At 32.2% G+C, this 113,028-nt stretch overlaps 2 protein-coding genes across 3 annotated transcripts; one reads left to right on the forward strand and one right to left on the reverse strand.

The window, feature by feature from the left end:
* Positions 1-1,224: 1,224 nt before the first annotated feature.
* On the forward strand, positions 1,225-101,918 carry Gdap2 (ganglioside induced differentiation associated protein 2). Of its 2 annotated transcripts, none has more exons than XM_076382904.1 (12): positions 1,225-1,465; positions 55,124-55,312; positions 55,385-55,527; positions 55,964-56,096; positions 56,175-56,284; positions 56,369-56,608; positions 56,740-56,908; positions 74,019-74,172; positions 91,483-91,622; positions 92,225-92,279; positions 93,531-93,674; positions 95,471-101,918. In XM_076382904.1, exons 2-12 carry the CDS (start codon positions 55,128-55,130, stop codon positions 95,531-95,533), a joined length of 1,536 nt encoding a protein of 511 aa, XP_076239019.1. In that variant the 5' UTR covers positions 1,225-1,465; positions 55,124-55,127; the 3' UTR covers positions 95,534-101,918. The 2 variants fall into 2 exon arrangements, with proteins under 2 accessions (XP_076239019.1, XP_076239020.1); XM_076382905.1 differs by lacking the exon at positions 1,225-1,465 and adding an exon at positions 54,845-55,046.
* Positions 42,664-43,518, reverse strand: LOC143182083 (uncharacterized). Its single transcript, XM_076382823.1, has one exon. The coding sequence runs from the start codon at positions 43,516-43,518 to the stop codon at positions 42,664-42,666; it is 855 nt and encodes a 284-aa protein (XP_076238938.1).
* Positions 101,919-113,028: the final 11,110 nt, after the last annotated feature.

Below are 113,028 nucleotides of genomic sequence, written 5' to 3' on the forward strand. Positions count from 1 at the left end.
TTTAGCAAATTTGTCATAATACATAATGATATCAATTATGAGTATTACGTAATTTTGATTATGGTTTATAACATAATTGTTAATAAAAATACGCACGAAATGTGTTCGACTTCAGACGTAGCGTACTGATTTTACCATGTCTGATGCACGGCGGCAGTAGAATAAGTCCTAAGTCAGACACTTTTCACCCAAATTTTAGATGCGTTTACAATAATTAATAAGTCTGAAACGAAGTCCCAAATGCAGTTTCGTTATTCTTACATTTCATCCTATTTTGACATATAAAATCACCTATTAAAGTAAAGTAAATAAGGTAAGTTATCTCTGGATATTTTTCATACTAAAAAGCTAAGTTAGCACAAATGGCGCAGTCTCCTAATTCAGTTAAGATAGTGCTTAGCTAAATATCGTTCAAATTATATTTAATGGAATAACTTAGATAAAGTTAATGTCTTATTCGTAATAAAGGAAATTGAAATATGAAACATACATAAAAAGTTTGATGGAAAAATATTACTTTTACCTCGTACATATTGTTATCAGTTAAAAAGAACGAAGCTACAGCTGCCATCTGGCAGCGAAACGTAGGTAATTTTAGAAGCTCGAAGCATGCCACAGAATCATCAACTTACCACGTATGATACTATAGTATAAAAATTAGTTAATAGATTCCATTTATAATATTATAACTACAATAATAATCAGTACAGCTTTTCAAATTTGAGAATAAAATATTCAATATCCAACATTCTTTATAGATACTTTACATTACCATCATGTACACAAATTATACATCACCCTCAAATCAGTCTTTTGCAAATACAAAACACACAAAAACCAACTTACACATTTTAAAAACCTTTTTCTATATACAAAATCACTAATAAAACTTCCTCATAGCATCCATTTCTAATTTACCAAATAAACATTATATATCTCCCCAGAAGGATACATTCCCTCTAATATAAGCCACAATATTCTATTCCCATGTGTAAGCAAAAAGATTATTATTAAAACGTACAAAATGCAAGTACTTCGTCAATAAGACATTCAAATACTGCCGCCACGTAACAGCCCTCTACGCGTGCGCAGGACTTGCCAGCTCGAGCTCCCATTGGTCGACGCAGGAGTTGGTTCCTCGGATTGCACGCGCGCTCAGGTGCCGTACTGATCGCTTCGATGACGAGGCCGCCAGTTACTGTTCGTGCACGAATGCGACGAAACGCCCGGGCGTCTTGGCGGGTTTTCTCTCGGAGCTGCGCTCACGAGACCAGCTCGGGAACGAGGAAACGGAGGTGACGTTTTTGTCGTAGAAAAAGTGACCGTCCAATCGGAGTCAGGGAACGCGAGGGGAACCAAGAGGACCAGCGTTTGAGAGACCCACCGAAGGACAGGAAACTCGCGGAGCACCTGGGCCTGTATTTTAGTCCAACTTTGGCCGCACCGATAAGCGGGCGATTCGCAGGTGAGTAAGCCACAGATGATGCGTCGGCGCGAATAAGCACGCGGTTCCTCCGTCTCGCTTTCTCCTTTATCCTCGCGTTCGCCATAGAAATTCTATAGGATCTAACGTTTCGATCAGTGTCCTCTGCAGGAACTCGTCACATAGACTCTGTTAGGACCTAGGCCAGAGACTCTACATTGCATGACAGTTGCCTTTAGTTCGAGGTGACCGATTACAGTACTGTCTCCCAAGCTTACGACTTGGAACTACTCTGGAACTCGTTTCCAAGACCAGTTCACGCTAGGAAGTTACGTTTATCAGCTAGGGAAGGAGTAGTTCCAGGAAGACATGTGCCATCAAGCTTCCACCGAGACAACACTGTACTCGACTGACAGGAACTCGACTACCCAGGCGCGTTACTCGAGACCCATCGATACTGCCCTTTCCTCTCGGAGTCCTAGATTATCTCATTCTCGCGTCGTAACGTTCTCTGGGTGTTTCGAATGGGTTGAAATATTAAGTGGACTCTGAAGTCCCTCAGGAGTGTCTCTTGAACTGCTGGTCTTTGTTTATCGACTGGCTCGTCGTGGAGACGTTGGGTTGTTCTTTTTGGAGCGAAGGAGGCTTAGTAAAGCGACGTCCAGGCACGTTCATCGACTTTCTAAGCATATGGGCACTCGACGGAAACCCATCATTGGCTACTACCACAAGTGCATAGCTAAAGTGGCCAGTTGCGTGAGCGTCGGAAACGCGTAGAACCGATTGCAATTGAAGCAATTGGTTTTGCGCGATCGATCCCATTGGTTGGATAGTGATGGACTTGTGTAACGAACGATATTTTCACGCCGACTGTACGCAGCGGAAGACCCTCGCCTGCGACCTTGATCGCGGAGCTCTGGTATAGCGGTGTACTCGAGTAGCGCGCGTCGATAATTCCTGTCGTGCATTCTCTGTCTCGTATTCCCGTCTTCGCGCCAATCTGCTGGTCCACTGTCAGCTGTCTTCTCTTACCTGTTTACAACATGCTTTGCTTTCACTTTGGTTTGAGCGCTGGTTTATGTGACAGTTTCTTAATAAAGCTGCTACTTATATATTAGACTAGTCAAATTGAAACTGACAAATTTTGGAGAAATGGAAATTGTTGATCATTTTCCATTCTTTTGAATTAGATTATAAAATAAGGTATAAATGCTTATTGCATAGTATGTTATAAATCAATTTTTGTGTCTTAGACTATTTTTGTGGATATGAATATTTATTGTGGTAAAGCCTGTAGGGTGGAATGAAAGAATCAAAATTGTGTGAGTGTGTAGTAATAATGGACAGAACCTATCTTTAGTCTTTCAGGATTAAGTTTGTAGAAGCCAGTTTTGTTGAAACCAGTTTTGTTGAAACCAGTTTTGAAGAACCACAAGAGCATTAAACTCTCAATTTTTTTATTTTAAATTTTTGTGTTAATTCATTTCTTTGTTCTCTTAATAGTTTCTTTTAAAAGGGAATTCGAATTGAGGAACATTAAATTAACATATTTTTTGAGAGCCAACATTATTTATAACTTTCACCTTTTCTTAAGGTGAATATACCTAAGATACCTACATATGTAAATGTAATTGAAAATACCTAAAAATGTATGGTAACTTGGAATAGGGAAAGTTCACAAAGTTTTGCCACATAAGAATAAGACAATTAAAAAAGCTTCATCCAATGAATGAAAATAATAATTCTTTATTGGCTTGCGGTGACTCAAAAAGTTGATTAATCGTGCTCAAGTCTTGAACAACTTTTCCTTATTATCATTAATCACAACTAACAAAAAGAAATTCTGCCCCTATATTTCGTTCCACCCTCTCCAACCCACATGAAATACGAAATTTTTACTATAGCGAAAAGTGAATTATTTGAACTGGAGTAATTTAAATAATTATTGATATTGTATAGCTCCACATGAATAGAAAATTTGTTATAATTCTCGATAAAATATATATACCTTGGTGTCGATATGATTCGTAGAGGTATACATGTTATAATTGAAATAATATTAAAATTTTAATTTCGCTTGCAATTTTCTGTTTATTGTTAATTAAAAATTGACTAAAAATGTGTACGTGGTAAAATAATGTCTGTGCAAAATTATACATGTAGTGAATATGAGATTTTTCTATAATAATTGAAATTTTATGATAGCTCCTTTCGAGAAGATATATGGGGTGAATCAAGCAACTGTATCATCTGAATTTTCTTGTAAACTATTCGTTGTATGAAAAAACAGATTACAAGAAAATTCAGGTAATATAATTGGCTGACTCACTCTGTATATGCGCTTCAGAAAGTTTAAAAACGAATGAAATTTGAATATATTACATCATTTTTCCTTAATGTAGATTGTTCTAAATTAGACGCTCAAAAGGAAGAAAAAACACGTAGGCTGAACACTAAAAATATTATTTTATCTAAAGAAAGAGAAATATGCAATTTTGTAATACTTCGAGGCTATTGAACTTTCAGTTCAATACTATTATCTATATTTTCCACTGTAAAAGGTTTCATCATAGAAAATTAAAAATTGATTCGCCGTAGAATGGAAGCAAATCGATTTTGCTTTCCCGTACTGCATGATGTAATTTCGTGGATAATACTGATTGAACTGAGAAATTTTCTCACAAAAATGTCAATTTTGAAATGATTCTGAAATTAGCAAGCTTATTTACTTCTTGAAAATGTGATTTTATAAATGTTTTCTGTTTATACAAGGAAATAATAAATTTTTCAAATTTCCTTTCTTTTTAATCGCAGCTTCGGTTGAAAGAAGTACCTATAATACACACCTAGTTTTTGTTATTTTTGTTATTTATTATTTTCGTTCCTATCTATATATTTTTTTCAATTTTCTTGTTATGTGATGGGTAAATGCAGGACTCGTGTTTTCCTTGAAGTTGATATGTGTATTCTACAATAATATAGATAGACTATCATTAACTTCTATTGCTTACTTACAATTGGTAAGATACCTCTGGATGTACATACTATTATGATACGAAACGTTGCAAAATTTGTTGAACTGTACATTTTGACTGTAATGCATCAGTCAAGACGATTTGTATTCTTAGAAGGAGAAAAATTAGGTGATAAGGTGTTACTCAATCGTTATAATCATAAAGTATGAGCTTGTATTAATTAGTATAAAATATTTATAAGCGTCCAGGAAGAGTCAGTACCCACTTAACATTTCTATGAAGATATAGATATGAAACAACTATTTATAAATAATTTTCATAAATAAAAAACTAATTCTAAGCAATTATTCTTTTAAGGTTAATAATTTCAAGTATCATAATAATTAAAACATAATATCTTACTTGAAGAAGATTTAAAGGAAATCTATTTAAATGTTGTAAAGATAACTTATGACGCAACGTTAAATAATGAAAGATAAATATCCTCATTACATAATTTTAATTGACAATGAATATGTATGGTAGTATTATTTGTTTCTTTTTTTAAAATGAATTTTTAAATGACATCAAATGTAAATTGTAGTTATTTGAATAGTAAAAAATATTCCTTTTAGTTCCGCAGAAATCGGAGTTAACAAATGTCTAAATATCAGTTATTACAAAATTATAGGATATTATTGTAGGATAATGTTTGTTTAATATTAAATATTTATTTAAAATAATTACACCAGAAATTATTATTGTAATACAGTACGTATCACATATTATTCAAAAGATAATGTTACCATGTTATTTTAACTGTAGTATGTTTATTGCAATGGATATCTATTTATCTGTATCACACACCGATGACACTGCAAATACAAGTGTATATTGTCAGTAACCCTTTAAAAAATTTTAATACCAGAGTATTTTGATGAGAGAAGGAGAAATAATTTTTTCCAGATTCTTCAACTGAAGCTATTATAATTTACTGAGAGTATAAATACAAGTTTCACTCGATTATAAAAACACTTTTATAACTGCTTATAACATGCCCATGTTGCTTGATAACAATGAAACTACCGTCCCAAAATTGTAACGTGGCGGTACATATGTGCACAGAAATAAGAATTATTTCTAATTGAATTAACTTAATAAGAATTAATTCTAATATAAAACTTACATGTATAATATGTAAAATGTATGCTCAAAACATGTGTGTAGTCTTTGTGGAGGGAGCTTCCTTTGCTTTACCTTCATTGCATGTACAAGTTCCTTTATTTTTCTCTAATTAATGCAACTCTCTTGAAAAAGAAACCAATTAAGACCTCATAATTTGGACGTATTACTCTATTGTTAGTTTTCAAGTTCTTGCGTTAGGTTTGCAATTATATTCACTCTCAAATAAATAGAACCATATTTGAAAACATTCTTTTTAATTGCTTTAAGTCATTCCCTGCTCGTCGTTTCCGCCTCCATTTTGAACTGTTATTATAAAACCTGGTCAATTGAAATTGAATGAGGCGGAAGAAATTAAATTTTCTTAACAAATAAAGCTATAATTCAATATTAAAAATAGTAGTAAATACATTCTATATTTTATATCTTTAACAAACTTTGGAAGACGTTCATTTTTGGGAAATCTAAATGTAGTACTTAGGTATATTTTTAAATTGTTAATATAGTTATTGTAGTATACACAGTACTCTTTTTTAAATCTCTAGAATTATTTTATCTTCTTTCAAATAGAATTTCTTAGAAGAAAACATACCTATTTCATATTGTTTTAATGTATATCTATATAATTATTTTCTATATTAAATTTTGTTTTGTTTATTGATACTTTAATTAAATTTTAATTAGTTATTTTCCATAATTTTTTGTTATAAGACAAACTTCCTAGGCATGGCGCCAACTTTTTAATGAGGTTTTGCTTAGCGGCAGGGCTTGGGGTCCTGAAACCATTGATAATAGTAATGTCAAATAAAAAAGTTGCGAACTTGATAAGGCACGTGTTTCGCAAACAAATACACGTTTCAAGGTGATATTCTCTCCTAAATAGGTAGTTTGGAAGAATTATATCCACCTAGTAGTTCGAAAAAGGGAGACGAATTAAGGAGACCTTTTTTCTAGTAGATGGAAATTCAGCTACTTTTACATTAATTTAAAGTAATTTTATAGATTTATTTTATTACGAAATTTTGAATTTTAAAAGCAAGTTAAAAGTAGAAGCATCTGGTGAGTTTAGACCTTTAATGTAACGTCCTGCTAAATGATCATATTAGAAAAATAAACACGAAAGTTCCATTAAATAAATGGCTTCTTTTTGAAATTAAAAAATTTGATATCGCCAAATATTCTTGCTTTTAATATTTTAATTTAGTTTCAAAATCCATTTTCTGCAATAGTGATTGGTGAAGTAGTTGCAACATATACAATGTATCTATGTGTACTTGAGTTCTGTAGTTGTATGTTTTCAATGAATCCAGTAACTCATTTTAGCCCTTCATTTATTTACTTCAAGCATGAAAGTATTAAATGTAGGCATTATTGTATTGTTTTACATCTGCAGTCATAGCATAGCACACAGATTGCAGTTTGTCTATCTCAGTTTTATTAAAATCAGAATCTTCGTGTTCTTAGACACAGGTATACTCTTTGAGTAGCAGGTATTTGATTTGTAAAGTGCTAAAAAATAGCTAGTTTCCTTAGCTACATAAATAAAGGCGTCAAGTTAATAATTAACTAAAATTAAGGCTTACTTAAAATGCGGTACATGTTTAATATATAATAGTATTAATAGTACAATAATACATCTGTTATAACGTTTATTTTTTACAGACTAAAATAGTAATTCTATTTATATTTCTATAGATACTACGTTTACTTATGCACATTAATTAGGATATTAGTTTCAGAATAACTATATCAAATTTACTCTATACAGTTATTGGTGGAAGCGTTTCTGAGGAAGTACATATGCACAATAGATTAACTTGATAGCATCTAAATTCTCGTTGATGAGATATTTCTATAATAGCTGGATGAATTTATCCATCTATTTTAGAATATTGCTTGTCAACGTACACGGAATTGTCTTGTTTCGTGCAGATTCATCACTTAATACTTGAATCTTATTCTTGACTGAACGTCAAGTTAAAACAGACAGTAGTTAAATTACTGTTTAATAAAAGGTTTATAAAATATTCTGCAATATTGGCACATAGTACTCAGTAGTCTATCCTTTCAGCTTCTCATTGTCAATGCTGAAATTTATTTCCCGCTTCAATGCACATGTGCATGATAAAAAGTCACACAGATTTACTTGGCACTAAATATTTTCATAGACAATGCGTTATTGTTTAGAGATACAGGGTATTTCAGACAGGTGTTAAAAATGATAAAAGGTGATTCTACTGGTCGTAAATATACTTCAAACGTCATACATCTCAAAAAAGTGATTTTTGAATTATAGCTATAAATCAATTTGATAAATACGTATTTATTTATTATAAAAAGCTGGTTTAACATCAAAATAGTGGTTTATGTAAACAATACAAATTGTTTAAATAATGACAAAAAATTCATCTAATAGAGGTAAGACATAATTATTTTTCAGACTAATTATTGAAATAAGATAACTTTCATTAAGTAAAACTACTCTTTATGCTAATACTACGTATTTAATAAATAATTTTCTCCTAAGACCATCAATAGTTTCTTGCTTTCCATGAAAAGTATACTTTTCTGAGTCATCATGTCACTTTGGAGTACATGTGCGATGTTAAAGTAGAACAATAATCAAGAATGACGAAATTGCGTTTGGGGCTTCGTTTCATAATTCTTAATTGGTGCAAAAATGAAACGTGTCTGACTTGGGACTTATTCTACTGCCTGGGGGCATTAGCCAGGTCAGACATAGCGAAGCTAGTAGAATAAGTCTCGAGCCAGGCACAGTCCAGACATATTTTTAACGTTTTCTCAATAGTTAAAAACTCGGGAACTAAATCTGAAACACAATTTCATTTATTTTCATTTTCGTTTTATTTTAGCATGTAGAAATACTTGAAATTCAAAGCCAGATAAAATTCTTTTTCTTTCTTTTTTCAACCATGTCAAGTATTTGATTATCCAAGTAGCTTGAATATATGAACAAACTTGAAGAAATTCGATCTACTTGAATGTTTGAGCATGTTTGAATTGCAGTCAAGATTGGGTGCATTGCTATTCTTTTTAAACATCTAAAATAATCTTGATCAATTTTGACTTTATCCAAACTTTTCCGAATCTTATTCAAGCAAACTTTATTATTGAAGATTAATATTATCTATAATTAAGTAAGAATACATAATCGTCTCTTTGGATAATTAAGTTTGCTACAATAATCAAGTTTGCTTCGATAATCAACTTGAACAACTAACTTCACTTGAACATTCAAATACTTGATTTGGTTTGAACAATTCAAACTAACCTTACCTCAGCTTGTGCTTGGAAGTTACTTGGACAAGCCTAATGTGCATACTCATTTCCAATCTAAATTTTTCACTCAAAATTCAATCGAAACACCTTATATGGCTACTTGCGTGACAGTTATCGTAACCTCAACAAGTTTACAAGTGCCACGCGATTGAAGTTACTTTCCAACCAGCGATAATTTATTTAGATCCGCCCTCAACAGTACGCACAACAATAAACCGATGTCCGGTTCATTTCGAAAATGCTGCGGGTTACCTCACACTAAATACTCAATCGTTCGTGATACTTGGGGTTACGCGTCGGTAATTTAGGTCATGCATTTTCGGTCATGCACGTTTACCACCTTTACATCGAGCAGAACCTCGCCTCTTTATCAGCTGCTTCGCTCAAAGCACGCCAGCCTCCGGCTCGGTGTAGCTTTAATTAATGAATTTCATCATGACATCATGTTAGCATAGCTCGCGCAGCCTTGTGTCCTGTGTCATCGTGCGAACGCGGGATTCGAGTCGAGTCGACGATCACTTTAGGGTAATGCAGAGTTTCTTGCTAGGCCTCCTAAGACGTAGCTTTCAAGGTAATTCTGTGCAATATATTCTACGTAAATAACGTTAGACCTATAGTATACATTTTAGGTGACTCCTTTAGCGACGAGCTCTGGACGTCGTAAACATCCCAATTTTTCCTACATTACTACTTGATGTGCTTCTCTTGATACTAAACAATTTTTATTTGAAACATTTTCTTATGCAACAAATAATTTACAAGAAAATTTAGGCGATACAGTTGGGAGATTCATCTTGTATGTACACTGTCTTCCAAAAGTATGGGACCACAATCATATAGTTAGTAAAAGAGTGCAAATTACTTGTTGGAAATTTAATACGTAGCAAGAAATATATGGCAATAAATAGCCATCATATTAGATGTAAATAGAGACTAAGAGGATTAATTTATATTAGATAAGACAATAGAAGGTAATAAGAAGTCAGGTATAGCAAGTATCGTATTTCGCTTCTTAGCGGAATATTGTTCATTTATAGAATGTTCCTAAATAATTCTTCGATAATTGTAAAAAATGTGAATTGATTAATCTACAAGATAGAAAGTTTCTAATAATATAATGTTCATGTTCATTTATATGTTGTTTCTATGAGTAAAAATGCCATTTAAGTGAGGGGTTACACAATTAAAGGGTCGCAAGGTTACAGAAAAGGGTTATTTTTAAATGTATTGCTTATCATAATATGATATGTGGATTTCTCGAAATTTCAATAATTATCTAAATAATAATGGCTTGGAAAAAAGAGTAAAAACCAATGTATATTGTAATACCTACATATTTTAATATTTCGAAAATTAATTACAATATCTAAAACATAGAACGTTATACGATGGACAATGTATTTATGATTATTAGTACTAAATTTCATGAAAATCAGTTAAAACGGTCAAGATACTGATGCTAGCTCAAAGAGTATAGTTTCAAGAAATACTACCAGTAATGTGTTCTGTCGCACAGACATTTAATTTAAGTATTACGTATCATATCTTTTTAATTATTATTTCTTAAACAAGACTTGTCGTATCTGTATTATTTAAAAGAATCCAGGCTATCATTTGACAGAAAAATAAAGTTTTTGATCTTTTGAAGCCACTAGGAAGACGCAACCACTTAATTTTGGAAACATCAGTTTTTATTTCTAAACATAAATATATGCATTTTATTGAATTAAAACAATTTGTTGAAAGTATGTAGAGTGTAATATATATTTAGAATTAAAATGTATGTTCCATTTGATGTAGGTATAATGATCTCTGTGTGAATTGTGGTTATCATTAACAGTATACGTAAACCGCAGAAAGTAGAAGAAACTGTGCCTGTCAGACAACAGGAAATGTATGAGACATTCTTCACAATATTTGAATAAGCAATTTTTACATATTAAATTGCTGTAGGATTACGTGACAGAATGTAGATGTCTTTTTCTAAAGAAAATAAATATTGATTTTAGAATATATTATTCCACTTCAAGAAAACAAATCGGCTTACAACAAATATGAAACATAAAAAATGAAACTTAAATTTTATTCCATTAAATGCTGTGTTTAACAGCATAAACAAATATAAATTCTTTCTGTACCATTTCTTAATTATAGTATGGCTTATGAGCTATGTTAATCGATATTTATTTGGACACCCTGTACAGTTATATTTTTCAATACAATGAGAGTTTAAATTGGTTACTTTATTTTCAGCGAATCAATTCTCTTCTTCAGTATGGAGCCATATGTTTTTGTTTTCATAGGCGCACAGATTATGAAAAGATAAATTCAATAACCTAACATATGGGTCATTCGAAGCCATTTAAGGTCACTTGGTGTCATCAAATTCCAAATATTACCAGATGGTATCACATGACTTTGGACGACCCATGTATCAAAATCGTTGAACTCGTTTCCTCCCAAGTTATGCGCTTACATAAACGAAAATATAGGATGTCATTTAAAAAAGCAAAATAAACTTCGATATCTTGGCAGTATATCTTGGACCTGGTCTTAGAAGAGAAATGTGATAATCAGATAGTATATTCCCTCAGTGCATATCAACTTTCATGTCAAATGTTTTCTTTGTAATATCTATTACATCAGTTATAAGATATTTACGTGGCAGTACTAAAATAAAACACTTTATACAGTAGGACCACGATTATTAACTTCAAACTTGAAGCACTCTCTTAATGGGTAATTTTATTATTTTCGGTAGATTATTATTTATTAAGTTATAATTTAAGCATCGAGTGGTTCTCTATTATACTTTTGTTTTCATTGTCATTATTATCATTTGAATTAAGGAAGTAAAAATAAAAAGTACCAGAAATAACAAGCTTATTACATCGAAACATATTAATCGTGAATAGAAAAAATTGCAAATAATCAGAACTTAGTTTAATAGAGATTCTACTACATAACACCCACTGGCGTTGTTTATGCACATCTTAGACAGTAATAATAACTCTACAACTTCTTCAATACTACTAAAACTACAAAAAGACAATTTCCACAAAGAGAAACTAACTCCATCACACATTTAAAACAATTCATCTTAATATCCAAAATACTGTAAAACAGTTGACAGTATCTAATAACTAAGAAGTTGCTGCAACTAAACATAGAAAAAATACACCACCTAATTTCATTTAGAATACCCAAATGCAGGTAATCGAAGCGATACGTTCTAAGCTCGATACGATTTGCAACTTCTGCTATAAACCCGAAACTATCTGAAGCTGGAGGTATAGAGTCGAAGGTATTCGATCAGTCTTAAGGTCATTACTAACAATAGCAACCAGAGTAATTCTGCTGTCATATTAAGTACCACGTAAACCATTGCCTTTAGATCCTATACTTGCATTTGGACTTGATCTCTTCGATCACGTTCTAAAGAGAGTGGTTCACATATCATTTCCCAGTGTCCGTATCGGGTTCCTCAATGGAAGGATATCTTTTCCCCGTTAGTTATTTAAGCGTGCACTATCGAACGCAGCGAAACCACCACTGTTCGATCTCCGCCATTGCCAGCGACAACGATTTCATAATTCAGGTTACATAAATCGCGAAGCCTCTTATTATACACGCCGTATCGATTATTGTTTCAATGACTACTTTCCGATTGGCATTCTCCATTGAATCGACATTGTTACTGACACGGCATTAATTTCAGAGAACAGTTCAGGTAGAGATGTCTATTTGCAAGTAGGGACAGGTTACAGTGTCATTCCCCAAAGATTTGATTTCAAACTTCTTTTAAACAGTTTTTGGTAATATAAAGTAAAATTGTTCTGCGAACTGATAGGACTGATGAAGCTTTAAAGCTCAATGGAGTAACTGAATGCATTCATGTTTAGATAAGAATGTGCAGGTTTTGTCCTAGAGATCTAGATCTTCTTGGGTGACTTAATCTTTTATGTAGTGAAATTTCTAATGTTTTGTATTATTGTATGTTTTTATTTTGTAAATATTATCTGCACAAATCTTCTAGTTGTCTTTTAATCATATTCATTAAACAGCTACCTATGCAGTGATAGGACAGCTTTCTAATACTTTTAGAGATCAATTTTTTGTTAGAAAAGCGAAACTATTTTATTGGGAATTGCGTACCTCTCAGAAGGTTGTAGTATCGATAATCCTACGATTTTCGTTTAAAATATTGTGTAACACCTTGAACCTTGCCACATCTTGAAACAAGTTTATCGTTGGCCTCCTCTATTTCCGGGAACCGTTTAGAACAAGTAACCTTCGACTACGTTTGCCTCGTGAAGTGCACTTGAAAGTGATAAAACAGACGCTAGAGTGTCATTTAAGCCTTGTTCAGATTAGTCAATTCACTGGAATTCAAGAAGCTTGAATGCAAGTGATTTGAAGCAACATGACAGATTAGTCAATTCATTGAAATCCAAGAAGCTTGAATGCAAGTGATTTGAAGCAACTTGACTAACGTGAACCTGTTATTTTACTTGATTTAAAGCATCCTCAAGTTTCTATTTCATCTAGACACGTTCAGATCATTCAAGTTACTTGAATTGAAGTAGCTTGAATACAAGTGATTTGGAGCAATTTAATCAATGTGAACGTGTTATATTACTTGACCTGAAATATCCTTTCAAGCTTCAAGTGAAGTTGACGTCCTTCCAACTTTTTCTTACCTTGAAATACCATATAAGGCAAATTTCAACTAAATCGACAAACATGTGACGTCAAGGAAGCTGTCAAAAATACATATTTAGTTTGAAAAATACATAACCAAGTAACCAGTATCAATCACCTGTCCAAATCAAATTCATGTCTAAAACACAATAAAGTTTAGTCGCTAATAACCAAGGAGTTGATGCTTTTTAAAACAAAGGAAAAAAAGACTTCTGTTCATTTCATTCCTCCATATCTTATGTAATCGTTATTTTCCTTATTTCGTTACAGTAAATTAGGTAACAATAGAATGTCTCAAAGGCTTATATTTCTAATCGCAAGCTGTTAAGTAGTTTATACTCTAGCGCTCTTTGGACATTTTTCGGCTGGAGTCTAACGTAATAAAAGGATTAAACCGTTAAGTGACCACAAATCGTACGAAGATCTTAAGAGGCTTTCCCGCACGAAATCGATACTGGTTCGGTAATATTTCTCGAGAAACACTGGGTCAGTGCATGGATATAACGTTTCTCCTAGCTAGGGACATTGTGCCAACTTATGCTTCCTTCGCGCGAGCATTTGGCATCCCACGTTGGATCGCGTCGAACCTTAAGAAGTTCGATACAGAGATCCTTCGTTGACGTTTTTGACGATGAGTCACGTATTCATCGCCATTATTCTCCTCATTAACATAGCCTCCATTTGAGTGTTCTTGTTCTTCACGAAATCCTTGTCCATTCCCAATACATTCTTTTCCAGAACTTTTATCGGGAGAAGTTCTGAAGAATGGTATGTTACTCACTTCTAGAATAGAAAAACTCTCTTTCAGTAGAACATATCCTTTTGAAGTGTCCTAAATATGCAGAACTTCGTACTAAATTCCAAATGTAGCCAACTTTAGACAGCAAGCTCAACAATAGTAAATAAATATCTAGAGTTATTTTGTTTTTGAACATAAGTTTACTTTCTCATAAGTTATGACAGTCACAATATTCTCATCTATAATAATCATTGCTAGGGGTTGCTGATGTAACATAAAAATTCATTTTGAAGAAAGGGCGACTAGCACAGCACAGTATTCTCTTTTCGGTTGCCAGTATTTTAAGAATCGATAAGTAATTTATATTGTATTCCTATTACCTCAGATTTACATATTAGAGAACTTCGATTAACAGAACGCTAATATAATGATTGATTATCGAAACACTAATTAACTAATGAATCGTCTAGTTATCAATTTACCACATATCAGTGGCTCTTTTTAAAAATTGAATATTTTATTCAGTTGATATTAATCTGTTTAAGTGAATAACTTTACTTTGAGACAAAATATAATTTCCATGTAAAATACATATTTCTCACTTGGTAATTGTACCACATCCAAGGGATCTAAGTAACAAAGATTACAATGAATTACTACAATATTCAGTACAAATAAAATTGTTAACTTATAAAGTCATGAATTCTGCATTATAATCGTTTTGTCACTTATTCAATTCAGTATCGTACTTGACTAGTTTCTCGCTAAAATTAAACTTTAAAACCAAGCAAAGGATAACTTACTAATAAGCCGTGAGCCATAAATTCCCCTTATTGGTAAAAATATCTTACATCTCACAAATTATGCAAATGACTTTTTTGTAATAGCTAGGCGCGTTCCGCCAGTAGGTCAGACGATAATTTTTCTTAAAAATGCCAGCTTCACGCATCAGGACGTTCCAACTCGAATTAGGGGCATCGAAATAGGAAGAAATGATAAGAAAAAAAGATTGTTGAGTATTCTTTCACGTTCGCACAGATTCCAGCAGTGTAATGCTTGAAAGGTCGAGCAGTGCTTTCGAGAATTCCTCGAGGCTCGCTGGAAAAACGCCGTTGCAGTGGGAAGTCTACTAATTAGAGAACAGCTCGCAAGACACTCACTGTGAATATCATTATGTTGAAACTTCGGACTGTTAGTGTACTTTACGAATACCCACAACGTGAGCAATTTTCTGGCATCACGGTAAAAGAATTTTGAGAAAGCAGATTCGAGAACAGCCTTCGTATATTTGTTCTTTTGACTTTGCACTCGACGATTCGACCTAGATTGCTCTGACCTAATGCAATTAAAGAGTTATATTGGCGCTTCGTTAAAGATAGAGCGAAATGAGGGATGAAAAAAGCTAAGAAAATACCTTGCCATTTTATTAACCATGTATTTTAAGTTCAAAAGTGACACATCTCAAGAAACGTGGTTTCTGAATTGCAGCTGTAAATCAATTTGATAGATGCACCTCTATTCATTATAAAAAGATACTAAATAAAAGATACTAGATAAAAAAGTACTATTATATAGTTTACTACACAAAATTATAGAATGTATTCAAAGAACTCTTTAAACGTAAGTTACAAATTATTTAAATAATAACAAGAAAATCATTTTTGATGCAAGTAACACATAAGTATTTTTTTGGCTAATTGTTCAAGTTAGATAACTTTCATAAAATAAAACTACTCTTTATAATAATATTATGTATTGAATAAATAGTTTTCTTCTAAACTCATAAATAATTCTTTGCTTCCCTGGAAAAACCTACATTTTTGAGTTATATCACTTTTGAAATACATATGCGATATGTTAATATGAGTAATATTAATTTGCATAACTGTGAGTTGAATTAATATCGATCTTTAATGGGTTATAATCGAATAACGAAAATAGTGTGGAAAGTGAGTTAGTAAAGTAATTAAACGCTAGAACTATATATTATGTCTGTGGGTGTAAGATAAAATGACATAAGTGACGTATTAAAAAAATTTAAGTTTATGCCTTAATTGCAGATTGTAAAATGGAATATATATTTTGGATACAAACAGATTATATTTAAAAAATTAGTTTCTTAGGAAAATGAGAATATAATAAGTACATACTCACAAAATAATATTCAAATTCAAAACTTCGAACGATAATATTTCAGAAATAGAATTATATGACGTACGTTGTTTTATTTTACAGTCATAGACATAATGGTTCCAGTTTTAAATAATTTTACTTGTTTATTAAACAGTACTTTCTTTATTTTAGTATAGCTCATTAAAGATGCATGTAACGTCTGCTAGAAAATTTAGTAAATAAAGCATGACAGTACGTTAATGTAGTTACAGTCTGTGTCCTGATTTCAGCTGCTCCCTCATTTAGGATTAAAAAATCAGAATAGTACCAAATGCAATAGAGTATAATCTATTTGTAATGACACAAAATTCGAATAATCTCTGAATATATTACTCTTTCATTATAAGCTTGTTGTTATATTCTCTGACTTCCCGAAATTATTTAAAGTTATTGAATTTAACTTGGATGGACTGTCACCTGTACCTTTGATAAGATCAAATTCGACTACTGGCACACGAGTTGCCTCGAAGAAACGTTTCTCGCTACAGACTCGTGGATGAACCTTGAACCTATAGCGAAGAGACACTGTACTTTCAATAAATTTGTTCTATGAGGCTATTAAAAATATTAAATGTTATTACTAAGTAGTACCGTATAAGGACAAGGTATTGTCAATAATTGTTCTTAAAACCAAATCTATTTAACTTAAAAAATATGTTTTTATCTAGATGAAACTCACTTCTAGAATCTCAGTGATATCACTTTCACGATCTGATGAAAAATACAGAATTCAGAATTTTCATTAGTGGTCTATGATTAGCCTACACCTATTTTCAATTGACAGGTGAGATGAGAAAACTCATTAAAGTTAGTAAAAGTATTTCGATTTCTCGATTGAATAACATTTCCTACACTAAGGGGTGAGAGTCAGTTATAGGAAATTAAATTCTTTCAGACCATCTAACTTTTTCTTTTATCACATTTTTCTACTTACCGCAGCCAAGCGCGAAATATGACTTGTCCCAGTTGCGTGAGTTTTCCTCTATAATTCATTTTCGACAACGAAGCTGATGCAAAAGGAAATTAAACGCACAAGGCTTCGATATTTCTAAAAGACAGGTAGTTCGTGCTCCATTAACTGATTATTATTATGTTTTACCAGTACGATTGTGAGCACATTAGAGGCGAGAATGAGGAACATTTAGAGCAAGTGAAATCCACTAGAACAATATTTGGATAACTGCCACTCGGGGGTTATAGATAACGCTGAGTTATAGATAACTCATTCCGAGGAATCAGTTACAGAAAATGGTGAAGAATGAGTGACATGTCGACAGTCAATAATCACGACATATTGAAAGACATTTCAAGACATTTCTGTATTCAAGTTTTGTTAGTATTATACAGAAGTGTTCAATTCTAATTATGAATTCCATTCTGGGTTATAGTTGTATGTGACACTTTCGATACTTTTTTCCAAGAGGTTTTTGATTTTCAAAATTTCAAATGGAGTACTCCCTTGTTATAAGCTCGTTGATATATTCATGGATTGTTAGACATTTTTTTGATTGAAAGAGCTTTGCTTACGTTTATTGGCACACGCATTTTTGATAAGATCGAAGTGGACTACTAGTATATGAATTGTTTTTCGAAATGTGTACCTCGTTATAAACTCGCTAGTGAGGCGTCAACTATTTATAATGAGAGACAAGTGCATTCAAGTATTGAATTCTCAAATATTTCAGTATTCGAATTTTGAATATTTCAAATTTTAAATATCCTCTATTGGACTTCTGGAATATGTGTACATTCCTTGAAATATCCTTCTTCCTCTATTTAAATTTTTAAATATATAAAAATTCAAATGTTTCACATTCTTCTAATTTTCAGAATCGTTTTTTGTTTACTTTTATTTTCAAATTCTGATTCATAGAATAGAACTGTCCACCTCCTCGTGAATAGTTTTGTTTCGCAACCCCAAAAAACGTAAATACAACCGAGCATTTTTGTAAATGAAAATTAATCTATAGGTGCAGTGGACTAGTAATGAAGTAAATAATAAAAGTTGATTTTACATAGAAATGATTACTTTTAATATTTACATTGAATTAGGCATTTGTTGCTGTTCTCAGTGGATTTTATAAGCCTTTAAAAAACCCTTAACCCTTTTCTCTTTAACAGCCTGTATAGGGTGTAAGTTCCAATTATTGTGTGTTGATCAATTAAAGTATTTTCTCTTTTATTTCCATCCTTGCCCTTAACCACCACCACAGCTTCGATTGCCTAGATGTCGTGAATTAACTGAAACTATAATACATAAGGATGTAGAATACTCAAACAATATAAGATATAGCCTATGTTCCTCAGGAAGAAATAACCTTTTAAACAGTGAAATAATTTTCCAACTCGATTCAGTCATTTCAGAGTTTACCCTGAAAAACTAAAGCATCTTTACCTCTTTATATAAAAAGTATCATAAAAGATTGTACAATACGAAATTATAATATACTAATATACTAAATTAGCATATAATGTACTAAGAAAAATATACAAAAGATTGTATAATATGTAATATAGCACTATTGACCTAAGAACACCTTGATTTATATGAATATTTTCTTTTGCTTTAATTTAGTAGTGCTACATCTTGTTATATGTAAAAAAAGTGGAAATAAAAGGGAGGCACAATAATCTCTAAGCCCAAAGTAATTGACACTTTCGCCCTAATGCTTGGTACTTTTTTCGTTTCTGCGTATCGACTTAGACAATTTCATTATCACTCGTGATTCCAGTTTCCAGACATTCAGGCCGCGTCTCCAAAGCCAAATAAAATGCGAAACGAGCAGAATACACAAGCAGAAAGAATAGGGAAGTGAGAAAAATTTGGGAAACGGAATAGAGTAGACGTGTCAGAAAGAAAGAAAATGCTTCCTACGGCGTCACATGTTGCTAGATGTGTGTCTGTTAAATTTGATTCCACGAAGTTCTCAAGCTGCTTGACCTACCCGATATATTTTCCTTCTTATTTGACACGTTCAATTTTACCTTTGGCAATGTCTCTGTCTGTTTCAGTGTAATCCTTATTAATACATATATCTGCGGCTGTAAGACGAAACGACTTATGTCATACTTTTAAAAAATTCGTGTTAACGCCTTAAGAAACAAGGAACATCACTTTAGTGTCTTCTTCCAATTGTGATGAAACTTGGTATACCTGAAGAGCATCGAAAAATATTAGAGATGTATTTTTTGTAGCTGTTGATATTCACAGTTAGAGGGTGAAAACCACCCTCAAAGTTAAGATAGAAACTACATTTTCGTGAGTGTCTCGAAAACTAATGCAGACAGATAAAATGGTAAATATAAAAAATGCGTGGTTTTCTGTAAGCAATAAGATGATGTAAACGAAATTCGAGCTTTACGAAAATCTATATTCCACCTGAACTTTTGGGAGGTTTTCACACCTTAAACATGAATAACAGCAGCTGAAAACTAATATTCGTCTAATATATTTCTATGCACTACTCGTCTAGGAAGCTTCATCAAAATCAGAAGACAATGTTAATGTAATGTCCCTTGTGGGATTTAGAATTTAAAATTCATATTTTCACAAAGAAAGTAAAAAATTAAAAGAACTTTTCACCTAAAAATAAGAGTAGAAGAAGACACAAATCCATAAAACAGAACTAAAGTAATTTACACAAATCCATAAAACAGTAATAAAGAAATTTTTAACCGCCAACATCTCGAAAAGAAAAACGTGACTTAGGTCATGTTGCCTTGCAACCACAGACATAAACACGGAATATGTTTGTGCGTGCACATATTAGTCATGCAAGAACTTTTAAACAAACTCAGCTGTCAGTTGAAGCTTGAAACTCGAACTTGTGAAACTATATATTTTCATTATTATTAACCTTAGGACGACACTTCTATTTCTCGACGTAATTAACACTAAGGTTATGACCCAAACAAAAATCTTAATATTTAAAATAATATATATTATCCTCAAAAAATTCTTTTTCCATTCTTCCTTTCCTATTTTAACCCATTCGTTACAATGTGGATTGTGGACGAGATATCTCACATGACAGTTTTCGTTATTCGGTGCTATGGACACCATATCTCGCATCGTAATTTATGTCTTGCAGTGTAGCGGTCGAACGAATAGCGCTGATCAAACGACATTATGCTGGCGAGATATCTCGTCCGCGGTAACGACAGGATTAACAAAAGGTTGTGGTGTGACCTGATTCCTGCATACAGAAAAATATAAAATTTTTAAGTTACATTAAAGTACATCCTAAGTAGATCTTCGAATTTTAAATTTTGTGGGGTCGTTGGTGATTCCAGGGGGTTGTTTTAGAGTTAAATTCATTCTCTCTCACAGTAAGTATTACGTCATTACATGTGATTCCTATGCCTAGTATCAATGATTAATTTAAGGTGCAGTCTACGTTCTTTATTTAAGCGAAGAAGCTTGGATGAGAATGGTGGTAAAAGGTTGATGAATATTCAAATTATCCTCTAAGTTTCTGATTAAAATTTTTAAACATTTAATTTACATAACTATTTCTTTTCTGTTACATGGGTGTGTGAGAGGTATCTTAAGTCCAAACTTCTCCTTCGTTTTCTTAAGTGAATTTCGAATAACGAAGTATACAAATGATGCAATTAGCAATAAAGATAGTATTGATAAAACCGAGGATCTGTGAGCTTAGGAGTTTATTATCAGTTATTCTCAGTTAGATATGACGATGACTAAATGGTGAACTAGTCGTTAGAGGTCTTGTTTATATATAATTTACGGAAATCCAAGTTGGAACTAATCTCGAACACGAAGCATTTTTCTAACAAATTTTTATTCGTTAATTTTATTTTAATAATCACCTACATGCGTGTAAGTCATGCACGAATTTTTTCCAGCTAGAGTAACAAGTACCTCGTGAGGTTTCAAAATGGGAAATTATTTGCGTTATGTTAAAATATGGAGGATTCTTCCGTGAAATGTAAAAACGTTTGAATTTTTTACGTATGTATATGTACTACCTCATTGCAGTTCTGTTCGTTCTTCAACCGAAAAATGAACTTCCACAATAGGGCTCTGTACACTGTGAATGATATAAAACAGAACGAAATAGTAGAAAAGTCAGATATTAAAATACAAAAGAATAAAGGAAATTGTAGAGCGTGGAATGAGAATGCAACATGTTCAATTAATCTTTAAGCCTTTGTTGAATAATTTACAAAAACCTAACAATATATACATAGAACATATCTTTGTTCTAAATATAAAAATTCAAGCATTGAAAATATAGTAATAGTATTTATAATACGTTTTTATTTTTTATTTACAAGTAAGTAGCAGTATAACAGTTACAAATTACAAAATATAGTACTAACAATAAGTAATTGCAGTTGTGCATTTAAATGTTAATTTTAAATGTGCATTTAAATAAATTTGTTATAACAATTTTAGGAAAGATAAATACAAAATGTAATGTAATTGACATTAATTATTTATACCTTACTTATTTTGAAAAGATATTCAAATAGCATTATGAATAACACGATGGTTAAGACAAATGAGCAATGTTGAACACAACATCAAATTCAATGGTACTTATAGTATAAACAAAGTTGAACAATTTTTATTTTATGAATCATAGATTTGCTGTATCTGAACTTTAATAGTTACGATGTAGACGTGATATCAGCTATTAATCGGTCTCGCGTGTACGATATGTACACAGTAGATAGTTTAGTTAGTCAATAAAATCTAAATTGCTCGTATAGTCATATAGTGAGAAAATTTACGATAGTTTAATCTCCGAAATATTGGAAATGCAGCACGCTATACATATACATCTTTCCTCATAAATATTTTTTTTCTAATCATATTTTGACATTAGAATTGAGCGTGTCTTTTAATTTGTTTTGAAAGTAAATAAACTAAAACATTTTAAAATTTATAATAATGATAAAGTTAGTAAACAGGTATAGATATTAACTCTATTAAATGATGCACATTGCACGCCATTAATATCATAAGACACTAATATTCATATTTCTCAATATTCCTCTTATTATTAATATCATTAAGATGAAATTTCCACTTTGTTTTTTAAAGTTTTTCGAAATGAATTTAGTTTTTCTTTGGCAAGAAATACAAAAATCTGTCAATAATATATACTACAGTTTGTTGCAACATATTAGGCGAATGTGTGTCAAAGTATAATCTGCTTAAAAAATGTCATTTCTCGGTCTGTCTGACTATGACGACAGTTTCTACTTACACCTTATGTGTCTCTCTCGACCATTCTTTTATTAGCTTAATTTAAGTTTAGTAGGATGTTTGTGGGTAAGTCCCGCTTGAAACAAACGTTGAATGATAAGAAATATGGGAAAGACGTAAAAGAGGAAAAAGGTTTCCAGTTACTTCATGTTATTTAAAGCAATATTTAACGACGTACATCCTTTGTGGTACATATAATAGCAGTTGGGAATAAAGATTATTGGAAGTAGAATAATCGTATGAATCAGACAGCATGGAAGACGATATTCGTCACTATACTTTGAGACATTTTTTGGAATATTTTTGTCTATTTCAAAAAGTCTATTAAATCTGAAAAAGATATTGCAAGCAGTGACACGGATTACTGTCAACTGTAATGGAAAGGTTTTTGCAACAGCTGACGAGTTTAAGGTAGACAGAAATAGCAATGATGTTCGTGTGGAATCAATTACCCGAATTTTTTTATCTCCTCATGGCAATTTATAACAATAGTGTTCATGGTACAATATTCTGTTAAATAATGATTTGTCGAACTTTATTTGTTATTCAATATATTCTATAGAATATGTAGAAACTTTACGTGCACGTATTATGGAGTTATGTTTATTTGAACTTATGGTTACGTGATAGGAAAAATACATTTCAAAAAATTCTTTTAAAAAAATTAATCATTCAGCAAGTCCTTCAAATTTATATCCTTGTGATTATATCATATTATTTACATTCGACAACTTGGTTGATAAAAATTTCAACTTTTCTTTAAAAGGAGCTTTTGAAGTTTTGCAAATTCCATAATGCATGTGTCTATTTCACTTTTATTTATTGAAGAGTGATTGTAAAAACAATGCATACAAGTACATAACAATTTCCTGGTACTAATAAACTGAAAGAATATATTAATTATTAAGGATGCAATAATCGTTTAAACAAGCAGTTAGAAAATTATACAAACTGGTGTACAATTGTCTTATCGATTGTATTTCATTTTATCCTTTTCTTTCGTGATAAAGAAGACTTTCAACTTTCGCTTATGAGAAAACTTAGTAGTGCGACAGTGGCTCTTATAAACTACTAGGCAGTACTGTTATATCATAGTTCGAACGCTTTTGCGTTCAAGTTTTATCGATCATTTTAGTGAATCTTCCATGTCATTATGAAAACCCTTACTTTCTCTAACAAATGTTTACTACACGACTTGCATATAAAATACGAGAATGATTATTAGTAATATACAGCGAATCACGCAATTGATCAAATGTCAGTAATAACAAGAGGGATGATTGGAATAAAAACAAAATATATATTTTATTATTTTATCTATATCATCTTATGTGTAAAATATTATTCTGTTTTTATGTTAGGTTTTTACGTTTTAAAAACCTAAGTAGCTGCTAGATACGAAGAAATCTATCTCTAAGGAAATTCGCAGCATTTAAACAATTTCTAAACTTACTCAAATGCAGATTAAAGGGTATTAAATCTGTCTTATAGCTTAATGCAAATTTTTAAAAATATTTTAGTACGAATTTTTCTCAATATATACACCTAGAAATTTAAATTTAATTTACAAGCTTGTAAATATGAAAAAACCAATGTTTCAAACCTAAATAATTAAAGAATTGTATAAATAGAACACTTACCATAGTAAAAGTCCATTACCATATCTTAAGGGATTGAGGTTTCTTGATTTAAGAAGCTTAAACTATTATGTTTCATTCCTTTCATGAAAAGCAAACAGAATACTATGAGAATGTGAATATAGAAATAGATTTGAGTCTGTGGTTAGAAAAGAAATCCTTTCAATATCGTGCGAACATGGTCACATAACTTCGCAAAATATCTTACAAAAATATGAGTAACATGACACAGCAAACAAGGTTTATCTTGACACGAAGAGCGCAAACTATTTAACCAGTGCCTGTCCAATATGAATCATCCAGACAAACCGTAGAAATCGCTTTAATAGATTAGCAGTACAGTGAACTGTACTTATATGTACCTACATACATTCTATTTTAATATTTTTCGCTACAAAATGCGTGTCTCATGCATAACAAGTACGCTGTCTGTATTATCCAATGCACCAACAGAATAAAAAAAGATATTTAATACTGTTAAGTCGTTAACAGAAGAAGCCAATAATATCGTATGAAGCCTCCTTCATATTCAAGTAAATGAATTTATTTATTACAAAAATGTGCAGTCAATAATAAATATGCATTATAATATTATAGTATAGTAGGATCTTGATTAACGAATTTAACATGTAATATAAACTTGACGTACACTTCTATACACCAATTTTATTATTGTCGATAGACTGAATGAAGTTATACATAGTTTAAATTCAACTTTAAATATAATTTTAATTTAAATTTAATTTCAAACTAATTTCTAAATTTAAATTATACATAGTTTAAGCCTCACTCAATGCTCTATTATATTATTACTGTTAATGCAGCGAATAGCAATAACTCTAAATAAACGAGACTATGCATAATTAAAACTCAATTAATCAAGGTTTTGTTACATCGTGCATATTGCAAATGTAAATAGGATGGTTAGGTCAAGTCTGTCCATTGGGACTGGTCTGTCTCAGCCAAGCCTCTAACGTCACATAAATACTGCCCCACCATTCGTATTGAAACTGAGAATCGCTTACTCTCCACAGTCTCCACACTACAAGAACAAACGAATGTGCCAATCTTTTTGTACGCAGCAAAGGAGCACCATCATATTACATGCATACACACACTATATACTGACTAAGAGGGAAGATATGTAAGTCCACGCCTAAATAAAAGTGTGAATATTGTTCATTGAAAATTTTATATGTGATAAAAAAGACGTAATAAGAAAGAAGCCAACACATTAAATGTAGGTACACACCATTGTAAATCGTCGTAAGGTTAGTTCACAGTTGCCAATATTTTAAAGGATAATGTTACATGCTAAAATAAAACGAAATTGTATCTAGGGCTTTATTTTTGACTGATTATTTAGTTATTGAAATATTCGCCTAAAAGACGCGTGCAATGTGTCTGACTTAGGACTTATTCCATTCCCACGTGCATTAGTCAGGCCAGACGCAGCGAAATCAGTAGAATAAGTACCACGTCAGACACATTTCACGCCAATTTTGAACGTACAATTCTCTACAAAGCTTTAAATGGAATTTCGTCTGTTCTTCAATTTCGTTTTATCTTGGTTTGTAAAATCACTCATTAACATTTTTGATACCTGTCATCGAACACTCTAGAATATCTAGAAGTATAATCACAAAATCTGTGTATTTTGTATTTTATTGTCAATCAAGTCGAAAAGAACGTGTCTGAAGTCGAAGGTATAATATAAATAATCCTTTATTTTATTTCTGATAGAACTTTTAAAGTTTCTGGATTTAAATTTGACGATTAAATGCCTACGATAAACACCTTCATCTTAATAGAAATTTATAAACCTTCACAATTTTATGTTTAATTATTTGGAGAAAATCTCGCTATTTGCAACGAGTGAGGATATTTCGTCTCTGGATATCGTTTTTGAAAGCTACTTATTTTTTGGTTGGTAACTATTAATTTGTTTGACGCTGTTTGTTCCGCGTATTTCCAGGAACTAGTGGGGATAGTGACGAGTGCCCATCGTGACAGGAAAACTAAGCATTCCACGAGGAAATATTGCACATATTTCCACGATTTTTACGTCATTTGAAAGGGTTCTGATGTTATTTCCCACATATTTGAATTACCATTATTGCAAGAGCTGTATGTTGTAACTACATTTATTGTGCACTGTACCAAGTGTTCAGGAAAGATTACATTAAATTTGAAACAGGTGTAATACTCATTAGTATAAAAAACTTTAACCGTGGTCCAAAGATTGTTTATTTTGAAGTTAGAAATGATTTTGCAACAAATGTTCTAGAACTCTGTTATTAATTTTAATAATTAACACCTGTCTACAGAAATTATCATGTGCATTCAAGGATTCTATATCTTTCTCTGACTTTTGAAAAGCAATTTTTATTTATTATTTTATCTACCTCTAGCGTGAAAACTGGTACACTGTATACCATACTTTTTAAATAACTTTATAAACGAATTTATATCGAGTTAACAAGAGTGTCTATGAGAGCCACTCCATTTAAATCATTGTTCCTTTTTTCCTGAAAAATAAAAAAGTTCCATTTTAAATAAAAATAATTGATACAAATTTTTCTATCAATTTTAGATAATATATTGGTGTCACTTTATTGAACGTTAAATTTTTAGATACATAATAAACTTTTCTCATTCCTCATTAGCGAGTGATAGTAAAATCAAATGTGCTAGACTAAAACGAATTTCTGAAACAGAGTTTTGTCTCCATTATTTTTATATATTTTCGTATAGTATGAAAAGAAAAATATTTTTAAAAATATCATTCCATTTTTTTCAATCTCCCGTAATAACCACTTGAATGGCGCTCAAGTAATTGAACAATGGATTGGGGTTGACGCGAGATAATGACCATCTGTTCAAAGAAATATAAATGATAAACATGAGCAGACATTTTCGATGTAATATATTCTTCTTGACAAACTTTCGAGAGGGAGTGAATCATTTGTTGGTAATCAAGGTTATTGTTTAGCTACACCATCATTGTTACCAGCGTATCCTATTTGTGGAATGTGCTTGCAGGAATTTTTAAAAGTGAATCATCAAGACGAATCGTTTTTTAGCCTTTTATTTGCCCGAGGATCTGCTTTTAATTAGGCATTGTTCTTAGCTCGAAACACCAGATGGTAATCTCTTATTGTTTTCTTAATAAGACCGCGTAAATTACTGGGAGGAACGTTGGTTCTTTCTGCTTCATTTTGCGTTGCAACATTCCCTAGTGAATTTCTGTGTCTGAGAGATATTCAAATGACATAACACCGCGCCAACGTCATATTAAATGACCTGTACACGGATGTTGAACCTTACACCATGTTACATTGCTACATGTAATGCTTATCCCTCAATATGGATTTCAAGAATAATTCCAATTATTAATGTAGTAATTTTTAATTGTTAGTTTAATGACTAACATAATAATTCCTAGTTTCTAGAGTCCCTAGTTGCATAGAAGACATTAGAGTAACTTTTTTTGTTAATTTTTTAATGATATGAAATAATTGTAGTTATATTGAAAAATAATTTGTCATAATTGCTTTATACGAATATTATTGATACTACAAATCTCATGAACTATAATCTTGTCACTTATTACGAGCAATGAGCTTATACTCATAGTCATAAGTGCATGACTGGCACACTTACAAATACGTAGGTAGTTTAACAATTGGTATTTGTTTTGCGAGACGTGAAACAGAAAGAACATAATTTACACTTTTTTTCTAACATAATTGATAAAAATTGTTTCATAATAGAAAATAGAGATAATGGAAATACTAACGTGCTTATAATGAATAAGTACTATATTTACATAAATTTACTTATATTTGTTTATACCTGTTCTTAGAAAAGGTGAACCACTTAATACTTAATATTTCTACTTTTTCTAACACTTTTCAAAATCATTAAAAACAGGAAAATAGTAATCCTCTACAAAAAACGATTATTAAATAGAATTTCCTGCAGATGACATATTATCATTAGTCTCTATAATTGTCTAAAAATTGATTCGCTAGTACCAAAACTTTTAAAAACTCTAATACGAAGAATCTAGTCAAAAAAGAATAATTTCAGTCTGACCCAAGTTATGTGATTCTTACTATTTTATTGCTTCAATTTCTATATTTTCAAAACATTTTCAAATTACATTCCAATGCCTTATTCTCAGAAATCCATTACACCTTCAACAAATACGAGATAAAAGAAAGTCACTGCCTTTGTAGCCCTACAATAAAGCACTCCTTCAAGAAACAAAGTGTATGATACATACTTATTGTTACCATACTTGATGTAGTAATCTAATAAATTAACAAGATTAGATTTTAATAAGATTATTCCATAATCTAATAAATTAATTCTGTCTCCAGCATGTATGTAAGTATGAGGAATTGTAATCACGTTAAGTACGTAGGTACATAAGTACTCTTTAGTACGTTATACGTTTTTATTGTAAAGGAGTTTGCGAGTATAACAATTTTTTAAGCATTTAAACGAGTGTATTTCATGATGGACGATTTTCTTAACATAGATTGTTTACATAAGATAAGTATGTATCGACAGTGATTTAAAGTGAACGATATTCTATTATCATTGCCTCACAACTAAAAACTATTATTCTTATCCGTGTTCTTCCTGATTGTACTTTTTGATGAAGAGGCAAAAATATTTAATCAAGATATGAAAAGTACCTTTAACTTATGGCTCTTACGATACGCCAAGACTGGATCTGGTTTCTGGCTCGTTTCAAATTCCTTGAAGTTCATTATTGCTAAAAGCAAGCACCGCCATTTACAAAATTATATCGAGCATTTCATACCTGAATTAGAAAATAAAATTGCTATAAACCAGGAGGAAAATAGTTGCCTCGAATTCCATAATTTTTTTTATTATAAAATGAGTACACTGCATGAAATACTATTCCAAGTTAATCTTATCAATAGCCTTATCCGAATCCCTTCAATAATTCTATTATCTCCTACTTTTCTCACATCGATACGCGTTGTTCTCTGACTGTCGAGGTTTATCACAAGATAAGAAAAGTGATTCGCTTTAAACTTCGAGCGCATTGTTTGCAGTCTCATTTGTTTGGTTGAGGATGGGCTTATAGCTCGACATTCCAGACGCGATTGTTTATCAGATTTGTTTCATTCCAACCTCGTGTGACATTGCTATAACAGTTTGAACATTAAACTTCTACTGTGGGATAACAAATTAAATAGAGTTTCACGAATATAATACGAATACTATTACTGTGTTCTGTGTGGTGATCCATAGTGAGCATTTAACGAGTTAGAATCCTCCTGGTGGTCTTCCAGTGCCAAAGTGAATTAAATAGGCTGAAGTTTTATTCATTCAAGTGATCACTCTAATGATTAATGTGTGTCTTCAAATTCTCTATTTAAATACAACTGACTTGAGGTGTCTTCAGGACCTACGTGTTATAAATTTGGGGGCTACAAGGACATAAGTTACATTGGACTTATATTGAGAAAATCGACTTTGAGGCATTTCATTGAAATCAGGTAAAAATTCATTAAATTTGTACTATATGCCACACAGCTTATTTCTACAGTTTATTTCTATGTATGGTTAGTTTCTTGTCCTTATCTACTGTGTTGACTTTTGTGCAGCTTAGGACGTTGTTGACCCAAAATAATTTTTAAACACACTGTCGTTAATTTTCATTATTCTTTAACAACCTTTTTTAGGCGATTTGCTATCGTTTTAGAGCATATTTCTATGTGTAATAGATATCTCGATTTTTGTTCAAATATAACTCATAGAACAAAAATAATCTAGCAAATAGCTGATATAATACTTTATTTTAAATTTTCATCTAAGAATAATAATTATTCAACACTTTCACTGCACAAACTACAGAAAAAAGGCAGTCTCGATACGTGAATTCTGACATTTTCGAAATGCAATACACTTTCAGGATTCTGAATCGATCTCCAAAAAAGTTGTCAAAGCGACATTTTTAGATTTTCACATACCTTTAATAATCACACTTAACCATGTATGATTTCTTCATTATCAGTAACACCGTTGTGCGAATGACGATACGTACGCATGTTGAATTTAGGAAAAGTGCTTGACAAATGTCTAAAAGATTTTCAGGCGATACAAGCCTAAATGTCTACTGAAAAGACATTTTAATAATATTCCTACATTTATAATCATAGCATGCAGAGTGTACTCTTTTGAGCTACCTACGTAATTATCCCCAAAATTGTTTAGAAAAGTGCTCCAAATTAAACTTATCCTATCTTGCGAAACGTATATTCTGATAAACAATTTTTTTAGCGATAAATATAAGTGAACAGACGTATATTTAATATTTCAGAACAATCGTGATTTTTCTTAGTAAAATCGTCTGTTTTTAATCCAATGTGTAACTTACTCCAAGATAAGTTCATTGACCTATGACATGTGGATCATACAAGGTGATTCGGTATCATCGAATTCTAGATATTACCAGATGTGAACATATAACTGACCTATATATTTTAGTGTTACTAGCACTGGATTCATTTTTGTAACAGTGTATTATTAAATTTCCATTGGAACTTTAATATCACTCGTCAGTAATCATACAAGTTCTTGTATATTAAGATGAGCAACCTTAAATACCAGCACAGTGGTTAATTCTGTCCCTGAATGAAAGTTCTGACTTCCCGAAAGTGAGAGCTCAGTGGGAGAGTAAGTTACGTCCTCTTTCTCAGCAGCGAATAGAAAACATGTCGAAGAATATGCCTCTTATCTGATGTCTCTAGCCTTCTTGTGAGACCGTTTGAAAGGTGTGCATAATAATTCACGAAAAAGAGCACACTACAACGACCGATATGGAAACCTGGGTCACGGATACATAACGATGTATCGCCAAGCAACTTTGAAGAAAGTGGAACAGTTATGTAGGGATGAAAGAACCAATGTACCATTTAGTACTAAAGATGGTCCCTTCGAATACGCGAGATAAGAAAAGCCTTAAAGTAAAACTAGCTTCGAATGACCTTGAATGACGCTAAAAGATGTCATCCTGTTCAGAGGTATCGAAAGTATATTTATGAGACCCTAATACTAAACTTCAAGTGTCAGACTTTTAAAACTTTCAAATATTAGAATTTTTAATTTATAAATTTTCAGTCTTCTCGGTATGTGTTCCAATTTTCTGAATTCTAACTCTCAGAAATTTATTTTAGAGCTTTGGGCAAACTTGCCTCGCTATGATAAGGGTTAATTGACGTCATTTTATATTTCTATTGACATTTATTCCCATAGCAAACGTTTGGCCATAATTATGTCTATTCTCGCAAATATGGCTAATAAAAATCGTTAGAAAGTAAACAGTACGAGGGATTTGTAGCTATGCGTTATTGTGATGGCGTCTCGAGCAAAGAATTCGAGGAACAAAAGTTAGTATAGGGTTTATTTGAACATTAATTCTGTCTTGCATAATTTGACGTTGACTAAGCAGCAGTAGTACAGGAAAATCCATAAAATTACGAAAATATTCCTTTGTGAGATTTAAGGTCTTAACCGAGCTCTCAGTAATTTGAGTCCAAAGCGATGCTGTCTACAATCAAATCCTTTGTGTTCGACCAATATTTGATTAGCGATTAATCCACAATACTTGAAACTATTAGGTATATCCATAGTACAACAGTGGATTTTTATTCTACCTCATAAGTATTCTCTGATTCATTGATTTACTGAATTACAATCGATATTGAGATCTTTATTTTACTAGGAATACATATGTTCTTAAATCGATGATAGAGTAGAACTATAATTATCCAAATTGCAAGTAGATATAGTATACGTATAGTATTCTCTGTCTTTATGTAAAAGATCATTTATTTTAAAGTATTTTATTAATATTGAGATTAGATGAACACAGAAACGTTGGTGTAAGGACTTAGACTTCTTTAACGACCAATTTATCTACATATAATAGGGTGCTATTGTTTCGTTAGTTGATGTTCTTTTAATTGAGTAGATAGTAGATGTAATAATGCTGTACCTATCTGAGAACCTCACTTATCCAAGTCAATTTATTCGAAACAAAGAGTAGTCGGAACATAAGGTGACCAGACATTCCTATTTTTCAAGATTTGTCTCTATTTTGGGTTTGATGTCCCAGTGTCCCAAAGATGTATTTTTGGGACTAGTCTGTGTCCCGAATTTCAAATATTCATAAGTTTGTAATCATAAGCGACTTCTGTCGTTAATAAATAATGTCGTTAATGAACAATTATGTATGCAATCGTTTCGTGCAATTTTAATATGGATATGGTGACGTGTAGAATTCACTGATTAGTTAAAGAGGAATAGAAAGTTATTCCCAGCTGTAGACAGCAATCAGAAATACTATGAGATTTACTTTTTTTAATAGTCGTCATAACTTGTGTACCGATTTTCAGTTTCATCAATCTCGTTACCCTATCTGAAATATTTAGACTGTATTATGAATAAAGACGATTTAATATCATAACTATTGCAAATATAATATTAAACAATATATTATCATACTTGTCTCTCTGCTATCCTAGAAAATGGCAAGAGAGAACTTGGGTCAATTTGACTGTTAGCAACTCACAAAGCCTACTCACTGAAAGAAATAAAAAATTATAGTCAAGAGATACCTTAAAATCGATCCTTGCAGTCGAAAAGCAAAATTCTGATTCGACATTTATAAGAAATATTCTCTGTACGTTCCTTTCAATTGATTACACTTTTATAGTCTTCTGTTATCACACTGTCCCAAAATAATGTATGTATAGTATACAAATCAATTCCTCTGTTCACACTGAATGAGTTGCAAAGTGACTTACTTACGTCATCAACCATTGTAAACACAGAAGTAGATTCAAATTTTACAGTGAAAATATTGATTTTAGGAGTTATGTGAACTAAGCACTTTTTAATCCTTTTTGGCGAGAATAAATGCTTGGAGTCTTAGACCTTTTTTTAGCATTCTGCGTATACGTGTACATACATTATTGATTAGAATAATTAATAATGTAATATATAGAAAAATATTAGATTGTCCTATAAATCCTTTTCTTATTAACAATAAACAGAGTGTAGAAATTACTAAAAGGACTTCTGGGACAACCTAACAGAAGAAAATTTTGTGCAAAATGTATCAGTCATGATTATCGATTCTTGAATCTTTTTAAAAGAAACTGGGATAGTATGTGTATGTGTATAACAGTAACGTTAATTAAATTGGTATTAAAATTATCATGAAACTAATCTAATCTGATCACTATAATCCCTTTATAAAAATAACTGACCAAAAAAAGACACATAATAAGTATATCATTTTATCAGTTTCTGGTTTTAGATAATGTTTGGGACATTGTCAATTCCATTCTTTTATAGCTATTACACTATGAGCCATAAACTTAATGATAATACATATATGGAATCATAATGATCTTATTACAGTAATTAAAGATAATACGTATAAAGTTCTAACGTTTTAATTTAAACTAGAATTTTACACAAGAAAGTTTTAATATCAGTGTTACTATAAATAGCAGGCAAATACTGCACGTGTATATGTATACATGTATATCTTGTACTTGACATAACCCAATTCTCAACTGATCTACCTCCTAAATTTGCAATAATACCCTTAATAAAATCTTTTGATAAGAATATTTTCAGTCTGCTTCGTCAGAGTTTATTAAAATTTACTTTATATGTAAAAGTTACTAAATCATTGGAGATCATAAATTAATACAATATTAAGCTTAATAGATTATAAACGACGAACTTTGCCATATTTGAAGAGGACCTATTCATCAAACTTAGAGCGCACACCTTTTGTGTTCATTCTTTTTGTAAAATGTACTGAAGGTTACTACACGGAATTTGATTATTTTCTTAGGCAAACTAGAACTGGTACAATATTAGTTGACTTTTTGAAAACTCGATCTCTAAATATTCATTAGTCTAAGTATTGTATAACGTAAGTAGTTGGACAAGATGACTGGTGTACGTACAAGGTTCAAGTAAATAGATCAGATTATTTACGTAGAAAAATAGTTACATTTTACATTATTGATGTCTTTTTCATATAAATCATATACTCTAAGTCACGTAATTGGGATGAATTATATCTGGAGTTTGCTAAAAGTCAGATGCTCTCTTTTTTAATGGAGTCCTTAATTTTTTTCCTCGTGTTGATTCCTCGTAACATTCTGCATAAAAAGATATTAGAGTATAATCTTTAAGAAATAAATATTTCGAGAGACATCTCAGCTTTTTATAACTCGTATTTTTTGTGGAAGATATTACAGATATTAATTTTAAACATGTTCGAGCATGACTTGTTAGCGATCAACAGCATTCGATCTTTTGGTGGCAGAAACTCTAATAACCAACAAGATTTACTTATAATTAGTTATTGACAGTTTATCGTCACAGCGAGTTCCAATTCGTAAAGAAACTATCGCAAAAAGTATTACCATTTACTAATACTGAAATAATTAACATGTTTACAGTAAAACTCCATTTATCCAAACTCATCGCGAAAAAAGATACTTCGGGTAACTCGATAGTTCAGATGACAGATGTCCACATATTTATATTATTCCTTTACTATTATTTATTAATTTATAGAGTTCTACTCATGCTACTCTACTTGCTATCTTTAGAATAGTGAAGCAATTTTAATTGCAGAAGTTCTACTTTTTTAAATGACACATTATGTAACTAAATTGATAATGTTGCGAGAGAGGAAATAAGGAAAAAATTGTAACAATTTGCATTGAATTGTAATTACATGTTGTTACAAAAACCATGAATATATTCCATCTTTCAATTCACGGTTTCCTGCTGAGAATATAACTTTTTTTCTTTTAAAATGACAATATGAACATTCTTTTTCGGTGTAAATAATACTGTGTGGTTGCAAATGACTTCCCAAAAATTTTAATATTTAAAATATGTATTTACTATTTACGAAAAATTCTATTATTCCTGTTTACAAAAAAAACAACATTTTTAAATTACTTCGAAGTGTATGTTAAAAAGATCTTCAAATTTTCGTGCAAATCGATTTTCAAAATTTCGTGGGTCGCCGCCAGTGACACCAGGAGGTCATTCAAGGGTTAATCAGGTTCCATCAAGTGACAGAATACTTATAGACAGTAATGAAATTTCGTGTATAGATCGAATAAGTCAGTCGTTTCTTTTACCTACTTGTTACAAGTAATAGATTCAAGAGGACATCAAATTATTCTTAATTTTTTTATCCATATTTCATAATGTTACTTTTCGATCAAAGCTGTGAAACTAAACGGTTGGAAACATTGAACGAAAGATTATAGCTCTAAGAGTATCTAATTATTCATGGTTCCCAGAAAAATTGTCTTGCCACAAGAAAAAAGGTCATTATCCCAAAAATTATAAAACAGTGGGAAGGATATAATCGCAATTTTCTGATGATAAATTGTCTTTTACTTCGCTTTGAAATTTTTATTCGATGCATACTTCTTCATAATTTTGTCTGAACGTTACGATAACGTACAAATTGTGTAGCTATTCTTCGCGAGTATTCAAGTACCTGGTTAAAATACTTTTCTTGTAACAGCAAATAAAGGTCTGGGGACTCTCAGGTACCGATAAGAAACAATCGCAACATTCGACAAACTGTATCATCAGTCTTTATCGGTGTGTAAATGGCGAGAAATCAAACAATTGACACTGCTAAATGGATACGGCACACCTTCAACAGATAACCCAACGATAATTGTCAGATAGTGCTTGAATTTTTATCTTTTGATTAATATCGAAAATTTCCTCTGATGTAAGATCAGTCATAAAATTCGAATAGGGTGGAAACTCTCTATTCGTTTTCCTATCCTGTTTTTCATTTAATCAGAAATCTTGCTGTAATTATCTACTAGGTATATAGAGAATCTAAAAAAATCTGATTAAATTTTGGTATATAATATCATCAATGAATTGAATTGTAAGAAACTGATACGTTAATAGTAAAACTGTTCTTAGTTACTTTATAACATTTTTGTACCTAAGAACTAACATGATCAAAGTCCATTTTTTTAATTTTTTAAGTATTTGAAGTAGTTTATACTATTCAATTTCCTTCACATATAACGTAATTTAACTAAATTCCTATTATTTTGAAAAGTGAAGAGAAAGTTGATAAAAATGAACTTGGATCAGTTTGGCTTTGAGGTGTAGATTTTAGATAAATGATTTAGATGAAAGTAAATACGTAAAATATGATTTTAGTGATTACATTACCATTTTTACTTTCTTCAAACTAATGAAAACTAGTAAGAAGGATGTATTACACAATATTATAATATAGTATATTATTAGTATACATATAAATTTTGGTGGAATACAGAAATTACTAATTTCAGGAAAAATAAAAAGGCTTTAAATTAAAATTATAATTGCAATGTTAAATTTGTTACATTTTAAAGTAATCAATGGTTCTTTATGAGTGTTTTTCATTTCGCTTTCAAAATATTTTTATGCAGAATCTGTAAAGCATTAGTAACATCACGTAGATTGCCCGATGAAACACAAGCAGTTATTTTACTTTAATAAAACAGTAACACACACATCTTCAGTAGACAATTAACTGACTATGCAGCTTTCTCGATCAATAAAAATCATCTGCCCTCGTCAAAAAGGCGTACTTCGAGGATTCTCAAGTTTTAATGAGAAGACGTAGTTCTGTGTCAAGAGCTCTTAACTTTTGTTTGCAAAAGAATATGGTACTACGTTAACAGTTTTCAATTTTCGTTTACGAACATATAATATGTACCTATACAATCAGCTATATATAGGACGAGTCACGTACATTATTTTTTGGACCATCAAATAACACGTTCCGATTAAAATCTCTGTCGTTTTCCTCGCAACCTAGAAAACTCGGCGATATTATTCCAACCGAGTTTCTATAACGCAATTAATAGCTCGAGTGGAGCGAAATCTGGAGATCCTCTTTTCCCTTTAGCTTTTTCCGAGCTGGCTGTTTTCGCTTCATCGGCGGAAATAGCTGGCCACAAAGGATTTGTTTGGAAGCCCCGCGTTACAGAACGGTGCATATCAGAAAGGCTTCCTCGGTGCATTCGTCTGCCGCGCCTATACATTCAATTACCTCTACCGGGGTCATCGATGGGTCACGAGTCTCCATGTCATCATTCGAAATAATCGCTGGCAATCTTATGCTGTGTATGGCCACGCTTAAGAACACAGTTTATTCTTATCGAAGCTTGGATTTAACTTTCAGCTACCTTTCAACAGATATAATATCAATAAAAGTAACATGGTGAGGTCACTATGTTTCTGTTATTAAAAAGATACTAATTTTATATAAAATATAGAATAAGTTAGTGTAAACAATTTCAAGTACTTTAACTACTTTACTAAGAACAGTATTGTTTTTGCTCTGTATTCAACTGTAGGTAATGTGTAAAATACTGTTTGGCATTAATTTTATTATGTAATGCTTTTCGAATTTAATACATCTGTGGAATTAAGTAATGTCAATTTTTATGCACAAATTTGGCTGGTGAGGGAAGTCTAAAAAATTGCAAGTAACATTGAATATTAATAAAATAGGAAATATTAATACTATTTTTACAAAAAGAAATTCAGTTTAGAAATTTATAGTTTTTAAAGAAAAACTTATTAATGTTCTATTTGTTAGAGTCTGAATTAAAATAAGACTATTCACAGCAACTGTGCATATATTGTGTAGGTGTTACTTATGTTCACATTATGACAAGTCATTCTTTACAAATTTTGTACACATAGGTAATTAGGTAATATTTACGTTTTAATTTTGATAATATTCAACCATGGCATACTTAAATTTATTATTTTTTAATGATTTAATTTTATTGACAGAACTATTCTTACTGCATTAAATATGTTATAAATATACTTAATTTGTAATATAAGAAATTTATATCAATATATAAATAGTATAACTCATTTAATATCTAATGATTATTTTGACTGCAAAAGGTCTTTTATCATTGATTTATAATGTATAAAACCGAGTTTGCCTTCCAAAATTTCTCTCATCACTGTCAACCCAATTATTATATCATTGAGGTATGAACAATGAATAGTTATGTAATATAATTACACCTACATACTGAAGATTAGAATGATAAATATCATATCAATTAAAGATGCATTCCCAAAAATCTAATACTTTTCAGCTTTGGAACATCATCAAAATCTTTTTTATGGAATATTAGTAAATTAAATCACTCGGAGCAGAGTACCACAATATAAATTAAAACACAGGTACAAATTGTTACATGAAAACCAATATATAAAAATATACACCCCACATTCAATTTCATTTACATTACAACACATTTATGTTTGTTAAAATTTCAATATTTTTAGTTTTTCAAATCAAAAACTGCTATTAGAAGTAACGAAAATCGTAAGAATGTATTTCTGATAAATAAATCTTATTTTATAATAATAAATATAAGTACAAAATATATTCTTTTTCTTATCATCAAATATTAGATTATAAAAAAAACGATATTAGATATTGTGCTTCTTTCGAAGTTGTTCAATTGATTATCCGCTTATTGCTAAAACAGAACGTACTGAGGTGGTTAATCAATAGACACATAAATGTGGTTAACTAAAAACTGGTTTTATTAGCACGATGAAGTGTAACCTACAGCAGTTTGACTCCGACCGTTTTCGCGCCCTCACATCATCCCTTCTTATACCTTACAAACTAGAGAAAGTAACAGGAAGAAAGAAGGATGGAAAGAGGGCTGGAAAACGAAGAGGAAAGCGGACAGAACAGAGAGAAAAGTGGAGAAAGTAAAAAGGGGAAAATTGTCCTGAGCCTCGCGCGGATCTGGCCGCCAGATGTAACTGACGATGACCAGACCCGTGCCAATCCTTGGGATCGGATGTAGAAAGAATAGGCAGGAAATTGTAAAGCATTAGAAGAAAAGGTTAAGAACAGCGAAAGTTGAAGAGAAAGTCAGAACAGAAAACGGAAATGGAAATTGAGAAAAAATGACAAGGCCGTGGTGGCAGTGCCGAACTGCCACATCACCCCCTTGCCAGTGATTGACCTAATCACGAAAGTCCGGCTTGGAATCGCTCCGGAAAGTGTACTCGTCTGCCTGACCGAGTTGTTCTTGGGCCCCGACCTGCTGTTGCCGTGGATTCACGGACCGACTGTGCTTGAGGAAGCATCCGTGGTTCAGGTGTCGGCTGTGAAACAGGTAGCGACCCTGGATCCGATGGCCGTTGAGGTTCCTCAGCGGTCGATGTCCCTTGCGCCTCCTCATCGTCCGTCACGATGTAGGCCGGTTTAAGTCGGTCAATGGTTACCGTCACCTGTTTGCCCTTGATGTCCAAGGAGAAGGTTTTTGACCCTCGATTGAGGACCCTGAATGGTCCGTCGTACGGGTGCTGGAGGATTCCCTTGACGGTATCATTACGGACGAAAACATAGTTTGTATCGGCCAAGTCTTTAAAAATGAAAGTTCGTCGTGCACCATGCCGAATTCCTCCAACCGGACTGAGGGCGTGAAAATGCTGTCGCAACCCTTGTACATAGTCGCCTGCGTCGCTGGAACACTCGGCTGGTCGTGGCGCCAAGAACTCTCCAGGAAGACGAAGCGTCTCGCCATAGACCAACTCTGATGCCGTTGCCTTTAGGTCCTCCCGCCAAGCTGAGCGTATACCCAACAATATGGTGGGAAGAACCTCTGTCCACCGGGAATTCTGATGGCACCGAATAGCTGCCTTCAGCTGCCGGTGAAATCGCTCCACCATGCCATTTGCCGCTGGATGGTAGGCTGTCGTCTTCAGGTGTGACGTTCCTAGCAGTATATTCAAGTGCCTGAACAAATGGGACTCGAACTGCTTGCCCCTATCAGTGGTAACCCGTAATGGTGTGCCGAAACGCGAGATCCAACCCTCGTAAAATGTTCGGGCTACCGTGGCTGCTTCCTGGTCGCGCATCGGAAATGCCTCCGGCCACCGCGTAAAGCGGTCCACACATGTAAGACAGTATCGAAAGCCCTCGGAAACTGGCAAGACAACAATGTCAACATGCACATGTTCGAACCTTGCTGATGGTGACGTGAAAACTCCAACCGGTGCTGACACGTGACGCCCAATTTTCGACCGTTGACACTCTATACAGGCACGTGCCCACTTTCGGCAGTCTGTTTTCACCGACGGCCAAACATAACGTTGAGTTATGAGTTTGACCGTGGCGTTAATTCCAGGATGTGCAAGGCGATGCACCGTGTTGAACGCTGTTTGCCGAAAGGGTGGTGTTATGAATGGACGCACCGCCGATGTCGAAACGTCACAGTACACTTGCGCGCGTGCATCCGGGAGAGTCATCTTCTTGAGGCATAAACCCCTTCCTTCGCGCAGGTAGATTTGCAGCTCTTCGTCCTTTTCCTGGGATTTTGCTAGTTCCGCAAAGTCTAGCGTTTGCTCCACCTCTTCAATCCTCGATAATGCATCGGCAACAACGTTGTCTTCACCGGAAACGTGGCGGATGTCTGTGGTAAACTGGCTGATGAACTCCAAGTATCGAAATTGCCTTGGAGAACACTTCTCTAATTTCTGACGGAAAGCAAATATCAGTGGTTTGTGGTCTGTATAAATCCGAAAACTTCTTCCCTCAATCATATGCCGGAAATGCTTAATCGATAGGTAAATCGCTAAGAGTTCCCTATCGTAAGCTCCATATTTAGTTTCTGCGGCTGTTAGTTTTTTAGAAAAGAATGCCAATGGTTCCCAGTCATTGCCTATGCGCTGTTGAAGGACGGCTCCTACCGTAAAATCGGAAGCGTCGCAGGTAATCGCCAACGGTGCGTTGACCTCAGGATGGGCCAGCAGTGCAGCCTGTGCCAAGCTTTGTTTGCAGGTCATAAATGCTGATGAGGCCTCTGGTGTCCAATGCACCGGTGTGCTACCCTTTATGTTGCCGTGTAGCAGGTTGTTGAGGGGTGCTTGATCAAGTGCAGCCTTAGGCATAAAGCGTCTGTAAAAATTCACCATACCTAAGAACTGCCTCAACTGCTTAGCTGTGGTTGGTTGAGGATATTGCAGGATAACATCCACTTTGTCCGTTAATGGGCGAGTTCCCTCCTTGGACACCAAATAACCGAGAAACTTCACTTCAGCTTTACCAAAAATGCACTTCGCGGGGTTAACTACCACTCCATACTTCTGCAGTTTATCGCAAAGGATTTCCAGATGTTGAAAATGCTCTTGTTCGGTCGATGATGCTACCAAGATGTCGTCGATGTATGCATAGCAGAAATCCAGACCTCGTAACACCTCATCGATAAACCGCTGAAACGTTTGCGCTGCATTGCGTAGTCCGAATGACATGTACGGAAATTCAAAAAGTCCAAATGGGGTGGTGATAGCTGTTTTTGGTATGTCTTCGGCAGCAACAGGAATCTGGTTGTAAGCTCGAACTAGGTCTATTGTTGAAAAAATGGTTTTACCCCGTAAAGCCTGCGCGAAGTCCTCGATATGTCTAACTGGGTACCGATCAGGAAGTGTGCGCGCGTTAAGGGCACGGTAATCGCCGCATGGTCGCCATTCGTTCTGTCCTTTTTTCGGGACCATGTGCAAAGGTGACGACCAACTGCTCTCCGAAGGTCTAGTTGTTCCTAAACGCATCATGGTCTCGAATTCTCTTTTCGCCGCCTTGAGTCTGTCAGGTGCAAGTCTCCGCGGTTTGCAAGCCACCGGCGGTCCTGGGGTGGTGTGGATATGATGTACCGTAGAATGCTTCGGTTCCGTAGGCGTGCCTTCTGGTCTCGTAATGTTTGGGAACTTCCGTAAAAGTTTATGGTACGCAGAACAACCCATGATTGTCTTGATGCATGGAATTGCTTGCACCGTTCCGACAGCCGGACGTCCCCTTGCTGATAACGATGTGACCTGATCCAGCAGTTGCCTATTTCTCACATCTACAAGTAACCCAAAATGTGACAAAAAATCTGCACCGATGATGGGTTTTGCCACATCCGCAACGATGAATCGCCAGGTAAAAACCCGCCGTAGCCCGAAATTGAGCGTGAGTGTTCTCGCACCGTACGTCGCAATCGCGGTACCGTTTGCTGCAGCGAGTTCGTAGGTAGACTTCTCGCATGGCCCTCTAATCATCTTCCGAGGAAAAACACAAAGGTCGGCTCCTGTGTCGACCAAGTATTGTGTCTTCGTGTCGCGGTCGGTAACGAAAAGACGGCGTGACGTCGGGCTAGGGTCGCTGGCCGCCATTAGCGACTGCCCTGATCGTTTCCCGCATTGAAGGTACAGGGCGCAATGCATTTACGAGCATCCGTATCAAACATCCAATGATACCAGCAAACACCGCGTTTGCCATGTCTGCGGCTCCTTGAACCCGACCGAGCACTCGAACGTGCAGGCGATCGTGGGCGCGAATCCCTATCGCGGCGCGAAGGGCGAACGTCAGACGTCAATTCTTGCCGAATTGCCGAGATTTCCTGGCGTAAAGATATCGCTAATTGTGCCATCTTCATACTTAATAATGCCTCGAGATCATTGGCAGGAGCAGAATTTACCTCGGAGATTTGCACTCTGGGAGTTGACGATTCAGCAATCGCATCTGCAAGCTCGGCAACCTTGTCCAACTCCACGTCCCTCTGCGTCGCTAAGACTACCTGCATTCCTTGGGGAAGTCGTCCCATCCAGAGGGTCCGCAAGACAGAATCAGGCACCGCCGTCCCAGCTAATCCACGCAGGTGTCTCAGGAACTGCGAAGGCTTGCGGTCTCCGATCTCCTCATGTTCGAGCAGACGTCGTGTCTTCTGCTCCTGCGACGAACTCAAACGACGTATCAGCTCCGTTTTTAATTTTTGATATGGCTCCAACGGTGGTGGATTCATAATAATGTCTCGGACCTCCGCGGCGTACTGTGGAGGTAGAGCACCCAAGATATACCCGAACTTGGTATTTTCTAGGGTTACTCCAGACGCTTCGAAGCTGCGTTCCGACATCCCGAACCACATCTCCGGATCGGAAGGGCAGAATTCGGGAATCCGAACCGCTACGCGATCCACCGAAGGTGCTCCAACGCCAAGAGAATCGTTAGTCACCTGACCTGTAGCCATCTTCACTCACAGTTCTTATATATACACTGAGTCACTAAAAATAAAAAATCTACGCGGATAACACTGTTCAGTTTCTACCGTTGTAATGTCCACCACAATCAACAGTCACCGATCACGTCGGGGTCACCAATAATTGAGGTGGTTAATCAATAGACACATAAATGTGGTTAACTAAAAACTGGTTTTATTAGCACGATGAAGTGTAACCTACAGCAGTTTGACTCCGACCGTTTTCGCGCCCTCACATCATCCCTTCTTATACCTTACAAACTAGAGAAAGTAACAGGAAGAAAGAAGGATGGAAAGAGGGCTGGAAAACGAAGAGGAAAGCGGACAGAACAGAGAGAAAAGTGGAGAAAGTAAAAAGGGGAAAATTGTCCTGAGCCTCGCGCGGATCTGGCCGCCAGATGTAACTGACGATGACCAGACCCGTGCCAATCCTTGGGATCGGATGTAGAAAGAATAGGCAGGAAATTGTAAAGCATTAGAAGAAAAGGTTAAGAACAGCGAAAGTTGAAGAGAAAGTCAGAACAGAAAACGGAAATGGAAATTGAGAAAAAATGACAAGGCCGTGGTGGCAGTGCCGAACTGCCACAGTACAAATGAAATGTATTGTAGATTCTAGATCGAGGAGATTGAAGTGCCACCCAATATTCATAATCTGAAGAAACCAGCAAATTTTTCACGTTTGATCAAACTTCTTGATCGAATTGTTCGGTGAGAAAAATGAATTGAAAGTGAGCGAGACATACATACAACACGTAGCGAGGAACGATAATCGGAAGTGATAAGGTCAGCGCTTGCAATACCTTGTCAGCTATGAAAAATTTCTAATTCTAGTTCGTATCGTCATTGCATGTTCTTGAAAATATATATTACCACCAGTTTGCTATTGCCAACATTTTTTTGTTAACATAAGAATAATGTACTCAGTAATCGACACCTTTAATAAAACTTGGCACACTACTTCTTCTCGAAAATAATTCATAATGATACATTTTCGGTGGTGAAAGATTTCAAATTAAAACTTTAAGTTCAAGATAATTTTATAGTAAATGTTGATAACTGGATTAATATCGACTGTTGGGTGCTTTACCCTATTTAGATGACTTTTAATTATGACTGATTTACAATTGATCTACAAAACATAACAACTACTTAAACTAGACATAATTAAATTAATTTACATAACGCAATATGATAAACCTCTTTTTAGTAGAAAAATATTAGGGAACTATGATTATTTAATATTGTGAGGAAGATAAGTATAGTGAAAATATATAAATGTGTGAATTATCAGTAAGACGTGTGTGCACATTAAGTATAATTGCATCTGGTGTTTAATAACCCACGATAAGGATACAAATGTCAAATGTAATAATTTGTAGTTTAATGAAAAACATGTATGTAATCCGATATACAATAGAAATCAAAGTATCATTTTATATCTTTTGCTGATTGACTCTTACTGGCATGAATGAAAAATTAAATTACATCCACTATATCAATGAGTAGTTTTATTAGCATTTTTCGCATCTAGTATATAATTATGTAAACGAATATTCATAAAAGCACATAATTCATAAAAGTAATTTCTAATATGTTATTGAAAGCAATTTAAAGTTTGAAAGAGTTTGATTTTGTAATGATTGTAATTCGTTTTAAAATGGAAATAGAGATTAAATATATCATGTTAGATTTCAATCGTTCAAACATGCATTCACTATACCTACATTACTCATGCGATTCAAGATTTTCATGATAACTTTGATCGCATTCATTTCAGTATTTGTTAATTTAATTTACTACCTAGGCATACAAAAGTGAAATTGACATTAAATGAAAAATGGTTTTGTTGTTGTTCGACAATTTAATGCTGCATAGAAGAAAACAGAATTATTGTTTGTAAGAATAGAATTACGTATTAACTAAAATTTTAGGTAGGTAACATGTATATGTCATTTATCTATTTTAAGGAAAGAAGATTTAAGAGGAAGATTTTAGGGTAATCAAAAATCATAGATAGTGATTCCTTCTAAGACTAAAAACAAAAAATATATACATACTTGACTTAACACATTCGAAAATATGTAGTTTAGAAAAGAGGTTTGAATTTGAACAAACTGCTTTAATTTAAAAGATATTCAGAGCGTTTGAGAGCCAGTAATACAAGCAGAAAGCTGCTGTTTGTGTGTAACAGAAAAATTAATCAGAAATAAAGAATATAATTATTTGTTAACGTCCCTCGTTTTCTAAAAAATTCAGTTTGAATTTCATTGAATTTCAGTTTGAATTTCAGTATACATGTATACTGAAACATAATTTTAGGCACTTGAAGGATATAATGGACCAAAAAGATACGAATAATAAATTTTTGTTAAACCGCGACATTTTTGGGTCGACTGTATACAAAGTGTTACAGAACGTTTTTACTTTACAGCAAATAAGGTCAATGGTCAAACAGTTACTGTGATCTTGCGTTCATTGATCACTAACTATCTCCCGTTCGAACAGAATTGCATTGCTGATAACATAACTTATGATTGGTTCTACGTATTGCTTCCAAATCACGATTGCGATTGATTGAATTGATGTTGCATCTGTGTCAGATATCTGCTAACTAATTATGCTTCTCAAACACTTAGTGCTGTATTTCTGTGCACTCATGTTTGTTGAGAATTCAGAAACAGTTTTCTTGAAAATAAAGTACAATACCTTCCTGATTTTAGGGCACCCTACATTTATTCTAAGACTTATAGTAGTCACTTTATTAACTGGTATAAATAAAGCATCAGTTCCTATTTTCATCAATTCTTAAGCACACTAACAAATATCAGAATATTGATCCTCTTAATCCAACAGAATTTACTCTGTCTTGTAACAAGACAGTAGTTACACCTAAATAGAGTTACAGCAAAGAGTAGACAGTAAACAATAGAATTGCACCTAACTCGATATAATCTATTTTGCTTTATCTATTTTACTAATCCATTTACATAAGAACTAATTATTTCACGTACACGCTATGGTGTTCCATTTATAAACGTTTAAATATAAGCACAAAAACACAACCATAGATACTCCACAAAAAACGAAACTGAGTAACATCCATTAAAAGTACGAATTTCTAAATTCAAGAAGTCTAATTACAGTTGCCATTTAATTGCATAAATATTTAATTCATGACACAGTATTTATTTAACACAGTTGCACGATTCGACAGAATAAAAAATGGGCCTTCACGTACATTAGGTTCGTTTTTCGCGAAGAATACAAGCGACGTACACTAATGCACGATGATAATTCTTATCTCTTCGTATACGGGTATTCAGTTTTCATTGCATGAAGGAGCATTTACTGGGAAACCCCACAGGGCGAGAAACGGGACACGAAGTAGCTCGCAAATGTTCACCTTGCTCGAATGTGGAACATCGATTGACCGGTGAGCCGTGTGTGAGGTCGTTTGTTCTTTAATAGGAAGGCGGCTGGGGTTTGAGTGGGTGGTAGATGAAACAAAACTCGTCTGAGAAGCTCGCTACTGGCAACGAAGGGGAGGAAAGTCAAATTCGTTTGGTAGCTTCAGTAGCTACGAAGTGGGGTGGTTTTCGTGGCAGACTTTTCTTTATTTCGCTTGAAATAGAATATAAAATTGATAACGTAATATATGATTGATTAAAGAAACAAGATCAAACAATGTATACTTCCCAATTTATGTAATTATAGTAAGATAAGATACAGATAGAATTAAGTTGAAATACGCTAACAATGTAAACTCATACAAATCATAGTGGTTGTTAATAACCTATGATATTGATGCAACCTAAAATAAATAAATTATATAAAAAAAAAAGATCGTTAGGATAATATAGCAATACTGTTTATTAATCATTCTTTTAAACTGAATACGTTTTTGGGGTTTGATATCCAAAGACTTCATACAAATCTTTCAAAAAGTTCATTTACAGCTCATTATTCATGTATCTTATAGATTTATAAAGTATAGAGAGTGTTTAGAACAGTATAGAATAGTCTCTTAGGATCGATTATCAAAACAATGAAAGAAGGACCTGCACACACATCTATGCTTAATAACACTTAAGTCTTCATTTATACATACATACATTATTTAGTATTTCTTAAAATACAAGCCTTAAACACTTGTACAATAACAGTATCCACAAACTTAAGAAAATAAAAAAACAAGCTGCAATTATACGATGTATTTTGCGTCAAGTAACATATCTTACGTTTAAACATTAAAAATTGAAATATTAGAGTTATTGTAACGTTAATTTCTTATGATCACCTCTTTAAACTATTTATTACAACAGTGTTCATAACTTAATAATATGTAAACCTTTTCAATATATGTATTTGCTATAATTAAGTATAATTAATAATAGAGATAATATATTATCCAAACTAGTTCATAAATTCTGTAAAAGTTTTGACCACAGTAAAACATATTTCTGTAAACCACAAGTTTAGTTTATCGTTTTGAGTGAATGTGTTTATTTAAAATTATTCATTAATTATTATCATAATTCTAACTGTTGTTAACTTCAATATTCTCGGGATATATGCACGCAGATCATCCTTCTTTTTCCTTCTGTTTGTGCGAATGACCTTCCTATGTATGCTGCTGATAAATGGTTGTCAGTCGTTGATACTGATGATAAGGTACACGGCTGGTATTGTAAGTCTCAATGGCATGAGTCGGACTATTTTGAATTAAATATTATAGAGGAAAGGGTAGGAACATAAGATAAGGAAGACATATGCGACACCAAGATTCTGATCTACATACAGTACTGACACTTTTAACAATGAAAGTTAAGTATTATGAAGATAATAATACCCACGAATAGCCATTATCGTTTAATGTTCTTTTGTTTAATAGACATTTCCTGTTTGGCCACAATAGAAAGTTTTTTCGCGCGTATATTGAAGTAAAGTTCACTTCAATTTATTTTCTGCTTTTTTCACAAAAACATAGAAAGTTACTAATTCTATAATAATTGCAATTTCAAAATATACGAGGGGATTTATGGTACTTTGTTTCTTGAAGGGTGATGTAACGACGAAAAGTAAAATGAGTTGGTAGTAATATGTGAGACTAATATTTTAATATAATGATATTACGAATATAGTACTATTAAATAATATTATAATAAATTCCATAACACATATTCCAGGGATAAATTATGGATTCAACGCTTGTTGTGCGAATTGTGAGCCAATAACGAGTCTGCAGGTCCAGAAAGCGAAATTTATATACGCGATTTGTAAATCTAAATAAATTGTAATCACGTTGTTATATTTAATATTTTTACGGGATTAAATTTTTGTATAAACACTTTAACGTAGTCTCAATTTATTTTTCTCTATAGTATTAGAGGAAGCGAAAGCTGAAACGCAATTTCGTCTATCTTCATTTTCGCCTTATTTTAGCATGTAGAATCGCATCATAAAATTTCTGAAACTTTTTCTTTATGAAAAATTAAGAAAAATATAAGGAATAAAATTTGTTTGTTTTTAGATTAGTTTTCGAGATAATCTGGATTGGACATTCGCCCCATATTCCCATATTTCCATATTTCCATTTCAGGCTCCCAAAACTCGGATAATTCCCAATTTGTGTAAGTCATCATCGTGGTAACTTAACGAAATCTGAGTATTCACTATGAACTGATGATTTGAATAATATACCAAAAGTCATAAAACATTGTTTATAATACGGTAGACATTATAGATCGCTGGGTGAATCGTATCTTAGCTGTAATCTCGTATAATATGGAATTTTCAAACTCGATTATCTCGAAAACTAAATCGGAAACGCAAAAGTTTTATTCTTCATTTTTTTTCTTATCTTTTTTTATAAAGAATCATCTCCTGCGCGCTCGTACATGTATTCGGAAACACCCTGTATGAAAATATTGTGGTAGTAAAATATGTTCAGTGAAGAATTCACGCATCAGAATCGATGATTTATTAAATTTCTGGATCGAACAGGTCGACAAAGAGAGTAAATTAAAATGAAGAAAGACAAAGCAATCTGCAGCTGGCGAGTGACGGCCGAGATTGATGAGGCCGCTGTTTGAGGTGTCAATCACTCTTGAAAATTCAAATTTTCATATATTTCGATAAACCTTTGTAAGTTATGTGTGTTACTAATCGATCGTTTAGATTTTTAAATGACTACCAAATCCTTAATGTGACATTATTTAAATAAGTTTCATTTAAATTTAATAACATGAAATTAATTTGCACAACGTAAGTATTGGTCAAATGATGTATGAGTAAAAATGATTTAAATGACGTTGCATTTGAAAATATCGCGATAGAAAAAAATCTTGCTAATATTTAATAATACAAGTATTGCAAATATGAATAAACTTTACAGATGTATATAAATTATTTAATTGTACATTTATTTAAATAGTATTTGTTTCTAAGTTATTAAAAGGTATTTCAATACACATTACTTACAATACTGGTTGTAAAAAAATAATTTGTTATTTAACGTTTTGGCTACCTTATGGCGGAATTTAATAGAACGTTTACAATAATCATAATTAATAACTTTTATGTCATCCTTTTTCTATAGTAATCTTTAACTAAGACAATTGTTAAGAATGTTCATAAACATACGAATTACTATTATTTATAGTTATATACAAATATGTTACTTTAAAAGCATTATTGGTGAAATTATTAAGGTGGTTTCAATGATGTATTTCATCCCGTATTATTGATACAAAATGTATTAATCAGTACTTGTTCCTCAATAATACAAAGTGTATAAATTATGACCCTAGTAATGATACATTAATTGAAAAATATCGTATTATATATGATATTTTTATTATCATCCTAAAACATCAAGAAACTCTGAATAGGGACGAGTAGTATTATACTGTATGCTTTCAGACAAATATGAACAGTATAACAAAGGGAAAAGATGTCGCAACTTTTAATGAGTACTATGTTCCAATTAAAAGTCTTCAAATAAACTTTGAACAGATTCTGTTCCGTTTATATGTATCTTTGTAACAAAGAAATATCAGAAGGTACATTCATGTTAACCTGGAATATACATAGAATACCACAATAAAATTAATTAGCTATAAGCGGCAGTGTATGTAAACTGATACGAAACTGTATCTCCTTGACAGCGAACAACGCTTTTGCACATAACATAATTCACCTTTATAAGCTTTTGTAATCCAGATCAAGACAGAGCTCAGTAAAAAGATAAAAAAGAAGGAATTTTATGAAAATGCAATAAAAAATAAATGATTTCTGATAAGTTCCTGTAAGATTTATTCAAAGAAACACACATTTAAAAATGGTAATTGAAGAGTGAGAAATACGCAAAATAACGTAAGGTTGAAGAGAAGCCGCTCTTATTAATAATTACTTAACGTAGGCCGCAACAGAAGACGGGCTTTATCTTCCTGCAAGGTCAAGTGAAACCATAGAAATTGATTCTTTAAAAAATAAAACAACAGGAAGAATGCTTCTCAACAAAGGAAAAACTTTTCCAGAGAACTTAGCTGCAACCTGCGTTTGAAAGTTTGTTGCAGTCGTTTAATATCACATCGAACCATAAAAAAGGGTGTAAAGTTTAGCGCGAAGTGTTAGCAGGGAATACAATTTCTCGGATAACACAGGTCCAAAGTTTGCCAAGTTAGACTGTACAGGAGCAAACTTTGGCAAATTCGAAAGGATGGATAAGATTCAATTTTGATTGCAACTTCAAGGACGGAGGTGTTAAAAGTGGAGGTGCTCCTTTACAGTCGATTACCTTGCTTTTACCTTTGTGCTTGGAATAGATCAAAACGGGAACCCCTTTCGCGACGAGCAAAGCGAATTTGTGAGGGTCCAACTGCATCAGGTTATTACGGTACGAAGCACCTGGACTGCTCGAAATCGTTAAAGAATTATGCTACAGTATTATTAGCTCGTTAAGGTGACATTTTTAGGAACAATGTATTAATTTAATCCTAATTATATGGGGAAATATACCTTCTATTCGACACTGACCCAGTTCTCACAGTTTTTTACGAATTTAACTTAAAATGAAGGTTCGAGGTTGAAGTTTATAAAAATTCGATATAATAACGATAATACTACATACATGCTATACGTATATTATACAAGTTTTATGAAAACAAATAATTTGCTAGCTTTTACTCTCAATGTCGATTACTGAATACTTTATTCTAGTTATTGACAAGGAGACTACAGCTTTTTTCACGAAATTTCAAGCGAAGAAAGCTTCCCAGATATATGTATATTCATTTTTAAATAAATTGTCATTTTGTACGATTCATCAAATTGAATACACCAATATTTAATTTTAGGAGCATGAGGTCAGAATTTTACGAGAATATTTCATGAAATATTTGAAGATCTGAAAATTTGAATACTAGATAATTTGAACATTTCAATATCTAATAATTTGAAAATGAAGGAATTGAAACATTTTAATATTTGAAAATTTTTTAATTTTTAAGTCTACCAATCGTTCAGAAACATAATACAGACACATTAAATTCAATTATTAATATACCGTAAGTTATTGGCATGTACTCCAAAACGAGAGTTTTAGCATATTTTGCAAACTGGCAAAAACTCATTGAAAAATAAATGTCACTATGAAACACAAGACACAACAAATGATATCGATTAAAACAGTAATTTCTACATGAATGAACGCATTTTTATCGGTTTGATGGAACCGTCCTTGGTTATTTTTCAGTTAGTAATTCTAAATTCCAATTTAAAGTAGTTTAATAGCAGCAATATTTCGTCTTAGTTTTATCAAAAATATCTTGTGTACCTAATAAAAATCCTCTGAGCAACGTTAGACGTACAATACAAAAATTTCATTTTTCATATAGAGTAATACGTGTACACAGTTCCTATTCAGTAATATACATATAAATCGGTCATTGGATACAAGCATCAAGTTCAAGTAGCTGATGGCTTCCTAGTTGGCCGATCTAAGAAAGTGTAGTACATATGTATGTATGTATTTCAGCTGCCTTGTTTCAGTCTACTAAGACTTTTCATTAAAATATAGAATTTTCATTGAAGGCTCATTAAAAGTTTAACTGGCATAAGTAGTTATCAAAATGCCTGTTAATTCAATTGACAACTTTCTAACCGCCAGAATTACGTTCAACTTATAAAAGTTGGCCAGTCTTTCATGTTTATCTGTGTTATCTGTGAAAGTGGCTGATATGGTATTATCAACCAGGAAAGTGAACGGAATTTATCGAAAACATATAAAATGAGGCAATAGTGAATACTGACCCCTATGCACAGATACAGCTTATTATTGTCTAGTAATGGAAAGCAGTAAGAGGGATATTTAACATACATTCTTTAATACAAATTCAAATCCTATTATCTACGTAAAAATATTGTTTAATATCAGGTAATACGATTGTATTTATCAATAGCATCAATTAAATCAAATCTATGATTGATCAAATTAATTAGACAAATTAACGAAAAATTTGTGATAGTTTCGAATGATATTTCCTATGCTTACTATAATTACATATAATTAAAAATTTGTAACCGAAGTTCAATAGAGATTTATTTTCATTAAGACCATTGGTACTTTTTAATATCAATTATGAATTATGCAATATACAACATTCCCTCAATGCAAGCCCATCGTTGTTAATATTTCTTGGGTCTGTAGTTTATTCTGTCGTTTTCTTACTATTCTTATTTTCGATAAAGTAGAAATATATCTCTAGTATCAATGTAACAAATTGATTGCATAGACTTAATTCGAATTTGCGAAGGAGTAATTCTACATACTAAAGTAAGATGAAATTGCATTTGTAGATTCGTTTCTAAAAAACGTTTAAAATTTACGTGAATGTATATAATTGAAGACTTATTGATTATTCTACTGTCAACATGCATTATGTAGTTTTGAAATAGACACAGAGGAGTCAGTAAAATAAGTCTCGAGTTAGATATATTTAGAGTGTACTTCAGGCATTTTCTCAACAATTAATAACTCGAAAACGAAGCCTCTTTGAAGGAAGAAACTTTGAAAAGTATTGTTCCTTTCTTAAACCATAATGATACTAATTAACTTGACGGTTTGAATTCAGGAATCTCGATACAAGAAGAAACCAATACTACAGTTATTAAATGTAAAGAAGATATCATGAAGTATTGAACATCAAATACCATCAATTGTCTTTGAATATATTTCAAGTCTTTAATTAAAAGTGCTATTATTTTGTCCCACAAAACTTGGTTCATAATTCAGTTTTTTGAATAACATAATAAATAGGTTGACAAGATCTAATTTTCTTTCATTTTACCATGTTTATAAAGACAGTCTAAAAAAGTACACATACAAGACAATTACAATGCTTACTTAAATAAAAATTAGCAACATTTTAATGTGTGCTATTCTTTTATCCCGAAATGTATAACTAAAAGAATTGTGATTATATTAAGCTCATTTTCGGCTAGACCTTAATTTAAAGAAATTCGTAACAAAGCTTCCTAGGCCACAATCTATATAGTAAAAATAATAAATGAATAAAAGAAAAATATTGCCTATGCTTTGAATCCCAGTAACCGTGAAGCCGCCCTTAGAGGATTCTCAGGGACCAGCTCAACCAATATAGGGAGGCCAATGATCCCGCTCTTTGTGGGGTTGCCAGGATATAAGTTTCGCGATAGGACAGACGGCGCCAAGCTCTGTCTCCTTGCCATTAGGGAAGCCTACATTCTACCCAACATGATCACGGTTCTTTGCACGTGGATCGTACACAGACTAGACTTAACGTGCAGCACGTGACTGTATGCGCGTAGGACGACACGATCTCCACGAATTAAATTGTTTTTCGTAACTCCTGATCGGGGTTGCGTCCTTGGACGCCCGCTGTTCCCGTTAGCCCGGGGTGTGACCTAGATTTCTATCGACGGAGTTGTTTATTTTTAGGTTTCCGTGATATTGGAGATAGTTCGTGTCAGCAACTATTTTGTCTTCAGTTTAAAGCTCTTTCACTATCCTTCATGTCTCAGGTTCTTTCCAGGGCATTCTTTAACGCCAACATTCTTCCACATATATATGTAATAGGATATTAATATCCATCTTATGTCATTTCAATATGTAGTGACGGATGACACGTTGAATGCAATTTGAATTTCGCGGTATTGTGTCGTGCGTGGCGCATGCGTGACATTTGATAGATGACATTTCCTGTGACAGAATAACAAAGTGGATTCGAACGAATGATGTGGAAAGATAGTGGAGACGGGAATGAAAGGCTTTGTGAATGTTTTGAAAAACTTATACAAAATTTATTTCGAATCGTTTTGAGTATTAGTTGACAGAAAAATGAGGTTAGAATTACTGGGTGCTTGGGAAACAATATTTGTACAAATGTTTAGCTAAGAAGTGTAAATAAGTCATGTTTATTTTCTACATCTGTGAAATATAGGGAACAAAATCTATATGAATAACAGTTATTAAGGAAAATGTATGACACAAAATTATAACTATCTTTTATTATATAAATATTACATGATTGTGAATAACAGGAAACTCTTGTTTCAGCTGAATGAGGCTCATGGAACCCTTGGGTGTTGCCCAGGACGTGGTGGAGACGGGCACATTAAAAAGATGGTCCGACTTCCCTGTCCAACACAGATTCACGGACTATTCCAATTCCATTGGAGAGCCATCACATCACACGATAAGTCCTTTTCCATGTCAACCAGCGCTCAACAACAAGCTTGCGCTATGGTAGATATAAACTAATAGTAAATGGAATTACATATTTAGTTTACGGAATGTTATAACAGTGTTTTGTTTCAGGACTGGAGATATTTCCGTTTTACAAGTAGATGCAGTAGTAAATTCTACCAATGAAACAATGGATGATAACAGTCCTATGTGCCAAAAAATATTTGCTGGTGCTGGATCAGCACTCAAGATGGAAATATTTAATGAAATAAAAGGTAATCATTCAATATATGAGTGAGCAACTGTAGTAGGTTCTGAATTATAAGATTTGCGTTATACTATGACTTTTCTTATTCTTGTAGTTTAATGTTTTAAGCAATAAAAGTATTATTTGTAATAGATATGGTGACAAAGCATATGTATTATATCATCCCATGAATACTGTTTCTGAAAATCATTTTATTCGTGAAGTAATTAATGCATACTGTTATTTTTAGTTACAACTCTATCGAATATTATATTCTACCATCATTTCCTATTTATCAGATAATTTTTGTGTCTCTCTTTCAAAGGATTCATACTATTCTGAATTAAAATGTAAATCAGGAAACAGTATTACTTATGGAATAACCTATATTTTTAGCATTTAACATGTTAAGCTCACTTAAATATGCTATATATTTTTTATTTTATAATAATAATGATTTGTAGAATGTAAAACTGGTGAGGTGAGAGTGACACAAGGCCATGGATTACCTGCACGCTTCATTATCCATACTGTTGGACCAGTATATAATGTGAAATACCAAACAGCAGCTCAAAATACGTTACATTGTTGTTACAGGTAACATTTTTGTTTAAATATGAATTTTTTGTATACATATTATAATATATATTATATGACCTTTTTCATTTGTCATAGAAATGTTTTACAAAAAGCAAGAGAGCTTGGTTTACGTACAGTTGCATTACCAGTAATTAATTCAGTACGAAGAAATTATCCTCCTGATGCTGGAGCACATATTGCTCTCAGTAAGTATATAATAAATAACACTTTCAAATTGTTCTAATGTTTTAAAAAATCCATGGTGATTAACTTGTTTTTTCTTCTAACAGGAACAATAAGAAGATTTTTAGAACAATATGGAGATTCTATAACATGCATTGTATTTGTTCTGGAACCATGTGATCTCGGAATTTATGAAGTTCTTCTTCCACTGTATTTCCCGCGAAATTTGGCAGAGCAAGATAACGCTTGTTGGCAACTACCAAATGACATAGGTGGAATGGATGGAGAACCTCTCCTTCCCGATCGACAGATTAGAATTATTGACAATCCTCAGCATGCTCTACACGGTAATAACATGAAATAATATTAATTTCATATTGTAAATATTAGTTTGCGTAAAATACATATGAAGCCACATTCAAAACATTAAAGAATCGAAATGAGTGGTAGTCATTTAGGTTATCTTTTTCTGTGATAGGTGATGAGAGCGTAGAATTATCTACACAATTAGAGACATCCGTGAACATTGGTGAACATGCATTCGCACAGATGCAGGGTGATTTAGATCGACAGAGACTTCTCGGAGAAAGACCACCTGCAGACCCACTCGCGGATATTATGCTGAAACAAATGCAACAGAAAGAAAGGTATTTTTCAGTTTCTTTTTTAATTTCCGTATCGGGATTGCGCGTTTATTTCAATCAAGTAGATTTTTGTATGTATTCGCCAAGACAGCTGACGTTTGTTCGAAATATTCCATTCATTCAATGTCACCAACGCAGTTTCATACAGAATTAACATGACTTTCGCGCGTCATAATACTATTTTCAACTACTCATGCGTAAACAGTGCTATTTGTGGGCGCAAACATTTCTATCATATACTACGCACAATTTCATTCATCAAGGGCGTGCTAACTTATTTTATGATTCATAAAGAACAAATTTATCTAATGATAAATATCCATGTATCGTCGAAGACTGAAAACAAGAATTAGAATCATTAAACGTCTAAACGACTAAATATTAGTCATAGTCTAACTAAAACGACTTTGGATAGGTTTTATGAATACTGTAAACTTAGATGTTTCTTGGCTAAACCAAACTTACTCTTTGCTAATTTGTTATCAATATAATTAAAACTTACGTAAAATTTGCTAGACAATTATGTGCTACAAATGAGTAATGCAGTTTTACAATCTAATTTTGTCGACCGTAGATTTCTTTCATACCGACTTTCGCTACATGAATGTTTCATTCGGTAAGATGCGATACCACTGATAAGTTAATTCTTTCCTTCTGAGATATGAGATACCTATAGCTGGTTCGTTCTTGGAGTGCAAACACACATAATTGACAAGTATGCTACACGGGTTGCATATTACCTGGCGTTTTCATATTTCTATAGAATAGGATAGACAATAAAAAACAGTACAATTTTTTAATCTAGAATTCATTATAATCGCTAATAAACATGGAGTTTATGCGACTTTATAAGACAAGGAAACAAATTCAAATTCTATAAACTTTCACGAAATTCGAAATTACAATGTACAAATAATTAAATTGGAATGGATTGTGATTTTAAATTTGAAACATTTGAAAATTACAAGATTGTAAAATTATTTTTTATTTTTAACTAATTATGTATTCCTACACATGGATTCATAATTATTAAGTTCATAATTTTTTAAGTTCACTGAAACGAATCATTCTACTGTGGAATATCTTTTAACGCAAGATTACTGTAAAAAGTTTGACATTAGCTCTTAAAGTAACCATTTCCTACAAAATTTAACACTATTCTTTAAATTATGAAATTCGCAGTTATACAAAGTACATTTCTGTCCTTTCTTGAAAGGACAAATTACTCATATTTTGGTCTTTCTTGAATTTTTCTGGAGTCTTTCTTGATACATTAGAACACTGATCATGCATCATTGTTACTGACTACAAATTGTCTCCTACTTTTTCAAAAACACTGAAACGCAGGTAAAAGAGTTACGCAGCATTTAGAAAGCAATTACTTTGGCTCTTAAGGTGTACTTTAGTCAGTTTCGCTAAAATACCGTGAGTGATCACGTGAATAAAGTGTCTTTCTTTACGTCATCGCGAAATAAATCACGCAGATGATTACAGTGCTAAATAAGATAAGGCCTGAAAAATTAAGATTCTATGACGTCAACATTTTATCGTGAAGAAATCAGGCTTAAATTGGATGAGTTACACCGTGAAATGGATTTAATAGTTTTAAAAAACAGCGTGATCCAAGAGAAAAAAACACGCTATCCATAAACACAATTAATCATTTCTTAAAACGTTCATGCGCCTACCATGTGTGCGTACTTCATTTTACGCAAGAGTGTAGCGATAAACATTAGCTTAATCATTATGATACGTTCACGACGGACCATACGGTACCACAAATAACAATTTTCTATTATATTATATGGCGAATGGAAATTCTTAAATTGTTACATTTATCAAATATGTAGCCATTGGGTCATATTTTTAATGTTTCTACATTTCCAGTTGCAGACATTTTATTTACTTTAATATCGAGAACGTCTTCAGTCACAAATTTTGTTTTAAATTTTGTTTATCTTAATATCGATTACATCCCTAATCGCAAATTTAGTTCTAAATTTTAAAAAAATTCAGTTTTTTCATTTGGAACGTAAAATGTAAGTTTCTGGGAAATGTTTAATATTTGATGGTTTTCCTTGCGATTAAAGGCGCGCCTTAAATTCGTAATTTCGAGGAAGGAGTGTACTGGATTGGTTATTTTGTCGAAGGAGTGCCTTGAATCTACTTTAATCGAGGCCACGGTCGCGAAATCATGGACACAGTCGGCACGTAACATGTTTGAGGCTCGATGTATGCCCGCCATTGAAAATCAGTCTTAGCCATCGTGGAAATTACTGTTTCAATGGGACCGTAATTATAGAAGTAACTGTTCTTGCTTTGGTTTAATGAATATACTTGAACAATTTCTTCAAAATTTTCTAAGCTTCTATCGAAAATAATATTGCCATACTACTAGTCATTTTTAGCAAGGTCTTTCAGAATAGATGACTTTCTGAGAATAGCATAAGTGTAGGTCGATGTTATGCTATGCTTGTTAAAAATGTTTTCAATGACCTAAGATTCCTCCGATGAAATAACAGAATTGTATTTCCGGCCTCAGAGTTTTAAATCACTTGTGATGTGTTGCAAATTCAGAGGAAGCCTAAATTAATACAGTTTTGTATGCGATCGATGATTAATCCTCGCATACCATAACTTCCTGGGTAATTTTTGGAGCAGCGACATATTCTGGGAAATTAAACCTTCTGTTTTCATTTCGTTGAAACGTGGCTTGAAATGGTTGCATTAGTTGCCAGTAACAAATGACTCCTTATTTATCATTCGTCCTACATGAGCTGACTTGTATGTAATCTTGAAACTAATGATTTAAATTGGCTTAAAGAAAGAAAATTGTTCTTGCTTACTGTTATCGAATATGAAAGTAGAAATTGAACGATCGAGTATTAATAACGCAATACAGTACATTTCAATTGCTCTCAATGTTTCTTGACAATTGCAATAGACAGTGACGCAATTTTGACTGTGTTCTAATTCTTTTGAAATAATGATCAATCGTAACACTTGACTTGCAGCTGTACAACGCATAAAACTGCAGTACTGAAATGTGAAAGCGTAACGTTTGGTGTTAAAGTGGCAAAAAAGTGCTTATATAAAATCAATTGATTGCAGAACAATTTAATTCAGACATTTTCTAAATTTTTTGCGGACGACTGCTTAATTTAACGATTATGAAAAAGAAGATTATATACAATGTTACATTAAGATTTTATAATATGTAGTAATAACTGCAATAATTGCTGTAATAACACGGCAATTACTATTCACAGTTAATTATATAGACGTCCATATGGCATGAATTAACAACATCTAAGTTATTCTTACAATGAGTGTACATTTAAGAAGATATCGATATGTTTACTATTGTTTACATATATTTAGAAATATGTTCCAATCAATTTTAGCGATAATTCTAATAATATTTTCGTAATTAATCACCGCTGAAGTTAGCGCCAGAATCTATGCAAAAATAGCCCTAACTCCAAATTGCGTAGAGTACTACGCACTCAGATTCCGCGGAATTCCATACTAAAAAGGAATCTGAAGTCACTTTCTGTGTATTCTAGGATAATAATAATCAACTGTTCTGCAGTTTCAAATAATAACACGAGTCAATTCTGTTTATTCTAGCATTAGTTATGCTCATTCACAGTGTTTTCGGCTTAGAATTCCTAAATCTATTGGAAACAAAATCTATTGTTGCTGTACTATTTATATAATTTATAACAAATTGCATAGAATTAACAGAAAAATAACTCTTTCCCAAAATATTTATTCATGAAATGCAACATATGGTACTTTACAAATTTTTGGAGCTATGAAAAATCAAACAAATCTTATTTATTTTTCAAAATTCACTAAGTGGAATATATTTTTATTATATTTTTGCAAATTGGAGATTAAATACAATATTCTTATTGCCTGATTCAATCTACGTAAATTTATTATTGATCTGTTTCTATTAGTGATTTACAAAATCAAATTTTAAAGGCGTATATATGCGTTTAAGAAATATTATATTAATAAAGCTAAAAAGAAGGGGCTCATTCTAAGAATTATATTTTTTAAAAATACTTACTATTTATCGTTTTATCAATTCAAAGGATTCTTTATTAAAAAAGAGTACAAGCTTATTGTACACAAGAATCTTATTTATTGATTTGAATTATTAAAGTTATCTAAGTTAAAAGAAATTAATATCAATAAATGAAGTAAAAGAAACAATCTCAATTTTAAGGAGAGCTTAGTGATTACATCTATTTTGGCACACACACAAAGTATTTAATACACAACATAACATTTTTTATAAATATTGAATAAACAAAGAAAATAGTATTACGAAGAGTGATTTTTTTGTTAAAAAATAAGGTGCAGTATATCTGAAAATAGCACTTAATAAAATCAAATAATTTACCCAATACAGAGCTTTAAATTATATCTGATATTTTGTCTTTTTTCTCTACAACGTTTTCAAGGAATGTTTTGTGAACTTACAATCAAAAGTGTATTTATTTCATTAAAATTAATTTCTTTGGAGATAATTATCTGAACAAAATCTAATTATTCGCTTATTTCATTTCAATAATAATTATTCATTATACGTAATAAAATATTCTATCAATTTATTACTATCCATTCGAATAACTATTTCAGAATTATCTAAATAACGCTATGAATAAAGATAAGCATTATTCAAATCGTTCTGAATAAATATTCATCTATTCAAATAAATTCTATTCAGTCGAACATTCCATTTGAACAAAAATCATTCTCAGTCCCATTCGTCTAAAAACTCACCCCCTCGCAAAAAGTTCGCTCATTCTTCCAAGTCCACTGAAATTTCATTCATTTCTGGCTTCCCATAAGCCAATAAACGAAACTCGAACCGTCATCGGAGAGGAAATTCCGAAAACGGCTTCAGTTCCAAACATCGCAGCGTCAAACGCGGCATTACGCATCTATCGATCCGCGGAATTCTGTAGCATGAGTTTACGTACTCGCTCCGACTGAAAACTACGCTTTATCGATCCTTTTACGGTGGCTGAACGATATATTCCTGCAATTAGACGACGACTTGAAATCGTACGTAATAACCGGTCCACAAATCACACCCCTACCCCGCGGGTGGTGGGTGGTTTTTTACTCATCGAACACAGTACCCTAAGCCGAGCAGGCGCCGTGACGCAGCCGGCGAAGGCGCGCGCCCACGAAGCCGCCGAAGACGCGCTCCGTCGTCCACTTCATAGCCTCGTCTTTCCTCTTCAACCAGCTCAGTGTGTTGCGACTGCTCGCGAAGGCTCGTCGTGTTCGTCGCTCCTTCGATACAGTTTCGCGCGGTGGATCTCGGCTTTCCTCCTTTCGGGGTCTCATCTCGCGGTTGATCGAGCTGAGTCCTTCCATCGCGACCATCCTCGCGTCAAAGACCTTAGGAGTTTAAGCCAGTTCGTTTTCCTCGTGTTTGAACTGTGAACCGATGTTGGCTAAGACTGCTTGCTCGATTGAAGGAATAGAGCTGTCTGATTGGTGTTGTTGAGACAGTTGTAATCGTGATTTTCGGAGCGTCCTGTTTTAACAGTTGAACGCTAGGGTACACGTTGTCAAAATGGTCATGATCGACATGGTGGATGTGATCGAGGACGAGGACCGGTACGTATCGAAACTGATTTCTTTTTTTGCGTTTGGAGGGATTTCTCACAGCGACGCTTCGTGGATTAAGGAACTGTTTACTGTCGCTCGAGCTGAGTTTTCAGTATTACGTAAATGCTCCAAGACTGTGAAGGCACGATTTTCGTTGCGAGATTGAACACGTACTTTGGGGCTCTCTTGATCTCGAGGATAGACTTTTGATGGAAGATTAAGGGGATTAGAAGTTTAGAAGGGTTGCAGATAATCCGAATCTAGGCTAGGTTCGAGCATGGAGTTTGGGATCTTCGATCGTTTCCTGATAGACATCAACATTGTTTTTGGTACAACGCCCAGTCTTGTTTTTCATTTCTCGCTTCGGTAATACTGATTTGGTCATGGTCCAAGAAATAGATTTTGAAGGAGATTCTTTATTGAAATGGGAAGAAATATTTTGTGTTGATTGACATATTTTGCATCTGGGGATTGTAGGCGTAGGCTTTTAAGCGTTTCGATTGGGGATTATTAAGACTGTACTCAATTAGAGCTAAACGAGTCATTGATGGATTATTTACTGAAGTGATTTAATCGTTTAACGAAATTTGAAGACTTAAAATGTATTGTTTACTGCATTGATTTGTTGACATCATAGGTTTCTATCGTAATGATATTTTTTACTGTTATCTCTGCTTCTAAAGTATTAGTAGCTGAATAATTCCATATATTATCTATCACTTGAACGATTTAATTATAGAACTTGCATGTATATAACTCATTCTTCAAATGTATAACGAAATTAGAAATTTCTTATATTAGCTGCTATAAATAGTCCCATAGATACAGATTTACGTTTTTCAAAATCTTCAACCTTGAACTATATCATCTTTGAGAAAACAAACATGAATTTTGTGTTTACATGATACTTAACATTCTATGAATACGTAGCAAGGATTATTTATTTTTAAATTCTTCATTTTTTCAAGTTCACTGAATTTTTATAATCTGTTTCACGAAGCGTATTTTATGCTTGATATATTATGTTTAATGAACCTTAATTTTGCTGGACAAGCATTTACGCAAGTACACGTGAACAAATAATGTAATATATGTATAAACAATTAATTTCACGTTATAAAGACCTAGCATAACAGTTAGAGAAATACTATTATTTTTGAGCGGTGATTTAATACATAATTTCGTATGATTTATTCCAACGTATTAGTCGATAAAAAGCGTATAGATTAGTCTTTAAAAACCTGCTGATTCAGTGTCCTATGTACATGGTAACTTCACCTGCTAACAACGTGATCTTCTTTGTTGAATGTAAGATCATTATGGCGCCTCTGTCTATTAGTATCATTTGAAAGGTATTAAAGAAAGTTACATCGTAGGACTCTAATCGTAATGCTAACAGTATTTACTTCATGTACAATCAGTTCCTACAATACGACGAAGCCTCGTCGCTTTCCCAATTCTTGAAACTAGACAACGTGGTTGAAATACTGTCTCTAAACCAAACAACTACTTTATTGTGAGAATTTTAGATTTTTTTAGAATTTTTAAATTTTATCAGAACTCAGCATTTCTTATTTTCGAAGGTGGAAGGGAGGTACTTCAGAAAACATTTTTTGCTATTAGTCAAATTTTTTTACTAGCTGTATTTTTCCACAATGTGAATTTAATCATTGGTTTTTTAGTATTTTTGGATTCAAAAGAACTCAATATGTGGCAGATGGGGGTGTCAAAATTTGATCGATAGTAATATTTTCCTCTCTGTGATATTATAAATATACTGCGGGTCTTTATGCATTTATGGGAAATTTCAATATGCAAAAACATACAGAGTTCGTATAATGCACAAAATTCTATAAAATATCGAAAGTTAAATACACTTTATAGAATTTAGAGGAAAAAACAAATCTCTAATTAGATTGCACTTCTCAAATCCTATTTATGGAAATAGAAAATTGAATAAATATTCGCAGTTTAATTACTAGAATTGGGAATGTAAAAATACGCGAAATCAGTTTTGACTTTTATTTTGCCATATAAAGTGACGAACAGAGAAAATAAAATCAAATAAGCGGGAATAAAAATCGACAAGAAACGATCGTCATTGTCCACGTGACGAAACGTCAGTTGTGAAAGATGGTTCAAATGCAATACTCTATCTTATTCTATCTCCTTATGTGTTTACACTCTGCTCTTTTAACGTAATTGCCACATCTGCGCAGGATAGAAGAAAAGTGGGATCTGTTTTTCTGAAATGATTTGCAGAAAGACAGAGTTTTACGCTTTATTTGTTCCTCGTGGATGGCAACTTGCCGTGAAAAAAATTCTGCATTGTTTCTTGCGGCTATTCAGTTATTCTCATTCACTTACATTTCCTCTGTTTTTTGGCATTTACGAGATTGAAAGCATGTCGCAAATGAATCGAACTCAAAAACGTGTTTGTGTTTTGCTAGGAGTGTTGCACAAGTGTGACGCTCACTTTTTGCTAAATCTTTGTTTATAATATATTGAAAATCAAAATTGCTTTGTGTATATTATTTTCTTGATACATTTGAATATTTGAATGATTAATAATTTAGTAATTTAACAATTTTAATATTTGATAATTTGAAAATATCCAAAACACTGAATCTTTAAAAGAAGTAAGATGCTCAGAGTAATTTGCATTCTCAATATCTTGCAAAACATTGGCTATATGTCCTCAAAGAGAGTATTGATAGTTTTAGCTTAACGAGTTCTGTAAACTGCTAAAGACTCATTAAATGTAAGCCGCTACATTTGAGAAGCTTTATTTCTCAGCGGCCTATAGGCGTCTTCTATTAGTTCGAAGCAACCTACTTTCAGTAAATGTTATACTTTTTCTTACTAATGGTGCCAAAATAGCTTGAAAAATATGCTGAAATAAGTACAGCTCGAATATTCCAGCTAAGCTGAAAAGGGGAAGTTTCAATCTGGAGGAATGAGACCAACTACAAGTTCTAGGTGCTGATGAAAATAACCAAAATATATTATAAGGATATTTCTTCGAGAATTTTTACGAGAAATGTATTTAAACATTACCTTTTAAATTATGTCTTCAAAGACATTGAATAATTAGTGAATTACTAGCAAGTGAAAACCAACCAATTAGTGTCGAGTATCAGAGATTCATAAATAAAATGTTTAAAACCTTATTTAAGGTTGATTTTCTTTTTTAATCAATTTTTGATCTTCTCTTTTTATATGGAAACATAAATAAATGATAAAGGACAATTTTAGAACTAGATTTTTCACGTTTTTTAGTCTACAGTTTTTTGTTACACATTGGAGCCTATGATTTGAGTCTGAGCCCGTTCACAAAGCTTTCATTTGCATCACTATCTTCCTTTGTAGGCATTCGAATATTCAAGCAAGTTGATTACTCGAGTGAGCTTGAAAGACTTCAAACCTTTTGAATAATGTAAGCAGTGTTTGAATGTTTGAATAGCTTGCTTGCATTTAAGCTACTCAAATCGAAACTTTGAACTATTTGGAAGACAGTGAACTACTTATACTTATAAATTAACGTCTCAGACTATTTGAGTAATTTAAGGGTTTAATATATTGATATAAGGAATCACTAGATAAAAGTTTATTCTAAGAATTATTATATGCTTGAATAATGTCCACTTTAGAATATCTATCTAAAGGATTTTAATTCGATAAAATAAAATTTTTGTGACTCGGTTTGAACGAAATATTTATAATTGTGATTATCGTCTATAATTTTAAATAACATTTACTATGATTTATCAGTAACTTTAAAAAAAATACTACTTATTCGTTTGAATTCAGGTATTCCAGGATTTTTTTCAAGCTTTCTTAAATAATAAATGTATCTGATTATATCTACGTATTAGTTGCACAATTGAATACTTATTCTGCACGGTTCAGTTAAACCAGTTCTTTTTGGGTTAAATTTCTAATACATATTTTCCATATGGGTCATTCCACGCGAAATCGGGCACGTTTCGGAGCAAGTTCTTGTAATTTGCTCAAATTTGAATATGTTGTAGTATTTAACGATATTTAAACGTACCCTAAAGGATTTTTCAAAATTTTGAAAATTGTCGATTTTACAGCTGTTTGAAGTTAAGTGCTACCTTTTTTTTAAAAAATTATAGCTATTGAACTAGTAAGCGGATGGAGATGAGCTTTACGGTGCTTATAGAGAAAACATTGAAGTTTGTAAAAGAAATTATTTCATTTAAAAAAACTTGTTTTTTAATCATCTTTTCTGCAATTATTTTAAACAAATGCAGGTTTTTAAGATGATGCGCGATTTTGAAAATCTGAAAAAAAAGGAGAATATAGTTTGATCCTTCCCCTTGATGGACAAACTTTCAAAAAGATGGACATTTTAAAATTGGCCCTGTGAAAATTGCCGAAAGTTGACGCTGCGTCGAGTCGCACTGCTGTGGCGGGCATGTCGTCGCTAGCAGCCTATTCGACTCCAGCGGACGAACGTGCGTTATTATTTGCGATCAAGGCGGCAAATATTGGTAACTCACTCTTTGTCAATGATTCTTATTGACAAGTTCACATTCATTTTTGCCATGTGAAGTTGCAAAAAAGTGCCATTCTGCATTAATACCAAAATCTTCGAAATGAAAGCTAGGATTTAAGAGATTATATTTATGTTTTCAAGAATAAGACGAAGATTGAGTTACCAATATTTATTGATTGCATTAAACCTTGCAAATGCTCGGAGATAATGTAGAGTAATGTTGGGTGAAGTCGACTTGATTCTAAATAATAACGCACGTTCGTCCGCTGGAGTCGAGTAGGCTGCTAGCGACGACATGCCCGCCACAGCAGTGCGACTCGACGCAGCGTCAACTTTCGGCAATTTTCACAGGGCCAATTTTAAAATGTCCATCTTTTTGAAAGTTTGTCCATCAAGGGGAAGGATCAAACTATATTCTCCTTTTTTTTCAGATTTTCAAAATCGCGCATCATCTTAAAAACCTGCATTTGTTTAAAATAATTGCAGAAAAGATGATTAAAAAACAAGTTTTTTTAAATGAAATAATTTCTTTTACAAACTTCAATGTTTTCTCTATAAGCACCGTAAAGCTCATCTCCATCCGCTTACTAGTTCAATAGCTATAATTTTTTAAAAAAAAGGTAGCACTTAACTTCAAACAGCTGTAAAATCGACAATTTTCAAAATTTTGAAAAATCCTTTAGGGTACGTTTAAATATCGTTAAATACTACAACATATTCAAATTTGAGCAAATTACAAGAACTTGCTCCGAAACGTGCCCGATTTCGCGTGGAATGACCCATATTTTAACTACTTGGACAGCTTTTATTGCTCTACACAAAAGTCTGCAGTTCATGTTCAAACAATTATACGTAAATAGTTGAGTTTTTTTTTAGAAATAGTAGCTTACTTACTAATTTTCAAAATGAGATTTAGAATTTTTGGCCATACATATATGTAATTGCAACATTACTCCAAATTTCTGTTGGAATTGATAACCCATTCACAATTAAAAAAAGCTTCAATGTTAAAATAAATTTCAGTGTCACTTTGAGAGAGACATGTCATGCATTTATGAAAATTTGTAAGTTCTGCCTCTTTATTTCTTTCATCACAATATTGTCGCGAAGAGGATGACAGCAGTCAAAGCAAGTAATAATTAAAAAAATAATGACAACTTGGAGATGTATAGTACCAATTAAAAGTTTACGTGTACAGTCAGCACGGTTGATTATATCTATGAAACTACAATTATTGTAGGTATTAGTAAACCCATCGATTGGCGACAAGAACGAATCAGATAGCTCCAGTCTTCCTATTAAACATTTTTGCTAGCATACGACTAAAATTGCATCACCATAGTTAAATAAATTGACTGCACTTAAATTTATTTATAATTTGCACTATGCAGAATAATAGAAACAGAAATGCTAAGAATAGCGCTTTCGTAACTACAAGTTTCCTGAATTCACTTGTCTGAAAACAATTTTTACATGATTTTGCAAAAGAATGTCAAAGATATTTTACTGGTACAACTAATGTTTATTATTTAAGAAATTTATTTAATACATACATAATACACACAGGATTCTTAAGAAACTTTTAAGAATCTAAATAACACTCGAGGAACCTCTTATCCATACAAGATATGTTATAATTGAAATTCCAAACTACCGGATACATGGAGACAAGAGTAAATATTTAATTTTTGAATTTGTGACTACGAGTCTTTATACTTTGTTTCCTTGGTATTGCATCAGCTGGATAAAATAATTCCTCGTTCAGATTAGTCCTCTTACTTTACCAGTGTACTTGTTATTTAATTTGATGTAAACTTCTTCCCTTGAACGATGAAAATTCGTATAGTGTACGATTCAAAGCTGAAACAAATCGTGTTATGTGAAAAATAATTATTAATCTTCATTGACGCCATTTTGGATATCTATTGCTTTCAATTATTTAAAATCAAGCTATATGAGACAAGATTTAAATGCAATACAATACTTAACTATTCTGAAGGATACATAACCACACAACAGAATTTTGTTTTCAAGAGTTGAAAATGTTTGAACTCTGCAACTCTTTGAGTGCTCATTTTCTGACACTTTAATTACTCCTGTCGGTTATAAATAACATGAAAACATTTTGTTTCTTTTGCATTTACTTGTGTACATTACTCGTACAACGTAAGCCAACAGTATATATTATATATTAAAAAGTAAAAATGGCAAAAAACAGTGATCAAAAAGCAGAAATGGATACTGATTAAAGTGACTGTACTGAAAGTTGCATGCTGCTGTCTTCATTTTCAAGTCAATCAAACGTAAGCAAAATTTACGAATATTATCAGAGAACGAACACAGTACGTGACGGTAGAATTTACGACTAGTATTCATTAGTCGCAACATGCATTGGGACATGTTGAATGGTAATCGTGATAATAGCACGAGGTTGGTAATTGGTTCACGGTGCTCAGAAAAATAAGTTTACGATATCGATAGAAGCATGATTGAAAAATAAATGAGCTCGCGTGCGGTTAACGAGTGCGTATCATTTCTTGTGTGGCCGCTGTGGCCTTGGACGAATTCTCTGGGAGGGAAAAGTTAAAAATGCGACGGAAAATCGATATCGGGGTGGAAGAGGACTTTGTTTTAGCGAGAAAGTTTGCTTCTTTAATGATTAACCACAGTCAACCGTATTATTAATGAATTAACAATTCTCGAATCTCTAAGCAGCCTTTTATGGTGTGCCTATGAAGTATTTAGAAATTTAGGTAGCCATATTTACACGAAATGGGTATCAAACAGAAATTGAAAGTTGGACTGTCGCCTTGTAATCATATCGAAATTTATATTGAAATTTGCATGTTTGTACAAAATCGCACGTTTGTTGCAGTGACGCAACGTGATAGTATCAATGTTTGGAACACGGTTTGTGTAAATATGTTATTGAGGGAGTTCTGAAAAAGATGACTGTTATCTGTAATTTTGTTTTTGTAATAAATCGTAACTTAATTTTATGACTAAAATTTTAACTATAGGTAACATTATTGGAACAATTTAATCGGTTCATATAATTTGAAGGAACTTGTTCTTAAATAACTTTTTAAATTAATGAGAACGCAAAATGATAATTAATATGAGCATTTAAAAATTATTTAAAACTCGATACACTTATTTAAAATTTTCACTATGCGAAATGCAGCTTCACATTTTTTTCTTGAGTTAAAGATACGCAAGAAAGTCGTATCAGAATACAATATTTACTTGTTATGAACTCGTAAATCAGTGCAAGCTTATAAAAAATAAAAAGAATCTTTCTATACAATTTTTCTTGATTTTATGTTACGATTAATATATTAATTCATAATGCAATATTTACTTGAAATATGTGTGAATAGTAAAAGTTTTACAACAATGAGACAAAATTGAATATAATTTAAGTATTCTGTACTGCTTTATAATATGAAACTTCGCTTTCAAGATACAAGCTATTAAAAGTTTAACTTTCTATTGATGTTGCATAAATCATATTGTTAGCCTACCAAGACACAGGAATATAAACATTTCTACATTTTCTCATATTATACCCTTCACTTGATTTCAAATACATATTTTCATTGTGCTCTTTTATTTCACATAATTTCATGTACAGTACAATAAAAATAGGTAGAGTGTTCATTAAGTGCATTTATTATAAGTTAGCAATGAATAAAATTCCAAAATACCAGTTATATCAAATTTAGTAATCCAACATTAAATGGTTACTGAAAAATATAATTTTTTTATTACAATAATGTGAATACTGTCGACGTTTCATTTGATTCCCTAACGAAGTTAGTGCAATGCTAACGAAATCTTGGGAAAATTCACGCCCTATGTACTCACAAAAGCCTCAATAGTGAGAGTGAACATTAGTATACATATATATATTTATTGTGTGGCAATTATAGTTAATTTCTTATTTTCTAGTTGAAGTTTGAAATTTTTTGGTTAATAAAACTTTGGCAGCGAATTGCTCATGATCATTGTTGTTTATACAATCCACTAATCACTCTATTGGAAATTAATCTAATAGGCGAAGTTCTTGATTAAGTGATCATTTCCTGTCCCTATTAACTCAGCTAAGAAGTTGAGAATAAGGTCAACCAGTAAGGAAATGAAACATGAGCATATTTAGATTGCTTCTTTCGTTATTTATACGTGTTATATTTGCATTATATATAAATTTTTAATTGTGAAAATATGGAAAGATCAAAAAACTCTCTCAAACACGAAATAATTTATTTTCCCTCGTCAATTATACACATATGAATCAGTTCAATAGTTCTTTGAAAACATACGCATGAATGACCATGGAATTCACAAAATTAATTCATGAAATTTTTAATTTTCAAGAAATGGAAAGATCAAAGAACTCACTCAAACAAAAAGCAAAAAAGTTCGTTATTTTCTTCGTTAATTGCACACACATAAATCAGTTTAACAGTTCTTCAATACTTCATCAAAAATTTTAAGAAATTATTCTAAAGCTAGCTAAAGACATTTCAGTATAACAGCATTTATCAGATCATCATTAGTCAGTTATTCCTGATCCATACGTTAATGTTTGCCTATTTTCTGCTGCTTCGTCAGTTTCCTTTTTTCGTTTCACCTTCATCAGGATCTTTCTTCTATCGTGCCCAGTATTTCTTGCTATTTTTTTATATAACATAAAGTTTTCATTCTTATCACTTAGGTAACTATTTCCTGAAAAGACGTTCAATTCCTGCAAGAAATGCAGGCAAGATATGTAACCATTTATAAACGTCGTTTCTGTGTATACAGCTATTTTAAGATACTGTATATCAGTGAACAGATGTTCTCAAATAACCTCTCAGAATTTTTTCATTTAAATTCACGATGAGGTTCTACATTTAGCTATTGCGTGTCTTCATTTCCGGTTTTAGTAACAGTTTCATATATAGAGACAGATTTTTATGGTCTGATGAACATTTATAGTTCTAGGTTGTAAAATGTGTGAGATCTTATTAGGTAGTCAATGTCGTTGAGAATTATATTTTTTCTCGAATCTCGAAATTTCTGTAACTGACAAGAGAACATAACGACCCCCAGCCTTTGCAGGGTTCAGCAGGGTTACAGAGTGGCCAGGGATATTCGACACATATTTTGTTTCTTATACGTATCAATTTTCGAGATATTCCAAAAATGTGTTTCAAAGCGTCAGTTTTGGGAGCTTCAACATGAACAACAACCGATAAAAAGGAATATGTGTCGAATAGTTTTGGTCGTTTCACAAATTTGTTAAACGTCAGCTCATGTCGAAACATTTGGAATTTTCAGAGATATTTTTTAAGGTGGTTAGTTCGCTGTGGATTTCAATAGAATTTTGAATGAATTTTCACCTATCTACATACATACATGTGTACCATATTTTTTGAAAATCATTCTAGTAGTGTATAAATGCACGTGCACCTCTCAAAAAAGGAAAGACAAAGTTTCAGACTTATAAAAGATTAAAAACGTGTTATAATGATGGTTTAAAATTAGCAATGTATACAGCAGTGAATTCAAAATAAATCCAACAGTGTTGAATAGATTTGCATAATTTTGTTCTCATGGTATGATCTTAAGAGATGAATTAAAAATAGACGGTTCTTCAGATTGAAAATGATATCGCAAGTAGATTAATGGAATAGAACCTAAGTAAAATAATTATTTTGAAATTAACGCAGAAAAGCTAACAATGAATGCTATATCGCAATTTATTTCATACTCATAATAGCAAAAACAGACGAAATTTAAAACTAGAGCAACATAGAAAATCATTTTTAGAAAGTTTTCAAAATGAATAAACTAAGAGAAGTTTCAACAGCAGTGTTAGTTGTAAAAATAGTTAAAAATTTGTTTAATTCAAAGTGAACTATAGGTAAAGAGGAAAAATCTAATTAGTTGTCTAATAAGAAGAATAATTCTGACTCCATTATTAGGAAGCAATTATTAAATAGAACATGTTTGTATAAAGTAAATAAAGTATTAAATTAAATGGAACTATAGAAATTTCGCATATATTTTTACTAAAATATCATATTTCTGAATAATTGCTCAACTATAGAAAGGTATGCACTTTAGAGTTATTCAGTTGTCTTTATAATCAATGTAATGTTACATCTGTAATTGAAACATGTTTAGTTTTTAAAAAATATTTGATATTACGAAAAAATATTACGTGGACCTATGGAAATTTCGCTGACTGTATAATCATTGAGAACATATGTAAATTTGTAATTCTATAAATACATCTATTCCTCCTCCCGATAAAATTCTTCAATTACTGTGTAAATTTTGTTAAATGTATAAAGTTACCATTTCGCAGTATCATATTTCCAAAAAATAAATTCGATTCAATTTCAACATTAAAGGAAGCTAAATCGAATATAGTGCTCCCTAACCGTAAATCTATCGATCAAGATTGCCCATACAGTCAGAAAAGTCTACCCTAACATGCCAATCGTCTGTCTTATTGAAATTTTACAGCTTCGGAAAGTAGTCATAAAAATTTGAGACGTGAGTTTTCCTATCGACGATCTACGATCAAGGATAAAAATAGTATTTTCCATCCCAGCGTAAACAGCTCTGAATCGAAGTTAGTAAAAACATTCAATTGGATTTTATCCTAGGGTTCTCCTTTAGATTGAATGGTGCTGATTTTTATCTCGACTGTTTCAAATGTACATTTTTAAGGATTTCTTTGTGCGCATAAAATGATAATTATTGCATATGTGAAAATATAGCGTTATCCTCCTTTTTTTGAGAACTGCAAAGTTTTCATGTCCTCTACTCTTCAGTCTTTAAATTTTAATTTTTAAGACACTATATGACCACTACAAATCTTGATTTTTTTCAGAAAAATAATTTATGTATTTAATCATTTGAACATAATTTAAAATACATTTGACATTTTGCATGTTTCAGATACGAGAGGCTCCTAAGAAGGGCGAAGACTGAGGATCTGTCTGAAGTTTCAGGAATTGGTTGCCTCTATCAAAGTGGCGTCGATCGTCAGGGTCGACCAGTTGTTGTCTTCGTAGGCAAATGGTTCCCTGCTACCAAAATCAATTTAGATAAGGTAAGATTAACATTTCAATTACACCAGTGATTTCATTCATACATACTTGATATTCGTTACCAAATACTTTGATATAATCCAAAGTAATTCCATTATTTACTTTACTAAAATTACGTAATAGATCTGCAGTACAATAGAATGATCTCTTAGCGAAAATTGAACGTTCTTTTTTGCATTTTTCATCAGACTGGAAAAATTCTGTGAAAAAAGTTACATTCTAAATAGTTTATGTATCATTTTTCGATTCAAGAAAATCTGTAATTATTATTAAACAGTGTGCTCAATTCTTTGAAGTTTCTACAGAGAGAAATTAACATTTTGTACGTAATCTAATACCTATTAGAGTATTGGAAGTATCTCGTCATTTAATTTTTGCACGAACCAATTTTTTTACCTCACTTGACTAGTACATACATTTGTGAGCGAAATGTCCAAGAGATCTATGTAAACCAAAAATATAGCGCATTTCAAAACACATAAATGTAATTTTAGGATTGAACTGGAGGTATAAAAATAACAAAGTACGTTTAGTATAAACATTTATTCTATTTCAACTTGCTTTCAGAATATAAATAGTATAACTAAGTCTGCTTACAAGTTATTTATTATCATCACTTTAAACTTCAAATATGAACTCGCTCACTACTTGTCATTTTTTTCGCCTGTTTTACCACGCGTTTGTCAGTTTGCCAAGATGGTCATTTTAAGAATTTCCTTCAAGGACGAAATTCTATGGAAATAGTCACGTTATATAGATACTTTGTAACATCAGTATCACTGAAACAAGGTGACACGAGACATGTTTGTACGAACTTCCTTATGATTTATACACTTGGGATACATTTCTGTAGCTGTTTTGTTATATTTCGGAGCAGTCTGTATACAAAATATGATTGCGTTTAAAAGAGTGTGTAATTGCATAGAAAATGTGCACTTGAAGAGAAGATACGATCGTACGAAATCAGATCATGTTCTACTGTTTAACTTTTTCCTTTTATTTACAACCCAAAACGAGTCCATTTCTTTCAGTCCTGTGACTCACTCTGCATGTTAAAAAGATTACCTGTGCAACTTCTTTAGGAATCATCTGCTATCTTCACCATCCATACCCTAAGAAATGCAGCGATATTGATGTGACATTAATCATTCATGATATGCAAATGAGTCAATATTTATCTTACAAATAAGAAACAAAACTGAAAAGAGGAAATATTTCACAAGTCATATATGTATAAACTGCTACATATTCATTTTCAGTTGAAAATCTTTTGACACACATTTAATTGAATCATAACTATTCTAATGATCCAAAATTGAGTAGAGTAAAGGTACCTAATATAGCCTAGCAAAAATGAAATCAGTGTCATCTTAGAGGAAATTGATATTTTTGCATCTAATTTGTCTCAAAGCAAAGAAAATTTATTCATATTTCATACAGAATAGGCCAGAACTACAGAAATCTACAGATTTCTCGATGGAGTTTAAAAAACGTAAGATATATGAAAATTGGAGATCTAAAAAAGGTGTACTAATCAGCTACCTAAAGAATATGGACTAATTCATATCTGTATAAATTTGTAAAGTCATTTTTACATTTACCTTTATTATTTACTATGTGAATGTTTTTTGACGAATTTTTTATTGGAATTACGTTTAAAAAATAGTTTTATTATAAAAATATAAAAATAGGTACATTTTTAAAATACTTTATTCTTTAGATATTCGAATTTACATATTAGACAAACAAAATCTATTTTACAAGTTCTGAAAATTTCATGCCCGCTTCTGTACTAAATACTAAATTGAAATGGAGACAATAGAGGTAGATCATATTAGTAACACCTATACTCACAATACAAAAACGCTATTTTCATTAAGAAAAATGTTTAAATTGATCAAATTGCTCAAGCATATTGTTAATTAGATACTTCTGGTGGATATTCATGCATACACATAAGCTTTAACTTATCTTTTCCGAATGTGATGTAAAATCTCCGTGAGTCAATCAATCACCGAGTCAGATTCACTGAAATAGATCTGCTTCGCTAATTGTTAATCATACGACACTGCAATTACAGTATGTTTTTATACACACGTTTAAGCACTAAAAAGCGAACAATTTCAGCGCTTAGTCACTAGATATGTGCCCATAATTATGAAAGTGGTCTAAGTCATATATTTCTTGTTTCGAGATATTTAATGAATTGCATTTGCATGAATTAAAATATATTTTTACATTATGCGACCTTTTTATTTAGAATCTTAATAGTCTTGATTGATAGAAATTTATTATGAATATGAAATTTTGTGTGAATTTCGTACGAAAATGTTGTTTTTAACGTTTAAATTGACTTAGACCATTTTCAAAATGAACTGAATGTCTTATAAATGACTTAAAGCAATAAAGAACCATGGGTTTTATTTGAAACAATAACTTTAATGAAATAATTCATGCACATTTATTAATGATTCTAAAAAAGTAATGCATATTTATCCTTTCGAGGTTTTAAGATTTTTAAAATGTTCTTGAAAAACTGGAAGAATGTATGGTAGTAAACACATAATATCTTTATGTTTTTCTTCCGATACTGGTCTAGTGGTGGTGTATAAAAGAAGTAGCTTAATATTTCCGTATATTTTGGATCTTCCTCTTTTAGGTGAAAGATCCAAAACGTGGAATTTAGAATCATCTAAAGAAATGTTATAGAACATTTTATAAGGTTCATTTTTCAAGAATCTCATCCATTGATGTTCCTGCAAACCGACACTTCTGACTTATTATTTCTTGACAAAAAATACTTGTAACTGCATTTTCTCATAGGTCTTTCAAAAGTTCTGGGCCGCCTTTGTTTTATTAATCGTTGATGAACTGTAGTACACAGATATAGATTCTGGGTTTCAAAATCCTTTAGATTCCAGAAATTATCAAAATTAGATTTTCTTTCATTATATTCTACGCGATTTAAACATTTTTTAAATGACCACGCGCCATTTTCAAGTTATGTTTATATAATTTCTTTAAATTTTTGACTTAGACCACTTTCATAATTAACACTAAATGAATTCCATATAATGTTAAAATAACAACCACTATCTAATGGTTCATTTTTTACGATATCGTAAAAATTACATTGAATAAATTTAGTTTAAAATAATGTGGTGTGAAATAACTGATAAACTCATTTTTTTTAAATTTTGACTTAGACCACTTTCATGATTATGGGCACGTATAACAAGTAGCCATATTAGAAGCGTGGGCCTCATTCGATACATTTACCCCAACGATTGCAGAACAAAAATGTAGGCAAGGAAAGTAACAAGTTTAACCAAAGAAGCGTCACGAGGTCGAAATCGATCCGAGTATTCCACTGTGGGTTAACCGAGCTCGATTCTTTTATTGTAGACTAGCGTGTTTAGAAGTTCTTCATAAGCTAATCGATCCGTTTACCATGCCTCAGGAACAAGAGAAAATTGACTCGGTTTTCTGGAACGAAATCGAGCGCGGTAGCCTCTAAACCTTGTCTATAGCTCGCGCATAATCGAACAAAGTTGGCTGTACATCGTCGCGTTTATCAATGAATTTATTTCACAGTCTGAGTACATCGAAAGCAATGAGTGCAAAACGGCAGCAGTGGCGTTCGGTTAAATATGGATGCAACGAGTTAATGAACGCACTTGTACATATTTTATCAGGCTGAGGTTCAAAGTCAAGTTTGAGGATGTTCCTTTATTTACATTCATCGATACAGATTAGAATTCAAGAAGGAAGCTTGAATATCAGCTTGCAGTAAAATATATTAATACATTGACAGTCGGTATTTCGTTGTGTGAAATATTTATGTTAGTATAACTAATAAAGCTATAGTTGAAGCAAGAAAATTGTTTCACACGAATCGTATTATATTAGATATACAATTAAAAACACATAAAAATTTAAAAATCATAAATAGTGCAAGACACATGCGGTTAGTTAATATTTCAAAAAGAACAAAAATTTTAATATTTCATTTATTAAACAGTACTCAGTATTTTGTTCAAATATGACAACTGTTCGAATATTAACTAGTGTAGAAGAATGTTTCGTATAATATATAAATATATACAGAGTGTTTCAGAACTGGCTGTACACACAGAAAAGGGGTGACTGTAGATGAATAAATAAGAGGAAAATGTAGAACATTTTCTGATATTATGCTTCGTTCAATTTTCAATTTTAATCGAGCACAAGTGTACCGAAGTAGAATTTCAAGCATATGATGGGTAAACGAAAAAAGAAGAATGTTTCTAGCTTACGTAGAGACGATCAGTGGTCAGAGAGTCTTCTTATTCTCTGTGCTCCTCAAGCACCCAAAACTGTACCTCCGTATGCTTGTAGTCGATTATAATTCAAACTCAATTTTTTCAAAAACGAAGCATGATATCAAAAAATTGTATTCCAGATGTGTGACTTATTTTTTCATGTAGAATCACCACCTTGCCACTTGTACCGCCAATTTTGGGACATCCTGTATAACAAGTTTAACTTTGCTTCTTATGAACCGTAAGACTATGTACTATGTTTGGAGATATTTCCACGCAAAATACAGAGAAAATTATTCATTTGCACATTTCACCTTTAATAAATGTTGTCATTTAATTATACTCACATCTAACTGTGAAAAGAGCTGTAAAATGTATATAATTTATGCTATCTTTTCTAAATGTGCTATGATAATTAAATTATTAAATAGTTCTTAATATAATATTAAATGCTTTCTTGTACCGAATGTCTGCAACTTTTATTAGGTATCAGTTAAATTAGTGAAAATAATGCAAAAGTTTTCTCGCGAATAAATTGTGTCTACGAGCACTGCACACTAATCAATTAATATACGCTGACACATTGGCCAAGTGACATTTGACACCGGAAATGTTTCATGGTAGAATTATTGACACGATCGATCAGATGTTTATTTTGAACGTCGCTGATTCAGTAAGGCAGCTAAATCTTTCCTTAATCATTCGACTCGGCGCGATACTATGCTGAATAAGCAGCTCTTTAAATGATTATCTTGCATTAGTGACGCTGATTTTCGATATTAAATTTCTATTAGAACTTTAAATTCAAAATTGAGGGTAACCTGCGAGAACCTACTCAAACACAATATTTATTGATTTCGTAATGAATGTTAGCTTCTTAATACAATTTATACTCAGTTTAGATACTAGTGAACTGAGACTTAAATGAGAAGTTTTCATTTTGCTTGAATCAAACATTTTTTTAAGCGATTATAAAATCAATTTTTTAGAAAAGTGACATAATTTAGCAAATTTTTTGGGAAATCAGTTTGAAATTTTCTGCAATGTACAATTATTAAGTACAACTTAACTAGGTTGCAATGAAAAAATCTTATTTTGGAATCTAGGTAATAGTATTTGAGTTTTTTGGGTTTGATAAAATTTTTACTTATCTACTGTCAAAACGATAGTAATAATTATATTAAAATAGTATATCTAGAATTAACGCTCTTTTTATGTAAAAATACTACAAGTTTAAAATTAATTCTTGTTGGTACTTAGGTATCTTAAAATTAAGAATTATGGAGGTGTGTCATTCTTCCAAGAAATCGACGATATTTGGTTCTGTATTTAAAGATAATTTTTAGAGCTTATCTTTAAATCTGCTTGTTTTCATATTAATCATAATAAATTCAATTTTAATTTCAAAAAATTGATAATATTACAGGTAAGGTTTCTATTCAACATATTGTTACTGAAAAAACAATCCTCTTCTGAATTATTAAGATTTCTGAAATTTAGATTTTAAATATTAACACAATATGTGTATAGATGGAACAATATGTTGCATTCAGGAGCTACTTCAAAACTATTATTTGACTTTAGGAGGGAAAACCCTATTCTTCGTGACTGTTATTATATAATTTTTATTCATGTATGAAATCATTGAAAATTAAATAGTCTTATCCACAAAGACTTAAATTTTCAATTTCGCTTTACACGTTGATACTTTTAATTCTTAGCTGTCGTTGACGTGCATGTCATATTATAGCTGCCGTTTTGCATAAGTTCAGTTAATTACGTTGCGTGATTACATCAGAATACGTGAAACTGATACGCACAGTGATACTCCACAAATTGAATATTGAACGAATGTGCGCATTTACAATTAACAAGAGGAAACATTGGAGCATTGAATTGCTTCATGTTTAACTGATCGCGAATATATCAGTTGCCCCTTCGATTAGAAGGGTTTGAATAGAAACTGGCAATGAAAGCGATAACATTGTTATTCGTACTAAACGATCCAAGAAAGAAAATATTAAGTTTTCTATTTGTTGGTAAAGTTTCATAAAAAATGACTCACTGGATCCTTAAAATTTTCCTAATAAAAAGAAGTTCAGATGATATCCTAACCATTAATGATTAAGTAAAAATAGTTTATAGAGTCTAAAAATCGATTGTGATTAAAAATAGTGTAGATAATGTTCTATTTAGATTCATTTTTACCTAGAAAATCTATATTATTTATTAGTACCATGTTTATAAAACTTTAGTGAAAAACAGAAAAACTTCATCATTGTCGAAACCATATTTTGAAATTTTGAAATTTTCTAACAGAAGTATGTTAGAAATAATTCCCATTCAGCTGTTGCGGATAAAATGTTTTCATTTAATGAGAGATTACAGTAATTGGCTATTAAGGATTATGCAAGTAGATGTTGTTTAATTAAATAAAAAGATAAGAAACTTCGGCTACATAGCTTCTAACTATTTCGTGACCGAATTAGCTCTTTTAGAATTTCCCTTCGTTCATGAAGTGAGTTTCTCTCATTTTTCTTGGTGTAACAAGATCATAAAGGTCATCGAGCAAAATGATATCTAATCAAAGTAATTTTATTTCCACAGAAATTAATGCCTACATCGACTGTGATATAACGAAAACCTGTTTCAATGAAACACGAGGGCTTCCAACCACTTCACTATTTTTAACTTCTTCTGCCACCCCTTTTATCTCATTGTAACAGTACCCTTTACTCTTCAGAGACTTCTTCATTATTAAAATCCTCGATTCAGCATATTTCAAGGAAAGGAAAATCGATTCCCGACTTTTAGGCGATTCCAGTCAGACGCGCGAATCTCACGCTTTTATTAATTTGTTGTCCTTGCGTATTCACATCCTCTTTGCTCCTTTCTATCCTGCCCCTTTCGCTCGCTGGCGAGGAGTGTACTACCACTGGCAAATCGATAGTTACACGTCCAGAAATAGACCGACCACAGAACAACTCCCAAGTCGAGGGCGCGTCGAGTTGCAACGTTGTCGTGATTATGCGGGCCCGCCCTGGAAAACTTCCTTTTTACCCTTATGCGTCACCCTTTTTACGTCTGAAGTTAAAAGGAACTGCCCTTTAACGAAACTAGCCACATCGCCCAGAATAGCGTCTTCGATTGAAATGTGGAAGCTTATGGGACCTCGCCCCGATCACGCGCTAATGTTGTCAATGACGTAGACAGATCGATTACCTGGGACAGGGTTGATGCCAGCGACGAATTTATGTTACCCCTTAGATCATAGGCTGTTTTAGATCGTACATATCTCTGAAAGTGGTGCGTGTAAACTGTTTTTTTATCTTTAATTATGATGCAGAGGGTATAATGGAAAATCGTAATCTCTATAAGTGTATTTTGCTATTTTGATCTTAAGCCTTGCACGCCTGACATGATGTACAAGCAAGATTGTATTTTCACTCGTCAAAACTGAACAATAAAAATATCTTTTTCTTTAGTGGAGTTGCATACTTATATGCAATATTGATTCTCGAATAATATTTGAACTAAAGGTCTGGGTTAGGTTTATTTAGGCATCTATTATTAATAAATGTTAAAAAAATTGTTTTCAGTCTGAAAAATTCGATTTTAAAAGGGTTAAAAATATTTTTTAGTCGACAGAAATATTATTTATATTAATATTCACGAGATTAAGGTAAACGTTCTAGTACCTGGACGCTTAAAATATCAAATGTCCCAGTAAGTGGACAACCTTTTTATGTATTTTTACATATATTCCTGACACTTAAATGGTACTTAGTAGCTGGGTATACTACTGTATGACATTATTTTTTGTTTTCTATTAGATACATTAGAATTTAAGTCTAAAATTATATAAAATTAACGTTTGTGTTCAGATACCGAAATATGATCAGCTACTGGGACATTTACCTTATATTTTCTTAGAAATGTATACGAGTATTTGCAGAAGCGTTGATTAAGGTTCTGTAATCATATACTTTTGAAAAGATTACCCCAAAATCATTCCTTCAAAGGGAAAGACAGTGAAATAAATTAAAATATCGCACTCCTGCAAAGGAACTATTAAAAATCAAAGTTTCCAACTTCTGTTTAATTACATAAAGTATTTTCAGACGCATAAATTTACATCATTTTTAATTTTCAATAGACTTTAGTACACTTTCAAATAATTCTTAGCTGAAATATATTATATTCTAAGCAATTTTGCAAATAGAAATTTTCGTTTTGCTCTCCTTAAGAATTTTATGTTTTCGATTTGTGACAGTTGTTTCACGGAAATGTGAAATATTGTAAAGGGTTTTATTGTTGTGATTTGTTTAAAAAAAATCGGCACTGAATTTGAACCAAGTTCGTATGCAATGAAGCATTCAACCCTCGTAAAGGTTAAAAGTAGATAGAGTCAGTGACTGCAAATCACTGCGAGTATTTCCCTAACCCCTAACCCAATGTAGATTTAGATATCCTTCAAGTACCTCAATTTATAGGTCAGTGCACCTTCCATTCACTTATGTTTCGAAGAGATTTAGACTCTATCTTGTAAATTAAAACACGATATAAACACATTGTTTTTTTTAAATTTTAATTTCAATATTATTTTAATAATTCGAAAAATAATAATAATTTTAATTTTATTCTATTAGATTTATTTTCCATGTAGAAGCACTATCTTTTTGCTTGATCCTCCGTTTCTGAAATACATTCTGTATAGTATAGAGTCACACAATGTCTAGTAAAAAATAGTAATTTTTCAAACGGGAAAATTATATAAAAATTACAAACATCATTAAATATTGTTCTTAATCAGCATCATACTAAGCTAAGACCACTCAAATACAATTTTTTCGAAAAGTGGTATTCAGGACATTGAAACATATGAAAAGGTACTGAAAATTTATAAATTAAAGATTTGAATATTAAAAAATTTTTTAAATGAAGATTTGAGAATGTAAAAATTTGAAAACTTAAATGATCTTATTGAGAAAATAATGAAAGAAAGACAAATATGAGATACATTAGGTTGTCTCGAAGTAACTGTAAATAAAAAAGGTCAGGCGAATAACTTCAGGAAACTTCATGTGAATCGTCAAATAAACTTCTTTATTTCTTTGAAGAACAGAAAATAAACTGCGGTAAAGTTTCTTTATAGACATACAGGAACTTTTTGTTATGACCCAAACAGAAAATGTTCACGCAGTAAAAGAATAACAATAAACAACGTGTGCTTTAGAAAAATGTTAGTTTTTTTTAAAATAAACTTTTTACGTCGCATCAGCTGCATCTTGTGCTTCATAATACTTAATTTTCAATAACCATTATAGATGTCAATATTGTATACGTCGCACATGTACCTAAAAAATGACAACTCGAAAAACATAATTTTTGAATTACAGCTATAAATCAGTTCGATAAAACCATTTAATGTAACATATGACTATTTTTTAAGCTAATTATTCAAGTAAGATAACTTTCATTAGGTAAAATTACTCTTTATGTCAATATTATGTATTTACCAAATAATTTTCTCCTAAACTCAACTCATACATAGTTTTTTGTTTTCCCTCAAAAACTGTCACTTTTGTAATACATGCACGATATGTAGATCAAAACCTTGGCGTCTCATATTTCCTCCCTCTTCTCTACTGGGACCCCTAAGTGACCTCCATCTTGTTATGCAGAGGGTTAACGCAACAGAAAGGCAATAAAATATATATGATCGAATATGTGGTTTTTTGGAAGTGCATAGAATATACATATAAAACGAGACGTGGGAGCAATTCCTTCGACGAAAGTAGGTCGCTGTCCGAGATTCAAGGGCTCATTCGATCATTCTCCCCCTGACCTCGCGGACAATTTCAGGTCACACATTTATCGGCCTGTATTCGGCGAAAAGCTCCGCCGAAAGAATGTGGTTGAATGGCGTAACGATAAACCGATTTATTTATCGATTTGCAATTTCGATATATTCGAGTCATGATGATGTTCCAGGGTATTGACAACTTTACTGCGCCAAGGCTGTCTCGAATAAGAATCGACTTTCATATTGTCATGCAAGGAACTTATGATTTTATTGGTTTGAAAATAGTTCGAAACATATTTCTTTTGTTTCCGCATTTTTAAGTGCAAGTAAAGGCAACACACTTAGACTTTAGACTTTAGACTTTAGACCAAGCAAATGAATGCTTTTCTTCTACCACCTTCAGCAGAATTCAGTTATTATGAATGGATATAATCGACAACTGAATGAAAGAGTATTCGTGCTACTTGAATTTTGCTGAAGTGAGGGAAGAACGAGTCTCGATTCGCTTTGTTTAAATATTTAAACGCATCATAAGATATGAACGATTTAGTATTTCGATTGCAGTAATAGTTTTATTCTTATTAGGGGTGGGTAGAAACCTGATTTTTAAATTCTCGAAACTCAAAATTTTATTTAGTTTTAAAAATTGAAGTCTCAATGAAATTTTTGTATAAATCTTTATTGTCTACAATTATACAAAACACAGACAAAAATATTTAAAATGGATTCTTATTCAATGACCCTAACATACAAACTGTTTATAGATCTGATCTACTTCTTTTTTATCGACTATAGTGCTGGATAATTAGAAAAATCGGGAAATACCATCCATGGTTGTGTGATGAAATATTTTTTAAATAATTTCTTTAAATTTGAATACTTGTTTCTTACTTAGGCGTCGAGAGTTTGGAATCCCGAAAAAGTGCAAAGTTTCGAATTCTCAAAACTTGAATCTTCCTTGGGTTTCGAGGTTTCGACGATTTTGAGAAACTCATTCCTAACTTTTGTGTACATTTTTAACGTTACTTATGTACAATGAGTCACTTGAATAATTGCGTTTAATTGGTGTACATGCATACAAGTTGTACAAATTGCTGCAACAATGACTACTTAAAACTCGTGACTTTGAATTTTACTAAATCCCATCATTCTTTTCACACTGATAACTCAAATATAACAAACCTTTTACTGAAAGACATACTAATGATAGTGTTGTAATAAATTAACGATATGTACATACTAATGTATATTTATTATTTACAACGAAGTGACGAAAGCAAAAATGTTTCATTTTTATATTATTTGTGAGTGCAATGAATTTCCACACGATGCATTAAACCACTTAACTCACGACAACAAACGCTAATTAAACGACCTGGTCAGATAATAAGGTTTCATGGTCGCAATATAGATAGTGACTATTTCTAAAACTCGTCACGTCACGAGTTTAACTTTATGTCATCGTGAAGTCATCTATATTAATAATATTATTCGAGGATAAGAAAGTCGTTTAATTTTTAGCTATCAGCTTGATAGTTCTGTTTATATACCTTTGAGTATGCTTAGAATCAGAAATTTTAATTGTTTTTAGTAATGCATTATTTCTCTAATAATAAATACATGTTTAAGGAATTTGGATTCACTGATAAGAGAGCAAGGTTAAAATCTAATGCGTTTAGCTTTGACTATAATTTGCATGTCTTCAGGGTATATTTGATATTTTTTAAAGAGATATCTCGAGTCTGTAGAAATCTATCTAGATATACAAAATGACTTTATATGTTGATGATTATGAAAATTCTCCACATTTTTACTGCAGTTTGTTACTAATAGAAAAACAACATTCTATAATTCGATAATACACCTACCTGTTTGCTATTTTAGAGTTTAATTTCATGTTTAAAACTAGCGTTTTTTAGAAATCTATTCATATTAAATAATTATAAAATTAATATGGTGTTAATTGGAATATAGAAACGAGATGTGATATATTTCCAACTTTCATTATAAAGCCTGTCATGTTTAAATAAAAGCAATAATAAAAATGTATCACGTAGAATCTATCAAACTCCATATCAGTAATTAAAGGTTCAAATGACAGTGTTTTCATGTTCCTTGTAACCTTTTTCTACTCGTTTTATTTTCCATTTTTACTATGCTTATTTGGATCAACATGAATGAGGAATAAAATTTGAAATTAAGATTTTAAAGTTAACATATATTTATCGTAAATATTTGAAATGAATATTGCAAACGCCAAATGCCAATGGCAATCAAAGATAGTCAACGTGTTAACAATACCGAATATGTATATCTTGCAGCTAAACATAACGTGCGTAGTTAAGCTAATTGATCTTTCATGTAAATTCAATAAACAGGGTACTAAAAGTGAGTGTCGTGATTAACATGAAAGAGGCTCGAATTAATGCAGCGAGCTACTCAGAGGACGTACTGGCTAGTATATTGCAGCCTTTACTTACGAATGAAAACGTGAAACACTCGTACATTCTACTAAAGAAAGTGTAAAATTCCTTTTACCCTAGGAAATAGCATTTCCTTTATCTTATCCATAAATTTGCATATGTTGCCACTGTAATGCTGTTATGAAAAATTTCTTCACATCACACGAACTTGCTTCTGAACGTTATAGCGATTTCATACAAGTTGTGTTAATTTCTATGCATTATTTACTGCTATCAAAGCTATTATATTTCGTTAAATTAAAGAATAATTAAAGGGCATTATAATGTTACTAAAAAAGAAAAAAGTTAACATTTGTAGTTTCGAAATAGGAGCATATAAAACAATTCTGATTTATGAAAAATAAATCACTTTCTTAATAATTAATAATATGAAAAGGAAGCCTCAATTTTCTCTATCTTTGTTTTCATTTTATTTTAGCACGTAGAATCGCCTTTTAAAAATTTTGACACTTGTCATCGAACGTCCTCTATGGGTAGTGTATTTTAAATAAATTAATTCGATCTTGAAATACTTCAATTCAATTTATACCACGCTTAAATTTATTTCTAGAATCTACTCCCGTATTTAGATCTTATCAAACCGATGAAATTTCTATTTTTCATATCGCACCTTTCATTTAACGACGTATTGGACATTCGAGCCATTAAATATATTGGTTCGAAAATCGAATTCAGTTATCCTAGACATATCCTTGATTTCAGTGTGAATATCAACGTCAAGGGTCGTTTTAGAAATGATCTTATTTAAAATTAGAATGAAACACAGAATTAAAATTTAATACAGGTAAAAACAGTTTAACTCAAAACTAAATACATCGACCATTGTATCGATTGAGCGAACTACTTAAATCTAGATGCTATCACGTAAAAAATTGAAATTATATATCCTATTTTTTAATCATCATTAATCTTCTACTCGTGTGAATGTCGTAATAAATCTTAAGTACGGTGACGCAGGCCGTGTCAGTCATGTACAGAAGCAAATGCAAATTGTTGTAGCACTTATTACGTTTCCGGTCTACAGATAAGCCAACAACAAGACTGCTGATTCAACTAATTATTCAGAGTTCTATATTTATAAAAACGATGATTAAACCGAGTTCTACGCCGATCGTCGAAAACAGTATTTTTAGTAACAAATTCAAGTATCACGATTACATCAGCGTGATTACATCTGATTATGAGTTTACGGTAAAACTCATTTACATACTGCTTTAAGAACAGCAAAATTAATTTGTCTGAATGGTTTATTAAAGCTTTTTATTGATGTACACAAAGTATTATTTCTGGCAAGAAAGTTGTACAATACTGGCTAAAGAATTTGCTTCTATTTTTAATAGAAAAGTAGGAATAAACCAAAGATATATAATAAAATGTAATTATATTATGAAGATTAATTTTGAGGGCAATATATGTGAATATTTGCATTAATTATTGCTTTTATTCATTATGTATATGTTGATTAAAATAGATGATTTTATTTTAGTTCTTTAGTATAAAACAATGTTTAAGAAAGAGTCAATGCAGAACATAGTGTAAACTTTCTACAAGTGCAAGAAAGTATCAGACAACTCTCCACTTTCGAACAATTAAAAACGTCAAAATAGCATTAATAATTAATCAACATTTCTCTAATTTGTAGAGCAAGATATATATGGATCCATTCATAGATTTTGTAGTTCAAGTTCTGTCCAAAGTTTTTCTATTATAGTTCATATGCAATTAGATTATCATCTTCCTATTATAATTTCATAATTGCTTAAAAAATACAGGCACCAAAGATCAATAGTTTTCGCCACATTTTACAGAATTAATTCTTCACTACGAATACTTGCCTCCAGAAATATTAAACAGTTCTTCTCTCTTGAAATTACAAAGAATATGTCTTCAAAGAATTCTTTTTATATTCCAATCGTCGGTTTAGCAAAATAAAAATAATGAAAATATTGCTACTTTGTCATCTTTGCTCTTAATTCAAGTCTTCAAAAACAGAAAAAATTTGACTCTGTTTTGTAGTCCTTTATTCGATACATTTTTTTTTAAATTAGCTAATATTTTGATTGGCGAATTATAACAAAAATCATATTTCGTTTGGATTAAGATTCTATAATACTTGTGTACATCACTTGGTCGTTCTCTATATTGCTGTGGAATCAAAAAATCCAGATGTTCTTTGACAAGTAAAGGGTACTAACGAAGTCGTACAACATTATATTCGATCAAATAGGATTACTAGTGGGCAATCAATACAATCACGCAATTTATATGTAATTTGAATGACAAACTTGTTATTCTGCAAACACAGGCTTACAGTGTCAAGGTGCAAAGTGAATTTGTAATACTAACAAGCTTTTGGAAAAGTTATAATTGCAAAGTTATAATTTGTAAGACGAGATACGTAATTATTGAAGTAATCATTAAACTATGACTCAGATATTTATTTACTAAAATACAAATTCGAAAATTGAAAACTATAATTTTACTGGTCTCTTGGAAAATTTAAAGTAGATACATTGCAGTACGTTGTGATACACTTCAGAGTATTTTAGAATATTGTTGGAATTTTGTGAAATATAGACTGTTTAAATCACCAGTTTCAAAATTTGCATATTAAGTTTTTAATATATAAATATCGTATTCAATGAATTACTGAAACACTATTAATTGGGCATGAAGTGTTACAGAAAATAGTGTGTTTGGTAAAATTTCATTTATGAACATGCTGTAAGTTAAAAAATATTGAAAATAGACAAACTGGCAACATTAGAAACAGAAAACATTTACTATCTTGAAAATTCTTTTATGTTCAAAAATTACTTTATTTTTAAATTTGAGATTGCAATTAATAATACAATATTTGTAAATCTTTTATAAATTCGATCTATAACAAAATCCTCTAGAAAAATCTGTTTAATATTCCAAATTTTGAAAACATGCAGAAAATTCTGCCTGTTCAAAGTTTTACATAGAAGAATCCCTTTTCCCTTAATTTAGTATTTTGGCAAATTGTGTTCCTACCATAAAAATATACATATTATCAAACACCTATATATTATATTATGTGCTCTGTGATAATGCTTACTACAATAATACAAAACAAGTTATGAATCCTATGCATCACAGTATCAATGCACGTATGAATGCAAATTAAAGTTTTGTTGCAATTGTGCTTTGTTAAGCATTTGCAATGGAGTCAATGAAAGGCACAGACATTCGACGCCAGTGGATTCATTTCAACTCTAGTTAACACACTATACGGTCAGAAGTACGTAGCATTTAAAATAACAACAGCAAATTCCAAGCGACCCTGAAAATGACGTCAAAAGGGAGTCTTTTTATATGATCGGTTTTGCTCGCTTGAAAGTGCAACTTTTCTCTTTGATATTTTCTCCTATCTTTAAACCTAACATAAACTTTTACATGTTCTGCTTATCGTCACAGACTGTACATATTTTTAACGAAAATTTTACATTGTTTATTCATTTTTATATACTATGCTTTTAAACCAGGGGAAACCATGAAGAAAAATGTGAAAGATATCTGCAATTGAGAACAGATCAGTTCGAATCTGGTTCTGTTGAACAGAAATTCTGACGTAGAATACAAAATCTCGGATAAAGTACCTTACATAGGCCAATGTGTTATCTTATCTCACATACATGAGTGGTATGTTGTGCAGAAATCCATTTCACCCTCAGATTTGAAAAGAGTTTCCTTTGTATGCACCCAAATCCAAACTTATCTGTTCCCAGTTACATCTTTTCTGAGCTACCACTGATAGAAGTCTTTGATACTATAAATGGTTCAATAAAGAAATCTATTATCTACAAAATATCTCTTTCTGTAAATATTCTTAAAATATAGTTTTCGTTATTGATGCTTTTGGGTGAAAGTCGTGTTTTTTGGGAAGAAGTTTCCCAATATTTCGGAAGCATTGTAGCTTCAACAGGATTTTGATTGATACGTTGATACTAGTGTGTGTCATGTACAGATCCACTATTTACACAAAGCGAAGTCTTTTTAATTGGTTAGCTGGACTAGATTGGAAAAACTTGAGATTGAGTTTAGATGGTATAACGAGGTGGCTTATATCTTTTTTAACTAGTCAGCTGAACAATTAAAAATTGAAAGGAGGGACTTTGAGATTGGATTTTGATGATAGTTTGTACCTCTGTTGGTTTTATTAAATGAAACTTTAATAAATAAAATTTTTAGACGAAATTTCTGAAAAAGTGTACCTTAGATTAAAGAACTATCTTCGCTTCGTCGAAAAGAATCCTGTGTTCTGTTGTCTTCTGGTTTCTTGTAACAGCAGTTGAATACATCTTAATTAAATGCATTTCTTCTGTTCCCTGAGTCGAGTACCATAAAAATAAAAATCTAAAGAAAATCGCAAATTTTATTCGTAAACCACACTCAGGTTAATGATATTAAAACTTTAATATTTAAAACTGTTCTCTAAGAAACAGCTCTTCTCTGAATCAGATCTCGACTGAAAGTCACTTAAATCGTTCACTCACTTTCTCAAAATGTTAAGATAATGGTATTCAGAACCTACAAATCTAAATCAGTACTAAAAGACAGACAACATTTGAATTTTTTCATCTTCTTGACTAACATAAATAAAATAACTGATAGAAAGTTTGCAATAAAATATACCTAATATTAGCAATAAACGAGAAATAAAATTGACTAATCAAGGATATTTAATTTTTGTTTCAGGCATTGTTATACCTGATACATTTGCTGGACCCGATTGTTAAGGGCGACTATGTTATCGCTTATTTCCACACGTTAACAACTAGCAACAACTATCCCAGCTTGCACTGGTTGCGCGAAGTGTACAACGTGCTTCCCTACAAGTGAGATTCAATTTTTATTCACATAATTCGAATCAGTTCAGATTATTGACCGCTTAAAAAGAATTCTACATTGTACTTCATAAAATGCAAACATGTAACTGCATAGTTTTGTATGACAGACTTTATTGAAGATTATGTGATTACATTCGCTCTGATAAACTCATTAGTTCACTCTTGTTTTTCTAACAATGTCACAGGCATGATAATTTGATTGTAATTGAACTAGAAGCTAATTTACTCAATACAGTTTTTATTGCACTGAACCATGAAGATATTTGAAATTTTAATGTACAATTAGCAAATGTTTACCATAGCCTGACTGTATTCAATGATATGTTACTGAGGACAAACAACATTCTATCTATTCAGTGTCATGACTACAAAAACAGAGATTTATGCGATAGAACATGGAGCTGATGCAATGTATATCGAAATTACAACTAGACATTTGATTCAAGTTAAAAATTTCACAAAAATTTCTTAGACATACTATTCTAGAAATGTAGTGTCTCTATTAATTTCATGAATTATTAAACTCTACATTAATTGCTGTACTGTCATTTTTTACTGACAATTATATGATCGAAAAACTTTGTTTGCAGATATAAGAAGAACCTTAAACACTTCTACATTATTCATCCAACGTTTTGGACCAAGGTTAGTACTCACGACACTGTTGTACGAAACTACTATGATGGCAATTGCCTCTGATTCATTTAAAAACTAGAAAGTGATAAATGTAAATATTTTTGCCTATATTTAACACTGAAACTACCACACTGGCCTAATGACTGTTATAATTTCTGCATATGAACATTTTATTCTGTAAACACTCTGCATAAGTGATCGTTGCTCGTATGAATTATGTATTTTGTCGAAGACCTGCAATTTTAGCACTTCGATAAAAGTAGATACACATTAATCTCTTAGTTTTAGTGTTAAACGATTCTATGAAAGATAAATAGCAATTAACCAGACTGTATTTAATTATTACTATTTTAAAATAATTATTATTATTACTAATTATCAGTTGAAGTCGAGACATTGTATTCCATTTCTTGATCCCTTTTGCTGAATATCACGTTCTTGACATTATCTCTGTAAGATAAAACAATGTTCTTAAATCAATCTAAATTGCGATGACGTGTTTTCATACTTTATCCTAAAAGTCTTACCAGCTGCTTCTGGTTCAACAAATATAACTCATGACACGTGTAGCTTCGATTAAGGAAGTGTTTTGCAATTAATTACGAAGAAAAAATAGTATCGTAATTTCTGTTAGTCGGCGTGAGATGGAGAGCAACATTAAGATTCTAGCATTCAAACTCAATTTATGGCATAATCCGTTTCACAGTAGATTTTTTTAATGCGATCTTATCATTCTAGAATTTCAATGTTTCAAGATGCTTCCAAGGAGATTAGGAATTCTTTGAGTGTCGATGAAGCCTGGTTCTAAGACGCAAAAGCGTTTCGAGTAAACGCTGCGATTGCATTTCCCACGTTTATGCCCCAGAGCGAACTCACAATCCGCGTGTACGATCGTATCGAATCTCTTGACCTTCTGGTAGTCAATTAGCAAATATGTTTTCGCGCTGCGACTCGCAAATCTGCAGTCGGTTCCAAACTAATGACGGTATATCAGATTAATGCAACTCTGTGCTCGTTCTTGACTGATAAAGATAATTACTGTGTTGTTTGGAAATATATTGAAACTTTTGGTTTCAAAGATAAAGTTGAGTAGTTTTATCTGCTCGCGATCTTTCTTAGATAAATGTGGCATTAGATATTATGCTGTATGCATGGCAGAAAATTATGAGCATTGTTCTTTCAATTGAAATCTCATAAAATATAAACTGTCTTCGTTTTGAGTGGAATGTTTAAATCTAACTGGTTTGTTTAATATTACAGATGATGACGTGGTGGTTCACAACATTTATGGCTCCTGCCATCAAACAGAAAGTTCACAATTTACACGGTGTGGAATATCTTTATGAAGTTATGTCTCCCGAACAGTTAGAAATTCCAGCATATATCACGGAATATGATATGACGGTAAGAAATGATCTTTAATTTTTACATAATTTATGAGTTTCCTGCCGAGTGCAGAGATTTTTTCAGAAAGAAGGAACAAGTTATATTAAGGGCTAATGTTTAATATAATATTTTAATTATTACCTCTTGTGCTACACTCTTGCATGTACTCCTACATTGAAAATATTGTTCGTCAATGTCAATATTATAAGAAATATTTGTTGTATTATTAATCCTTACAATTTTTCAAAATATCTACTCTTACATATCTTTTTTGAGATTGCAGAATTTGGCAAATAATAATAAGCATAGATTCAATAAAAATTGATAATAATTATGTTTAATTTATTTTCATTGATATTTTAGTTTCTTCACTGTTTGTGCTTTTTCAGCTGATCCTACGACATTCAAACTTACGTTTCGCTTTCCTATCTCTTTCGTCGTCTACGTGTCATCAAAATTTACTTATTTAATCTGCTGACTGAGTATGGATTTTTGTGCATAGTCACAAATACTTACCTAAATATCTAATGAATCAATCTCTAATTTTGAGCTCTATTTATTTATAAAGTACATAACCACTTGCGACTGAAATAATTATCATTTGTTCTCATATAAAAAAATCTATCATCATCCATAACTCCTATCTCTCCTAATAGTACTGTATTTATGCATGAACTTTTGTATTCAATTCGTTATATCCTGAAAGCATTTCAAAATACCAGAATTAGCGATTTATATGCTTAAAATTCTAGTAGTCTTTAAAAATCGTACTTTCTTGTAAAATTTTACAAAATATCAATATTGCAATTGAATCGGTGGTTTACAGAAAAGAATAAAGACCAAAAATCAAAAATTGGGATTTCGATGCTAATGATATATTGAAGCCTTGCCTTATTTATCAGTGTCAAAAAAGGAACAAAAGTAGTCTCTAAAGGGACTAGATAAATATCTAGATAAATCATACCATAAAATTTGCATTGGATTGAAAAGAAAAAATAAATCGAAGAATAATTATTTTCTTCTTTAGACAGTTATCGTGGTCTTAAACATGAAACTACAAATTCAATTGTTTTTTAACACGTTGACTACCATGCTAAATTCGTTAAAAATTCTATGATTTTGACTTTAACTCCAACTTGAAAGAAAAAGTATTTTCTTATTTAATTATTAATTTATTTTTGTATTTATTCTACAGTGTTCTTCTGCTAGTTAGCTGTCGCTATAATTTTTTGTTAATGAATGATAATGCATAACTATGTACGCTAATGTTACCCACAATAATGTGTATGTTATCAGCCATGTATGTCATCCATGTATGTTAAAAAGTATCTATTTACACTTTGTATGTATGTTATTCGAAGTATCTAGAATAAGATAGCAGTGAAACATAAGAATAATACATATAATTTAACACACAGAAAACAAAGAATAATTCTCAAAATATAGAGTTGTATTACAAAACGATATTCAGGATCGTTTCATGAGGTAAATAAAGTATACGTATTCTTCGTATTCATAAAGTTATGTCTACACTGAGGCAACAATGAGTAACGTTTTGTCGTCTCTTGTGTAAAAAAATAAAAAAAAATGAGGGACACTTTTAGAATATAGATTCTAGACACAAAGACAATAGGAAGTTCAAATGCACATTTTAAAATGTAAGAAGAGGTGACAGAATGTTACTCATTGTTGCCACAGTGTAGGCATATCTTAACAGTATAATTGAAGTCAGGCGCAATTAATTACAAAAAGTATTTTAATTTCTTGGCAATAAAAAAACACTTCGTGAGTTACCTAACTATTAAATGTTTCAGATAAATGGCATGAGGTATTATCAACCAGATACAATCCCTTCATCGCCATCGACGTCAACGTAACTCCCGAAAGAGATTCGATTCCCAGTCAGCGAAGCACTGAACAGAACAAAGTCGGAACGACTGGTTCACGGGATGATGGTACGGTTATATTCGCACGTGTTCTTTAACTGACCATCGGTGTACTGCTTTTGCATAAGAGCTCTGCGCGCGTGCGCACCACGCGATATCTCATTCTGCCGATTTTTGGAGAACAATGGGACGAAGAACAAGACTGCTCTTTGGACACGTGTGCCACCGCAATTGGATGGTTCCACCAGAACTACTGTGACAGCTCATCGTCGCTTTGCCGAAGTGCCTCGTGATGGATGGAACGCGAAGAGAAGAGAACGTCGATGCTTCGTACGACAGATGTTAATTATACTAATCGTTGAAGAATCAAGAAACCACTGCCCACATGTTTCTCAACGCAAATCGCGCGCTTTACAGAGAGAACCAAGTTCTCGGTCAGATGATTTGGCCATATGTTGATCGGTGCTGGACAATCTTACGCTCAGATGCTCTATTGAAGGCGCAGACAAGGAAACTAGAAAGATCGATCTTTGAGAAAGAGGAAATTGTTATTCGGTAAAAACGAATATCGGCTGCCAAAACACCAATAATCAGTATTCTCGTCATTGTGTTGTCACCACATAGGGACAGGCCTTGTAAATACCACGCTGTTCGTCGTTTCCGTGAGAAGGGCGGACACGACAGACGGAAAGAATGAACAGCGAATTAGAGTAAATGATGGCTTAACACAAACTGTTGATCGCTTTCTGTTATTTTCTTATCCATCGTTATACAGTGAAGAGCGTGTATTTGATTATTGTATATCCTATCAATATTTTATTATGTAATGTCATTAATGAATAAGTCGCGCTTGCTGGCGCGGTATTTTCGATATACGAAACGATATAACGTATGACTCCTCGATTAAAGGAGATAGAGAGCGACTGGTTCCTTCCGTGGCGCTACGGCTTCGGTAGTTTAGCGTGAATTACTTTCACAGGATTATATCTTTCGACTCGCTGTGGAAAACTGAGTAACGTTAAGCACGTGTGTTTGCGATTATCGGCGATGAATCGACTCAGCGTTTCATCATAACCAGGAATCATAATATGGAACACGAAGAATTGAAGCAGTATGTAGTTATTACAATATTGTGGCTGGCATAACATCAAATGAAGGAATTGGTAGGTCAAATTACTTGTTAATTCTAAAGGAGTCTGGATGAGCAACACTGATGTCCAATTCAATCCATAATACATTAACCTCACTTTTGAAGCAAGAAGTCTAAACAATTAATTTTAAACGTTGAATAACTTGACGGGTTCAGTTGGTTAGAATTTTTCAACCTTTTCGGACTTGTGGCTCTCTTCTATTATCGGAGATCTTTATCTCTTCCTTTCTTTTTCGTGTCCCCATCTTCCTTTTTTTCACATAACTTCGAAAGTTCAGTGTTAGAACCCCCAGAGAGCCATATGACCACCATTGAGAAACCCTGCGTTAAACACATCTCAATTACCTAAAAAATATTGTACGCTGCTGTCACAAATATATCACTAAGTTGTGGTTAGACTGATGATTTATTTGTGGCGATAAAACATAACATTTTTCCATTACTTATGTATCGAAATTATTGTATTGCATATACAGAGAAATTTTTATTATATTTTCAAGAAACTAAATATCTACTTTTCACTGAATACGAATCGATCTATAACCGATAGCATAAATTGAAATTCCCTAATAATAGATCAACTCAGTGTTGTCTTTGTTTGCCATCGTCCAAACAGTTCACAGTTTTTTGAATAAGTCTCAAAGTATTATGATCAACTCTCATTAAGTATTAACAGCAATGAATCTGAACAAATAACGTTGATATTCATCACCGATGCGCATAAGCGAAATCTTAAGATATTATGCGGCCGAGGTCGTAATCGCAGTACGTTCAATTCTAGATTAGATGAAGCAATAAACTTAAGAGCTTTCTCGCGGCACACATATACACACGCATATGTGTGTGTGCATACACACGCGTATATTTCGGGAGAGAGAATCGTTATACTCATTGTTAAGCATTTTTAGCGATTAAAGGTGAGGAACAGAGTTGATATACGTGTTAACTACGTCGGTTAGCCCATTTCTCTCGTTTTCGCGCATCACAGTCACTATGTAATTCTCATATTCCATTGTAAGCCAGCTTTTTCCGTATAACAAAAGAGATGAGTTGTTTACTAACTTACTAACTAGCGAAATGTAATGGGTTAATTGATTGTACTTTGAACAGAGATATGTATGTACTACGTAACTTTAATTTTAAATAACTCGAGTATTTTTGATCGTTGAAATGCCTATTTCTATTATTTTTTATTGTGTTAATTATATTATGTTAGAATATATTAGTGAAATATTTATTGTAAAGATGGAATATAACGTTTTGTTAACAAAGTGAAGGAATAAGAGTTCACTTAAACTAAAAAAACTTGTCCAACCCTGTTTGTTTCTTTTCCTGTATCGAAAGGCACTATCGAAGGCATTAATATGGAGAACTACTGTGACATTAATGGGAGGAGGAAGGGCTCTAAGAAAATTTGGATAAGAGTGTAATAAATTTAAGCATCTGAACTCAAATTATTATAAATTCGTTAAAAAACATATTTCCAAAGGTATTCGTTCCATAAAATTGTAAAAAAGGTTAAGAAATATAATTCATTATTTTCTATAATAGAACTTAAAGAAATGTATCTTAAGCTAGTCTGAACCCCTTGCACATTAAACTGGCTCACCATGGCACCATCCATTTTATTAGAGCCTTCCTCCATACTATACCTTCAACATTACCTAATAAAAACGCATGGAGGAGTTTCTTCGATTTACTGCGTATTAGTTGCTCCGAATTCCTTTCGACCAACGTTGCACGAATCGCGAGTACTTCAACGAAACTTGATGCGTTGAACCATGCGTTGCTCGTGTGAATTTGAACATTTTACGTTTAATGACCTCGCTGTCCGTCCCTGACAATCGTTTATTAGTAGGTAGTAAATTGTCGCATAAGGTATTGTCCAAGTATCACCATCGTCGTCATCCATACCTTAACACACGCAGCTCGCCTTTAACTATATTCTACAATTGAATTGATGAGTTGAAGAACAGATCAAGTCCAGAATTAACCATTTTCAAATAATCTCAAAACTATATCTGGACCCCAGAGTCAGTGCATTGAGTCATACAGAAAACAAGTAAACTTAATATACTCTGGCATTGAGGTCTAGATATGCGGAAAGGAACAGAACTGCACGTTAGGATCAAATATCTTAAAATGTGGTGTTTAGATTTGTTCTGTTTTTCAACTTATCAATTCAATTCCTGAAATTATAAAATGAAAAGTCAGCAAGATAGTATTCATACAGGATCGGCACATCAAAAGCAGGCGATTAAATAACGCGTTAGGACGTGGACAAAAAGTAGTGTGCTAAGAATGGATTTGTATTCTATGGAGACCACTCGTCCAAAGAAGTTTGCTGAAATAAACGTTTCACGTTTCGTTACTATTTTGGTAGAGCCAAAACAAGTCTGCAGAATACAGATAGTTTGGAAATAAAGCTTACAGAGAATTCCAGCAGGTTGGGCAACTAAAATGTTCTTCTTATTTGGGTTATGTAATTATGCTGGAAAATTTTGGTCATACAACATAGGTGGATGTCGGATGTAAGGCGAGGATTGTGACAATACACAATTATGCGTGCTTAGATGAGCCTAAGGTACTATGTACTGCTTTTTAAAGTCCTAATGGAGTTGATTCGAACGTTTTAATGTGATGTGATTTAAACTGAATTTTCTTTAAGCATCACAAAAAGACTATATGAAAGTTCCTAAAATTGCTTAATTTATTCTGACGTTACTGCTATCAAGGAAATGGCTCTTGAAATTCTGTTACGATACTTCTTTTTAACAGCAGTGTTATTTTTAAATTATAATTGGATTAGGAATATAGCCTAGTTATAAAATTAATCAAATGCCAAAATGAACAGGTTTGGGGCACTGAACAAATAAAAACAAAAACATTAAAAATATTAGAAGATGGGGGCTTCAGCTTCTTGTAGGACCATGATTTGTTGTTATTTGTTTATATGATGCGGCATTTCCACTCGATGCCTCAATTTACCACGTTGTATTTCTAGTCCAACTGTACAATGGAGTTGACGAAATCAGAAACGGTATCGTGGCACATTTTTATTCAAACAGAAAATACAATAGAACTACAAAATGATATAGAAAAATATTTTTAAAAAAGATTAGAGTCTGTCTATTTTTGTAATCATCATTAATTGCTAAATTTTATTTATTTAAAATGCACAAATAGAAACATACGAAGTCACTCCATGCATCAAAGATTGCAGGGACAATTTTAAATCTAAAAATTTAAATTTTATACTTTCTAGTAGCAATAAAACATCAAATTGAAATGATGTACCAATTACACTAGGACTCTAAAAAAGGCATTCAAGCATTAGGCTTTTTGCATAGAAGGTAATTTAGAGCTTTGAAACCAAATCAATCGCTGTTAAATTCCTTCATTGTTAGAAGCTGCAAACGAAGGCAGCCAAACCAAATGAAAAGTGCTTGTAAAACTGTGTGACGATAGTTTTTATCGATGCCAATTACTTTAGAATTTCGAAATCACGTTTACTTTCCGAACTTTTCTCGTCGTACACGTACGGCCTTAAGTGAAATAATACAATAACATTATTTTCCTACGAGTTCAAAATGAATTTCCATCATTATTTGGTGTCATTACATCGTAACACTTTGATTACAGCATGGATGAAATACAGGGTGCTTTACCAACGAGAAAGCAATTTCTCATTGAAAAAGTGGTAGGAGAGTATAAAGTAAGCTTTTTTCTAAACTACAAAAAATCGGCTTTAAAAATACGTGAAGAGTATCTGTTCTTCGGTTTAGTATATCTTTTTAGAGGAATATTATACAAACTTTAAATTATAGTTAAAATTACACTTTTTATAAAAAATCAACCATCTATTTGTATGCTACTCTTAATTCAAAGTAAACTTTTTTGAAAATTTTGAAAAATTAATGTTACGTTACTATACAAGAATTTCGTGCAGGAGATACTAAATTTCACCTGGTAGCTGTAATTCCATTAGCAAAACTGATTTGTAATACTGCTTAGAAAATTTACAAGTTTTTTAATTAATTTCTATAAATTATTCGTGGACATTTTTTACACCGAAAAAAAGAATAAGGTGGTACAAATACTATCACTACATAAGCTCAGAATTAATTGCATTATTAATATTTTCATAATTGACTTCACGAAAAACGATACAAATAATATTGAAATTTCTTAACAGACTTCAACATAAAACAGAAATCTTCAATACGAAATCGTATCACGTATTTTTAAAAACGAATTTTTCCGAGAACGAAGTCTGGTACCAAGAATTTTTTATGTATTTCTTTGTTATACTTTGTAGAATAACCTTCTTTATACTTGCTCGCTTATAACAAAATATTATTGTATACCTAAACTAAATCTAATCAAATGGTGCGAGGATAAATTCTATAAATCAGTGCTGTTCAGCCGAAGCATTTCCCCCTTTTTTTTTATCACATATAGATAATCATTGTGAAATTTCCATAATCTATATCACGTTACGCCAATGAGTTCTATGCAAAACACGTAGCGTGAACAACGCTCAAGCTGGGCAGCACTGATACTTCTACAAAAAATGAATGATGTATAACCAAATTGTTTAAACTAGAACGATGAATAAATTGTTGAGAATCTCCATGAGAGAGCTAAAAAAGTTTTACCAATCGAACTGTTATTATTAGACGTAAACGTTGTTATCGAAAATGAGTGTTTTAAGAGGACTATGTACGCGATTGAAAGCAAATAAGAAATATTTTACCAAATGTTACATTAGTTACTAACTGTTTTCGCTTGCTAAGTGAATTATAGTTATCATGTTGCCGTTTTAATTCACGTTTATACAGCATCGTGTGTATCTGTATGTCTGTTGCCTTTCCTTCGACAACTGTTGATTACCTCGCAGCGGAGAAAAGGGGTATTTGCGTTTTTATAGGTGACATTTTTATAAACAAAAGAGCACGTCGTCGCGGTGATGATTTCTCTATAGACGAGAGCGCAAGTTTCGGAAACTACACGTGTATTATGTATGTATACGTGTGTACTACGATATTACGATTAATTGTTGTAATTGTTGTCGTGATGGTATAGATTCTAATTAATCGAAGTATATTTTTCTCTCGTGGCTGACGCACGGGTTCTAACAGGTGCACATACCTCGCCCTTTCATCTGTTTCTTTTTTTTCCTTTTTTTTTATAGATGGAGCAATAAACTTATTATTTCAACAAGAACCGCTGTCTCATTTTTGGTTCTCCGTGATTCGCACCAGTCAAGGAAAGAAGGACAAACTGGACGTCCGTTACAAGGTAAACAAAGTCAGTTTGAACATTTAGTATTCGGATAGCCGTGGGATTTGATCGTTCGAGCAAGTTTGAAAGAATGCGATCCTTTGGAAAGATACATATGAATGATTCCTTTGAATGGTTCCTCATTATTTGAGAAATAATTTACTCGTGGAAGGAAGTCCCAAACTATCCACTTACTGGAACATTCGTATCTTTTTATACTATTTTAGGAGAAAGTAGTGGAAGAAGAGGTTATTTTGAACTAATCAGAGATTTTTGGTATACAGTATTTGCGGAATAATAAAGTTTCGAGTGCATTTCTAATTGCAGGATCTACTGTGCATAGAAATTAAGTATTTGTAATTCGTCAAGTATTTTTTATGAGAATATATAACTATTAATATAGAATGTAAGATAGGGGCAGAATTTGATTATCATTTATGATTTCTAATAGTGGATGAAAATTGTCTTTAATAATAGCATTTAAATTGTTAAAATGACAAATTAATCAGTCAACTGTGAGTTGTAAGCTGCTAAAAATGATTGGTTTCATAAAATTGATCACATAATGCAATCTTTTTACAGAGTATGGGAAAATGCAAATAATTTTTAAAAGTTGTAACTCTTTTTCTACACAAAATTTAATTTATAAGAAAACATGAAGAATCATGTTTCTCTTTAATAGTATAGAAAATTAATGGATACAAGTTTCTTTAAATATTTTTAAGGAAACTAAGAATTGAAGCTTCTTCATTTTAATCTGGATTCTTAATCTAGAAATCTAAAAACAAATGATTTCATTGGTATGTAGGAGATAGTTACACAATTCTTATATTTTCATTCTGTTTAAATCGACGAGTAATTTAAAACGTGGCTATTAGTACGAAGAAATTCGATTTCTGCGTTTAAAGGAGGAATTTCTTTTTCTCTTGGTAAGAAATCGATTTCTTCTAAATTTTTCATTAATAAAACTATATGATACATTGTAAAATAGCCTTTTATTTTCTGAAAATATTTTCTGAAAAGATCGTTTTACATGTTTGGTTTCAACTATTACAAAGAGGTACTGGAATACTGTAAGTAGTTCAGCAGTAATTCATTCTAGTCGATAAGAGGATTTTATTATCTGGAAACAGAGACCACGCCAAACAGACATCCGAAGAAACAGCGACATTTATCCAAAGTTATCTTATCGGTGGTGATATTTATAGCGGCAAAAAGTCACCTGAACACAAAATAAAATGAGAATCTAAGTTAACATTCGAAGTGAAAGCCATACCTGTGCCACACGCTACTTGTTTATAAAATAATAATTTTATAGTTTATGTAGGTGTTTTTTGTTAATCAAAATTAACTTTTGAAGAATCATAGTTGGAAAGAAAAATGAAAAATGGAAAGTTTTAAGATATAGGATAAAATTAATCATGCACATTGTAATGTCTTCGAAATTAACATAAAGTCTATCTTAAATTTCTTTTCAAACTGTGTAGTATCGGCCCTGATAAGATAACGAAATGTAGTCATTCTAGTTAATTAATTAACTTCAAAGTTAATAGAAACAGTATAAGGCCCGATGCACACGAGCGATATTTTGACGTATGATTTAATTTGCGATCCTATGTCTGTCTTTGTTGTTTGTAATTAGAAAAACGAAGAAAAACGTATGATCGCAAATTAAATCATACGTCAAAATATCGCTCGTGTGCGTCAAGTCTAAAGACTGCTCAATTTTTAAATAGGTCAACGAATTATTAAATAAAAATGATAGAAGATATCTTACTCTTTTTCTTCTTTTTCTTATCGCGAAGAAATTTTTTCAAGTTCGTAAATTTGTTTCATACAAAACATTAGTTTCAAAGTAATACAAAACATTTTAAATGGATGTCTTTAATATGAAAAGTTGTTTGTAAAATCTTTTTTCAATATATTTTTAAAAACACTTCCCTAATTATTAGAAAAATGATCTTTGGAATATAAAAGCATTCGCCCACCGAGAGCTACATTTTTAATTAAAACAAAGGAAGAATAAAATTCATTCTTGTAATGGTTTCTAGTTTGTAAAATACGTTAAAGTAAATCAATTTAAAAGACGAAAAAAATTGTTCACATTTAGTATCTCTACCTATGATACAATTTCGATATTTGAAAATTGATATCTATAAGTCCGCCTAATAGCGTATGGATTACAGCATACTTTAATGTCATCAAAATATTTAACGTTGATATATAAAATTGATTGAATCAGCTCGAGATGACCAGTGTAGGTTTATTTCCATTTAGAAACGAATGCATCACAAACTACCTGTCCAATTGACCTTGTTGTTCGTGGACTACCTATTCACCTTTCTTTTTGCACCTTTCCATTCGCTACAAAAATTTCCTCCATTTTTATTGAGAAAAATTAGTGTATCTTTCAATTAATACATTAAATGAACTGACCTCTATCTTTAAATCTCTTTCTCAATCCTTAGCAGATCAATGTACGGTTGCTCAAGTGTCGCGTCGCGATTTGATTTTAAAATTTTCACGATTGTAAGCCGTGTTCGCGATTCGTAGATTCCTCGTTCAATTAAACTTGAGTAATTGGTTAAATTTGATGGTTCGAAAAAGACTAGTTACCTCGACGATTCGAAAAGATGTTTCCCTACAACAATTTGGTTGACACTCTGTTTCGACCATTCGAAAAGGCGACTATCTTTGCTTCTGGAGTCCGTTTCCTCCATAGTTTTTCTCCCCTCTGAAATACGCAAGTGTCAACTTGATTTCGAGCGTTGACAAAGTCGAATCGATTGGCTATCGATCCAGGAAGGAGCATCCTGCGTCACCTTGGAAGGGCGGAAGGCACCCCACTTCCTTGGTCCCGCGACGGTGGTAACAGAAGACCTATACTGCGTTCACTGAGAGAACGCAGTCGTTTCACGCAGATGGCTTTCATTGCCCCGACTGACTTTTCCACTGAGATTGGTGAAGGATTCAAGAGCCTGAAAGGACACGCCTTGCTTCTTTCTACTCTGTATACCTAGTGTCCAAATGAAACAAATGTTTCTATCTATTAAGAAACAATATTTATTGAGATATCAATGTATAAGAATCCACAGCTTATTTGATTATAAAGAAACGGCAACGGTAGAACTGTTTCCTGGATTTCCTACAAAATGTTCGATGCGACCAGGTAGTTTATGACACGGGAAATCTAGGGTCGTTTATGGTATTGCAACGCAGTAAGAATTCTGACTAGTAGCAGTACGTTTTCGGTCGACAGAGACGATATTCAAGAAGATTTTTATTTGATAACAGAGCCGCATTAATACTTTCGGAGAAAACTAAAATCTAAAAGAATATCGTTTGCTTGCTCAAAATTTCTTTCACACCGTTTATGCGCTAACACTTGAAGAAGTGACTTTCTTTAGAAATGGTAGGACCTCCAAGGGCCCAACAAGGGGTTCATGGGTAGGGATGTGCTCGGGAGTGACAGAGCCAATAACTAATGAGCGTAGGCGTGAACTGCGCAAAGGGTACGAAAACTCGTCAACCGACAACTGCGTTCTCCCAGTGAACGAAGTATAGATGGCCTAGTGATGATGGTGGAGAAAAGCCTGCACCCTCCTGGTCGAAAGCCATACAATTAAGGAGGAATAACAGGACTCTGGATTAGCAAGGCGAGTCCACATGAGTGTCTCACAGATGTTTTTATGACTTATTTTCCGCCGCTCGACGAAAGCCTGAAATTGTTTTTAACTAAGGTGCCAGATGCGTGACCCTTAACTGCCGAAAATATAAAAGACAGAATTTCAAACGAACTCTGTCTGGCAACAATAAAATAAACGATTAATTCGTCGAGCGGAGAAAGGACCGTGTCGATTGTCCCTTGTTTTGTTCCTCGATGGAACATCAAGAATCTCAATAATATTTCCCTAATTATCTTCGCAAATTTTCAAGCTTTTGAATCTGTGAAGTACAAATTTTCGAATAATCCAATTTTTATCCTTTCAAAATTTGTTTTTGGATAGATTTATTCCTGTTTCTGATTTCTAATTCCTGTAACAGTGTAGCTGAGCTCTCAAAACTCAATCAGTATGATTTCACTGTTCTTTGAACAGGATTTCATATCAACTATTTGTCATGTTATCCTGGAAGCTAAGATTTCCTCAAGTCTAAATGCTTGAACGACCTTTTTTGTAACGTGTGAAGTAAAAACGAGCGGAAAACACGATGCACATTCTTCAGCATGAGCCGCCACATTATCTAACAATCCAGGAAAACATTTCGAAGAAGATACAATCTCAGGAAAGTAACAAATTTCACAACACCTTTGCCTTTGCAATTAATTAACTTGGTGATTTATTGCAGTTCTGTTTATTTTCATAACTATGAACGAGTTTAATAATCTAAAAAAGACTATAAAAGTATAGAACGTACCTATATTACCATCAGCCGTTTACACATGCAAGTGTCTTTTTTAGATTATTAAACTCGTTCATAGTTATGAAAATAAACAGAACTGCAATAAATCACCAAGTTAATTAATTGGAATCAGTTGTATAATCTTTACGATTTATGAAAACAACACAGCTGACATGGGACACATTCTTGACATTGAATATGCTTGCATAAAATAATAGCCCAGACTAATATGCTAATCAATTCTGAAATAACAATTTATGAGTAGGAAAACAACAGTTTATGAGAATCTGGTGCACGTTGTCGCTCGATTAACACAGATGATTCAGACAAAGATTAGTCATCAGTAGTTTTCTAAGATCCTTTGTTAAACAAAAAGGAACTTCTGTCTGGTTAACATGATATCGATATTTTTTATTACACAGAACAGAAGAATTTTAAATACATAAGAAATGACTCTTCAAGATAAAATAAAAGGAGTTTAATAATAACTTTAGAAAGAGGAAGGACCTTAAAAATTAAAAAATAGATGCAGAAAGAGTATAAGAAAGTACAAATGAAGTATACAAAATGTATTTGCAATATTGAGGAGAATAATAAGAAACTCAAATAAAATAAAAACATTTTGCAACAACACGTCCATCTTACATCCACTTTATTGTAATAACTATTTTTTTCACTATTTCGTAGTTCGTTAGAACAGCAATAGTAGAAAAAAACAATAAAATTTATAATTTAATTTGTATAAAAGTTGAACTGTTGCTTCTCGAATACATCTGTAAGTATAAGGCAAAACAACATAAGTCACAGGTTCCAAAAAATTGAATTTGTATCTCAATTAAAGACTACAAAATAGAAATTGTTTCTTTTCTAATTCAATTAAAAGAAATTTTGTTCTAAAATGTAAAATCCCTTTTCAAAAGTCGAAGGGCATATGAAATAAACGTCTTAGTACTACCGAACACAAAATAATACAACATTGAAATTTGAAACTATGAACATAAATATCTCAAAAGTAAAAATATATTACCACAAATATATATTCTACAAAAATAGCAATCTATTTGTGACAAATATACATATGCACATGATACGTGAGAATAGAAACTTATTTATAAATGTCTCCTATTTTTAATTCTGTTTTAATTCTATTTTTAATTCTGTTTTCTATTTCTGTTGACATAATCGATTCTGAAAAAAGAGAAAGTCTTTCATTTAAAACGCATAACATCTCATTAAAAACCCAGGATATTTATTCGAATGAACGTGATGTATCAGTGCTAGTACTAAAGTCCAGAACCTTGATCCAATAGTAATGTGATCTCTTCACACAGGTACATGTTTACTATCTTGCTACGAGAATCTTCATTCAAAATGCGTAATATCTATGTCCAAGCAGTTCCTCGATCAGTTGACATGTTTAGTCAAATCCAGACAGCTTCTTGAAATTCCTAAAATTCTTCAATCTTCTTGAAGAATTGTACATTAACACGAAACAAAGGTACACAAGAATTTTCAAGAATAATGTAGGATCTAGGAGTACTTGTCCTTATTCCTGTTTGAGATTAAAATTATTTATTTGAAAAAGAACTTCTATACATAAATTGAGGAATTATGTTCTTAATATGTTCACTTATTTACCTGTAAAAATAAAAAAATGGGTATTAAACTTTTAATAAAAATTCTTTTTAAATAGGGACGAGTTCCCTATTTGTAATAAGTTCGCAACACGATACAAATAATGAATTTATAATAATCTGTCTATGCCAGCTTTATGCATTATTACCTCACTTTCTGTATTAGTAAAGATAAAATTGAAAAACTAAGACAAAATAATTTCAAGAAACGAAGGAAATACTGACAAGTGCAGAATAAGGAAATGTTGCAGTCCTGAAGTAGGAGGCAATCCATAAATATAAAGATTTAGGTTCCTCGCAACAGTTTCTCCATTTAGTTGAATGACTAAAGAGTGAGGTCATCTGCTCTTGACGTTGACCTTGGTTCTACACATGCATTTGCAAACAACTGGAAGCCTTCGCGCTCGTGGGAATTCCGAATCAATTATGCAGCTCAGGCTCTAGGTCAACAATCTCTTAGAGTCCATTAATTTCTGTATTTTTCAGGTTTGAAATACACGAAATTGTACAATTACATATAATCTCTCGGTTCATGTATTTGTAGTTGTAAAGCAAGCGATATTAAATCACATATTTCTACTTCCGAGATAATAACGCTCAAAGGTCTGGATCTTAATTCTATCTTATGGACTTGTATTTTATTATAATCTCGTTCTTCGAGGAAAAAGTTCCTTTAATTGAATCTACTTTTGTTCAGAACCTTTTATCATGTAGATTTTACTTAAATCATTAACTAAATTTGTTGAAAATGTAACTTGCATATCGCGCATGTACTTCAAAAGTGACACAACTCAAAAAACACTGTAATTTTTTAATTACAGCTATCAATCAGTTTGGTAAATATACCTCTATTCATAATATAAAGTTTGCTAATTAATGACCAAAATTATAGAATTTATTCAAAGAATTTTTCAAATGTAAATTGCAAATTATTTAAATAATAATAAAAAAATTCCTTAATGTAAGTAACATATAAATATTTGTTAGGCTAATTCTTCAAGTAAGATAACTTTCATTAAATAAAACTATTCTTTATGTCAATATTATGTATTTAATAAATAATTTTCTCCTGAATTCATAAATAGGTGTTTGCTTCACTTAAAAAAATATAGGTTTCTGAGTTGTGACCCTTCTATAATATGTATATGTGCGATATGTCATTGTATTTTATTACCATAGATACTTATATGCATAGGGTGCTCAACAGCAGGTATCAGAAATTTTAAAGAAGCATTTTATGTCAAAATAAGACGAAAATCGAGAATGACGACATTTTGTAAAGGATTTTATTGTTAATTATTTCAAAAATGTCTAGAAAACGAACAAAATGTATCTGACTGGGGCTTATTCTACTGCCAACCTGCACTAGCCAAGTCAGTAAAAGTCAGTAAAATAAGTTCCACATCAGACATATTTCAGTCGAATTTTAGACATTTTTTCAATAATTAACTCTAAAATAAAATCTCAAGTACATTTTTATCATTATCCCTTTTTCGTCGTATTTTAGCGCAAAAAACCCCTTCATAAAATTTCTGACACTTGTCGAACACCCTGTATAATATTTAGCTCAGACTTTCAGTTTCTGAATGAAACTCATTGAAATTGTAGAATGATAGTTTACACATGTTATGTTATTTGAGAAAATATGTAAAACGCTCGATTACTCAAAACTAGTTATTTGTGGGTTAACGTATCAATGTAGAAGAGGGTCAATTTGTAACCTCCATATTACAACTACATTGGAAATATACACTTTAATATTGCACAACATTCTGTTGTCCAAGTTCGTTGAAATCACGTGAAACTCATAATTCTATAATAATGTTACTAATTTCAATTTGGACTTAATATTACTCGGTCAGCCAACCATGCATCCCTAGTAACACACATGCTCTGTAATTGGTTCTACGAGTTCCTCCTAGACTTATGGTTCTTCCCGTTAGTAATGCATTTGCGTTGAAGCGTAAAATAAATTTTACAGTTAAGACGCTATAGATATAAGTACACGGAAGTAAGGAGAATGCTTGTGAGACTAGATTCTGACTGCAGTAAGCGAGAGATCTTTCTCTGTCTACTTATGCAGCTCAAGTGTCTAAAAACTGAGCTTTAGTACACTCGTACTCGTTTGAACTTAGATTCAGATACGACAGATACTAAAAAGTTTTATTCTATATTTTTGACACATTGTTTTGTGTAGAATTACTACTTTTTCATTTATACAGGTAGGAAATATCTAATTTAGAATTATTTTTGTTCAGACTTGTATCTTCTAAAATATTCAAAGTAAACAAGCAATTATAATATTTAGAAAAAAGCAGAAATTCTCATCTGGGTTCAAGTTCATTAGTCGTATTTGTAAAACTTTCAGTTTGCATAAATATCTCTATAGATATTTATATATTTAGACTATTGCAGTAGACTATTCTCTACTGATAATATTTGCCATATGCAGATAATCACTACTTCCCATGTTCTATTTTCTTCTTCAATTATCACAAACAATTCTATCTGGTTAACAAGTATATCTTTCCTTGCAATTGAAATGCTTTGTTGAGTAAACTTTACTGCAATATCTGGTGTCACAAATAAAACAATGGATGATACAACTCTCTAACTCGCAACAGTGATACTACTGTTTCCAAGAAGCGAAATGATAACGCATGTATTCATATGTTTATATTTTTGTTTCTTGCTTCGAATGCTACTATAAGCTTTCGAAATTACTTCATTAAAAATTAAGAATTTCTGAAATATTATCTTTAAATTAACGAACTTATAAATAAGAATAGGGACTATAGTAGACATCCAAGTTTTATTCTGTCCTAATCAACATATTAATCTTATTTCCCATGTTTTACATATCAAATATGTGATTCATGAGCATATTTTCGAAACATTTAAATCCTCATTTTATTCATTGCTATTTCTTAGCAGTGGCAAATAAAAGAATAAAATAAGATTTTGATTTGGCTTGATATGTAACCATATAGACAGGGTTAAATAATTACGAATAGAAAGAAAAATACAGGCCTGTGGTCAATAAATACAAAAACTTTGCATTTAATAATACTAGGTTTAATTCACATTACAGTTTAGCCTACTTCGATTACCACAGAGTTATCGTACAGAGTCTGTACTTACATACCTACCAATTTGATGAGCATTGCTGCATCAACGTCGGTTATCGATCAAAAGCGCACTGTGTGCCGCATTGAAATTAGAACTGGGACTACTTGAATTTTTTTACGTGTTTTCGAATGAGGTAAATGTGCCAATACCTGGACGTTTAAAATTTCAAATGTCCCAGTAAGTGAACAACCGAAAAATGCATATATTTCAACACTCGAATTGCGTTTCAGTAAATTGAACATACTATTTTAGAGTAATATTCCTTTTTTTTTAGTAGTAATACTAGTTTTATATTAGAATTTAAAGTTAAATAAAATTAACGTTAATATGTCCAGGTATCGGGACATGGTCAACTATTGGGATATTTACTTTACTTGAATACTTCAGTAGCTCATTTGTTTGGTGCTTGAACATGTAGATTAAGTGACATTTCAATATCCAATCATTCGAAAACTACTTCTAGCACTCAAAATTATTCAGAAGTCATATGCTACATTTTAGATAAATTTTTCAAATTTGATGTTAAGTAGATGAATAGTTTCGAATATTTCTTGAATGCCAACCGACAATTTAATATAATATAATTATGTATAATTGAATATAATTTGGAATAACTAAAACAGTACAAAATAATGTTAAAGTATTGCTCAACAAAGAACCTTGTTAAGCAATAAAAGAACTTTGATATTTTAGTCAATAATTACCATAGATTGAAAGCTTCAAATTTATCTATTTTTCTAGTTTCTTTCGACTTTCAGAGTGGTATTATCTAGATTCTAGATGTATATCCTTAAATCGTTTCTAAATTTCTAAATGATGTAGAATACGTCACTGTCAGCGGGGATGTTTGTAACAGGATTCTTTTACTTATTTCATTAATGACATTTTTCTGTTTCCTTACCATCAATTTACTTCTTCTGCGTTTTGTATTATAGTGTATTGCATTTGTACTTCTATTTGGAAGTTTCGAAATATTATATGATTCACCATTCTTGCCTAATTTAAATACTACTCCTCGTTCACATTTTTGTGTTTCTAATTTTCTTGCTCAGTTTTACATTTCTCTGATTGAAATAATATCTCAGGTTCTGAGATCTGAAGGTTTTATCGTTTATATTCAATGCTGATGTTTACATTTCATATGTAGATATACAAGAAGAAATATGCCGCTTCTGTATCGTCTATATCAATGTTTAGACTGTTTGAATACTTGTGTTAGTCATTCATAATACGTGTTTATGGTAAACGTATTGTAAATATTGAATATTTTCTTCAATTATTTTTTCCCTCTTACTATGGATATAAAATCCATCTATAAAAGAACGAGTAGCTTCAAATTGTATGTCTTCTTTGAAACTATTCAACGTGTGCCTGAAACGTTTCTTCCTAGCATCAAGTATAAATAAAATATTAAGGTACTGAAGTTAAATGGAACACCCTGTATATACATTACTGTTTCTTCTACAATACAAACTAATTATGTACTGAAAAATTACAATTAATTAATTAACGATCACATTTACCACAATACACTCAAGAATCGATTACAAAAGCAATCACAAACCAATCATCTTCAACTTCGCCAAATATCAATTTACAGTAGCAGAAGTATCAATTTATAAAAGCAATATATACTAAAAATAATACAAATATTTTACTGCAATATTTTCCTACAATATTATTCAAAGATACAGAAAACTCTATTTCGCATTTATCTGTAGTTGTTGCTTTTCTCCATGATTGGACAGAAGACTATTCGGATAACTAAATGGTTTCCGATGATAGAAGTCCACAGATTACTCGATACATTCGTTCATACAACAGGAACTGATATTTGTATAACTGGATTTCTAATATTTATTGCTATGCATTTGTTCGAATAGATGGAC

The sequence above is a fragment of the Calliopsis andreniformis genome, chromosome 8 (assembly GCF_051401765.1).
Source record: "Calliopsis andreniformis isolate RMS-2024a chromosome 8, iyCalAndr_principal, whole genome shotgun sequence".
Classification (NCBI taxonomy): Eukaryota; Metazoa; Arthropoda; class Insecta; order Hymenoptera; family Andrenidae; genus Calliopsis; species Calliopsis andreniformis.

Bases quoted from the DNA above. Each gene is read 5' to 3' on its own strand.
- LOC143182083 (XM_076382823.1), bottom strand. From the start codon at position 43,518: ATGGCTACAGGTCAGGTGACTAACGATTCTCTTGGCGTTGGAGCACCT.
- Gdap2 (XM_076382904.1), top strand. From the start codon at position 55,128: ATGAGGCTCATGGAACCCTTGGGTGTTGCCCAGGACGTGGTGGAGACG. The intron at 56,285-56,368 runs GTAAGTATATAA...TTCTTCTAACAG, and splicing joins TGGAGCACATATTGCTCTCA to GAACAATAAGAAGATTTTTA. The intron at 91,623-92,224 runs GTGAGATTCAAT...CTTTGTTTGCAG, and splicing joins TACAACGTGCTTCCCTACAA to ATATAAGAAGAACCTTAAAC.